Source organism: Juglans regia, chromosome 13 (assembly GCF_001411555.2).
Source record: "Juglans regia cultivar Chandler chromosome 13, Walnut 2.0, whole genome shotgun sequence".
NCBI classification, from domain to species: domain Eukaryota; kingdom Viridiplantae; phylum Streptophyta; class Magnoliopsida; order Fagales; family Juglandaceae; genus Juglans; species Juglans regia.
In genome coordinates, this window is record NC_049913.1 from 12,049,394 (window position 1) to 12,193,216 (window position 143,823).

Below are 143,823 nucleotides of genomic sequence, written 5' to 3' on the forward strand. Positions count from 1 at the left end.
ATCGTTCACAATCTTAAAATGAAGGGAACTCAATCGCTGAACTGCATTTTCCCTTGGGAAACACAGGACATTCGATGAAGTCTGATCCAGAAGTATCCACGCACAGGTAGATCTGGTAAAGCTGGCTGTTACCCGAAGCATCCGTATTGCACTCTATCCATGGAGTATACCCAATTACTTCTTTTAAGGCTTCCTTGATGTTTTGTAGGCTGTAAGATTTCCCATCTGCCTCTATTCCTGTGTGTATATATATTTATATATATATATATATATATATATATTATATTTGTCTCTAATCAGAACTTAAAAATACTACTTGATATCTGACTATATACGTGGTGTAATTAAAAAACCAAAATCAAATTAATTGAAATAAAAATGAGAAAAAAAAGTATATATTCATAGTATTTATTATGCATCAGTCACTATTTACTTTCACATCCTACACTTATAACTTTTTTATAGGGTGTGAGGGTGTTTTTCACATGATACGGAGATGTTTTTCATAGGAGATACGGAGATGTTTTTCATAGGGTGTGAGTTGATGAAGAGTAACTGATGAGAATAATTTTTCTATATTTATTGATTGAGTATCAATGTTACCTGCTCTGTTAAGAGATTGGAGGAGGCTTGATCTCTGTTTGAGGTTGAGAGCTGATGCGAAGTATCCATGTTGGTCGAGGACAGACTCTGAGCATGTGCCATGTTTCACCCACTCGTGTGTCCAGAACCCTACGCTATTGCTGCTTGGGCATGCCAGTGATGGCCAATTTTTTTGCATATTGCTTGCGAGGTCTGATAACTAGAGGACATAACTTTTTTTTAAAAAAAAAAAAGAAGCTAAAATACTGATCAACACCCACAATCAACCATATAACTATTATTATTTTCCTTGATTCCTAGTACAGTCCCTTTGTAGTACTTCTCAAAGTATTTGTCATGATTCAGTTCTGTTGCTACTTTTAAAAAGTTGGTGAATTTATGATTTTTCAACCAAATGTAGGAAATGAACTAAAAATATCATTGTTTGGATTTGTTTGTCCGGTTTTTATTGCTAACTGAGGTTGCCCAGATCAATTGCTTTGGAAACCTATGCTTAAACTGTATTTTGAAGCTGTTATTGGTTCTATGTAATTGTTCTGTCTTGTGAATTGTGATGTTGTTAGACTAGAGCAGTGGTTACTTCTCTGCCGTTGATTCAAGCCTTGCAACTCAGTACCCTATCTTTCCTGATGATCTTCTGCCATGTGTATGTGAAAGCCCTAATTTTGTGAATATTAAAGTGTATGCTCAACTGTGCTGGCCTCTGGCTATTAATGGCCAGGTAAGGTTACCAAATGTGGCCAATCAACTAATAAATACCATGCTTTTGGTTTGGTTTGTCTGTTTTTTGAACAAGTATATTCTAATCAGAAAAACACACTTCCCCTCCATGAGAAGTGGGAATTGGCAAACAATGCAGGCGAGACTGTAGTCATGTCTATAATAATTTGGTTGATTTTGTTTTCTTTCCTTGTCATGTATATCGCATGGAAGGCCTTGGTTTCTTGTACTCCAATGGAAACTATTCATGGAAATGGTAAGAACAAAAAATCCGACAAATTTGATGCCAAAAAGAGCATCATAACAAGCCCCACCTCCAAATATCTCTTGCATCTCTTCATAATAGACGTCTAATAGGATCAAATTCATAGCCATTTATATATATATTTGTTGTATGTAACTGGGATAGGAAGCAGTTACCTCAGCTTGATTGAAAGGGCTATCGGCATCGCAGTTTGAAGGGTAGGAGCCATCCTTGTAATTAGGCCAAAGCCCGTGAATGCTGAAGTCTGCTGCAGGCTTCCCGCTCGTTGGGTAGCAACAACTCTGCTTTGTGTCACAGTACGATGCTGGCCACTGTATACCAACGACGCAAAAATGGGGAGAAAAAAAAAAAAAAAAACAGAAAGCAGTGAGATTCTGTCAAATTAGTACCCGAGGTTACGCAGAAGGTATTAGAGAAGAGAAGAATTAAAAGTCGGCCACCTGCTGGACAAAGTAGAAGAAATCGAAGTCCTGGGAAACACATAGAAGCGACAGACATTGTAGTATTAAAAGCTTGAACAAGATTGAACAGTACTTGTGCTCCATCTCTCTCTCTCTCTCTCTCTCTCTCTCACACTCTCACAGTCTATCTTTTGCTGTAATGTGGGTTGGTATATTAATGATGAATACAACATCGGTGAGAGATATATTTATAGGGAAAAAAAAGGGGGAGAATCTGGGTACAGGATATGCTTGGGGACGGAAATTCATTCGTCGGATCGTTTGGATTGTGTAACGCTTGACGCTCGACGTGATGAAATATGTCGGCGAGCCCTCTTTTCACATGCAATGCATATTCATTAATGCAGGCTTCTTTTTTCGTCTCTCTATTTTGCTCAGTACCAAAGTGGGCCATCATACTCGTAGTAGCCTACGCCACCATTTGTGATTAAGGGCTTGTATAGCTTAATTCTCATCTTATTTCACAAGCGATTAATCATAATAAAATAGCTTAGGAATTCTTGAAAGATAAGTACTATTACAATCATAAAAAAAATTAATAAAAATAAATTTATAAGTTGATATAATTTTATATGATATATTAAATTTATTTATAATAAAAATAATTTTATAATCTAATATATCACGTCAATTCATATCAATTTATAAATTTAAATCTCTCAATTTTCACAAAGGTGAATTATATTTTCTATTTGTATTCGTGCATGCAACTGCATTATTCATTGTAAGATCTATTAATATAATTATAAATATATATAGAAATATTTTTTTATACTAATTAATACGATAGGTCTTCAAATTAAATGTGTGTTAGGTGGGCTAATAAGCATATTTATAATTAGATTTTTTTTTCTCTATTTGGATGATAAAAATAAATGAAAAGCATATGGATAATTATTACATCCTTTCATTTCTGTGTCAGTACCTACCATTGGTCCCAAGTATGAAAACAATGGTGGTCCATGTGTCCAACCTAACAAGACAAGGCTGAAGAAACGTAGAGCAGTTAAAGTCAAAGGGAGCTGGAAATGGGTTTCCATTCTCCTACATGCTTTTCATATTTGAATAATAATAAATATAATCTTAAATAAATATTTTTATATAAAAAATGTAAGTACTAAACACTCATTTAAAGAAAAAAAATTATTATTTAAAAATTAATTTTTTTATATTAATTTTATATTTATTCATTTAAAAAAATAAGTATGCGACGTTGCGTAATCTGTACATAATTAAAAATATAATTTTGAATATATATGATATATCCATCAAACTTAACCAAAATCCACAAACCATCCTATATATCAAAACTTGCCACACAGTCCCCAACAAAAATAATGAAGATCTTGTCACATTAGATTGTCTGAACTTCGAATTTACACTTGCAAAGGCAGATGCCAAATCAACTAGGACTACTGCGCCCTTAATCCAATTGCTAGTATGTGAATTGCGATGATGATGATCAATATTGGTCCCACTTAATTTGTTGCCTCCAAAATATTGAAGGATGATGCAATTGGTGAACAAAATAACAGGCCGGGTGTGGACCATTTGAATATATATATAAGTTCCGATCACAAGGATTTGGACCATATTTCTATAGGAGATTTATTATGTATTAGTTACTATTTATTCTCACACTTCATACTTATAATTTTTTTATAAGGTGATGATATTTTTCATAGGATATAAGGATACTTTTTATAAAGTGTGGGGTGTAGATGTATCTTTGTGCATTCCAGCACCAAACTCCTCTTCGTATTTATCGCTCTTGCTTCGTCTTCCACATGAGAGTTTCCGATCATGTGCCTCATCAATAGCTTATGCCAACTCCCAAAATCTCTCTCGGAGTGTTCAAATCCCTCATTCAGCATCGCTCCAAAGCCCTCTGGCACCTCGATTCCTCCACTACTACTGCTAACCATAACACCCATCTTACACTTTTCGAAACATTGCTTCTAAAATGTTAAATCTGCCCAATATTTCTCATTCTTTTAAATTCTTTTTAGGTTTTTTGTGGTTTTGAAGTTATATTTTCTTGTATTAAGATTAATTTTTTTTTAATGTTTTTATGAGGTTTTTAAATAGATTCATATGACTTGACGAAAATCGCAATCAACATAAGCCTGCTTGACAAAAATTTGCTAGCCGGATTTTGTGTTAATGTTTTAGGCATCTCGTACTTCGAATTTGGATTTTTGTGGGTTTGCTGGACCTCTGTTTCGTGCATTGGGATATGTATAAATAGTTTTGCATTTAGGGTTTTTGCGTTTAATTTCTATGGGTTTTGTTTACTTTTTGTTTGTCGTTCATTTTCTTGATGTTTATGCATTCAAATATGCAAGCTTTTGATGGGTTTGTACATAATTTGGTTCTCGTGGATATTGGGCTTCTAGAATAGAGAAGTTGTTTTCTGAACTTTTGTTTCTGTTTATTTTTTTCTTTTTTATTGCTATTTTTAGTTTGGTACTGGGGAAGTCTTATTGGATTTTACCCCCTGATTTTGGTCTTGTTGAGGGACAAATGTTTATGGAGTTTTAATATCTTCCCTTTTTTTGTCATGTGAATATCTTATGCTAAATGTGACGTTTTCTATTTTTCATTTTTCTACTTCATTTTGTGCAAAGATGGTTGTACCTCCAAACACTACAAAAAAAATGAAAACCACATGGGAATTAAGATATTCTACATACAAAACCAAGCATAGGTATCCTAGATCTCTATTCTTTTACTTTTTCTAATTAGTATATTTTAATGGTCAGTAAGAGAATCATTCTTAGCTATTTTTTGTCTCTTTGTTGATACAAATAATTTATCTATCTTCTTATGGTTGACAGACTTAATAATTGTGCCTTTCATAGATAATCTTGTATCCGATATATAGGGATTTGGAGGCCACATTCTATGCCAATCTATTTCAGCGTATGCCTTCAGGTACAACCACTAATTATACCCTTATTTACTTTCTTATGGTTAACTAAAAATTTTAATTAAATCACCTAATATAATTACTGAGAATTGAAATTTCTGGCCCATTACACATAAGATGGAATGGATTTTGATTACTTATAAAAAAAATGGTAAAAGAAACAGAAACAGAACAGATGAAATGATTGTCCCTTGCGATCATATCAGAATTATCATTTGAAATTCAGCTTCATTTTGTTCAAATGCTGTGATCATGGTCTTTTCATGTTTCACCCTGTATGCTTAAATATTTTATTGTAGATCATTGCATGATCTTGTATTGTATACTGCATTTTTCATTACTTATGTGTTTTTTTTCTAGTACTCCTATTGGTGTTGAGACTCCTGATGTTATTGACCTTCGAAAGCAGTAGAGAAAGGAACCTGAGAGGTGACCTACATTCTGTTGAAAGTTATGCTTCTAGTGTTTTAGCATCAGGCAAGAAAGTGAAGGAGAGGTGAGGGTTTTGTAAAGATAGGAGTGAGTTATATTTTCACTTTGATCTTTTATATTTTTTCTTTTCCCCACTTCTCACATGCCATTATTGTGAGAATCAGATTTTCTACGGCTTAATTTTAATTCCGTCTACTCTTTTCATGTTGAAACATATATTCTGAAAAATTTTAAGGATTATATTTTGTAACTATTCTAGTTTTAATTTGTAGTAAATAAATGGCATGGAGAAACCAAGATAAAACAACTATTTATCTTGTGATTCTCATCTACTTAATTATCATCTGCTTAAGGAAAAAAAAGCTTGTAATTATTTATCATCTAGTTAATTATGATTAACTGCCAAATTTTTTATATTAGAAATTATATTTTTTTTTTTCTAAAAGCATTACATTATTATTCAAAAATTTTTTCTTAATAAAAACAATATTAATTCTTAAAAATAATCGTATAATTAAATTAAGCATATGTGCTTTGCACGTGCTTTAGTACATACTTATATATCCAACATGCATGCATGCATGGTGACGCTACCCCTGAATATTGCAGCCCTTCAACTTCAAACTGCAAATTAAAAACGCCTCGTTCTAGCAGGGAGAGGTCATTCATGTGGGCCTCTGGCTCATATTAAAAACTCCTGCACAATTGTTATATATAAGGAAGTCAATCACAGTACCCATTATAATATTGAGCTTCTTATTATATATCACTAGTTGTCTGCATATATAAAGAGATCAAGTATTTCAAAACTGCTCAGTTTCTTGAAGCCAGGCTAGCTAGGAAACTCCCATCTCTAATCTGGAAGAGTATGATCTGGTCTGTGAAGTATGTTTTGAATGATGGGTGGTTAAGGTGGAGAGTGGGGGATCAATGGGCATAATATAAAGATCTGAGGTCAGAAGTGGCTACCAACGCCTACAACATATAGTGTATGTACAATCACCCATCAGAATACTTAATGCTGAATCAAGAGTATGTGAATTAATTGATGAGGAGAAAAAATAATGGAAGGACGATATTGTTAAGGAAGTTTTCCACATGGAAGAAACTGTGCAAATATGTACCATCCGGCCTATTAGTCGATTGGGGGCAATAGATAAACAATTTTGGGGTTTCACTATGAATGGTAAATTCAAAGTAAGAAGTGCCTATTATTTCGACCTGCAGAGGAAGAAGGAGAGTGAGGGTGGAACATCTTATGAAGGTGATGAGGCCTAACAATGGAAACAGATATGGTCTCTAGAAGTACCAGGTGCTTGTAAGCACTTTATATGGAAAGCTGCTAATAACATTCTGCCTACAAGAGTTAACTTGTGTAAGAGAAGAACCATTGATGAACCTATATGCCCAATTTGCCTAAGAGAAGAGGAAACTGTGATCCATGCGATCCATAGACCTCCATAAAGCATTACACTCAGCAAGAAAATGTGAAATTACAAACTTTTTTTTAGAACACATCGAAGCAAGGATGCATGTCACCATTACAATTTCTAACAATAATCTCAATCCCCATCCTCCGGTGCTTTGTATCCAGGGCAGCATCGAAATTAACTTTGCATTGTTGCCTTCTCTTAGTCAATCCTCCCTAGTTCTGCCTTTCAAACTTCATCATGCTTGCCTCATGGAAGTCTACTACTAGCCCTGCCACGGCAAGCTGTACAATCTTACCTGGGCTAGCCATTTTTTTTTTCAAAAATAAATTCATTTCTTCTATCCCAGATTCTCTTCATGATAGCCACTGTCATTTCCAATTTATCCTTGGGAAGGCCTCTATCCTTGGGAAGGCCTCTATAAATGCCCATCCACAGTTGTTCAAAATCGATCCCATTGGTCTTCCATTTCTTAACTGGACTTGCATTTTCTGCCCATACATCAGAAGCAGCAGGGCAGATCCAAAAGGCCAGCTATGTAAGGAACTGGCGTTGCGGGAAGTAACTTTTGAAGGAGATGCAAAAGAAGTTATTGAGGCAGTGCAGTCTAATGAGGTAGATGAGTCATGGAGGGGACAGATTGTTGAGGACCAGAAGAAACTGCTACTTTCAATCTCACTGGACGGTGGCATTCATACACACAAAGGGGAATGAAGTGGCCTACAAACTAGCAAAAATGACTGTGCAAGCTGAAGGCCGGGAACTATGTTGGATTGAAGGGGGACCGCGGGAAATTAATCAATTGGTTGTAAATGACAAAGTTTGTAATGATTTGACCATATAATGAAATGATACGATATATTAATATTCGAGGAAAAAATATACAAAGTCTATATCATTTGCGTTAACAATACAGTATATTGAAAATAACGCTAGCTAGATCTACCTTTGATTTGCCAAGTTATATATAAAACGCACATTAATTACAACTGCAAACAAGAATATATAAGTACGTTACTATCTAACATGAATTCTTAGTTTAATATATAATAAAATCGATTGCTTGAATTTTTCTTCATTTTGGGAGCCAAATTGCATCGACAGAGCGCCCTCGATCCCTCAATTAATTGCGACGTGCTAGAAAGCTGGGAACTTAATGGCAGAGGCACAATCCTCGGTAGTTCTGGGTAGCACCGGACATTCCGTGAAGGTCAGTTCATAACGACCGACACAAAGATAAATCTGGTAAAGTTGGCCATTCCCCGATGCATCAGTATTGCATTTTATCCATGGATCGTACCCAATAGCTTTGTGTATAGCACTATGTATGCTACTTAAGTTGTAAAATCCCCCATTTGGTTGAATTCCTGTTTAGATATACACAAAATAATAAGACCTAGCTCCCATATATATATATATATATATATATATAAATGTCAGGATAAAACTTGAATCTGGTTCACTGAAGACTGGGTAAAGAGCATGGGAAATTACCAGACTCTTCGAGGATTTGGAGGATGTTTACTCGATCTTTGAGATCAAGAGCTGCTTTAAAGTACGCATGTTCACCTGGGAGATACCTAGACTCTGAGCAGGTTCCATATTTATCCCATTCATGTGACCATAGGCCTGTAGTACTGTCGCTGCATGGGCGCGCTAGTGATGGCCAATTTGCTTGCATTTTAGAGGTCAGGTCCGAGATCTGTACGTAACCATCATAAACAATATATAATGTTGAACTTTAATCTAGGCATGCATGCATGAACATTATGTATGTTAACTTACTAGAATATATATATTGATCACCCCTGCATATGTTGCACGATCATTTAATTAATCTCATAGGCCAAACTAGTTTTTGATCTGGTATATATAAATATATATATATATATATGTATGTATGTATGTATGTACCTTAGATAGATCAAAAGGGTTGTTAGAAACATTGCAGAAGGTCTCGGATGAGCCATCTTTGTAATATGGCCGAAACCCAGTGATGCTGAAATTTGTTGCGGGTTTTCCTGTTGTTGGGTAACAACTTTTCCTTGTGACATATGGTTGAGATCCCGGCCACTACAATATTATTAGAGAAGATCAGTGGATGAAAGATTTGTCAGCATCTACATGCATTTTGAATTAGAAGTGATTAAACGAAAATGCGTTGCACTGATCATGAGGATAAAGTTTTTTGAGAAACTCGTTCGATCAAAGTACTCACCTGCTGTACAAAGTAGTGGAAATTATATCCAAGTGATGCAGACGCAAGTGCTAAGCATTGAAGCACTAGAAGCTCAACGAAGTAAGAATGGTAAGAGTTCATGATCTCTATTTTTCTCTCAGCCTAGTGTGGTATTGCTTCTGTGCATGTGATCATGTAGTTATAAGGGTGTGAGAGTTAATAATCCTTCCAGTCTTCAGTCGAAATACATACATACATACATATATACACATATATGTATATATATATATAATCCTGTTCCATTCTAGATAGATATATATGGTTGAGGCCATCCACCATGCAAGCTGGTGTTCTTAATGGATACATTTATTGGGTACACAAGTCTCACGATCCTGATCACGCATATATCTGCAATGATCACGTGAAAAATCTCATGCAACTGCCTGATCACGCATATAATGTTAAAAAGGCTATATTTTCATTGAGAAATGATTTGTACAAGCTCCAAATAAAAAAATCTCATGCAAGCCCTTGTAGAAAAGTGAACCTCACCTTAAAAAAGTATAAAAAAAAAACTATTCTTTATTAGTGAGACTCATTTTTTTTTACAAAAGTCTTGTATGAGACTTGTCTATTTGGCGCTTGTATATAGCATTACTCATTTTCATTTATATCACAAACAGACCTTTGGTACATAGTATATATCAACAAATAGAGCCCCACTAATCAAGTTAATCATATCTCGGCTATAACTAATTTACAGCTATACAAAAAACTAGAATAGTAAAGAATCACCTAGACTAGAATAGGAAAGAATCACCTAGACTAATTACACATATCTCGGTCCTCCATTTCAACACTCCCCCTTTAAGTTGGTGCATAGATGTCGAATAGGCCCAACTTGTCCACAAATTGAGAGAATATTCGATTTGAAACTGCCTGAGTGAGAATATCGGCTAACTGATCTTCGGATCGAATTTTGGTAGCTCCACAATCTTCTCATCCAACTTCTCTTTAATGAAGAATCAGTCCACCTCTACATGTTTTGTGTGATCATGTTGAACCGGATTATGAGCAATGTCGCATGCTGCTTTACTGTCACAATATAGTTGGATCGGTTGTGTTGGTGAATAGCCAAATCTGTTAGGAGGAGTCGGAGCCATAGTGCTTCACAAATTCCGAGTGCCATTCCTCTAAATTCAGCTTCGGCACTTGAACGTGCAACCACATTCTGTTTTTTGCTTCTCCACATAACAAGGTTTCCTCCAACAAATGTGAAATATCTTGAAGTAGATCGTCTATCATCTATTGCTCTAGCCCAATTAGCATCAGTATATGCATCTATACTTTGATAGTCTACATTCTTTGTGAATAAAATTCCCTTTCCAAGAGCGGCCTTTCAATACCTCAAGATTCTTGTCACTGCATTCATATGTTGTTCTCCAGGATTGTGCATGAATTGGCTAACAATACTTAATGCATAGGCGAGATCAGGCCTAGTGTGTGCCAAGTACATCAACCTTCCTACTAGTATCTGATATCTTCCTTTATCAACAGGTACTTGATTAGGCTCAAAACTTAACTTCAAGCCTTCTTCTAAAGGTGTATCGACTGGTTGGCATACTGACATGCCAGTTTCTTGTAGAAAGTCTAAAGTGTATTTTCTCTGTGAGAGGATAATACCTTTATCAGATCGGGATACTTCGATGCCAAGCAAATTCAAGAGGTCAAGGTCTTTCATTTCGAACTCATTGGACAAGTAATTCTGCAAGTTCTTCCTTTCCTCAAGATCATTTCCTGTGACCACCATGTCATCCACATAGACAATGAGTACACTGATCTTATTTTGCCGCTTCTTCAGGAATAAAGTGTGGTCTGAGTTACTCTGATGGTAGCCAAAGGTTCTCATAGACTTTGTGAACCTTATGAACCGTGCTCTAGGAGATTGTTTTAGCCCATATAGAGATTTCTTCAATCTGCACACTTTTTGACTGTGTATTTCAGGTATCATGCATTCTGGTGGAAGGTCCATGTATACTTCTTTAGATAGCTCACCATGTAGGAAGGCATTTTTTACATTAAATTGTTGTAGTGGCTAGTCCAGGTTCGCAGCTAGAGACAACAAGACACGAACTATGTTGAACTTAGCTACGGGTGCAAAGGTTTCTGTATAATCAATTCCATATGTCTGGGTGTATCCCTTTATCACGAGTCTTGCCTTAAAACGTTCAATTGTGCCATCTGCTTTGTGTTTCACATTAAAAATCCACTGACACCCAACAGTTTTCTTCCTTGGTGGGCAATCAACAAGATCCTAAGTTTCATTTTTCAGCAAAGATTCTACCTCTTCATTCATAGCTACTTTCCACCTTGGATCAGTTAAGGCTTCCTGCACACTCTTAGGAATAAATACAGTAGATAATTGATTGACAAATGACTGATTTGATTCCGACAACCGATGGTTAGACACATAAGAACTCATAGGGTATTTAACTTTACTTGAGAGTTTGGGTTCATATGTGGATTTAGGAATACCTCTGGTTTGACATTGTGGCAATTGTTTTCTCATAGGTTCGGTTACCATGGTAGGCGATGGGTGTGGTGATGCTTCAGTTGCTTGGGGTGTGAAAGCTTCAAATGGTGGTGCTTCAGTTGAGTGTGTGTCATCACTTTGATCCAATTCATCACTTACTTCATGACTTTCTGTGGATGGTATATCAGTGTCCTCACTAGAATCAAAGGTGGTGGCTATATCTTGGTGACCATAGACCTCATCTTCATCATAGTCTAGAGTCTGAACTTCCTTCGGGTGCTCCCCCTGAAGATCAAGCTCAGAGGAAAAATACATGGATGTTTCATGGAACACCACATCCAAGGTAACAAACATGCGGCGTGTAGGAGGATGATAGCAGTGGTAGCCCTTTTGATGTAGAGCATATCCTAGGAATACACATCGTAGTGCTCTAGGTTGCAACTTGGTGCGTTGATGTGTGTGCAGATGGACAAAAGCAACACATCCGAAGACATGGGGAGGTAAATTTGGGAGAGATGGAGAAACAACAGCTTCAGAAAGTGCCTGTGGTGGTATGCGGAAGTCAATGGTATTGGATGGTACTCGATTAATTAAATATGCTGTAGATATCAGAGCTTCTCCCCAGTAAGATAACGGCATATGAGCCTATATTAATGAAGCACGAACAACTTCCAATAACTGATGATTTTTTCACTCCGCTACCCCATTTTGTTGGGGTGTGTTTGGACATGTGGTTTGATGGATAATACCTTGTGACTTCAAGAACTGTTGAAAGTCAGAACTCATATATTCCCCGCCATTATCACTGCAAAGAACTCGAGGTTGAGGATTGTACTGTGTGCTTATCATTTTATGAAAATTTTGAAACAAAAAGTTCACTTCACTTTTGCTCTCATTAAACATACCCATGTTGATCTTGTAAAATCATCAATAAAAGTAATGAACCATCGCAATCCACTCAACGTGGGAACATGTGATGGACCCCAAGCATCCGAGTGTATAACCATAAAAGGAATTGTACTTTGATGCAAACTTAATGGGAATGAAGCACGATGACTCTTTGCAAGTTCACATACATTACACTGAAAAACAGAGGTACTACATCTTGCAAATAAACGAGAAAATATTTTTTTTTAATAACCAAATGAGGTATATCCCAAGCGTCGATGCCAGAGCATGATTTCCGAGCTGTCCTTCTCCCCTTGAGAACTATCCATGGACAATACTGGATGTAATTTATTCGAACTATTCTGCACCAAGTCGAGGTAATACAGCTTCCCACGTTTAATACCACACCCAATCGTCTGCTTGGTTTGGATGTCCTTAAACACACAAAAATTAGGCCAAAAAATAACAACACAAGATAGGGCAGTGGTTATTTGTGAGACTGATAACAAGTTATAGTTCAAAGAAGGAACAACTAAGACAGAATCTAGTTGTAGAGTTTCAGTATGGGATACGGGTCCTTGACTCCTTCCCCAATAACTATGGTGGAAGCACCATTGGCAGTGGAAACAAATTTTTGTGAGGAATTATGAATTAATGGGACTTGTCTAGAATCAAAAGTCATATGATCAGTAGCCCCAAATCAATTATCCATGTACTATTAGAAACAGGTATAGAGATATTACCAGTCGAAGTTGTAGTTGCGGCATGTGCGGAAGCTGTACCAGCATCATTCTCCTCTTGGGTTTCAACAACAGCAGTGGTGGGGTTGGATTTTCGTGAGTTCTTCTTGTGGGAATCACAATTGTGATCCCACCAGTCCGGATACCCGACAAGCTCAAAGCACCTACTTTTGGTATGGCCAGTTTGATCACAATGAGTGCATTTGTAAGAATTTTTGTCTACACCATTTTTTTTGGGATGAGTTTGAGGAGGCCGGTTGTGTGCCACCATAGCTAAGGCTTCAAGATCTTCAAAGTCACCATTCATCATTGTGCGGCGGACAGCTGCACGACGGATCAAAGCATAACACTCCTCGAGTTTAGGAATAGGATCCCTTTGCAAAATTTCACCACGAATTTGTTCGAAGTCGCCATCTAATCCAGCAAGGAAAATGTGCACCCGTTGACGTTGCACTGATTTTCTATAAGTTTCAACATCTTTCGCATTCTCCATGATCACTTTATCACGGTGATCCAATTCACCAAAAATTTCAGTCAATTCTCCATAATTCACAGAGATTGCTCTGCCCTTTTGTTTGGCGGAGAAAGCTTTTTGATTCAAGGCATATACTTGCAACTCATCCGATCCATCATAGAAAGCCTTAGATAAAGCTGCCCAAATATCACGAGCCGTAGGCAAGTGAAGGTAACGTTTCATAATGTCTGGGGTCATAGACATCAATAGCCATCTCTTGACTTTTTTATTATCCCCGTACCACTTTTCATACCCAGTAGTCTCCTTTGTAAGAATGGGTGAGGTGCCATGGATATTGGAGAGTTTCTCCTTTTCAGCAATATGCATCTCAATAATCTGGGACCATATATCATAATTCGTTTCATTGAGGATGATTCCTGCATTGAAAGAGGAACCTTCAGATTGAATGATGATAGGTGCAGGATTGCTCATGGTGTGGTTGGTTCGATGGTGGGGTTAGGTGTTTGAGAGGTGGGTCAAGGATGAAGAAGAAAATCAGAGTATTCCAGGATTTGTCGTGTGAATTAATAATCTTCATTATCATCATCAATTCGATCGAATATATACATTTCCAAACTGATCACTCTTTGAATCCCATTTTGTTAGAGTTCTCCCCTCGGCAAGATCGAGGAGTTAAATTAATAGACGGTAATTAGATGCATGACGATATACCCTCCATAATAGAAATAACATATATATTTCTCCTATAGTACTTAAAAAAGAAAGAAAAAAAAAAAGAAAAAAGAAAATTGATGATGATCTACCACCACCATGACATGATATGCATGCATACATACATACATATATATATATATATATATATATGCCAATGTACATTTTTGTTTGTTAACAGTTTGGGGATTAATGGAATTAGCTGAATGGCCTGGCCTTTTTGTTCTCCCAGGAAAACAAATTTAATTCATTTTTGAACACATTTTAAAAGAATAAAAAAAGTAAAATTAAAATTGAAAAAAAAATCCAGTTCTAAAAGTTTTAAAAGAAAGAACAATATTTTATCTAAATTAATATATCAAAACAAATAAGAAACAAAAAAAGAAAAGAAAAAAGGGCCATCAAAAGCATTCTATTTCTTATAAAAAAATAATAATAAAAGAAGTCTAAAAAAGAAACCAAATTCCAAATTCTTTCTTTCTTTTTTCTTTTGTTAACATTTATTAATATAGGATAAGTACAATGATATTTGTATTATTATATATATTAAAGTAATTAATGTCGTTCAATTTAACTCTCCAATTTCTAATAATATAGACAACTTATACCAAATTAAAGGTTACGTTAATTAGTTTTTGATGGGCAGAATATTGATCACCAGCCATAGGCGCTTGAGTGTCTGAAAATGGGATAATATATAGTTTCAAACTGTACATGATTATAATAAGTACCGTCGAGGTTGTGTTGATGTGTAACAAATTACACACTGCTCTCGTTTGGTGCAAATTCTCAAACAAGCAGCTTAGTTACCGAATTAATTTCTGAAACAAGAGGCTTTGGGAGCTTAATTAGAGTAATAAAAAAAGAAAAAAGAAAAAAAAAGATGCAAAAACAAACACCCCAACATATATATCCTTTGTGACACTTATATTGGCCATGCAGCCCACAGATTATATTATTAATGGCACAAGCAAATATAATAGACTGGTGATCAGGCATGCAGGGCTACATTAATTAATCCAATAAACTATATATATCATCAGCATGAAATGATAATTGAGAAAGTGACAACGGCCAGTACTCTCTAGAAGGAAGGGAACTCAACGTTGGAGGCACATCCCCCACTTGGGAGCACCGGACATTTGATGAAATTCGACCCAGAAGTGTCTACACAAACATATATCTGGTATAGCTGGCTGTTATCCGATGTTCCAACGTTGCATTCTACGCCTGGAGCATACCCAGTTGCTCCTCTTATTGCTTCGCTTATGCTGCTTAAGCTGTAAGATCTCCCATCTGGTTGGACTCCTGTCACATTTTCCCCCCCGGCCTTAGTTAATATAATTAGAACAAAACACAAAAAGATCGACGCAGGATATATAACATGGTTGGAAAACCAATGAGTGGGGCTTGATGCTAACTTGCTTTTGATTTTAATATTTAAGCTATATATTGATCAAACAGAATAGAAAAAGATCAAGAATATAATCCCAAATTATCTCTTTATATATACAGTATTCTAACAAAGAGATTGCGTACCTTCACTTTCAAGTATTTGGAGGAGGTCTACGTTCTTTTTGAGGTTTAGAGCTGCTTCAAAGTATCCATGCTGACCAAGGACAGACTCGGAGCAAGTCCCATGTTTCTCCCATTCGTGTGACCAAAATCCTGTACCATCGCTGCTTGGGCAGGCCAGTGAGGGCCAACTTGTTTGCATCCTGCTGATTAGATCTGAAATCTAATATAGAATGGGAGATTTTTACCTTTTTTAATAATTCTCCAACAAACATGGTTACAGTACCAAAGTCGGCAGCCATGGTAATTATCTAACATGTAATGAGTAGGACAAGTATTGTAATTAATTTTAGGTACATACCTTGGATCGATCGAAAGGACTGTCCGGATCACAGTTGGAGGGGTACGAACCATCATTATAATTAGGCCAAAGCCCGTGGATGCTGAAATCTGTCTTGGGTTTTCCGGTTGTTGGATAGCAACAACTTTGCTTTGTATCGCAGTATGATCCTGGCCACTGCATTAGAGGATCAGGTGAATCAAGAAGTTTTGATCTTAGGACAAACTGAGATAATTTATAACATAAACGATGAAACAGAATATATACTAAATTAAGTTGCGTATATTTTTAAGGCTGCTAAATCTCTCTTTCGAAACCGACCACTCACTCACCTGTTGTACAAAGTAGAAGAAATCGAAAGCCTGAGAAACACAACCAATTGCTAGATATTGTGCTAGCAACAGCTTGATGATGAGGATTGCAGAATTGGAATTGATCATCTCCCTCGATCTCTCTTTCTCACTGATAGTTTTGGGCTTCGATTAGTTTTCTGGAGTTGATCAGGGATAATCATGTATGTAATGGTGTCAAAGGCTGTATTTATAGGCAAAAAATGTTGTATAGTATGGACACTGCAGAGAATATATGGCGCAGCATATCCTTACTAGCTGCTTCTTTTATATACTGTTAAACTAATTAATTGATCTTCGTGCGTGTGAACAAGTGTGGAGAACTGGTACTTCACGTTCTTTAATAATTTATATTTTCGTGCGCTTATATATATGCTCTTTGTTATCTTAATCTCCAAAACTAAGCAACTCTGAATTGGAAAATTAAAATAAAAAACAAGCTGCTAAGAAAATGTTTAGAAGGTCAACATGATAGGTGTAAACTGCTGCCATTATATATTCGATTAATTCAGGTCATGTTACATAGAGGGGCTATTAGCATTAAGAGTGGATAAAATGGTGAGCTTGGAGAGGACAGTGGTGTCTTTCAATCGTAGGTCGGTTTTAAGTAGGGGTGATAATATGTAACATGACATGTGAGCTCAATACGAACACGACACGAAATTAGCTACTTTGGATTTGATGTTAACAGATTCGGGTCAAAACGGGTTAATCCGTTAAGATACGATTTATAAACAGATCAATAATGGATCAACCCATTTAACCCGAAATCAATCCGTTTAGATTTTACTTTAAAATTATAATTTTATTATTGTCGAGTTATAATATTGGTATTTTTCAGTATGCTTATGTTTTTATTGTTAAAATTATAATTATGGACCTATACTTATTGTTAACGTTGTGTTTTGCACACATTTGGGCCAAGCTCCGACAACTCAGGTATTTAGAAATAGGCCTGTAGAAGATTGAGAGTAGTGCAACTAGGAGATGCCGGTCTTGGGGCTGGGGAACCTTCGATGCCAAAGTTAACAAATATTCTTAAAAATTTTTAAATAAGTAAACGAGTCTAGGGATCCTAGATGTTTTTTCGTACTTGGAGCTGGCTATTTATATCGTGGGTTGGGGGTGCAAATCGTCTTTGTCTCCACAAAGTCCGTGCCTTCCTTTTTGTTTCTGTTCTCGGACTTTCTTTAATACGGCGTGGCTCTACGATGGCTCCATAAGTGTGGCGTGTAGCTTAGCAACGGTAACATTAATGCAGCGTGATTTCCTGATTTCCTGTCTGGTCTATATGAGCCGTAGACTATCTGATGTCGATGGATCGAGGGCCCTCTGCATTTCCCGTTGCGCTCTATGCAAGTCTTTGGGTTCTGAAAGCGGACACAGACTATCAGGCTGATCTGTCTTGAAGACTATTCGGTGCCCCTCCGTGGTAGATGTTCTACCCCATATGCGGACTTGGGGGCCCTTGGCTGAGGCCTAATGGGCTTTGAGAAGTGGGGAAAATTCCCTTACAGATACCTCGCCAATTCCTCTCGGACGGGTCCGAGGGGAATTCTTTCTTCATTCCTTAACCATTTGCTTTGCTAGATCTCCCGGCCCTCTTCGCTATGTGCCGAGCAATCGCTCGCATGCACCCACGTGGCAATGTGGTGTCATTTACGTTTTCGCATTGAATGGCGCCCCTTTGATTTCTGTGTCATGACTCCGTGTTACGCAATCATTAATTTCGCACATCATATTAACATATATATTCTGCAACAATTGCGATAATCGAGGGATTCTGGTACTTTGAAGGGACACGTGATGCTGTGTAGATTTATGGCGCCTTAGGAGTTCAAACATCAACCCCGTCTATATAAGGACCCTCATTTACGTTGGGAAATCCATTATACTCATTCTGTCTTTTACTCTATATTATGCGCTTCTTGCTCCGCTGTTTGAATTCTTCATTCCTCTATTTCTCTCTGTTTTTCTCCATAAATTTATTTGCTTTTTCCTTTTATCTTTCATGGCTCCGAAGAAATCTCCACGCCCTACTGGATGGGTTGGGTCCTTTAGTGGTGCCCAGGCCACTGCTGGCCAGGGTGGTTCCGCTCTGAATGACTTCGCAGGGTTTTCATAGCAGTCGGTGGTGACCCCCGTTGAACTGGAGAAGTTGAGGGTGACTTACAGGGTCCCCTCGAATGTGGAGTTTGTGGTGTCCCCTCCCGTCGAAGGAGCGGGTGGATTTCAAGGGCTACGACACCAAAGTAGCGGTGTACTACACCATGTTCTATTGTAGCCTCACGAGAGGTTTTGGGCTTCTTTGCATGGAGAATTCTTATTTCGTGCTGTGTCGTCTGGCACCATGCTTTGGAGGAGGCCGGGTTAGATTTCTCGGATATTACAGCCCGTGAGTTCTTTATTACTCACAATGTTGTGTGGAAGGGCCGACAACTCTATAGTTTCTAGTCAATTCAAGAACTGGTTTGAGTGGAGGCGCAGCATACTGTCGTGAAGGGATACCACTGCAAATTCTTCTTCTTGTTGGGTAAAGGATGGGAGTTCCCAGTCGAGCAGACCCTCAAGCGATGGTTCCATGTGCATGATATATGGGGTACTGTAGACGGGGACACAAACCACCACCCCAAACCAACCCAGGAGGAGGAGCTGAGGCTTGGGATCGTTCGAGCCTAGGGAAGGCGCATCCGGACGACATTTCTTTAGAGGCTCTGTTGACTGACGATAGCCTTTGCTGGTACCTGACCCTCCGACCAACTTGCGTTCTGATGCTGGTATCCCCATAAACCCGATCACGTCGCCTCCTCGTAGCCGTTCCCCTAGCCCGCCTGTAGAAGGAAGGGGGAAGAAATCCCGGAGGATCTCACCCGCCCATTCCGATTTGAATAACGTCCCCATCCCTCTAGGGGAACCATCTGTCATGGAGCTTTTTATCCCCGGCAGCCCCTAGGGCTCTTGAAAGATGGCGACGATAATGAGTTTTCCTTGCACTGCGTTGCGGGTCCAAGGCGTCACTGTCGAGGCTGCCCCCATGATCGAGGTCACCCCCTTTGGTGGTGTCGAGGCGGCAAAGACTGACGTTCCGGCTAAGGAAGCCATGGCGCCTGGTGCGCCCGACGAGGGGAAGGGTGAGGAAGTCATTGAAGAAGTTCCGACAGATCTTCAGAAGACCGCTTTGCTCGGTCACGCTGACCAACTTTGCGAGATGGAAGGTAGACTCCAAAGGCTACTCGTAAGGGTAATACTTTACTTGCAAATTCCTCAAAATTTTCTTTATTCATTTTTTTCGGTTTTGACTTTAGTTTCTGTGATAGGGATTGGAGCATCTGACAACCTTCATCATGGACAGCCAAGCGGAGTTGAGAAACGAGAACCAGAATCTTTGTTCTCTGGCTTAGATGGCCTTGGACTGTGCGGTCATGGAGCGAAAGCAGAAAGAGGAAGCCGAGGAAGCCCTTACCGACTTGATAAAATCCCATGGGGAAGTCGGCGAGCTTCGCATCGAGGCCTCGCTTACTTCCAAGGCGAGGGATGTGATGCAGCAGTCCCTTGACAAGTTCCAGTCAGAGCTTGAGCGATTGCAGGTCGATATCCGAGACATGTATCAGTAGTGGGACACAGATAGCTTGTCGACCAAGTGGCTCGGAACTCAAGTTAAAATACTAACGAGTCAGTGAGGACGAGGAGGAAAATCCTAGAGGCCGCCCAAGAAGTAACCAGGCTGGTTCTTGAAGCTCGTGAAGCTACCATCCGAGGTTTGTGGGAGGAGTTGTCTTATGTCCGTGGTGTTCATGACAATGGGTGGGACTTCGGCTATAAAGAAGGCTTAGAAAGGATGAAGACTCACATTCTTCAAAACCCCAGTGTGACCTCAGGGTTATGAATGTGGGGGATTTTCCCCTACATGAGGAGTCTTTGCGCGTGACATCCTTGGGAAGAGTCTGGTCCCAAGTGGCCTTGGTGATGGCCTTGTGGGGAACGATCCCACCTGGTGAGGGCGGAGTTTTTGGGCAGATCTTCTTGCCAATCCTTCGCCATTGGGGTCCAGGACCTCTTATGATCATTCTAGCCCTTTTGCTTACAGGGCTCGACTTCGAAGACATTCCCACCCGACGTCTTCACTTCCTCCAACAGTTTATTTTTCCTCTCCACAGCTGGTGGGTGGTTTCGGGCGTCTCCTGGGCGATGGTCATCACTGTACAACTCGATTAGTTGCCTCATTACATCTCTGTTGATGTTTCAAGGTAACCTCGGGCGTTATCGACACGTCTCAATGGTGGAGATCTTTGCTTGCTGCTAGCATGGAAATATGATTTGATAGAGCTCGAGTGCGGTGATCACTGGCCTTCATCCAATAAGCGGTTCTCATCGTAGAAATCAACTCCGAGATGTTTCGATTCTTGGCAATATCTTCGTCGTTGTCAGAGATTTTCAGCTGATCCTGTTTCAGAAGGATTTGAGAACAATGCGGACTTTTGGTTCCCTTGGATTATATCTGGCCGCTTTACTGTCTAGGTCTACAGTCGGACACCGGAACTTGTTTCTTATAACTCTGTGGCTTTATGTTTTAACTTGTTCCTTGTAGCTCTGCGGCTTTATGATGTAACTTGTTCCTTGTAGCTCTGCGACTTTATGATGTAACTTTCAATGATTAATAATATTACCTTCTATTGATTATATCCGGCTATGCCTTTTCGCATTCTTTTCCATCGTTCTTCTTTTCCTCTTGATTTTCTCTTCTCTGTTTGTTTTGTGGGCCGGCCCAGGGGGAGTTCGCCCGCGCGGGTTTGCTGCACAGCGCCTCTTGCGGTCCACCCCGATAAGGCTCAGCCAACATTTGACAACCCTGCCTGCCGACAGTCTTCCAGCTTAAGCTCCTTTTGTTGGTCCTCACCATGTATCCATTATTCCGGGCCTTAATGACTTTGCCTAAGGGGCGGGTGTTTTCACATTTCCCTTTAGCACAGCTTCGTTTTTCTAGTAACTGTAATGCAGATTCCACTCTTCACCGCGGGGAGTCAAAACGGCCTTAGGCCCGACTTTCCTTATCAGCCTACGGGGAGGTAAAATAGTCTGGGTAATTTGGAACCTTATCTGTCTTCCTCTGTTAGTGAAGATTCGCTCTTTGAGTAACCCTGAGGCTGATCTCGCTCTCCACCGCGGGGAGTCAAGAAGGCTTTAGGCTCGACTTGCCTCTTTTGCCCATGGGGAGGTAAAACAATCTGGGCAATTTGAAACTTTGCCCATCTTCCTCCCTTAGCGTAACAGCTTCCGTCTTATTTGGGATACGAGAACATTATCATTACTTTGCTTTTTTGTCACAGAAGTTAATGTCGCAAACATGGGTTCTCCGATCTATGCCACATGATGCTTGTTGATGATACCCGTCTTGATGCTATGTTGCCGTCGTTCGTGTTGATGATGTCCATGTCTTTTACTTCATTATTTGGGCAGTCCATGGACTTGGCTCGCTCTCCATGAGGGAGAGGTCGGAATGTCTTATGTCAAACCGCATATTTCTTCTCCTAGAAGGTAATTCGAACAACGACATGGCTTGTCCACTCCTTCGCCACAATGAAGGTTGGGGTAAGTATTCGGATAACCTCTAAACTAAATCTAAAAAATGATAACTTTTATATGATAAGTTAAATCTACTTTATAATAAAAATATTTTTATAATTTAACATATAAAATCAAACCATATAAATTTATAAATTTATAAATATAAAATATGTATAAAACATTTCTCTTTCTGTAAACCCAAATGTAACGGTAATTTTGGAAATAAAATGATAATTTTATGGGTATATCGTAAAATAGCAAGCTCACGTCGGTACGAGTGGGTAAAGTATACTTGAAAGGGGGGGCAAAAACACTACAAGCATAAAAAGCTCTTCCCGGATCGATTAGACGGGGGAGAGCTAGACCGAGGGGAGAGCGACACGGAGAAATTGAGAGGGCGAAACCCTTGAATGATTGCCCTCTCCGTCTCCGATCCGAACCTCCACCGCCAAGACCTCCGCAACGTTGTTATCAGCATCATCACCAACATCAAAAACTGATTTTGTCGATACTTTTTTTGGGTATAATCACATGATATCGCATTCTCTTTCTCCATCACAAATCTCAGTCTTTGATGCGACGGTTGAATGCCCGTGCAAGGGTCCATTCCAAACGTAAGGCCGACGTAGTTATGGATCCGATTAAGCTCCAAATACGACCCGGAACTCGGTCCAATCTCTTCTCTCGCAATTCCAGTTCCAAGCACAGCAAATCCAGTTTATTCATTTTCGCTTTGATTTCCATATCTTTCGCTTTGTTACTTTGTTATTTATTGGTTTTCGGAAGAAGCTCGCGGAATTCCGTGAAGAGAAAGTACGGGATTGTCATCGACGGAGGGAGCACCGGGACTCGGATCCACGTGATCGAGTACCGGGTCGAGAATGGAAATGCGGTGTATGATTTCGGGAAGGACGGGTTGGCTTCGATGCGGGTGAACCCGGGGCTCTCGGCGTTCGCGGAGGATTCGGATGGGGCAGGTGGGTCGCTGAAGGAGCTCCTGGAGTTTGGGAAGGGAAGGGTCCCGAAGGAGCTTTGGGGGCAGACTGAGATTCGGCTCATGGCGACCGCGGGGCTCCGGTTGCTCGAATCGAAACTGCGGGATCGGATTATGGAGTCGTGCAGGCGAGTGCTCCGGTCCTCGGTGTTTAAGTTTCGGGACGAGTGGGCTTCCATTATTACCGGTGTGCCATTCTTCTTTTGTTTGTCTCCTCTACTGCGTCACTATCTCGATTTTGTTTTGCTTGTGGTTTTAGTATTTAAGAAATGGAGAACTGTTTTAAATGTGGTTCTGTCAGGCGCTGATGAAGGGATTTATGCTTGGGTTGTTGCAAACTATGCACTTGGGACTCTTGGAGGTGATCCTCTGCAGACAACTGGGATTATTGAACTTGGTGGCGCTTCTGCTCAGGTTTAGTTCTTTTCTCTCTGCTTCTAATTGTTTTTCATGATTTGGAATGCCGATCACAAAATCCTGTCCCATACTAACTTGCCACTCCAACTAGTTGGATGTGTTGGGTTTCGGATCCTTCCCAGCAGCTATGTTTCGTTTTTGGAAAACGTGATTAGCCAATATCTTTGAGTAATCTAGCTCTAGAGGGCAAGAGTATTTAACTTTTATCCATTTGCTCAATATATGTGTTTTGTTCTCGATCGTCTATTTGATGTCCTATCAAGAGCTGATGTCCTATCAAGAGCTGTGCGCATTGAAAAGTTCATTGATTTGTTTCCAACTAGTACGTCATACTAGAAACCATTTAGAATGCTAGAACTCGAAACTTGCAGCAACTCCATTTCATGCCTTGACTAGTTATTTAGTTATATCTGAAATAAATTTCACTTACTTTGATTGGCATTTTTGAAGTTGAGAACATTGAATCTGAGATTGCTACTTAGAATATCTTGTTTGATCTGATTACAGGTTACCTTTGTTTCAAGTGAATCAATGCCGCCCGAGTTCTCACATTCTGTTAGATTGGGGAATATCACATATAATCTCTACAGCCACAGTTTTCTTCATTTTGGCCAGGTAGGTGTTCATTTCAATCTGTATTGTTTAATTCGAATGCGTTTTGCCAACTTTTTCTTCGAAAAGCTTACTCTTTCCTTGGGAAGTTCACTTGGAAAAGAAAAATGTTCCATACAAGTCGATTTGGGTCCATAACCATGGGTTGTTGTAACAATGACCAATGAGGCCCTATGGATTAATATTACATAAAAGAATTTAGTTGCAATTAACCTTTTTTTTTTTTATAAGTAATCAAAGATTTTATGAAAAATTAGCATAACCCAAGTACACATGATGTATACAAAATAAGCACCTGATTAGAAATAGAAAAAAATATACCTAATTAAAAATGAAAAAAGAATACAAGGAAATCATGAAAAATCAGCCCATTAAATCTATGAGAAACGCTTCCCAGTTGTCGGGCTGAAAATCCCACAAAAGCAGCTATGATACCCCATATGATATATGATATGGATAAGGGTAGGTGGTGTATGGGATTCCACATTGCTTGGGAATGAGAAGTTCTTACTCTTTATAAGGTTCTAATGGGGCTCCAATTGTATCATTGACTAGTCCTTTTGGAGTATAGGCCATGTGGTTTGGGCCTTCCATTGGGGCATTACAAATGGTATCAGAGCCTATTCCAACCAGAAATGTGGGACTTGAGTCGTGACACCTACAATGGATAGGCCCGACGAGGACGTCTGGAATTTAAGGGGGATAGATTGTGATACCCCATATGATATATGATATGGATAAGGGTAGCTGGTGTATGGGATCCCACATTGCTTGGGAATGAGAAGTTTTTGTTCTTTATAAGATTCTAATGGGGCTCCAATTATATCATTGACTAGTCCTTTTGGAGTATAGGCCATGTGGTTTGGGCCTTCCATTGGGGCTTTACAACAGCCCTCCATTCAGCTAACTCCACGTAAGAAAATATACTGTAAAAGAAATACACTCCACCACATAGAATCACGGTTGTATGTATGCTAGCCCTTTTGCCTTCTCATTTGCATCGCCCGCCCCTCTCTGACCCTCTTCCTCGCTACATCCCTTTGCACCACCCTCAATCCAACGCCGATGCGAGCATTTCAGTCTGACACCGACGTCGAAAGATTGTGGTGCTGAAAGATTTTCTATCTCAATTTTCTAGTTTTCTATGGTCTCTTCTAGCTCTTGAAGAATAGAAACGAGCTCTGTGGTGGCGTCGGCGTTGACGTTGAAGTAAATACAGAGGAAAACAGAAATTTAATGCTCCAGCTGCAACACTTGCAGGAATTAGAAATGACGAAGAAGATGCAAAGGATGAATTTTATTCATTGGTCACTGTTACAGAGGCTCCTCCAGAGGGTTTCAGGGGTTTGGGAACCAAGTTCATCGAGGAAGAAGATTGAAGTAGCTTACTTCCCAAGATAATGGTTTGGTTGCTCCAATTTTGGCGTACACGGTTCTTATTTCGGAGATCTTGCCTTTGTATTTTCTTGGGAATTTCTCGGTTAGAGAGAGAAAGCTCAAAGGCTCAAAGCTTTATGAATTTTATGTTATGTAGCCTGTCCAAGTTATCTTTCATTTAGACCATAAAAATAGCATTTTTTGGTGAAACAAGCTAAGCTGTATCGTTGAGACCTCTGTGTGTAAATGCACAGCAAAGCTCCAACGATTATATAAAAAAAAAAAAAAAAAAAGTCTGAAGTGACCAGACATAAATACATAACACAAACACACTGTCCTGAAGATAAGTTAAAGAAGAAAGACCTCAGGTAGACTGAATATAGTAACGTTCTTCCAACTCAAGAACTGGAGGGTTTGAATATGGAATTGCAACTTAAGAGTCATTGAACAAGGTAAGAAATTGACGGAAAAAGTTTATGAGATTGCAAAACTTGAGTCTAAGTTGTTGTCTAGAGAAGAAGAGATTGGTCATTGGAGTACTTGGACGGGGTCGGAGTGAATTAGAGGCTAAGGTCTCTAACTTTCAAAATGAAAAAAACCAGCTCGAGGAACAAATGGAAGTTGTGCGAAATGATTTGATGGCACTTAGCAGCAGCCTGGATTCCCTTTTCTGGTGTAGTGCTGCTTCAGGATAATTGTGGTGGAAGACTTACGTGTTACTATGTGATTGTCAGGCTGTTATTTGGTTAATAGCAGCCCAACCGGTTCCAAGGATTTCCCTAAATCTATAGCCGCTGCGATCTGCAAAATTTCTATTAGTTCTTTCCCTCCAAATGTTCCCCAAGCAGGCAGATAGGGACCATCTACACTCTTGCAATTTGTGAACCGTCATGTAGCCTTCTCTAACTTGCAAAGAGGTCTCCTATCCTTCTAGCATAACCCAAGCCAGCCCAACTCTAATTAATTGTGATTAATCTTATTGTAAGAGGGGCATATGGTGTGGGAGTGTGGAATTCATTCGGAATGGATTTTGGGGGGGGGGGGGAAGGAAGATTTCTCCAGAAATTTAAGATTTTAGGTGGGTAGGGGTACCTAGATCAGATTTTGGCATGATTTATGGTGTGGAGATGATCCTCTTAAGAATGTCTTCCCTTCTCTTTTAAGAATTGCTTTGGATAAAGGTGCCTCTGTGGCTGATTATATAGATAATTCTACTGGTTTTCTTCAGTGGTCAGTGACTTTTACTAGAGCTGTCCAGGATTGGGAGGTGGGGGACATCACTGATTTTGTCAGCATGTTATATGCTCTCAATATAAAGTCAGGATGGGAGGAGGTTGCTTTGGATTCATCCTGGAAATAAGAACTTTTCGGTTAGATCTTTGTACAAGGTTATGTCAACTAATTCTCCTACTGATTTTCCTTGGAAAAGTATTTGGAGAAGCAAAGTGCCTCTCAAGGTGGCTTTCTTAGGTTGGTTGGATTCTCATGGGAAAATTCTAACTATTAATAAGCTAAGAAAGTGCAGTATTGTTATAATGGATTGGTGCTTTATGTGCAAAAGGTGTGGAGAATTGGCAGATCACCTTCTTCTCCATTATGATGTGGTTAAGGCTATATGGGATGAGGTTTTTGTTAGGCTTGGCATTGCTTGGGTGATACCCAAGAGGGTGGTGAATCGTTTGGCTTGTTGTAGAGGAATTCAGGGCAATCGACAAATTGCGGCTGTTTGGAAGATGGTGCCTTTATGCCTTATGTGGTGTATTCGGAATGAGAGGAATGAGCTTTTGTTTTGACAATAGAGATCGTTCCTTGGGAGGGATTAGAGATTTTTTCTTTCATAAGTTGCTAGTTTGGGCCTCGGCTTTTGTATTGGATGGGACTAATTTTAATGGCTTGCATGCTTTTTTTTCAGCTCTTAGCTTGTAATTAGGTGTTTTTCTCTTGTATACTTCCTGTTTACTTGGGCTATGGCTAATTATGTGGATTAATAAATTTTTCTTACTTATTAAAAAAAAACCTTATTGTGAATGTTTAGAAGTTTGGCATTTTGATTTTATCTAAGGTGCTACAATATAATTTAGAGCATTTTTAATGTGTTCTTTTTTCACAGAATGTTGCCTTTGACTCATTGAGGGAAGCACTTGTTTTAGGAGACTTGAACTTAGGTAAATATGCATGTTTTTTTATGCATTATGGTTTTGGTACAGTAGTTTCTGAGGAAGTTTTTGATTGTTCTTATTATACCTTGAACTTGGGTTGTCTGAGTGATACGAAATGTGCTTTTTTGTTGTGATTCTTGCAAGATCCAAATTTCGTATCCTGTCAGATACCTATATATGAGATTATTCAATAGGCTCTTAATTTTCTAGAGGGGGCCAGGTTTCAAATATCGATGATGAGGTTTGAATAATTGTTCTTCCATATGTTTGGCTATTAGTTCCAGAATGTCACAATGGCCTGTGAGTGAAGTTCCTGTGATTATTTTTGTAAATCAGGCATAGTTCCTTCTGCTAGTTAGTGGGCTCTTATTATGTAATTTCAATCCTGGCAATTAGAAGGTATTTAAAAATAAATAATGAATTGAATGGGGGCACTTTTAAGATGTCATAGGAGGTGAAACAGCTCGTTGTGGCTGAAGTAAAATTTGTATTTAGAAATGGGATTGTATGAAAAAATGTTATCTACTGATACAGACAATGTGCTGGATATATTCTTGTGATTATATTTTTCTTGGTGATTTCATCAAAAGACTTATGCTTCTGATATAGATTAACCTAAGTAAATTTTTTATTTTTTATTTTTGATAAGTAAAAATATTGTATATATCAAAAGGAGAAATCAAATACACTGAATGTATACAAGAAAACACTTTGCCCAAAATGACCCAACAAGCCCCTAATGACCTAAAAAGCCCATAAAAAAACCAACCCAATGTACATTAGACCCAACCCCAATCCCTTGTTTCCCGTAAAACTAAAACTCTACCCGAACACCAACCCCAAGACCTTGATTCCCATCTTCAAGTAAATGAAGTCTTTATGGAAAATGCTTAATCAAAAGTGAAATGATGGATACTATTTCTTTGCTGGGATTTTTAATGGTGTTGAATTAGTTCGGGATTGTTTTCTATAGTTACTGTGAAACATATTGGACCTTTAGAATGGTCATGAAACATCCAAAGATGGTTTGAGATCAACGGATCAGAGTATGGTATACAAAAGGGTGTCATTATGGCAGCTGTGCTTTGGTTATGTCAATTCTTAAACTGCCTCTGCTTATGACATGGTCACCTTATCATTTTTTTAATAGGAAGTTGGCATGATTAAATAGCACTGAGGTGGAAAACCACTCTTTTCATAACCTAATGCGCCCCCCCCCCCCCCAAAAAAAAAAAAAAAAAAAGAAGTTTCTTTGGTAGACCATATGTAATCATTACCATTATACCAGTAGTGCTGTTTCTGTCTTTTCTTGTTGTTTGCTACATCTATGTTATCTGGGTAAGGGGCATAATTACATAATGCCGCATAGTTTGTAGTAAGAAATGGTTTTTCTATTATTCTGACGTCAGTTTCATTGATGTAGTTACTGAGTCTCTTGAAAAGGGAATCTTGATTGATCCTTGTACCCCTAAAGGGTACTCACATAATGTGGAGTCGTGGAAGCTTTCTCCAGGTTCATTGGACACGAAGAATAGATATTTAGCTACTCTTCAATCTAAAGGGAACTTTTCAGAATGCAGAAATGCTGCATTAATGTTGTTACAAAAAGGAAAAGGTTACCAATCAGGACATTATTGTTAAATTCTGTTTCATGGAATTATCTTCGTTTTTTTAGAGTAATGAGGGTAAATATATTTCTTTATTGTGAACACAGAGAAATGCTCCTATCAGAGTTGCCACATAGGATCAACTTTCATACCTAAACTTCAGGGAAAGTTTTTGGCAACAGAAAATTTCTTCTATACTTCAAAGGTATTTTGCCATTTTTTTCGTGACTTCTATATGCATCCATCTGGATGAATGAATAATAATACTCTTATGATTCTTTTCATTTCTCTTCTGCACTTATATCATTTTAGATGCTCTGTTTACATGCTTTTCTGAATTGTTTTTGTCTTTCTTTTTGTTTGTTTCCCTTTGGTTAGTTCTTTGACTTGGCTCCAAGATCATTTCTTTCTGAGCTGATGATGGCTGGACAACAATTCTGTGGAGAAGATTGGTTGGAGTTGAAGAAGAAATACCGTTCACTTAAGGAGGAAGATTTACTGCGGTATTGCTTCTCTTCAGCATATATTGTGGCCCTACTTCATGACAGTCTTGGGGTTTCTTTCGATGATGAAAGGTATATCCTTGCACTATCACTTTGGCATATTGTGTTCCTTTAATAAGCCACTATTTATATCGAATTTGATCATGTCAATCCACAAGATAGCACGGTGTGTGCCATTTACGTGTGATTAGGCTTCAGTCCATTTTCTTAGGAGATCTGATTGCCAACATCTCCTGTAGGCCCCCTTTATAGCCACAACAATGAGATCACGGTTCTTGCATTCTCGCATCACTTATTTTTTTGTAGAAAGCTCAACCAGCTGAGCAATGCGTCGCATCGGCTCTGTTGCCATGTGATGCACCCAGAACTTCCATGCTCCATGTTGAACAGGATTAGTCGGTTCCCTACATGGGTCTTGCTGGGGCTAGGGCAGTTGGTACAATCTTTGTGGCAAGGGTCAGCATGTTACAAGCCTCTTTTCCCCCCTACCTTTTTTTTATATAAAGCTTCCCACTTTTTTTCAATCACAACTGCATTTGTGTGCACAATGATGTGTTAATGTGAAGTCTACGTGTGCTCAAATTTATTTTTAAACACTTAATTCCATTGGTCAATTGTAATAGATTTTAATAGTCTGAATATCCATGAGTTTCTAGAAACAACTACCAATCATGCCTAGTTTTCGCTCTTGCATATGTCCAGTGTGCATGGGTTATGCCTATCTTTCTCATCAATAAAATTTTTGTTTACCCATAAAGAAAAAAGTCTACATGTGCGCATTTGTGTGCATATATAAAGCTGTATGTTTGCTGTAGGTCGGTCTTATTGATTGGAATTACTGTTGAACAGGATTGGGGTTTCAAATCAGGTGGGAAATATTCCGCTTGACTGGGCTTTAGGAGCCTTCATTCTGCAGAGCACAGCTAAATTTGATTTGGAGCATGCTCACTGGATCGCTAACATTATAAGCAATGACTCACCCACACTGCTCTCGATAATTGCTATCTTTCTAGTTTTGATGTTCGTGGCATGGTCTGTATCAAAGTGTAGAAAGCCCCAATTCAAGACAATTTATGATCTGGAGAAAGGACGGTATATAGTCACCCGTGTCAACAGATATTGATCACTTATACATAGGGAAGCTCAACCTAATCGCTTGTTTCACCGATCAGGAAGAAGAAGCTGCGTAATCACAAAACATGTAAGTTATTTTATGCTTCCTCGGTTTATGCTGAAAGTTACCCTCTCAAGGCTTCCATGTGGATGGAACGTGTATATGTGGTAATTGGTAAAAATATCACATTCCCATTTTGTAATTATCGGGAATGAAAACATCAAAAAAGAAAAAATCTCTCATATGTCAGCCATCATTTAGTCTATTAGGTTAGGTTAAAATGTGGGGTTGGTTGGTTGTGGGGAGCTATAATCTTTGTGGAGGAGTATAGATGCTGTTCCTTTAATGCCCTATGAAATTACGTTCTACGCAGAAATATTTTACTCAATGTTATATTCGATTGTACGGTTAATTATCTTTCATTTTTCTTGTGTGGGTCTCGAGTGGCAATTGCAACCGTTTACAATCAGTCTCTGTTTGATCGTTTGTTTCTTTTATTTTTATTTTTATTTTTATTTTTTGTCTGTTAATTTTTCACATCAATGCAGAACGGCTGACTTGATTAAGCATTTTTTGTAAATTATGAATCGTTTAATTCTTGTGAGGAAATTGTAACTGGTGCAGCCTCCCCCATTGGGCATCTTCTAAACTGATGACTTTATCCAATTCATGTGTATGACAAGATCCTTGCTCACGACATTTCATCCTTCCTGTTACTTGCTTATCACATGAATGAATTTGCCACAAACCCTTATTTAGGGTGATATTCAAGCTAGGTCACATGATTTGGATGAAGCTAGTAGTTTAGGGCTGTAAATGACCCAAGTTTGAGTGAGTAGTAAGTTGGTCGGGTTATGTTTATTTAATTTTTATTTGAATAGGTGTCGAACTTGATGTTCTTATCGAATATATTTTATATTTTTGAACACTTGGTTTATTTACTAAATAAGCATGAATGGATTATGTATATTATCGTATAATTTATTTTCAAATTTTTAACAAATCAATTTTGAGGTTTTGTAAATATTTTTATATATAAGTTGAATTGAGTTTTCTACTACAAATTGTATTAAGGTGCTGTTTGGATAGGGAATTGAGATCAGATCATATGAGATATTTTAGATTAGTTGAATAAAATATTTTTAGAATATTATTATTGTTTTGGAATTTGAAAAAATTGAATTGTTTATTATATTTTGTGTGAAAATTTGAGAAAATTGTAATAATGAGATGTGATCATTTCTCAAAACGGTCCTAATAATCAAGTCTAATTTTGCCTTCACGCACAGTTCATTAAATAATTGATTAAATAAAATTTGGTTCAATTTGTCCAAGTTAGTAATAGTATGATTTTCTTTTATCAATTTATTGATATTGCTATGTGATATAATAATTCAAATGCGAGAATTCTATACTCTAGAAGATTCTATAAAATTCTTGATGATTCTATAATATGAATATAATCATATTTTCGGAACAAAAAAAAAAAAAAGGATGAAGCTGGGTCAACATACAACCGTGAAGTGCGTAATCGTCGTGTAATCGCTTTGAAAAAGAGTGGGATTCACTATTAAAAAATTAATTTTTTTCATGTGAATCTCATATTTTATTCATTTTTTTTAAAGCGATTACACGGTGATTACACAATTCACGGTTGTAAGTATCTTTTCTCCTAAGTAAAAAACTAAGCGCACAAAACAATCAGAAGGACTGACCAATTCACAATGACTGCTTCCATGAAAGTGAGAGCAATTTGTATATAAAGTCCACTTTGGCGTCTCGCTGATAGTTGTGAGCGTCATTTACTCCCAACTTTAAAAAATGACTTTGGTTTAGGGAATGCGGACCAGACTTCAGTCTTATTTATAAGCCTTAAAGGCTTTCCATTTTGGCATTTAATTCATTGTCGTCAAAACCACTGTAGCCTTAAATGCAATAAATTTGAGTCAATTTAATTGTTGCGTCATATATATAGGACTCAATTCTCTACAGCCGGAGCCTCTGCCGTTGCCACGAGCGGCATCGCAGCCGTCAGAGTATTGTTTTTTTTTTTATTGTTTCAGTAGTTTTTCTTTATAATTTATTTCATGTCTTGTTTATCTTTTCTTTTTTTTTTTAAAAAAAAGAATCCAAAAATTTTATCCCTTCGGACCTTGGTCCGAACGGTGTGATGTCCCCTCTCTGCTTTGGCAGTGTATGGGGTTGGTGTACTCTACTCTGCTTAGTTGGAGTATGAGTTTTGTCACCTGATTACATTTTCTTTGTTGGGAATAAAAATGTGTACGATGGATCCCTTAGACTTAAGTCTTTAGCGATATGTCGTTTGAACTAGACCATGTCAGCCACGGTAGTGTGCTGGAGAGCTATTAATGTTTGTATTTGACTTTTTTAAAGTCATATTTATATGTCCTTTTTTATGAATAATATGTGATCCTTTTATCAAAAAAAAAATTCTCTACAGCCGGGGCTTGTCTCGATACAAACAAAACAAATATATATATATATATTGATACACACAACATATTTTCACAACATATTTCACAATAATATTATAAGATGAGGGTATTTTTATAAAATAATATTACTTTTATAAAGAGTTTTACAAAATTATCTCTCATTTAACACATTGTTATTAAATGTATTGTGAAAAATATTGTGTATAAATCATTTTTCAAAAAAAAAAATACTCCAATAAATATGAAATTGATAGTCCCAAAAAAAAGAGATAAAGACATCATCATTATCATTATCTTCTTCTTCTTTGCTTATACAAATGGTCAAAATGAGTAACAATACATGAATCATTATTTAAATGAGTCGAATTAAGATTTAAAAGTTTAGCACATTTAGCTTAACAAGTCGGGTTTAGATTGATCTATATAATCGAATGTCATGACTTAACACGACACGAACACGATTAAAAAACACGAATTGCCACCCTTATTCCCAAACAACAACAAAAATAAAAAATATAAATAAATAAAAAATCAACTTACCCGAATATCATAAAGAAATTTGTGGTCATGTACACCCTATATATGGTTACTTAAAAGGTTTGTTTCATGTGCTAATTTTTAAAAGAAATATACTAATATTATAGGAAAAAATGAACATTTCTCTTAATTTCTCGTTATCAAAATGTAATGAGAGAAGGTGTTAGTACTTGTTTGGAATTACGGTGGATAATTTAGTTTTTAGCTTAAGGCTTATATATAGTTACAGAATGTAAGTAATAAGCGCGCTACTGTTAAAAATTTATTTACTATTTAGAAACTGTATGTTTAAAGCATTTTTAAGCATGTTACATTTGTTCGGAAACAAATTTAAAAAGTATTTTTTGAGGTAGAAATAATATAAAGTGTCATTTGACTTTTTTAAGATTAGGACTATATCTTTGATAGAAATCAAATTTTATAATAAAAAAATAACGAGAATATATAATCTAATAGAATTTTCAATACTAGTAGGTTATTGATGGGTGGAAACTTAGAGTTAAAAAAATAAGTACATACATTTATATAACAAAGATAAGTTTTTGAGTGATACTATATACAATTCTTCTCTCTCTCGAGTGCGATAGAGGTGAAGGTTTTTCTCTTTGCTCTTCTGAGTAAAAGAGGGTGTCCCACGTCAGGTGGGGTTTCTCTCTGCACAGGTGTGATGGAAGATCTTAATTCTGCATGGAACCATCTTCATGATTTGAATGAGGATGAAAGTAAAGCCATTGCTATTGAGAATGTTGAGTTGGAAGAACTGCATAGTTGTGAACGAAGGAGTTTGGTGGGGTGAGTGTCCGCAAATAGGAAAGTAGGCTTAGAGGTGATCAAGTCCACAATGCTGAGGGTGTGGAAGGTTGAGAATACTGTTTCTTTTAAGGGGATTAGGGAGAACACATTTGCTATCACTTTTGCAAATGACAGGGATAGGGATTGGGTCTATGCTGAGAGACCATGGTTATTCAGTAACAATATTTTTGTGTTGAAGCCAGTGGACGTGAAAGTGCAACCACATCTGTTGGATTTTCATTTGGAGATTTTCTGGGTTCAACTCCATACTCTTCCTATGCCTTGTATGAATCGTCGAATTCGTGAGCAAATTGGTGCCTCGATTGGTCAGGTGATGAAGGTTGATGTGTCGGATGATGGTGTAGGTTGGGGTAGATATTTGAGGTTATTGGTGGAGATGGATGTTAGGAAACCCGTGACTAGGGGAGGACTATAAATTTTAATGGTGCTGATATGTGGATTCCGATCCAATACGAGAAATTACCTACGATTTGTTTTAGGTGTGGAAGGATGGTGCATGGCAGTGAGGAGTGTGATTTAGTGTCCTCTAATTCAAGCAAGAGCAGTGATGTCCAGTTTAGTACGTGACTGAGGGCTACCAACGCTGCTAGTAGGAAGGGACAGGGTGAGCGGTGGGATAGAGAGGATTCTAGAAAGGGGTCCTCGACGTTCCATCATGATGGTGGTTGGCGCAAAGGGGGGCGGAAAAGGGTGGAAGCATGGAAGAGGGGTGGGGATCTCAAGGGTTTGCAGAAAATGTGGAGGCCGTTGTTGAAAAGAGTGGGGTAGTTGGGGCTGGGATATTTCTGGCGACTAAGGGGGGAACAGTTAGTATTGGTGGAATTGTGGTGGATAATTTAGCTTTTAGCTTAAGACTTCTAGTTATAGAATTTAAGTAATAAGTACTACTATTAAAAAATTATTTACTATTTAAAAACCATATGTTTTAAATATTTTCAAATATGTTACATTTGTTTGGAAATAAATTTAAAAAGTATTTTTTTAGATAGAAATGATATAAAAGTGTTGGGTATATGTGGAGATTGGTTTTGGAGCTGAAAAAGTATTTGTTGAAAGTTGGCTTGAGCCACATTGCTTGACATCGCTTGACAGATCGCTCGAGCAAAGGCAAGTCAGAGAGAGTTCGCTCGAGTCTCCTCGACACTCCGCTCGAGCGAGACACAAACCCTAGTGTTCGCTTGACTCTCGCTCGACACTCTGCTCGAGCAAATGTTCATTTGGTTGTTCGCTCGAGGCGCGCTCGAGCGAAGTACGTAGTTTTGCCACTCACTATATATATGTCATATTAGACTTGTGTTGAACGATCTCAAACATATTTTAAGAGAGAACAACTGTCTTGTAAGTGCATATTGTGTGAGAGAGTAAAAAGTCATAAAAAGTGTGAGTTGAGATTGATTGATTTTTAATCTGATCTGGTTAATAAGATTTCTGCAATTTTGTGGACGTATGCAATTTTTCGAACCACGTATATTATACGTCGCATGTTTGATTGTGTTGTTTTTACTTTATTTGTCATCGTTAGTATGTGTGTTTTGCATAACATTTCACAACAAAAATGTCATTTGATTTTTTAATAAAATTTTATAGAATTTTCAATACTAGTAAGTTATTGATGGACGAAAACTTAGAGTTAAAAAAATAAGTACATACCTTTATATAACAAAAATAAGTTTTTGAGTAATGCTAGATATAATTCTAGGATATATAAGTCTCGCACATTCTTTTTGAAAAAAAGTGAAGTCCACCATTAAAAAAAATATTTTTTTAATGTATCTCAAATTTATCAACTTTTCAAATGGGTGCACATGACTTACACATTATAAAACTACAAAAATCATTTCTCTAAATATTTTTATATCGATCAACTATGATGTAGCTACAAGAACGAACTACTCTTTAATTGTGGTAATACGTAGAAATCAAACAAGCCGTACGCTGCACGGCTAGACAAGGAAATATTACGCCACAAAAGCCACCAAAGGGGAAGAAGCTCTTGCTACATTTCTAGTATTCTTGTAATCTTGTAGCAATATCTAGATTGTAACTTCAATGTCCACAACTTCGATAAAATGGAAATTATCCTCTCATTTGATTGGAATGGAAGCACACATTTTTATTTGCTTATTCCCTACACCCTCACCTTCCACCATGGAAAGGACTCCCGGTCAATAACAAGCTATTATGTATCTACTCATAGGGCTGTGTATCCGGATCGGATCCAGATCCAGATATTCGGGAACATCTGGATCCGGATTCGGCTTTTTAAAACCAGGCGGATATCCGCCCGGATAAACCCGGTCAAAATCCGGGCGGATATCGGATTTGAACCTGGATACCTGAATTCTAACCGGATCCGGATTTCTTTTTTGAATATTTTTTTAACACTTTTTAAATGGATTTTAAAAAAAAACATTTTTATCACTTTCTTAAAAATAAAAATCTTTCGGCACTTTTTTTTTCCTTAAAAAAAAGAAATTTTTTAAACACTTTTAAAGCCTTTAAAAGAAAATCTTTTGAACACTTTTTAAAAGGCTTTTTTTAATAGGTCATTATGTTTATTATTTTTTATAAGCATTTTTTTATATAATGAATATCTTTATAGGCATTTTAAACTTTTTATTGTCCATTCAAATTTTTATTAAAAAAAATAATTAATAATAGATATCAATACTCACAATACACTGCATATTACATTATTGTTTACATCATAATGCAAAACATCAACTTAACAAAGAACAAATTAGAAATGCCTCCCATAATTCAGAGCCATCATCCTGCAGATTTGGAGGTAGCTCCATTGTTTGAAGGATCTCTCCATAAGAACACAATTTTGTATGGATTTAGATTGCAACTGAAACTTCTAGGTGGAAGTGTTTGTAGAAGAAGCTTGCTGGGTTGTCTGAAAGAACACATTTAAATTTATCTGTGACTAGGGGAATGAGTACAAGATTATGCCCTCTTTCGATCAAAAGCATATATATATCCAATACCATAAAACCAATGGAGTTTTCAATAGTTCCTGAACACGAAAGGTAGTATTTATTAAGGTTAGTGACTCAAAGTCAATATGAAAACAAAATACAACATTCTATTTAAATATCAAAACATTATGCTGGAACTTTATTTTGCTCTCACTTGTCCAAAGAGCAATTAAGAGCTGTAAATTGTGCAACAATCTGGCAAAAATGCATCCAAAGCAAACACTTGGTAATCACTTGACATGGTTTAAGATATTATAAGAAGTTTGGTCCAATGTCAGCTTATGAATACCCAAACAGAATACCTAACAAGCAATGAGTATATAATATTACCTTGCTATACGCTTTCCATCTTCAATATTAGCATGTTTCATTGTTCGATCTAGATCCTCAAGGCACCATAGACAAGTCACTACAATATTAGCATGTTTCATTGTTTGAACATAACTAAGTGCAAGAAATTTATAGAAAAAAAATATCCATAGACATTTATCGAGAACCCAGATCTGGGCACACAAAACCCATATATGGGCAAACTATATCTAGAACCCAAAATATTATCAAGAACCCAAATCTGAGCACACTAAACCCAGATCTGGGCAAACTACATCTAAAACTCATGTTTTTTAGAAAGCATATTGGGTGGTTCATCACATGGGTGTATGGAAAACATCAATAAGATATGGGAAACAGAGGAAATACCCACTAAATCTAACAGCACAAACGAAACCTTGACAAGAAATTAGAGGCCCGAGATAAAGAAATCAAATAAGATGGAAAAAAGAAAGGGGAGAAGACAGATCTCATGTACATCACCTAGAGCACAAGTGGAGAATCTTAACATGGAGCAGCAGCAAAGGTGCTCGACCTCTGGAATGCCCATATATTTGGTTACTTGAGAAGCACAAAGTGTTTGAACCTCTCTGTTTTTAATGATTAATAGTCGAGTAAGGTGTTCTAATTCTTTTCGACTTCATCACTAATGATTCTTGCAATTCTTCTTCTTGGATGTTTTTTAATTGCAGGTATGGTAGTTTTTTCAAGTCCCACATAAAACGTTCAAATGTGGAATGGCAACCAAGATTTACAAACCAAATGGATATGGACTCAAACAAAAACGAAAACCCAGATCTAATCTATCCATATCAAACTTTAAAGAGCGAGATTTGCTCACATGGATATGGACTCAAACAAAACTTTAAACCCAGATCTAATCTAAACCAAATCTATACTACGAAATTTCAAAAACCCCATAAAACATTCAAATCTGGAATGGCAACCAAGATTCACAAATCAAATGGATATGGACTCAAACAAAAATGAAAACCCAGATATAATCTATCCATATCTACATTTAAAAAGTGAGAGATACTCACATGGATATGGACTCAAACAAAAATGTAAATCCAGATCTAGGAGAAGCTACACTGTGAGAGAGTGAGTGAAGGGTTTCGTTGAGGGATGCTAAGGTTTTCGGGGAGAGAGTGAGAGAAAGAAAGAGAAGATAGAGACAGGCAAAGTTAGGTTTTCGGGCTTAGGGGAAGTTGGATTTCCGTAGTGTTTTTCAAGAAGGAACAAAGCTAACATAGATGGATAAAAATGGAGAGTTCAAGTTGAGACAGAGAAGAATATACCATAGGCAAACGACGTTGAGAGAGAGATGGGCGAACGGCGAACGACAGTCCTCGCGGTGACGGCTAGGGTTTCTGATTTTCAGAAGTTGGAACTCGAGAGATAGAGAGATAGAGTTGTCTGTCGAGTGTCGAGTGAAATATCAAAAGTTGAAATGAGAGAGAGGAGCAGAAGACCAAATTTAAAACAATGTTTTCAAAAGAGAAACCGGTTACGGATATCCGATTTAAAAACAGGATCCATAACTGGATTCGGTCAGGTACAATAATTTTTTATCCGCCCGAATGACCCAGATTTCCAGGTTTCGAACCGGACCAGACAAAATCCGGCCCGGTTCTACACCCCTATCTACTCATTTCATTTGCTCTCTTTTTTTTTCTTTTTTTAAGTTTTTCTACTAGAAATGTATATGAAAAAGAAGGTGGTGACCAAGTTCTAGCTAACCTCTCCGGGGGTGGTTCGATCTGGTCACCATAGCACGATCTATCTTTCTTTCATTTTTAATACCAAATTCATGACTCTTTAATAGAAAGATGATTATTGTTGTAAAAATTTACTTGCACTATTTTTCAAATATATATATATATATATATATATATATATATATATATATATACTAGTAAGGGCAACATGTGCTGCATGTTTGCCCAGTTGACCAATTTTGTTATGTTTCAGATTTTTAACTATAAACGGATAGGATTCTGTCTATACTTTTAGAATTTTTTTCCTGTTTATAAAACATATTATGCACACGATCTACATAATGTTTATAACTATAATACAATGACTCATAAGAACCAAGTCACAACTATGTAGAGATATTTTTAAAATATATATTACAAGAGTGATAAGTTTCAAACAGGATATTTGAAATATTCAACCTACTGTCTCGGAAATGACATTAACAGAGAGTACATTCAACTTGTTTTGGCGCAATTGACCGTATATCAAATTCTCTTTCAGGTTTTTTGTTTAAATTTTCAAAATTTCTTTTATAGAAAAATTTATATAAGAGTTAATAACGATAATATTTCTAAAATTTACGTATAAGTTTATTTTGCTAACAATATTGTTTCACCGATTGTCATTTCTTATAGTAAATTACTAATGTTGTATGAATTTAACAGACAAATCTAAGAATTAAATAACAATATATTAAACATACAAATATACATGCATACATACGAGAATATAAACATAGACGATATAGTAATTACTTATATTTAAAGCAACAAAAAGAAACATTTATTTCAAAAAAACCTATCTAAACGGCATACTAAGTTAACTAATCGCATATGAATAAACAGAGTAAATGTTACAAAATAAATATAAAAAACATACTTAAAGTAAAAGTGATAAAAAAAAATACTGGAATGTAAAGGAGAAATAAATGAACAGTGGGAATAGAGCAAATGAATAGGTAGTGAAATGCCGTCGACCAAGATAATAACAGAACCAGCTGATCCAAGACAAAGAAAATATAAAGAAACAAAATATAATAAAATTAGAATGTTATTTATTGAATGACGATATAATAAAATATTAAGAATGACAACAAACATAATGAATAAGACAAATATTTATAAAATTGAAAATTGAATATAATATAATATTGTAGCAGATAAAATTACATACCAAAAAGTAGAAGACTAATAAAAGAATTATTCAAATTGAGGAGATCAACAACAGGTAGAATGAGGAAGAGGGAAATAAGGACACATGCGATAGATATGTTAAAAAAACATATTAGAGAAATAAAACACAATAATTATACAGTCATATTTGTTAATTAAAACTATATTAACATATTAAGAATAACAACAGATATAATAAATAAATTCAATATTTAGAGAATTTAAAATTAAACAAAATACAAGACTGGAGAAAATGAAATTTATTATTAACAATGTTATTAATAACAATATTAATAGTATTATCAATGTCAGATTTGGTATTAATATAAAATTTAATATTAAAAAATCAATATTAAATTTTTGAAATATCAAACCTGTTATTAATATAAGATTTGTTATTAAAGGAAAATTTTGATTCAAGATGAAAAACAAATTTATTTTTCGGAAATTATATATCCAAACAAATCATTGAACAAAATTGATTAATAAAATAAAAATACAATATCACTACAATAAAAAAGGCTTTTTCCTACAAAAATTTTTTCCAAGACAAACCATAGTGCATGGAAAATACTTGGTTGATGTCACAAAGTAAGTTCTTGGAAAACAAATTCACTTGTTGCAGCAATATGCCGACGGATCACTTGAAATGGTTGTAAAAAAGGATCTTTTGCCACAAACATATGTTGCCTAAAAAAAAACCCCCCACATATTACATGGCTTAACATGTGCAGACTTGTTTCGACGAAAAACACGGTAGAAAATTGCCCACGAGTAATTCTCTCCCTTCCCTCCGATTTTTGTGAAGAAATTTCTTTTCTCCTCATACCAAATCTACCAAATTTCCCCTCTGCCTCTCTTATTTTCTCACATTCCATTAAATCCTCCCGTGATTGACCATTTTCATGTTGCGTCATAAAATATTAGAAAATATTATTTTGTTTTTTTTTAAATAAACAGATTTTTTATAAAAATGTAATAGTCTATAGACATTAAAAAAAAAAAAAGGAACAATGTAGTGCACCTATTCCTTCCTAACCTCAACCCATACGGTGTCTTTTTATTAGAAGAAATGTTAGGTTTTTTTCCCCTTCCCTATAAATACACCTCAACGGACCCCACAGCTCCTACAGACCCTTCTTCGTTCTCCATCTCCTTATTCTTCTCTCTTCTCCTCTTTATTTTCTCTACTCTCTCATTTTTTTGTCTCCAATCTCGCTGCTCGTCTCTCTTCTTGTTGCCCGTCACTGACTCTTCTCTCAACTAGGGCTATAATTCAGCTGGTCCAAACTAAGAAAATTGACCGAACCGACCAGTTCAGTCCGGACCGAAAAATGACTTGATCGGTTTCGGTCCTAAGAAAATAGAGTTTTCAGTCTTCGGTTCGGTCTCGGGTTGAGGGGTTTTCAGACCTGACCGAACCGAACCGAACAGAGAGAATAAATAAAATAAAATTTTAATTTTTTTATATATATTTTTTATGTAATAATTGTATAATAAATTATGTAATTTTCATCTAACCTACATCATGTACAATATAAAAGTTTAAATATGTAATTACAAATTTACAAATTAATATTCTATTAATTGTATATTACCAATTAACCTATCATCAATTCACTATTAACTAATTACTAACATCTACAAGACTACATCTATCTAAGTTATTAGATAACATTTTTTAATATATCTAAGTTGTAAGTAAATATAAAGCAATTAAAAATAACTAATGTAAATTGTAATTAACTAATGTAGTATGTATGACATGAATATCAACTAACTCACCTAGCACTAATTCACCATTAATTAATTACTAACATCTACATGACTACATCTATGACCTAAGTTGCAAGTAAATATAAAGCATGTATGGATGTATCATGTATGGATAATTAAATTATCTATACTTATTGCTTCATACCCAAAATGTAAAAAGTTGTATAGAACTCATTATGCATTTTAACTTAGAACTATCATAAATTATAATACATTGACATGCTCTAAGTTAGCAATAAAGTAACAATTAACATCATCAATATAATTATAGCTAAACTAAATTTATAACTAAATCAATGTAAGTCCATAACTACAAGTCTATATATAGTATCAATATCACTATGACTAATGAGTATTACTTATGAGTAATGACTATATCACTATGACTCTATGAGTCTATGACCATATATTACTATTTGTATAGTATAATCCATAATTTAGTATCAATGTATTATTATATAATATGTAACATATATTATTAGTATCACCATATCATTATAATATATATATATATATATATACTATATGTAGTAGTATTAGTAACACTATTAGAGTATAATATATAATATTATCATTAACTGTTTTTTCAATGAGTTAAAAGAATAATCACCATTAAAAAGTTTACTTAATTTTAATAATTTAAATAATTTTTTAATTAATTTATGTGCCAAAAAGATAAAAAAAAAAAATCACAAGTGACTTGAACACCAAATTTGCCAAACATCAAACGGTGCCATTTAGTATGAAATTGGACTTAAACAATGCCGTTTAAGTCCCAACTGGATGAATATGCCGTCTCACTCAACTTTTTTTTTTCAACTAAAGCTTACTTAAACAACACCGTTTGGGCTCAAATTGAACCCAAACGACGCCGTTCTGTCACACCCCACATCCCCAGTTACCCCCCCCGTTTTCACTTCAAACTCTCAAGTCCCAAAACCCTAGCAGCCGCAACACACCCCCCCTCCAACAGCCCAGCCCCTCCGTTGGGTCCCCTGAAAATCCCAACTGGTAGCCCCTCTGTCGCATGAGGTACTCTCTCTCTCTCTCTCTCTCTCTCTCTCTATATATATATATATATATATATATATATTTTTAGAGGCATGTACACGGTACACCAGCTTCAAAATAGATAAATTTAGCCAAAAATAGATACATCATACAGCTATTAGGCAACTCTAAGATATTAATTAATAGTGAAAATAAATTTATATATAGAAATAATTTCTTTTTTCTTTAGGACCTTCTCCGTGGAGACCTTAGTAGATAGTCTTTGGCCTTTTATTGCCACTTCCTTTGAGCCGATCCTTCCTCTTTGTCTTCATTGGTTGGCTGTGGTGATTTAAGACCCTGCTTACAGATGAGAAAATATTATAAACAAAATAAATATATCATGTTCTTGAATTTAGTGATTGGTATTTTTCCATTTTATTAATTAAATTGCATGCTAAAAAGTCATTGACTCATAACGATTCTTTGCCTTAATTCATAAATGGCAAAGTAGAAGCTATTGCATGCAGGAATATGAAGGCTTTGATTATGTAGAAACATTTTAGAACTAACTTTTGTCTTTCTCAGATGATCATTCACAACTTTTTCATACATTTTCCTCATTAAAATTCATACACTTTTCATGGATTAAAAAGCACATCAGATGATCTTTGGATTAAATTCATACACTTTTCATATATTTTTACCAAGTCAGTATGTTATTTTCATTTAATTCTCTTTTTTTCTCTTCTAGATGGACTCTATTCCAGAATTGATTCTACAAGATTCTACTATAGATGATTTAGAGTCAACATAGGCTACAAATGGGCAAGACATTCCTCCACTCCCACCCAATGTATGTGCTAATACTAAACCGAGTGCTAGTGGTAGACCCAGGTCAATGGTTTGATATCACTTTACAAAAATACCAAAAAGTGATCCAAGTAAACCTAGGGCTGCATATAATTACTGTGGTGCTTCGTATGCTTGTGATATGAAGACCAACTGTACAAAGTCCATGAAGTATCACATTGAAAAATAATGTAAAAAATATCCTTTGAATAAGACAAATAAATCTCAAACTACTCTCAATTGGAAGGCAGGTTTAGGAAGTGGTAGTGGGAGATTTGTGCTCATAGTATTTAGTGTTGAGGCTTGCAGACAAGCCTTAGTAGAAATGATTATTTTTGATAGGTTGCCATTTAGGTTCATTGAAGGGGAGGGTTTCAAGAAGTTTATGCTCGTTGTTTGCCTTAAGTGGGTAGGGATTCTATCCCGCGTTATGGTTGCGAATGATTGCTTTAGTGTGTATATAAGGGAAAAAAATAAGTTGAAAAGTGCTCTTCAATGGCAACGAGTTTCCCTCACCACGGATACATGGACATCCGTGCAAAACCTTAACTATATGTGTCTCACCACACACTTTATTGATGATAATCGAAAACTACACGAAATAATTCTTTCTTTTTGTTTGGTTGAGAATCACAAGGGTGATACACTTGGTAGGGCAGTTGAGATATGCTTGCATGATTGGGGGAGACCGAAAGTACTTGCAATCACACTTGATAATGTAAGTTCTAATAATGGAGCAGTTTCTTATTTGAAGAAAAAAAATCAGGTATAGGAAGGACATTATTTTGGAACATGAATTCTTGCATGTTCGATGTTGTGCCCACATTCTAAACTTAATTGTCCGTGAGAGGTTGAGGGAATTTGATGAGTCTATTGTGAAAGTGAGAGGTGTTGTAAAATATGTTAAGTCCTCACATAAAATGTGGAATACATTTAAGAAGTGTATTGGGTTGGAAGAAATTGCAAATAAAAGTGACATTTGTTTAGATGTACTGACTAGGTAGAACTCCAACTATCTTATGTTGGAGGGGACTTTAAAATTTCGAAAAGCTTTTAAATAGTTGGAAGAAGAAGATTCGGAGTTCCTTACTAGTGTTGGAGACGATGATGACCAAATAGGTGATGCGGTGAATAAGAGAACATCAAAGAAGTTAGGGCCTCCCAAAAATAACAATTGGGAGAAGGTAAAGTTGTTTGTAAGGTTCCTTCAACTATTTCATGATGCAACTTTATATTTTTCGGGGAATCAATATATAACTTGCAACTCCTTTTTTCTAGAGTTAGTTAAAATACTTGATGCAATTGAAGTGGAGTGTGAAGTAGGAAGCCCCTGGTGGAATTAATGGCCACAAATATGAAGAAAAAATTTGACAAATATTGGGGTATTGGGGCGACTTAGATAATATGAATATGTTGTTGTTTGTTAGAATTATTCTTGATCTTCAGTACAAGATGCGATATTTTGACTTTCCATTGGAAGGGATGTATGCCAATGATCTCACAAAAGTGGTTGATTTGAGGTGGAAGGTGAAAAATGATTTAACCCGCATGTATGAGGCATACGCTGGCAATGGGAAGGCAACAATTCTGATCTACAACAACAGCGCACAAGTCCAACACGTGAAAAAGTAAATTCTACAGATGGTAGTGGTAGTGGTAGTGGTAGAGTTGATAGGACAAAAGAAAGAATGGTCATATTTAAGCAACGATTACAATCGAAAAACTCTTTGGGCAACAAGAATGAGGTTGATAGATACATAGCTGAAAGTTGTGAGGAGACATTTCTAAGTTTTGACATTCTTATTTGGTGGATGGTTAATTCGGTTAGATATCGTGTACTTTCAAAAGTTGCACAATATGTACTAGCAATTTTGGTATCTACAGTGGCCTCTAAATCTACATTTAACACTTCGGATCGTGTCCTTGATCCTTTTTGAAGTAGTTTATCTCCAATGATGGTTGAAGGTCTCATTGGTATACAGAATTGGCTTCGTTCTTCTTCTACTCCAATCAACCTTAGGACTTTAATGGATGAGGTGGAGGGTTTTGAGAGGCAGTTGGGTATGTATCTTACTTCATTTTATAACTTTTATGATCTATAATACTATAAGTTATGTAAATTTATATAATTTGTTTTATTTCTTTATTATATAAAACTTGTTTGGGATGATGAAAATTCTATGGAGGCTTCAAATACAATGTCTACAACCAATGCAAGTTAATGAGATGAATCTGTTTTAGCTTGTTAGTTTTCAATTTTCACTTTTGTTAATAATTCATTTGTTTACACTTTACAGCGTATTGTGAAAATTGAAAAGTATGCCAAGCCAAAAGATGTAGGAGCCTAGGACTTATGAGCTGCTAGGAGAATAATTGTATAATTTATATTTATGTAAATTGTAATTTGTATTGAGAGGCAAGAATTATATTTTTTTTAGAGCTTTTAATTTTTCAGTTTTTTGGGACCTGTATAATTTTTAGTTTTCATTATCTATGCTTGGGAATGGTTTTTTTTTTCTTTCTTTATTTTAGAAGCCAAATTTGCTTGGAAATGTTATTTCAGTTTTCTTTCATTATCTAGTATAATATTTAATTTTAACCTTGTTTAAATTGTTTGGATGGATTAATAGTAAGAAAATCAAGTAGCTATTCATTTTTTGAAGTTTCCGATGGATATGGACAAATTTTATTTTTTATAGTAAAACCTTTTATTCAAATTTATTGTATATTGATAATTTTTTTATGATTATTTTTATTTTCCTTTCAAGTTCTTTTTTGGTATTTTTTGGCTTCAAATTGGAAAAAAAGTTAGTGGACTTTCACTATTGGGCCGAAAAAACATGGGAATAAGATTGGGCTATTGGCCCATTAGGTATAGGGTGGACCGAATAGGATCGACCGGACCTGACCGGACTAGACCAAATTGGACCAGACCGGACCGGTCCTTATGCCTATTCGGTCCAATCTAAGGTGAGAAAATCCTGGACCAACCGAACGGGACCGAATTCACCCCTACTCTCAACAGAGAAACAAAAATTGCCATCTCTGTGTTTATTTTTATTACTTGATTTTTTACAACTTGATTTTTTGAAATCTTACAAATCTGAAGCTTCATCTTTCAGATCTGAAATTTTGTTTTTTGTTCTTTATCATGATGTGTGTTGGTTTGCTCTTCCTGATCTATTTTCTCCCTATCTTTGTGGTCCTTTCTAAATAATTTTTTTCAATACATACAAATCTAAGATTCTATTTCTCAAATTTCGATTTCTTTTTTCTTTTTTCCTTTTATTTTTGTGCATTGGGCTGTTGTGATGATTATTTTTGTTGCAGGTTTTTTTTTTCAAATGCTTATAGATCTTTAGATCTGTAAAAATCACCACCTCTATGTTTCTTTTTGTTTTCTGATTTTTTAGAACTTTCCAAGGTTCATCTTTGAGATCTGAGGTCTTTCTTTTTTTTTTTAATATTTTGTTCTTTCGCTTGGTGTGTTGGTTTATTTTTCTTTATCTGTTTTATCACTTTCTCTATAGTCATTCTTAATTTCACATAAATAATTTATTGTCAACACACACAGATCTGAGATTCAAGAACAAATAACACCGGTGAGCAACAAATAATTTCCATTGTTCCTATTGTTTGGCTATGTTCTTTTCTCCAGATTCGAAAGTTTTTTTTATCTTCTGTTTCTTTTTTATACATACTTTTCTCTTGTTTTAGCATACTTTACTATATTTGATATTTGTTTGGATGTGATCTGAACATATGTGTAATTCGTGGGTTTTGAAAAGCTTATTTTTATTGCGATCTATATTGATCTTTTTATTGTTAGTATGAGTTTTCTTTTTAGTACACATGTATTACATCTTTTGATTTTTTTGATTTTATTTATTTTCCTCATGTCATTGTAATATTGTTTCATATTTGAGGATCTTACTTTTATTTTGTTTTTTTTTTTCCAGATATTGTATACCTTCACAGTTACCATCTTCTGATGTAAGACAGAAATAGACATACAAATGAAAGATTGAACAAAGCAGTGAACAACAAACAATTTCGATTGTTCTTGTTGTTTGGCTTTATTCTTGTTTCACTTTGTAATGTTTTTCATACATCTATAGTAGCCCATGTAATGTTTTTTTTGAACATCTAAATGCTCTGAGCAAATTATGTAGTAAGCAATAAAAAAAATCAGCTCAAAAGGAAAAAAAGAAATCATACTAGATAATTCAAACCGTGAGAGGCAGATAACAAAGTTTCCAGAAATTGAAAGATGTTTTGATCTTGATAAATAGATAAAACTATTAGTTCAAGAAGACAAAAAATAGTATATAAAGAAGGTGGGTAAATACATAAAACAGCAGGATAAGCATAGTAAAGAAAAGCCAAAAAAGCAAGTCGGCAAACAAAGTAACAAGAGCAGAAAATTGGAAACAAAAGAAAGGTCTTTTCAGAAATATTGAATTTTTGACTATAGATAGTCGGTTATGTGAAGAATGTAACAAAACTAAGGACAAATCCGTAAAGATGCCAATAAAACAAAGGGATAAAAACGTAAAAATAGGAATAAAAGAAAACAAATCAGGGATAAAGATGGTAAACAGACATAACAAAAGGGCAGAAATGTAAAAATGCAAACTGACCATAACAGACCTGAGGGACAAAGGGGGAAATTAATTGAGAGGCAATGGCAAAATTGACAGAAAAATGTCAGACGGGGGATATAATATAAAAAAATATACAAAAGAAAGGGCAAATTTGGCAGAAAATAGTTATACGACTCCTGCCTTCTTATTCGCGCTTATTATATATAAGATATATATTAGTTATTAAACTCTTTTGAAGTTTCTACTAATGATGATGGATAATAACTAATGAAATTATCCAATTTTGATTTCTCACTAAATAATAAAACACGTGATTATTAATAAAAAAAGTTCATTAATGTCTGTTAAAAGACTATTATCATTAATGTAAGGGAATTTTTCCCTCAAGAAAGGCCCACGACCTCAATCCAGAACATATGAGAATTTTACTCAAGCACGGAGCTAGTTGTCAGCCAAGGATGGGCGCCATCTGGTCGACAAGACAGCCCGACCTGACACAAGCAGCAACCTCTCTTGAAAACAGAATATGCACAAGATATACAGGAAATGTGGAGAATCCTCGATTCGCTAGCACAGAGCATCAACGACTCACATAAATCAGACTGAGGCGTAGGGAGGCACCTCACATTAATGAGGCCATAAAGTCAAGTTGCACTCCACCATCATGAAGCCGATATGGAGCCACACCGCATTTAAAGGTTCTCACAAAATGAACAGTACAAAGACTCCGAACCTCATAGTCACAGGCGTGATCTACTCTCTGAACGGATAGTATAAATAGTTGATCCCAAGTACGAGGAAACTTTCTCTGATCTCTAGATTTTTTTACTTATTTACTACACTCCAACAATACTTACTGACTTTGGCATCGGAGATTCCCCAGCCCCTTGGCCGCCCTCTCAAAGCCGCATACGTTCTTCTCTTTGCAGGACTCATTATGAAGACCTGAGTTGTTGGAACCTGACCCAAGGGTGTGCGAAACACTACATCAACAGTGGCGTCGTATGTGGGATCGTAATAAATCTTACGTGTCCCCCGCACATCTGAGGCAACCCGTTTCAAGTAACTTAGAGGATCACTGAACTGACTTGAGATAGGGAGGCAAGCCGAATGGAGAACCAGACATACAAGAACAAGAAAGTTGTGATAGCAAGGGACCAAGCAGACGAGGACAGAATGCAACGAGTGACGGAGGCAGCCGGTGTTCTACCTCCGATCCCCAATCTCGTGGAGGTCGCGAGGGAAGTTTGAGACGAGCAGGAGCCTCAAAAGGCCAAGCCAATCGGACAACTGGAACTTTTCTTCCTCCACCCGGGCTGGTCGGAAGCCACAGTGACGATCGACAGAGGAATGGCGCAGGAAGCTCGAGACGGCATGCGACAACTCCTCACTGAGCAGTTGGATGTGTTCGCATGGAATCATGGAGACATGCTCGGGATAGCCCCCGAGATCATACACCACAGTTTAAGTGTAGACCCAAAAATTTGAGGGGTGCGGTTGAAGCGTTGAAGCGTCAACGCAGAGAAGAACGCCGCCATAATTGAAGGGGGTTCATCCGAGAAGCTCACTACCCGGAGTGGTTGTCAAACGTAGTGCTAGTTAAGAAGCTGAGTGGTAAATAGAGAATGTGCGTAGATTTTACTAACCTCAACAAAGAGTGCTTGAAAGACAGTTTCCCACTCCCCCGGATTGGCCTCATCGTCGACTCTACGGCGGATCATCACATGCTCAGTTTCATGGATGCATACTCCGGGTACAACCAAATCCGTATGAAGCTTGAAGACGAGGAAAAAACCTCATTCATCACAGACTGAGGTCTGTACTGCTACAAGGCGATGCCGTTCGGACTAAAGAATGCGAGGGCAACCTATCAACGACTAGTTAACCGAATGTTCAAAGATCAAATAGGACAAAATATAAAAGTCTACGTGGACGACTTATTGGTCAAAAGCAGGACCTTAGAGCAGCACCTGAATGACTTGAGGGAGGCTTTCGCGATATTACGACAATATCAAATGAAGTTGAATCCAGCAAAGTGCGCATTTGGCGTCGAAGCGGGAAATTTCCTGGGCTTCATGGTGTCTGAACAAGGTATCAAGGCTAATCCAGAGAAGGTAGACGCCATCCTCAATATGCCTCAACCACAAAGCATAAACAAAGTACAAAGGTTAGCCGAGCAAATTGTCGCGTTCAAAAGGCTTGTCTCGAGATCAATCGACAAATGTCTACCGTTTTTCAAAGTCTTGCTGAAAGTAAAAGTATGGGACAACGAGTGCGACTAGGCATTCGGAGCCTTCAAAAAATACCTCATAAGCCCTCCGCTGCTTAGCCAACCCAAGTGCGAAGAAATGCTGACCTTATACCTGGTCATCTCCCCCCAAGCGACTTCCTCGGTACTAGGATGTGAGGAAGAAGGGATCCAAAGACCGGTTTACTACGTCATCCGAGCGTAACTAGGGGTCGAAACCAGGTACCCACATAAAGCAATTGGCCTTTGTCTTAATAGAAACCACACGGAAATTGCGCCCCTACTTTCAGGCTTACCCTGTACGAGTCCTCATGGAGACTTCTATGAAGAAGGTATTACAATGGTTGAACGCTTTGGGATGCCTCATGAACTGGGCAGTGGAATTGAGCGAATTCGATATCAGATACGCTCCTCGAACTACCGTGAAAGGGTAGGTGTTAGTGAACTTTTTCGTCGAGTTTACTGGGTTCCCAACAGTGGACGAGGGTACACACCCCATGAAACCTTGGCAACTATTTGTTGATGGCTCGTCTTGCCAGGCAAAAGGGGGAGTAGGGGTGCACATCATGACTTCCGAAGAGGAAGAGCGCAATTACGCTGTTAAACTGGCGTTTAAGACAACGAATAATGAAGCAGAGTACAAAGCGTTGCTCGTAGGGTTGCAGGTGGCCAGAGCCTTATGAGCCATCGAGATCAAAATATGGGCTGATTCTCAAGTGATAGTGAACCAAGTACTGGAAGAGTTCGCTGTCAAGAGCGAGAAGCTAAGGAGATACCTCGCATTGGTATAGAAATCCCTCTGATCGAAGCATCATAACTCCACATATCTCACACGCATTCCACTCAAATATTAGGATCCCTCTGTTAGCGCTACCACTGTAAGTGTATCCTTTGGAATGACGTGCAAATTAATGAGTGCAGAATACACGAACGTGGCGAAGAAGCTAGAGGGGCGCCATTAAATGTGTAAACGTGGCTAAAAGTTATGCTCCCTTACGAATGGAATATAGACGGTCACTCATCATGCAGCTAGGAGAATCGGGAACTTAGCCGGACCTAAGACAAAGGAGATAAAAGGAATTCCTCACAGGCCTATACGGGAAGAATTGGCGGGGTAACTATAAGGAAAATTTTCCCCTCAAGAAAGGCCCACTGAACCTTGGCCCAGAAGTCCAGAACAAATGAGGATCTTACTCAAGCACGAAGCTAGCTGTCAGCCAAGGAGGGGCGCCATCTGGTCGACAAGATAGCCCGACCTAACACAATCGACGACTTCCCTCGAAAACAGAATATGTACAGGATATACGAGAAACGTGGAGAACCCTCAATTCGTCAGCATCAGAGTATCAACGACTCACATAAATCGAACTGAGGCGTAGGGAGCCACCTCACATTAATGACACCGTAAAGTCAAGTTGCACTCCACTGTCATGAAGCTCACATGGAGCCACACCGCATTTAAAAGGTTTTGAAAAAATGAACAGTTCGAAGATTCCGGACCTCATAGTGACAGGTGTGATCTGCTCTCCGAATGGATAATATAAATAACTAATCCTAGGTACGAGGAAACTCTCTATGATCCTTAGATTTTCTTACTTATTTACAACACTCCAAGAATATTTACTGACTTTGGCATCGGAGACTCCTCGAGCCCTAGACCGCCCTCTCAAAGCCGTATACGTTCTTCTCTTTGCAGGGCTCGTTGTGAAGACCTGAGTTGTTGGAATATGTCTCAAGAGTGTGCGAAACACGATAATAACAATTAATATTAATGTAAATATAATTTTTCCCTCTTACCATAAACCTATAATTATCCTTAAAACTTTTTAAATGTTAAAAAAAAAATATTCTCATGTATACATAAGAGTAATATTAGCTAGGTACAAGTTTTGCGTATTTTCTATATAAAAAAGTGTAGAATATTATTAAAATATAATTTTTTTACATGACTCTCAGAAGATAGTCACATATAAAAATCCTAACAAAACCGAACGCACGCCTACTCTCTTATTTAGAACCAGCAAGCGCTTTGCTTGATCGGAGATAGAAGGCTACTTCCCTGCCGTTAGAGAAGGTATCGGAGACAGAGAATCGAAAAAAGCCTCTTTTTATCCCACTTCTGAAATATAGTGTAAATCCTATAAAAAAAACAAAAAAAAAAAAGAAAAGAACAAAAGATATATAGTGTAAATCTCCCCCTCTCTATTAAGGGCTCAGATCGGGAAGGAAGAGTTTGGGGAAGTGCTGTTCTGGGTAACGTAGGAGATGAGAAGTGAAGGTTCGATGTTTCGAGGAGTTCATGTTAGGGATAATGTAGAAGTCGAGGCGACGTGTGGTTTAGCTGCCAGGTCCTGACGATGCCATTTCAAGGGAATAAATAAAGTGATGCGTTTTGAGTCCAGTGGAGAACACGCTGCGTTTTGGGACCCATTGGATTACACACGTTTTTGTGGTTGCTTTTATGCTTTTGTCCAGTAATGACTGGGAGTGGGAATTGACAAGTCAATACTACTACAAGAGTGTAAAGGGGGTAAGAGAGGGATTCACTATTGAATATCTTATCTAGAATTTGCTTTTCTGGAGGTTGGATCCTCGAACAATCCCGTTTATCTACGAGAATTTTATGAGATTTACCTTTTCTTCAGAATCTTATACTGATATTTGCAATATACATTGAATTATCATCATCATCTATTTCCTTCCAGTGGAAATCATTTCTCTCGGCATAATGCGCCGTTGACAATAGTCAATAACGGGCCCGGATCCAACTTTTGTGGGGGGAGGTGGGAATGGTCGTTTACGCGCCAATCTGCACATGAAATGACAGAATTAGCCTCGAGGCCGTTGGATGCAAGTTAGGATTACGAAACCCAGTTGACGATCGGGGAACCCGAGACCAAAGACCACACCAACCTATACCATAAATAATTAAATAAGGATCATGCTAGCGGGCCAGCGTTTCCCGTTGGACGTACGTTGTTCTTTTCTTTTATTTTTATTTATCTTTAAATTAAAAAAATATATATATAATTTTATTAATAATTACTTACTTAATCATAAAATAAAAAAATTAAAATACATGAACGTTGAAATTAAACGATAAATTTAAAAAGTTCTATTAGTATTTTTTAATAAATAAAATATCATACTAGTGGACTTATCGTTAGACATACTCTAGTTATAAATTTTTTATTTATTTTTATTTTAATTTTTTAAAGTATTTTTTTAATTTTTTAATTATTAAAAATAAAAAGAAAATAGATAATTTGACTAATAGTCATTACTTTAGTTATTGAATAAAGAATAAATTTACATACAATTGTGAAGTACGTAACCGTTAAGAATGGGGTCTATTATTAAAAAATTAATTTTTTTTTATTTGAGTCTCATGTTTTATTTTTTTATTTTTAAAGCGATTATCCGACAGTTGCACAATTCATTGTTGTAAATATCTTTTCTCTTAAATAAATAATAATAACTTTATTTATCATCCTTATACATCACACATAATTTTATTTTTATTTTTCTTATAATAAATATACGACATATGGATGATAAGTAGAATAATAAAAATAAAATAAAATAAAAATAATAAAAAGTTATATATATATATATATATATATATATATATACAAATAAAAATTCAGTAGCAGTAAGATTAACGGGTAAGTTTGAGGGGTCGACTGTCATTTTCCATAAATAAATAAATAGCCCTACTTTTGGCAAAATTCCAAGCCAAACTCGTCGACTGGTAGGAAAACCCGGAGCAATTTCTCTTTTTCAAGTTAGATTTCTGCCATCAGGATTTTTCTCTCATTTTCCACCTTTCTAATTTTCTCGGAAACCTCCGGATCCCCGCTGCCTTCAACAGCGCGATCAAGGGGTTTCCCTGCTGCCTGGCCTCTTCATTTTTTTTGGGTTCATTTTTTGAGTTTTTTTTAAATTTGATTTAATTTTAGGTTTCAGATTTTGAAGGCAGGGTCGTGTTTGATTTGTTAAGTTTCTCGGCGATATTGTGGTGATTCCGCTGGAAAAAATGAGTGATCACTTGGTGTTGTACGTGGACCGTCTGATTCGACCGTCGGCAGTAGAGCCGGTGACCGAGCCCCCGGCCGAGGGTCCTTCTGGGCCGCAAGGAGGCTGCCCAGGCGCTGAAGCTGCCGGACCGTCGTGTTCGTTGGATGAGAATGAGAGGGTTGTGCACTGTGAGAGCTCGAATGAGGAGGAACCGCTGATTCAGATGGCGGAGTGCCGTATATGCCAAGAGGAGGATAGCGTCGAAAACTTGGAGACCCCTTGTGCTTGTAGTGGCAGCCTCAAGGTATGATCTTTAAATCCGTTTTCGCCAACGTTATCAAACCGGGCCTATTTGAACCTATTTGCGTGTGTCGCTGTTTAGATATGTGCTGCCGAATTGTGTGATAGGAAGTATCCTTTGTTGATAATTGTAGTATTAATACTTATCTGGAAAAAAAAAAAAAATGTAGGGTTGAAGAATTTCTTGACCTTTTGCTATGTATAATGTCTTAGAATAGGTGCATGTTTGTTGAAGACGAATTCCTATGTGTGTTAATAACCATACAGGTTTTCAGTTGAAGTGGTATACCTTTGTGAAAACTTGTATGGTTGGTTTGAATTAAAAATGGTGTTTATATAAAAGGAGAAAGAAAAGGGTCGCATCGTGGGAATGAATTTTCTTTAAAGGAGATGGAGACCAATAATATGATTTTTTTTTAAATCAAAGGCACGCTAATTATCTGTATTTAAAGCTTTTGAATTTATCATAGCCATTGGGTCGTTGTAGAGTGGCTCCATGGAGCTTGATAGGTTTTGTGGTTATGTTCTCTCACCATGAGATTACTTACGACAAGTAATGACAGTTCAACTTTGTTTGGAATTAGCCATGTTTTGCTATGCTGCACAGTACAACATCTCTGGAAGTTAGTAAAGGTAAAGCCAATATCAATAGTTAAAAGAGTCTTTTCCTAGGTGTAATGCTATCATCACTTGTAACAGAAAAGTCAGTCTTCATGCAGTTAATGATTATCTTGCATTTGATAACACTGGATTAAGTACCATTCTTGTTTATCACAGGTCTAGAATTCTGGTAGCTTGTGTCATTAGGCAATGATTAACTCAAAACTATGGCTAATAAATAGATTTCCTTTTTTTGAGAATTATTTCGGTGGACCACTGTTGTTAGGGATGACGAGTCACATAATTTAGTATCAAAATGGAAATTTTTTCTTAAGGTGCTTTATTAAGCAATGGAAACTACTAGAAACTGCTCTAGGAAGTGACATCTCTTGTTCTTTTTTCTAATCTTTCTTTTCCTACCATACAGTGAAGTGAAATTAATATGATTTATCCTTATTATTATACTATTGACTTCATATGTTTGTCAGTATGCACATAGAAAGTGTGTTCAACATTGGTGCAATGAGAAAGGAGATATAACATGTGAGATCTGTCATCAGGTATGCTTTTTAAATCTAGTATTTTATGTTTTGTGCCATTTCGTAAGCAGCATACATCTTTTGTTGAAGTTACTTTTCTAAGACATTGATGGCTATATGATCCTCAAAGTTTTTAAAGAATTCATAAGTACTAGTATACTTGCTCCATGTGACTTGTAAAAAAAAAAAACTAGTATACTTGCTCCATGTGAATTATTGTAAACGAGAAAGCCACAGTTCTCATATAATAATTTACTTTGGCTATGTGATGGGTGATATTTGGAGCATGAGTTGAACCACCGGGTTCCTGTTTTTCGAAGAAAAATATATTTGAACTGAAATAGAAACCATGTGTGAAACCCATTGTAAATGGGATTCATAGAAATTTTACAGAATGTGCTCAGATCTTGTAATTGTTATGTTCGTTGCTTATATACATTTTCCCTTCAGGTAATTAGGCTTCCTATCAATCACCCAAAAAAATTTGGTTTCATATTTGTTTCCCTTGAACATGTTTTTTTCTATCAAACTGTATGTGGCATGCTTTAGAATTAATTTTGTTGCAGTGTTTATCATTAGAATGGTGTAGTTTGTATTTAAATGCTCTCCATTGTTGATGGCACCCTGTTTATGTGCAGCCTTACCAACCTGGTTATACTGCTCCACCTCCTCCTCCTCACCCTGAAGAAACTGCTATAAATATTGGGCAAGTTAAATCTTCCTTTTTATTTGTTTCCAGTTGTTTAAATATGTACTTCAGCGATTTTATTATTATGCATTGCATAGATGTCAATTTGAATCTGTCTTCTGAAATCTTTTGTGGTGCTTCCTTCTTGCAGTGGAGGTTGGACAATCTCTGGAACTCCTTTGGATCTTAGCGACCCTCGCATATTGGCAATTGCAGAAGCAGAACGTCATTTTTTGGAATCTGAATATGATGAGTATGCAGCTTCAAATGCTAGTGGAGCTGCATTTTGCCGTTCAGTTGCACTAATTGTAAGCCCGTGAACTATAAATTTTTGACTGAAAAGCATATGCAGAAGTCCATTAGTCATTGGAAAAAACACATGCACACACATCTACATAATAACTGCACTTTTGTGCAGTGATGCCAATATCTCATTGGTCATAGACATGCTATCGGTCAAAGCGTGTATTAAAATTTAAGCTCTTATTGATCTTTAATATTTGACAGAAGATAGGTTTGTGAAAATGAAAAAACCATGATTGCATTCTGTGATTTTGAAGCCCTTGAAGGTGTTTCCACTGTCGATGGGTTAAAAAATTTATTCCCATTACTGTTGGGATTCTGTTTTTGTTAGTAAGTAAATACCAATAAAAGAGTGCTAGGGTTGTAATCCAATTACATAAAATGACAAAGGAGGACACCTGGCATTACTGTTAGTTCTTTATAAATGAAATCTAAAAGTTGAAGAAAATAAGAGAGAATATTTTCCATTCCTTGGAATTCCATGCATTTAAGATCTTGATTTGCTGTATTTGGCAGTTAATGGCCCTTCTGCTCTTGCGGCATGCATTGAGCATCACAGATCCTGATGCAGAAGATGACACGTCTACTTTTTTCTCCGTAAGTGCAGTTTGAAAATGAAGTTCTTTTGATTTAATGTCCTGTGTCCCACCGCACTATTTATTTTTAAGATAATTCTGTGGGTAAGGTCCGTAAGGAAAGCTGATATTTAGTTGATGTTCTGCAGCTCTTCTTGCTTCGAGCTGCTGGGTTTCTATTGCCCTGCTACATAATGGCTTGGGCCATTAGTATTTTGCAGCGTCGACGTCAAAGACAGGTCAGTCTTGACTTTAGTTCCACTCTTAATTGTAATATCTTTTAATTGTTTCATCCATTTTTTATTATCAGTAAATAAGGATAAGGATATAATGATGTCATCTATTATTTTAGCCAAATCAACCTTTATATATTTTTTTCCATCTAATTTTGCTATCTATAACCACCTCTAAATTTCTAATGAATATAAATAGCTTTTACATTTGATAATCAGAACACGTACCATTATACTTACTTTTTTAATTAAATTGGGATTTATCTTCTAAAGTTTACTATGGTGATTTTGCGAGACAGGAGGCTGCAGCGTTGGCAGCAAACCAAATTGCTTTCGTGCTACAACCCGGGCAACGTGGGGGTCTGCAATTTGCAATAGCATCAGGACCCACAGTGGCTTCACACCAGGAAACTGTTTAATTTGTATGTAGTTGCGCCAACACTTCCATGGTTTTATGCGTCCTACTGAGAGAGTGTGATTGGGCAGAAATTAGTGAAAAATAAATTCCGTATGTTTCACTTATCCAGAGATTTAAAAGTAAAGAACCAAAAAAATAAAGGTTATGCCTGTGGTTAATACTGTTGTGGCTTGTTGAAGAGCCACATTTTCTTCTTATTATGTTTTTTCCATCTTTATGTAATATGTATATATGAATTTCGCAGTCCTCAGCTTGAGCACCTTCAAACACCAGATTTGTTATCTGGAATGTCCTGTCTTGTTCACATAAACAAGGGTTGTAACCCATTTACTCAATGATTATTCTTCGTATTTTTTTTCTTTTTTAATAATCTGACCCTTTGTGTGATGTCGGAGCTTCAATAAATTTCTCCATGGATTTTTATTTTTTATTTTTCACCTATGAATTTGACAGTATTTGATGTTCCGGCAAATAATAGAAGCTTGCTTTCTTATTGGTCAGGAGATCTTTTACTTTTGATGTCAGTCACCTTGTGGGGACTAGATGCAGCCACTTGGCATATAGAGCTATCTTTATGGTTGCTTTACATACTCTGGAGAAAATGTGATTGGTTAATGGTTAGCACCAGACGAAGGTTTTCTGTATGGTTTTCTCGGCCGTGGCATATGTTGTTGGTCTTAGGTTCTTTGTCCCTCGTTTCCACTCTGACTAGGGGATTTAATCTTACGAATTTAGACGAAGCCAGGGACAAGGAGTATGATTAGGAAATTTGCCCTCCGTTTCTCTTCCCTACTTTTTCTTTCTCCCACTGTTCCGAACAACCATGTATGTGGCCATAGACAATGTGCATGCATCTTACCTTGTACGGAGTCTGTCATATATACGCCACGCTGAGGATAAATTAAGAATGTGTCACATATGCCGTAACATTTGAAGATAAATTAGGAGAAAACTCTGTTTTAAATACATAAATATAATAAAATATATTTTATGTATTTGATGGATGATCATTAGAATTTTTGAATATTCATGTATTCTTATTTCTCATGTTCATGTATCCCTTTGATTCATGTATTTTTATTCCCTAAGTTCATGTATTCATTTAATATTATGTATCATCTCATACCTATAAAAGAGTGTCTTGAGGAGCATTTGTTGTAAGCACATAGCAAGAAAGTTGAGAGAAATAATATTTAGTTTCTGAAGAACTAATTTTAGATATTGTTTTTTTTTAAATCTCTTGCTACTTTTATTTAATTTTACAACACATTAATAGCACGAAACTCTAGTCAATTGTCGTGTTCTTTGACGTTGAAAGCTATCTGTGAGATTTCTCTAATCACTGAAGCATGGATTTTATTGATTAATTGATCAATTTGAAGAAAATTGGTAGAGATTTATGTCTTACAGACATTTGTACCACACATACAATTCTTAAAGATAAGAAATATTTTTAATGTTTAACATTGAATAGAGTTAATGTCAATACCATATCCGATTCTTTGAACCTAATTGAAGGCTCTAGAAGAGCAAATATAATGTTACCAGAAGGAACAAAATTTTGTATTGACGATACTTTGTATTCTTAAAAAATGAACGCTTCAGACAGGAGTCACCTATAACTTGGGTTTATCGGAGACCAATTAGGTTGTGACATGTAAGCTTAACGTGGGGATTCATACGGGTAAGCTTCTCTCTCTCCTTCGTTCTCGATTTCTCCGAGAATTCAAAAAGGCCTCTCTCTCTCTCTCTCTCTCTCTACTTCGACTGTCTCTCTCTCTACGATTTTATTTCAGAAACTTGAGTTCTCTCTCTCTCTACCTCGACTCTCTCTCTCTCTCTCTCTGAGATTTCAGAAATGCCTCTCTCTCTCCACTTCGACTCTCCCTCCCCTTCAATTTACAGTTCATCGAATCAGGATGATGAAGATAGATTTCAGGTTTTATTTTGACTTTGAGCATTTAAAAGATGTAGCATTTGTGTTAGACCATGTTCAGTTTTGGTCAAATTGGAATAAATGGTAGAAGAAAGATGGGTTGGTCAGATTGGAGTAATCACCTACAGAAGAAAGATGGGTTGTTTACCTTGCGTTTGCCTAATCTGGGGGCCATTTTCCCTCATCTTCTTGCTTCTAATAAAGAAAACAAAAATTTGTATTTGGACCCAGCTTCAGAAACTCATCTCAGATTTATTCATTGGATAACTTCTTTATGAATGTGCGAGGACAGGACAGATACACGAAACAAAAATCTGTATTTGAACCCAGCACAAGACAGATACAAGATCAGTTCTTCTTTGGACAGATTAGATTGGAGTAATCACCCATAAAAGATAACTTGTATAATCGCCTACAAAAGAGTTGTATTTTTATTCTATGTGATATGCAGAAGTTGCAGGGAATGGTGCGATGGTCTGGGTTGCGTCGAAAATGTTGCTCCTCTACCGGCGTGCAGCGTGCATTTGAATGCTCAAAGTTCATCCAAAGTTTTATCTGGATCCAAAGAGGGCAAAGAGAGATCGAGGGCAGAGAGGGGGAGGTCATGAGAGAAACGAGTTGGATCACATGAGAGAGCAGAGAGAGAGGGGGAGGGGGAGTAGATGTGCGCTCGCTATGTGTCGTTTTCCTATTGGTCTCTGATATTCTATCATTATAGGAGTCACCAGTCTGAAGATTTTCTCTTCTTCAAAATCTATAAGAAATTTACTAAGTTTTAAAAATATTCGTCGTAATGGTTATCATGTTGAAACCATCAATGAAGACAATAATTAATATCTTTATATTACTTCTATGATTTCGGGCTGGAAATTCATATTGGGAAAACTGCCAGCTTTCTCTTCGGACTTATATTATATAACTATGAGTACAATTGAATCAAATATTGTAATGCACTAGAGGTGCTCTAATCTAAAAATCTTTATTTTTTGGCATGATCACCTTGTACATTTGGGATCAATTATGATGTGACAAATAATTGAGAACTCACATGAACATCCTCTAAAAAATCATAAGATTATTTTACCAAGTGATTATCCATGTGTACTATGTTCTCAAGGAAAACTAATTATTAGATCATCCCTTCTAGGGTAATAATTGAATCTCCGTCATTTTTAGAAAGAATTCATTCGAACATATGTAGGCAATACACGTGGATCATTTAGATAACTTATGGGCTTAATTGATGCATCAACTAGGTGATCATATGTTTGTTTACTCTCTACTCGTAATGTTTTATTTGCTAGACTTCTTATACAAATAATTAGAATACAAACTCAATTTCCTGATTATCAAATCAAGTCTTCAAATTGGAAAATGCAGGAGAATTTACATCTCAAGCCTTTGATACATTCAGTTGCTACTTGCTCATGTACATACTCAGAATAGTTTGGCCGAATCGTTTTTAAATGACTACAATTAATTGCTAAACATTTGCTTGTGAGAACAAAACTACATGTTTATACTTGGGGACTTGCAATATTACATGTTGCATCATCAGTTCAGATTAGACCAACTGCTCATAATAAATACTTCCCATTGCAACTTGTTTTTAGTCAACCACAAAATTTTTTTTATCTTCGTATTTTTGGTTGTCCTGTCTATGTTCTGATTGTACCTTCCAAACGCATTAAAATAGGCCCTCAACGAAGACTTAGAATTTATATTGGTGTTGATTCTTCTTTTATTATTAGATACTTTGAACCTTTAACTAGTAATATTTTTAAGGTACGTTTCAAAAATTTTCATTTTGATAAAATAATTTTCCTACCATTAGGAGAAGAATATGTGCTTGGAGTACAAAGAAAAATAACATAAAGTGTTTCGACATTATCTCATATTGATCCTCATACAAATCAATGTGAACTGAAAATTTAAACTGAAAGTTCAGATGATTATTCATTTACAAGGTATTGCAAATCAATTACCGAATGCATTTACCGATAATAAGAAAATAATAAAATCTCATATTCCAGCTGCTAATAGTCCTGCGATGATTGAAGTCTTTGTAGGACAATCAAGAAATCAAGTAACAAATGAATTTAAGACATACCTAAAGCGTGGAAGATTTATTGGTGCAAAGGATAAAATTCTCCAAAAGAGAAAAACAAAAAAAAAAGAAATTGGTGTTCCTAAAGAAACCATACACACAAAACAGGCAACAAAATCAATTGATCCATCTAAACTTTCAGCACCAAATTCTCCTGAAAATGAATCTCTTGAAGAGATATCTCCTGAAAAGGAACAGGTATCTGAAAATAACAAGATCTCCATAAATTATGTAAATACAAGAGAATTGTGAGATAGAAATGAAATTATTATCGACAATATATTTTCATTTAAAGTTGTCATTGACATTACAAGAAGTAATGATGAAATTGAACCACAAACTGTCACATAATGTCAACATATAAATGATTGGCCAAAATGAAAAAATGCAATTAATGCAAAATTGAATTTGCTTGTAAAACGTGAAGTATTTGGACCTATAGTCCAAACACCTAAAGATGTTACACCTGTTGGATATAAGTAGGTATTTATACGTAAACATAATGAGAAAAATGAAATCGTGATATATAAAGCACGACTTGTTGCACAAGGTTTCTCACAGAAACCTGGTACTGATTATTAAGAAACATATTCTTCTGTAATGGATTTAATTACATTCAAATTTTTTATTAACTTGATAGTCATAGAAAGTTTAGATATGCGTTTAATGGATGTGGTTACTGCATATTTATATGGATCACTAGATAATAATATATGCATGAAAATCTCTAAAGGATATAAATTGCCTGAAAATGTAATTCAAAATTCGGTAGTATTTATTCTATCAAGTTACAAAAATTATTTTATGGTCAAAATCAATTTGAACGCATGTGGTACAATTGTCTTAGCGAATATCTATTGAAAAAAAGGATTTGAGAATAATCCAATTTGTCCATCTGCTTTCATTAAGAAGTCAGAGTCTGGATTCGCAATTATTGCAGTATATGCAGACTTAAATCTTGTTAAGACTCCAGAAGAGCTCACAAAAAATGCAACTTATTTGAAAAATGAATTTGAAATGAAAGATCTTGAAAAAATCAGATTTTGTCTTGGTCTACAAATTGAACATTTTTCAAATGAAATTTTAGTTCATCAGTCTACATATACAAAAAAAGTCTTGAAGTACTTTTATATGGATAAAGCTCACATTTTGAGCACTCCAATGGTTGTTCGATCACTTGATGTAGAGAAATATCATTTTCGACCTCGAGGGGAAGATTAAGAAATTTTCAGTCCTGAAATGTCATACCTTAGTGCAATTGGTGCTTTAATGTATCTTGCAAATTGTATAAAACCTAATATTGCATTTTTAGTCAACTTATTAACAAGATTTAATTCTACACCAACTCGAAGGCATTGAAATGGAGTAAAGCACGTTCTACATTACCTTCGTGGTACGACCGACATGGGATTATTTTATCCAAAAAAATCAAGCACACAATTAATTGGATATGTAAATGTAGGTTATCTATCTGATCTGCATAAAGGACGTTCTCAAATAGGATACCTATTTACATATGGATGTATAACTATTTTATGGAACTCTGTCAAACAAATAATAGTTGTTACTTCTTCCAATCACTCAGAAATTATTGCAAATCATTAAGCAAGTCGTGAATACATTTGGTTAAGATCAGTAATTCAACATATTCAAGAAAAATGTGGTTTACCCATAATCAAAGGTAGCTCAACAATATTAAATAAAGATAATGCAGCATGTATTATGTAAATAAAAGGAGGCTACATCAAAAGTGATAGGACCAATCATATTTCTTCAAAATTCTTTTATACACACGAGTTTCAAAAACGTGGTGACATTGATGTCAAGAAAATACAGTCAAGTAATAATTTGGCAGACTTATTCACTAAAACTTTACCAACTGCAACATTCAAAAAGTTGATATACAATATTGAAATGCAACGGCTCAATGATATTTTATTATGAACAATTGAAGTTTTACATACTATAAGGGGAGTCAATTATTATCCGAATTGTACTCTTTTTCCTTTACTAAGGTTTTTTTTATATGATTTTTGCTTTGCAAAGTTTTAATGAGGCAATCCTAAAGCATTCAAAGACACATTAAAATGTTGTACTCTTTTTCCTTTACCACGAGTTTTTCTCATTGGGTTTTCTTTGGCAAGGTTTTAACGAGGCATATTTTTTGTGTATGATCATTCAAGGGAGAGTGTTGTAAATACATGAATGTAAAAAAATACATTCCGTGTATTTGATGGATGACTATTAGAATTAATGAATATTCATGCATTCCTATTTCTCATATTCATGTATTCCGTTGATTCATGTATTGTCATTCCCTAAGTTCATGTATTCATTTAATATTGTGTATCCTCTCATGCCTATAAAAATGTGTTTTGAGGAGCAATTTTTGTAGACACACAATAAGAAAGTTGAGAGAAATAATATTTAGTTCTTGAAGAACTAATTTTAGATATTGTCGTTTTTCAGTTCTCTTGCTACTTTTTTTTAATTTTACAACAAACTCAACAGTTTTTAGCACATTATTGAACATGACCACCACCGTTCAACACTTGGAGGATAATCATGATTGCTGCTACCTTCATTTCAAATATTGAGACTAACAGAAGATGTGAGAAGGGATGATAAAATATGGATTAATATATATACTTGTTATGAAGTGGCAAAGCATATATTCTCACAAGTCTTGACGTGACTCTGATTCGAGGAGAACAATCTTAAAAGTAGCTCCAAGAACATCTCTTTAACATATAGTTTGATTACATTCTGTTTGTTGCTCCCACTTTTATCTTTGCTTTTCATATAATAAATGGTCACCAATAGATCTATCTGCTTTTTGTTTTCTTTTTTTTTTTCTCCCATTCCCGTCTCCCGGAATATGTAAATGCTGGTGCATAAACTTGGATTAAGGTCCTCTAAATTTCTTGGGATAATTTTACCTGCTGGAATCTTTAGATCCCAATCATTGCTTTCAAATTCCATGGTATAGATTTCACCACATCACCATTTATCACGATTTCAATAGCGGCCGGCGGCGGTACAGCATGACCCACGATGCTTACCTACATAAACGTTCAAATTCAATCACATGTTCTTCGTAATCAAAAAGCAAACTTTGGAAAAAGCAATGGAACAGGGAATTGTTCAAAGAGGGTAATGATCTGTAACAAATCCCAAACTCCATTTGCTTTATCTTCTTTTACTTGCTTTGTTATACTCCTTTTCCTCTCTTTTCTTTGGTGGCTCAGTCAGTAGACCATATGGATGGTAGTCATAGCACTTGGGACAGTTAAGGGTGGGGGAGCTACACCTCATGAGATCATCAGGTTTACAACAAGATTAACAAAAAGCTACAACTTTAAGACTAACCTCGAGAATCTACAAAGCCACTAATTGTTATCTTAATATTTTGGTGCAGATAAAATTATAAGAGGGCGTGGGATCCACCTAATTATTGAAGATTCTAATGGTAATAGACTTCAAAAGCAAAAAATGAAAATAAAATAAAATAAAATAAAGGGTATCTAATGAGTACTTCAGTCATCAAGATTAACATAGTACATAAAGCCGTACCCCAAACTAAGTAAAAAGGCCCCACCTAGCATTTATTTATTTCCTTATATGGCAAAGGTTTGAAACTGAAGATTAGTGTTGGATTATATCCATTTCACTAGGAGCCACCCCAAGACCAGTGCATTCAGCACACATCCTTATAATTTGAACTTTGATAAACCTTCCATGTAATGTGTAGGTCAAGAAATCAAAATCAATCTTGCAAGAATAATAAGTTTTTTATGTCTAATGTCAAAGAGTTCTGTTATATACAGTCATTTTTACGTATTCTTTGTGTACACCACTGATGTGATTGGCCAAAACAGTTATTTTATATTAAAAAAAAATGATGCAACCAATCACATTAGTGGAGTGCGGAAGGAGTACGCAAAAGTGACTGTAAATTTTTGAATGTTGTCAAAAGTACCAATGAAATAGTATGTACAAAGATCAGTTTGGTTTCATGGAGATTGATGGGAATTCGTGTGGTTTTCGAATTCTCTTTTAAATGTACATATGGACTACAGTTCACACAAGTTCATTGCATCATGCATGGTGCATAAAACACTCAAAAGAAAATTCAAACCTCGTGGAGGAAAACGTAGACCAGAAAGCAACAACTCGTCCTAAATCTTTTTACTTTAATTGGAGGATAAAAAAGCAAAGAATCAGAACATTAAGAAAACACCCAAGCTGTGGTTGTATTGCTTGGACCATGACCAGTCATCCTTCATTTTAAGGCAGCAAGTAGCGTGATTTTGATAAAGTGAAAACACTTGCGCTTTAGAATGTTCCTAGTTGCATGTGATATTGCATATGATTTTAATATGATTTAAGAAAATAAAGAAAAAGACGGTCTACATGAATAAAAGAGAAAAAAAAATAACAATCAGAGAGAGAGAGAGAGAGAGAGAGAAGGAGAGAGAGAGAGGCTTGAAGTGGGTCTTATCTGAAATATTGAATGGAGGATTTAGAGCTCGGCAAGCGAAAGAAGAGGAAAGAAAAGCATAAAGAACGACACTTAGCACAAGAAACCAAGAAGTGTAATTTTTGTTGCATGGGGAATAGAGCTTGGAATTCTAAAGTGGAGAGGAGATCTTAGAATGGCATAAAGCAAGGCTTTGTTTCTTTTGGGCCCTGTTCTGTTCCCCCTACTTTCCCTTCCATCTCTATTCTTTATATGATTTGGTTGCCACTGCAGCAACGTTTTAGTTTTAGGTGGCCCATGGCTTCTGTTTACCTGGTTAAAAAACAAAAACCTGCTTTTCTTAAAAACAAAGGAACTGTTATTTACCAGAATAACCCTACATACAAATCTTCTTTTTTATAAGAATCAACTCAACCCACTCTCCTTTCTTATGGGCCAAAAAATAAGTAAATAGATAAATAAATAAAAAATCATATCCCCCATCCCAGTATGCGCTAGATTTACAAGTACAATTTGATGGCATCCATAGGAACAAAACCTATACTGAGCAAAAACGATTAGCTTAGCAAGAAAATATCAGTACCGGTTGCATGTACATACAAGCATGGTCGGGTGATGTGGCAAGATGGCTGAGTCCAACAGACAGGTTTGGCCTTTCCTTGGTAGATAAAAGCATGGCAAATGATAGAGATGTAGGGGGAAAATGAAAAAAGATACTTAGCTTCTCCAGGGTATTGTTCCAACCCTTTTATTTGTCCTTATCAGATTCTTGTATCACAGCCTTAATTTGCTTAGATTGCATTGTGAATCTAAAACTCCTTTTTAAGTGTTTTGGGTCCCTCTCTGCTTTATGCTTTCAAGCTCCCTCCAAACCCATTAAGAGATATATAACAGCCTTGTCTACAGGAATGTAACATAAGAATAGAAGGTTTACAAGCTCAGACCTGCTTACTCTGCTATTATCCTAAAGAAAAGGAAGATACTTCTATTGTTCTTGTTTGTTCAAGACAAGAAACCATGGTTTATGGTGCTCATAGAGTGTTCATACTTCTAATCTGCATTGGTTTCTTAGCAGTTCAACCAGACAAAGTTTCTGGCTTGAGAAGTATAGGCCTTGCCCTCAAACAAGGCCAAGAAGATTGTGAGTTAATGGCACAGAATCATCGTGTTCTTAAGGTTGTTGCCATGGAGCAAATAAACACAGGGAAGACAACGGCACATGTAAACAAGAAGTTCGATCCAAATGAATCAAGCAAACGGAGAGTGCGAAGAGGATCAGATCCTATCCACAACAGGTCTTAATATGCTCTTGCTACTCTGAGTAGAAAGAGGAAGAGCACATGACATTGAAAGAAAGAATTAGCTTCTCGCAAAGAAGAGGAAACTAGAAGGTAGCAGATTCTTTCAATTTTGTGAAGGAACTTTCATGAAGTCTGTTGGTTGGCTGGTTGGTTGGTTGGGTTTTCTTCCTTTCTTCTTTCTTCAACACCACACCTCTCTCGGTTTTGTTTTAAGAGTTCTTCGTTATAGAGAGGTGTGTACAGTTGAGCTAATAGAGGAATTTCCTAAATGGCATTCAGTGAGCATGCATCACCTCTGTAATCCAAGCTGAAATAATAATCAACGACGGAAAAAAAGCAGAGATGATGGTGCAAGATCCCAAACGAGTAACATATGTCGTTCTTTTCTTAATTTTTATTTGACAGGAAGATTATATTTGTTTTCATTAGTGCTACAATTTCTTGCAGATTATAGCGAAATTATTTTGTAACCGTCCAGCTCTCAAATGTCTTTTAAATGCAACAAGCCTATTATTATACCTCGATTGTTTCAAACTAAAAAGATAAATATTTTTCATCTGCCCCAATAAACCCTTTAAACTAGTGAAAACCCTTTAAACTGAAGCAAATGCATACTGCATACTGATGTATTGGGAAGTCGGAAAATCTAATTCATTATTCCTGGCTAATTCATTAGTCATTTTCTTAATGGATACTGCCAAGTGCCAACAAGTGACATTAGCGACAAAAACAGAGCCGCTCTTATATTTTCTACAGTGAAAGCTTGCATCCCTCTTATCATGATTTAGGTTATATAGAAATCATTATTCTTTAGGTATCTGCTATTCTTTGTAGTATTTCTCATGACAACCATATGGACTGTGTTATCAGACCTTAGATAAAATACCTGACTAGAATGGATAATGACATAAATTGGTGTAGAATCTCACATATATATGCCACAATCTCGTCTTTCTGTGAAATCTAAACTCCCACACACTTCAGAAATATTCCATAGAAAATCAAATTCATTCAAAGATAATAATGAACTTTGAGCAGCCTAACATATCATCGAGTGTTAGCTTATCTTCATTGCCAGTGACTATAGCATAAGGGTAAATGGTGGTGTGTGAGGCAAGCAAATTAGAGGAGGATTCTCACCAGTTGCATTTCACGTAAGTAAGCTGAAGACATCAGCGGAAGAGTTGTTTCAACAAAATTTTTGGAGGAAAAGGAATTGTTCTTTACATCTTTGACAAATTACAAGGTTCTCAATAAATGTCTTGTCAACATGAAAGACCATACGTATAAATTCTTCTTGCGTATAAAAAAAAAAAAAAAACATGAAAGACCATAAGCAGGAAACACATGCTTGTAGGGAAATGAAATGAGCGAAATAAAGATAATACCTTTGGCAATTATATAACAAGAATGTTCCAAGTGCATTCAGGAGAAAGTGAGACATTGGGATTGGGTCAGGGGAGGGGACAGAGCTGCACTAACAGAAAAAGTAGTAGGCATGATCAGCAGAAAAATTGATCTAATGTAATTTTTTACGTTTCAAACTTTCCATACAAATGAAGAATACTGGAGCATATATCTTTACTGATTTTTTATCTGCTAATATGTATGGGATTTTAGCTATCGCCCCCAGAGCAGACTTGACCTTGGGCAATCTTGCTAGTACTCCCAATAATACTCATCTACAAAAGATAATTTTAAGGTGGCAAATAAAATGAAGTGAGTAAGTCTACCAATTGTGGCCCATTCAATGAAATTGAAGCACTAAATATGAGCCCCGCTAGCTTGTGATTGGCAGCAAGGACATAGATGTTCGTGTTTGGAAAGATCACATGTAAAATCTCAAGAGAAAGAAAACTAATATTATGTATTGGTAGTGGTGGGAGGTAACCTCCAAAATTATTTCAAAAAATATTCAGCCAAAATATCAATCTAAATATGGTTCGGTTTTGTAGGAGCTAAAAGATCTACTACTTCAATTCCTATCTCAAAAATAGATAATTTTATCTAACTATATAAAGACAGGCGCAGATCTATGAATTGGAGATGTTGAGTGATTTCAAAAGGAACCACACATGAATGGAAGGTACTATGCTGTTTAACGACTCATTAATATATGTGACGCCATTGAAGTATCGGTATAACAAGAGACAAGTAACATGAGAAGAAACGGCCTATTTGGAGAAGTCTCATCACCATTTCTTCTGATCACACTGATTTCCTTCATTTTGGGGAATACATTAGCAAATCATCTCGTTACCTTTATTATGAACTCCATGGTTGCAATTTCCATGCAATTTGTTTTTGTCATCATGCAGAAACCAATCTTAAAAAGCTCATAACGCACAGAACATAGGACGTTAGGTCCCAACGCCATACTAACACGACATAAAATCTATGTCATTAGTACTTCCAAAAATTTATCTTCTCACCCATGATGTTGAGCTGACATTTTTTTCTTTTCTTGAGAGAGAGAAGAAAATTCAGCAACTTTTGAAAAAACTGAGAAACCCCATTACCAAAAAAATGAACTCCCTCAAGTTTCAACCCACATTGAAGGAAAGTCGCTAATTCGTGTGCACCTGATTGATCTTCAATCTGTGCACGTATTCATCATTATCACCGCTAAATTCCTCCAACACGAAGCTGATCGATCAGGCGCACACGTACAATATTAGGGAGAACAATTTGCCCAAACAAAACAGCAGTGACCTTCGACCGGGAAACAAATAACGCAAACGAAGTTTAAAACGACGGCGGTTAAGGGGTCAACTATTACCAGTAGCTGTAGCAACCCAAGTATTAAGAACTAAGAAGTCCATATCAGTCTTCGGAGGTTTATTTATTTCGGCTACTTAAATGGGCCGGTGAGCCCATTTTAATCTTAGGTTCAGATGCGATATTCTAGGTTGGCCCACGTGGTTTACTTCGTATTGGACCTAATTTCGGACGTACAGAAATTATTTGTACACAGCCCGCGTTGATATCAGGTCTCATATTACATATGAATAATTCTATTCCTAGGCCGGTTCTGATATCACACACCACACGACTCTAACGTGGTAAATCCGGTCTAACAGAAGTCCGGTCTAGTAGCTAACTCGAAATCGATTTCCACCCAAGTAGCAAGTACCCAATTTTAGTTACGTCAAATACCATCCCTTTCAGATCTAAACCAAGGATCTCCCCTACTCTTTAATGCACGTTAAACACCAAACGAGTCTGCTTCTCAAAGAGAGGAAAAAAACCCAATAAATGATAAATAGGAACACCAAATTGAGATGTAACCCATAAAATGTGTGTTGTGAAAAATGTAGTGGTTATGATGACTTCCCAGAGATAATGGTGCTGTTTAAAGTAGCATCAAATGAAAAAAGGCATAGAAATGTTGTGATTTTTAGTTTTCCACAACGCGCGGGGAGAGAGAGAGAGAGAGAGAAGGTGGGTTGAGATACGGTAAAAATGAGACCGCCATTGACATTTTTGGTGTGGTGGTTTTGAAATCAATAATTCCATTCCCAATTGGTCGGTCGTTCTCGACAACGACCCTAGACAGTGGCGGACGTAGTTCAACTTTGAAAGCCCTCATCTGAATGCGGGTGAAGAGAGTCAAAGGAAGAATGTTGGGGGAGGTAAAAAAATTCGAAATCCTCCTAGACTGATTTGGGGTAAAACCAAAGCACGTGCATTTTACAAAAATAAATAAATAAAAACCACGTCACTCAGTGTACAGTGTATGTGGAGAAAATGGCAGATGAGTAGAATTACTCATTACATATATATTGTTTTTTTTTCTTTCCATGTTTTCTCTTCCTTTTTTTTTTTTAGAGAATACCTTCAAAATGGATGTTGTGTAAGGTCATTCTCATTGACTTTCTTATAAATTTTTCTATAATTTGGTTAAAAAACACACTTTCTAAAATTTTCTCTTAAATTTTACTCATTTTTTAAAAATCTCCAGCATCTCACTCCCTATTCTTTCTCTATTCTATTAAAATAATTTTTTTATTATTTTTTCTATTTGTACATCTTTAACTACTTATTTTTTTGTCTTTCTTGGAATGATCGGAAGAAAACATTTTAACTTATTTTTTTCACATTTTCGTAATTATTTCATTATTTATTGTACCCATATTTTTTATTTTTCATCTGTAACGGTTTTTTTTAAATTACTCATCTCTCTAAATGATAATATTTTTAAAATCAGTGTTTTTGTAATAATAATATTTAAAAAAAAATCATATTTTCACAAATGGTCAATTTTTTTTAAAAAAAAAAAGATTTTGATCATCTCAATGGTGACATTTTTTTTTTCAAATTTCAACTATAACAAATATAAATATGAGAGAAAGTGTAGATAATTAGAATAAGAATTTATTTTATTTGTTAAAATAAAATAATATATATATAGAGAGAGAGCGATTTAGGGATGAGCATTAGAGGCTAGAGCTCTTTAAATATAGGGAGTTACTCTTTACATCTTAAAACTTTTCTTAAGAATAGGGAACCAAATGAAGGAGATACTTTTGTCAAAAAGTTAAATTTATTTCCTAAAATTTAGAGATTTGGAAGGTTTATAGAAGCGGATAGGAATACTCTAAAGAGAGAGTTTACACCCTCCAATGGCTAGACAACATGTCACCGTTCTAAAAATATTACAATAAAATCGATCTCAGGTGATTTTTCTCTCCTTAAGCCAATGAAGCCGGATTTTTAAAGTTGTATTTGAATGTTGAGATAAGTTTAACTTAGTTATAGATAGTAATATTTTGTAGATTTCATTTAGATGAATTTAATTTTTTTAAGTTAAGATAAATTTAATTTTTTAAGTGAAATGTATGAAATAGATTGAAATTGGTTTAATTTTTTTATAAAAAATTAAAAAAATAGTAAGTCATATTAATAATTAATTTAAAATTAGTTGAAATAAGTTAAGTTGGAATTAACAACTAAACACACCTAAGAAACCATCCATCGAAACCTTGAGCAAATAATTATGCGAATGGGTCCACTCCACAAACCTTAGAAACCCACCAGTTCGCACAAAACCAAAACCCATTTCACCCATGGCCACATTATCCATTTCCGGGCATGACCTCGCTGCCTTAAGTTTCTTCATTTTGTTCTTCGAATCATTGGCTACAAACCCAGATTCTTCTCTCTCGTTCACACGGTTTGAGAGTGATTCTAAAATCGAGTCCTTACATTGATCAATGTAAGTTGTATATTTGTCGAAGATAAATACTGCAGCTGGTCGGCATTCTTGAGGGGAGATCAGAGACTAGCTAGGGGCCGGTGAGGCTTGAGGAGAGAGGGAGAGAGAGAGAGAGAGAGAGGGGGGGGGATTGTATGGGATAATCACTGAGGCCAGTTCTATTGTAATCTTCTTAAAATGATGACGTGTCACCCGGTCATTGGAAGTTGTAAATCCTATTTACACCACATATATATGGTTTTTTTTTTAAATAAATCTACACAACTTTTTATTATTCAGACAACTTCCTCCACACACCATTTTTTTTTAAATTTTTATTATTTTTTTATCAAGTATTTAAAATATGAATAGAATAATTAAATTAATTTAAAAAGAATATATTGAATAATATTGAATATATTATTTTTTTCTTTTAATACCAGTACTGTATGAGTGGGGCTGGGGCTACGGGGGAGTCTTTCACACCATATGCTCGTTATAGGTGAAGCTTTAGATAATGAGTTAATGGTACTTTGAAGTGCTTTAGAAAATAAAACCAATGTCAAGATGGCAAGTGTCGGTAGAACATGAATCTAGTTTAATTATGACAATATCACGCATGTGACAATAATTATGAATTTGATTTAATATATAGTATCAGGATTATGTTATAAAAACACAATTCCAAACTCTAATTTTCTGCATATATATATTCGTACGTTGTGGTCACCGCACCATACCTGATGCAGGTCACGTGTTGTTTCAAGTCATAAATTATACTTTTTTCCTTACGGGTCTGCAATTATATATATGATGATGTTTTCTAATCATTTTAGAAAATTCTTAATTTCTTGCTTAATTTGGTAATTACTTTATTAAATTTAAATTTTGGTCAAACTTGTACGTATAAGAAGACTGCTTTCTAGTCTTATTGGTTATTTGATTTCATGCAATAATTGTGTTTTGCATGTTTTTCACTCTATTCGCGCGATCGCTGATTTTAAGTACCAAATAATATCTCTTCCTAATTTTCCTAATTTCTTGTCCCAATTATTAGGTTTTTGTTCATATAACACGCCGTCTGAATAATTATATTTCTATCTATATAATATATATATATATATATAGTTATATTGGTGGGGAATTTGGGAGGCGGAAATGCATCCAAAGATATTATCAGAGGCAGCCCATGCAATTTAAGTTGTGCTAGCTAGTTAGACAGAATATTTATCATTTCATTTAATTAAGAGAAATAATATTTATAATTATAGAGTGCGCAAGTGTCTCGTATTATTTTTAAAAAAAATTAATAAATATGAGATTTTCAAAAAATAAATTAATTTTTTAATGATGGATCCCACTCTTTTAAGAAAAACTATAAGTGAGGTGCTTGTATAAGTTATAAATGTATTTAGCAATATTATTACTCATGAACTAATATCCGTTAATCATGAGAAATTATATTTACAAATCAAATTGAAAGAAACTCCTTCGTACTATTGACATGATAATATAATTTAATTTATAAAGAAATATATTAATTTTGATGCAGCGATTATATATGTCTTCCACGCCGACTAATAAATAGAAAGACTCAGTTTATATCCATGCATTTGATCAAATCCCAAGGCATGCGTATTGCCTGTAGCCAGCTAAACAATCCCAATTAAAGGGATATATAATGGGATTAAGATGATGAGTGTATCCTCAAATGTCTGAATTTAAAGCCATTAAATGGAAAAGAAATAGATACTTCAATTGGGTTTTACACTATTTATTACTCATTTAATACTGTCCGAAATATTTATATGGACAGCAATATTATATATATGTTATGGTTCACTTAACGTATCTTTCTAATTTATTCCACTTGAGACTTTCAACTTCGGGCAAGATCAACCTTTTTTTTTTTTTTTGCCTCATGGCTGATAATAGGGTTCGTTAATGTTGCAAGCTGGAGACCTACACGTAACAGTACATGACGGTGGCGACATTGATGATCTGCTGCCATAGTACCGAGAAATTTTCCTGGACTAGTACTATACTACATACATTAGCTCATGATGAGGTTTACCGTGAGCAAGACGTGATATAGTACGCGGGGGAAGCCGTTTTTTTGAATGAGTACGTAGCAGTGAGGTAACTGTGTAATAAGAAGCTGATCAGCAGTTTAATTATCTTCATAAACCATATAATTACTACTACCAACCTAATTTGTTTTGTTAAAGACCCGCGCCATCCATGCATGCTAGCTAGCTATTTTTCTCTTAATAATGTTGCACATGATATATTAGAGCTTCCATATGGATGATCAGTAGTACTTAAAGCGTTTTCATATATAGTACTAGAATCGATCAGCCATGCGCGCAGTTAAGTGCTGCTGCGCCATGCATGGAGCTCATGAAACTTTCTTACCTGCAATTGTACATGTTATTCAGAGGCACAACCATCAGCATACGTACGGTTTAACCTTTCATAGAGTAGACAGATTTAATCCTTTCAGTTGGCCTTAGACCAAAAATAAATAAGGTAGATTAATATATGACGAAGTGTTCTCCAACGCCCTCTATAAATGGTTTCACCCGGTAGATGGAGTTAGCTAACAACAATAAATTTTATGATCTGTACAATATATAGCATGCTTGAATGAATTTACTCTGATATTACATTTACTTGTTAAACGCATTTAAGTAGCAAAATATAATAAGATTCTTCTTGAAGAACCTAACAGATCATATGATCATGTTCTCCTGCAAACCCATTAAAATTGAGATCGAGCAGCTAGCTAGCCCAAAAAAGAGTTTTGAATAAAGAAAACAGGAATTGGATTCTTTAATTGGTTTTGTAGCACATCGTTAGGAGTAAATATAAGAGAAGTACTGATCATGATCAGGAGCTAGCTAGATGATCGGTTTCTTATCGTTTGATCTTCTTTTGGCTGGCTCTAAAGATTTTTTTTTTTTTTTTAATGTTCTTTTTTGGCATCCTTTGAGCCTATCTTATCATCTTATAATATAATATGGCATACAGGAATATGGATGCTCTTAATTGGGTGGTGGATGCTGATCAACGCCCACAACTTCTTTGCACTTTGTAGATCATCCACTGCCACCACCAGTTTCATTCATCAGCCAATCAAACATGCATGCCAGTTAAAATGTAGGGCATTTATCTGGTTTTTGGGACCCACATCATTTTGAAGGGCAGTGGTCTGGGGGGTGGAATCTGGTTTTGTTATAATTAGAACACTTAGTGACACCCCCCCTTCTCTCTCTCTCTCTCTCTCTCTCTCTCTCTCTGTGAGGACTGCCATACTAATACTAGCATATTGCTGCTGAAAATTAAAGACCATTGTATTTGGGCTACTTTGAGCCCCCTAACCACCCTTAGCTGTAGGACTTGTCTTCCCCTAACATAACAAAGCCTCAATTATTGCAGAAAAACCACGTTCGTTGTTCTTTGACCATGACTGGAATTAGGATGCAGATCTACTTAAAAGGATATTAAAGAAGTAGCCCTTTTCTTCTTTCTTTTTTTATCTCCCTTTTCTTTGCCAAGGTGATTGATGCATCAATCCATGATCATCATGGATAAACTTACAGAAAAAAACATCTCTTTTTTTTTTTTTTCCTTTTTCTTTTCGGCACAGTACCAATTATGCATCTGATCTGTTCTTTTGCTTTCTCGTTCACCTTATGCATATATAGATTGACACGTACAGTATTGTTTGAGTAGTCATTTCAGTCAATGCTATTAATTATCCAAGTAAAACTGAAAACCTTCCAACTTTAAACCGTTGGGGGGAAAGGACACATCCAATAAATATTTTCCATTATTACCAAGGGACCATCTCATATGAATTTAATTAACCATACATACAAATGATATTAATTTTTAACGAGTTAGTTTCTTTACTTCAATTTTATAGGTTAATTAGTATCAATTTTGTCGGCCCAAACTGACCATTTCCCCCATGGAAATGACACTTTTTTTATGAGCTACCACAATATCTACCCACCCACCAAGAGATTATATATATAAAAAGATTATATAAAATGAATTCACAAATTGATATGAATTTATAAGATTGGTTAAATTTATTTTACAATAAAAATAATTTTAAAATCTAACGTATTACATTAAATTATATTAATTTTTAAAATATTTTTATATAATATTTTTATATTTAAAGTATTTCTCTTATTATTATTTAAATGGTTAGAATTATATGCTTGGATATAAAGAATTTATATATATGTTCCTGACATTTGGAAACGAGATTTCTAGAAAAGGAGAAAAAAAAAATTCCATCTTCATGCAAAGGATAATCAAGTTGGTGGAGTGTGATATTCCTGATCATCGATTTTGGGTTGATCCAAATCTAGATAGCTAAATCCTTTGTTATCTTTGTGTCTGATTTTAGACCATGCGCGTGCTCCCTGATGATGACATTGTTGTCAGAGCATTGTTCTAAGCCATTAAGCAGTTCTTTGACTCCAAATTGCAGAGGTCATATCCATAGGCCCTGTAGTTGTAGCGTAAACTCATTCACACAAATACTTTTCATTAACATGTTACCCATTTCCCATCATATCCTTTTTAAGGCGCAGCAAAGGCTTTCAAAATTCCATTTTCTTCTTTTCTGGGTATTTTATATATATATATATATATATATATTTGTACAAGAATTTTATTTTTATTTTTCTGTCCTCTCGGATTCTACTAGAACATCATTGTGGATTAGCCTTTATTAGAACCACATAGGACAAAAGCATCACATCCGTCTTGCTGATCTCACGTGGATGGTCTATCAATATATTTATTTCTACCCAGTTGGTAATTAAAACATGAAACCACCGGAAATTGAATAAGATTATATAGTAAACGAAAAAAATTATAAACATGGTATGTCGGCAGATTAGAGCTTTTTTTTTTTTTTCTTTTCTAATACGTGGAAGAGTGGTGAAAATGAATATCATAACTAAAGTAGGCCTCAAATCAAGCATACTTTATTTTTTTAGAGTTATCCGCTAATGAACAATTTCACTTTCCTTTTCCTGATCTCCAGTGACAGTATTTACTTTTATTATTTAAGCAGCGTGCTAAGCTTTTGCAGATTCAGGTTAACTTGATCAAGGTCTGTGTCAAATTGCCATCATCATCTCATGCTGTAGTTTTAAGATCTGTTCCTAATGATGCCACGTCCATGTCACATGCTGAAATTACGTGAGGTGGAGGAGGAGTGGGTTGTTTCGGAACAAAAATGAGGAAAGTATCAGAAAGATTTGACCAATGCCAGAAAGAGAAGAAGGAAATTCAAAACACTCGACTACTGTTTTTCATAACGTTATTTTATAAAACTAAACTTCGTACAATTGTCAAAATTGAATCATGAATGTTGTTAATACAGACCCTTAGGTACTCCAAGTCGTGCAATGACAAATCACTCAAAATATATGAAGATCATGAGCATCGTACAATAATAAGGGCAGACATGAGTGGACATAAGAGGGTGGAGAGGATTTTTAGGTATAGAAGACAAACCAATATGTTAACACTGTAGTGAGAAATCGTATTGCAGAATGCAGGGCTTGTTTGTACTGTGCAACAAGTTGCATGAGCTACGTGTCTGTCTGTCTAGGACCCATGTACAAGACACTGCCCTGAATTCAAATCAGTGACTTAAAAGCATATATTCTTTGCCAAGATAATTCAGACGAATCTGTTCATGTACGAAGCTCACTCTTTTAATCTCAAGATTAGAACCACCATTACAGAGCTGAAAACAAGTTTGAACCACCATTAATTAGTATGTTTTGCAGGCCCAGTCTTTTTCAGTGGTGGTGATTTTGGGAATTTGGGGGAGTTTTATTATTTTTATAATTGCATCCATCCCCAGAGCCGTATCACCCTTTATCCCCACAACCGAATTGTCATATTTAAGCTTAGATATTTGTCCTCATGACCTCACTTCTCATAATAATCATCATCAGCACCATCATGTGATGTTCTGCTATTATCATCGTCATCATTTGTCTCTCAAGCCATTAGAGTTCTTGTTTCTCCCTCCCCCCTCTCCCTTCACATCCAATTTTTTTTTTTTGTCCTAGACTCCTAAAGAAATCCTCTCAAACTTAAGGAAACCCTAACCTCCCAAACTCAAAGTCCCAACTTTTTGTGCCTGTCTGAGCCATGGACTTGAACCCCACCACCACCAACACGTCTCTCACCCAAACCCCAGATACAGATACTGAAACCCCACCACAGACCCAGCCTTTCAAGTCCTTATCCTTCGCCAATGGCTCCCTCAAGCCCCACAACCGCCAACCCATAATCTCGCCACAAGCACAACCACCACCTCCAGCAGCAGCAGCAGCACCGGTCATGGTGGTGTCCTACAAAGAATGCCTCAAGAACCACGCTGCCAGCATGGGTGGCCTCGCCCTTGACGGCTGCGGGGAGTTCTTGCCCTCCCCCACCGCTACGTACTCCGACCCAACCTCGCTCAAGTGTGCAGCTTGTGGCTGCCACCGCAACTTCCACCGCCGCAGCAGTGAAGATCCCACCCCCAAAATCCTTAGCATCCACAACATCTCCTCCCCAAGTCCAAGCCCAAGCCCGGTATGTTCCCCGCCACCAGTCTCACGTTTACCACCATCCCAGTACTACTACTCGTCTATGCCGCAAATGTTGATGTCTCTCAGCACCGCCTCTCCTCAACCGTCCGATGAGTACCACCCAAAATCCCACCCTACGGTGATGAGGGCAGATAACCCACTTGGGAGAAAGAGATTCCGAACTAAATTCACTCAGGAACAAAAGGAGAAGATGTTTCTGTTTTGTGAGAGACTAGGTTGGAAGATGCCGAAGAGCAATGAGATGTTGGTGGAGGAGTTCTGCAATGAGGTTGGGATCGATAGGAGGGTCCTCAAGGTTTGGATGCACAACAATAAGAACCCTTTGAGGAAGAAAGATCTGGGTTGTGGTCATAATAGCAGTGTCAATGATGAAAATGGGAATGGTGATAGAGTTAACTTCGAGACCAATGCCTATAGCTGCAAAAAGGAGATTGATGACAATGGAGGTGGCAGTCTTAATCTTCATGTTTCTACCACTGGGTCCTCTTCTTCATCTTGATCTGAAGATATGGAGAAGACAAAGCATGCTTCTTTTTTTTTTTTTTTCATTTTCCTTTTTTTTTTTTTTCTAAATGTCTGCCTTGCTGATCAATTGTTACTGATTACTCACCTTTTATGATGGAGAGGAATAGAAGAGAGGTTAACAACGAATGCTAAGTAATTCTTATTAGTTATGAGTTTGTCTGTTAATTGACGTGTAGTTCGATTAATTAATTGCTATCCCAAATATTGATTTAATTAATTGTCGCCGACTTTCTTGCTTAGTTTTATTCATGACTTTCTTTAATTTGATCCGTCTGCTTTCGTCAAGTTGATCGCCAATTCTGGGTTAATGATCACATCGTTGTGGAATTTGGTGGCTCAACTTACTATTATCTGTTTGATAAAAGCAAAAGTCTCCCAATAGGTCAGATCCCATGCTTATTTGGTCCAAAACCGAAGCTTATCAATTTCCGGGTGCAAGTTGTTATGATTTGCCACCTGCAAACCCTGTCCTTGCTCATTTATAGAGGCATTCCTACTTTTGCAGAAACGTGCACCCTGGTCTGGTTGGAGAGATAATGGCACTGATGGGGTTTGCCGGTTTGATGTACCCTGGAGTACTGGGGCAAATTGAACCTCCAATACCTTGTCCTTGCTAGAAAATTTTCTAATAGTTACAGTATCCTGATAAATGTAACAAATTTATATATATAATAATAAGCACTCCTTATAAAAGATGATATATAGGGGGGCATTCGATCGGCCTAAAGCTTTGTTTGGCAGTTAGCGTTCTTTAGTTCTTGCACCAAGTAATTAATGGGACTCGTTTTCTGTTGCTAATGTGATGGGACTGAGATTTAATTTTTGTATGTTATCTTTGGGTTTATCTGAGCTTTAAAGGCAAGAAGGATTTGAGCTGATCTTGATTAATGAAAGGTGACGGAAGGAGACAGGCAGCTGGTACCCTGACGATCTGCCACCTTTCCTTATTTGGTTTGTAGATTAAAGCGGCAAGTTTTGTTTCTCCTTTGCTGCTAATGACAAAGCTTTGATAGGATTAGACGGGATAATTGATTCGTTTATATCTCATCCACCGTGTAATGATCAATACCACTGATGCCTTAAATGTGAATATATATATATATATATTACTGTTCTCATTTTTAATTTGTGGCAGCCTTTTGGAAGTTAATATTTATATAAATTTAAATTGATCGTGTTGCTTAATTATTTTTCTTATTCAGAGTAGTTATTTTATTTCGAAATTGTTAGGTTTATTTGTTTATGCAATTATTTTTATGTGGTTGTTAAACGCCATACTGGATCTCGCTCATAGACTGTACGTACGTGGGCGTGACCAAGTGGTTGTTTTGCTTTCCTTGCACTCTTTCTGAGGTGCCGTTAGTTTAGACAGTGAGTTGAGAGCACTGGTATTGATTTTTCTATATGTAAAATTATATTTTTAAAAAATTAATTTGATATAGTAAGAAAAATTTACATTAGATTATGAAATTATGTATTTTTTAGTAAAATAATTATTTTTTCCTGAAACTATTTTTTTCTTTCTTATTTGTTTTTGTTGGTGTCAAGAGAGAGAAAAGCGAAAGAAATGTTTTAAGAGAGGATTTTGTTTCCGTTTGGGTAGAGAGAGAGAGGGAAGAGAGAAAAAAAAAAAAAGATTTAAAAAATGAACAGTATACATTTAAATTTATAAAAATATTATTCATAACTATATAAATTTTTAGATATGCATAATCCAATGCAATCTAATTTAAAATTATATTATTTAAATATATAGATGCATATGTATATACATAATTTAATGCTAGTGAGATGAAATAAATTGAGATAAAAATTAAATAAAATATTATTTTTTAATATTATTATTATTTTAGAATTTAAAAAAGTTGAACAATTTATTATATTTTATGTACAAATTTTAAAAAATAAAATATAATAATAAAATAAAATAAAATACTTTCATTATCCAAATGGGTCATTAAGCTCTAAGTCTGTTTTAGTTTGGGGTACCGCGTGTTAGATTATAGGTATATATATATGACAATTTAAGGGAAATAGCTTGGGAGAATTAACATCAAAATACAACTCCTATAAATGAATTAGAGCCTATTTAAAGATATGATTAACCCCTTAAATGTTTTTGCCACAAAATAATTTTAGAAAAATAAATTCACAAACTGACTAGATTTGATGTGGTACATTAGATTGTAAAATAAATACAACATATCACATGAAGTTATGTCAGTTTGTGAACTTATTTTTATAAAATTTATTTATGATTATAGCATTTCTCTATAATTTATGGTGAATAACTACGAGTATTTATAAAAGTGTGAAGCGAAATGGTTTATGATGCAATGAAGGAAGACAACTTAATTGCGAATTGGAGCTGACAGCAATGTTTCTCTAATTCTGATAAAGAAATATGGAAATCGTCAAGATTAATATATAGATGATCAAGTTCACGAATTAAGAACTCGATCACTTGTCAAATTATATATAGTTCGGAATCAATGTACATATGACAGAGATTTATTGTTTTCCGTAAATTGATGTTGTTTATTCTCTCTTTTTTTATTGCATTGTTTATTCTCTCAAACAGTCGAGATAGACTGTACGTGTTTATTTAAAAATTAAAATATTTATGGGTTGGTGAAATTAAGGAGTTGAAATTTTTGTTGTAACTTGACGTTGAATGATATATAATATATATTGACATAATGATTTAAATAAAAAAAAGTAAAAAAATCAATAGTTTATTTGTTTGTAAAAAGAAAATATAAGGTTAAAGAATGACAAAACATCAAGATTAAAAAAAATATAAACTTCAGCAAAGTATCTAACTGTGAGACTATTAAGGACTTTTTGATAAAACATGATCATTCATTAAATTCTATAAGAGAGTTACACGTCAAATGGTCAAAGGTCTTAAGGACATTTTGATAAAATATTATCATTCATTAAATTCTATAAGAGAGCTACAAGTCAAATGATCAAGAATTTTAAGAACTTTTTGGTAAAATAGAATTTAATGGAAAGATAACAAAAGTTAATGGAAAAATAATAAAAGTTACTATTCACAGTTAGATAACCATTTATTATAATAGAGTAGATATATATATATATATATATATTTCCAGAAGCATTTGGAAGAAATTGAAGAGTTTTTGCAAAATATATATATATTTTTTTTAAATTAGTTGAAGATCCATGCGTGTGTGGTACATTATAATTTAGATAATTTATTCTATGATTTGTTGATAAATGAAGAGAAAAATAAGTGATGAATCATTTATAGGTACCTTCGTATCTGACTTCTTGAGCTTACAACCACTCATTTTCCAAAAAGATATATTTTAATCCTCCAACATGACATTACATAATAAATTTGAGGGAATAAATTTTTAACTTTACCTTAAAATAAAGTCCTCTTCCTTTTTTATTAAGCTCTCATCATTGTAATATTCTCTAAAATCAGTTGTGTCACGTTCTTTTTAAGTTCATTATAATCAAGCAAGCAGTAATGATAGTAATGAGCCAAGCCCAATACGCTAAAGAGGAATAAGTACTTTTTTTTTTTTTTAAAAGTAATAGAGGCCCAAATACAGTTCAGTTCGGCCCTGAAATGTAGGTCAGATCCTTCTTTCATCCATAAATCATTGATTATTGTCTAATCTAACTTGACAAAATAACCACGAGGTTTAAGATTCCGCAGTCCTCTTACGAGCTCTAGGATTTTATAGGAGTTTGATCTTAGCATGAACCATGCATTATCGTTTATTTTTCAGGAAAATGTTATATTCTCAGTTCTTTCCTACCATGCTGAAATGGTATTATTATCCATAAACTCTTAAATTTGTTATTTTAGAAAATAAAAATGATCTTATGGTTGAAAACTAATCACCACGATAGTCTAAGTAACGAAGTGGTAAAAATCTTAAATATTCAAGTTTGAAAAGCCAATGGGATCATCAGCAGCATGTTCTGATGCAACATCACTACAGAACTCGCAAGAAACATTAGGTGGCGTCAAGTGCAAGCAATGGTCGATTCTATTTTCCAACCAAGCCAGTCTCCTCTCAAGACTCAAAACCCCAATGTGCATAATCCGAATGTCAACTTGCGCAACCCTTGCACAAGCACGAAGCAGTATGTAATAATCCGCATGAGCGACGTAAGTAAAGGCTCCCTCGTCCTTCTTCCTCACATAGTGAAGGTAATCAAATCTTTTCACATTGACCCTTGGTGGAATGTAACAGAACCTATTCTCCTCCATGTCTAATTTCAGACGTTTGATGGCTTCACTTTTCAGTGTTTCAGCTAAAGCTTGATCATTGTGTTTCGAGTTTTGATCACCCTCTTCACTCTGAGGAGAATTATCATGACCATCCAAGCCCTGCTGCGAGCCATCCACGCGGTAAGTTCCGTCATCTGAGGATGTGGCGCCAACATATGCTTCATCTCTCATGTTCTTGTTATCTTTAGACATATGGCTAACCCATTCTTCATCCCTTGAACTCTTTTGGTTAAAAGCAATATTTTGTCCCTCTTTGAAATCTTCTGACGGTTCAGAATCCTGGGAAACATGCAATTCGTTACAAGTTAGAAATAGTAATCGGTGTTATTTACCAGATCAAACTGTTCTTCCAAAGGATAAGTTTATTCCCATCTAAAACCCCAGAAAAACAACCCCACAGAACTTATATAAGATGAAAGTTTAACGTGACAACAAATCTTGAAGGGAGACATCCAGTGGAGCTCTTACTATATCATCTTTAGACCTCATGCGAGGGTTAACATGAAGGGACAAGAGTACAGTCACAACTATACGAGGAATCTATCAGAAGTGCTTAACAAATATACTTATTAGTATCCACAACCCAGAGAAACCACCGCAGAGATTATGCACACAATGACAGAAAAAACTGCTTAACAGATGATCGATTACAAGACATCAAAACTCTCCTCAACCTTCAAATGGCCAAACAGAGATAAGACTATCATGTTCGAATCACAAGTATAGGATGAATCTATCCTTTACACCGGCAAACTGAAAAGGAGTAAGTCCCAGTATGCCTTCTTGAGATCTTCAATGAAATATTGATGGCAAAAAATAGATAATAATATAGGCTTCTGTGATAGCATAGTCCTGCCAAAAAAAGAACTATGTTTTTTATATTTGGCAGGAGATTGTAACAGTCATCCATGAGTGCATCACCATCAATCTTTTGATATGAATCTATGAAGTAGCAAACAAGGAGGATGGTGTTAGAGAAAATCATTTCAATTATAAAATCCACTCTTACCTACGAGCCTAAGTTTTGGGGGCAAATGGTGATTTAGAGTAATGTCGGAGCAGTGGTTCTAAGTTTGAATCCTAAATAGGTCCACATTTTGTGTCTCTAGCACTAGAGAAGTGTTGAAGAATATAATTGAAATAATAAATTCACCTTTTCTGATAACCTTAAACTTTTGGAATAATTGGTGATTTAACATTTTGGTTGTGTATGATTTTTTTTTTATAAGTAGTTGTATACGATACTAAGAGTTAGAACGCATACAAGCAAGTTTCTAGCTTTTAAATCTAAATTTCGACCTCCACGAGTAAAATTAATTTTCTATTTTGTACGAGAAAGCAATGTCGACCTGTACATCAGAGATCTATCAAATTAAGAAAAAAAAAAAAAGGCAAACATCTACTTTGCTAGCAGGCTTGTTTTCTGTTCTTGTATACTTAAAAGATTAGATCATATAGTCATTTGCTTTGATGTGATAATACCTTTTAAAAAAGAAAGAATCCGTATGAGCTTTGACGTGATTCTGTCCAACATTTTCAAATTCTCTTCATAATTTCTGAGGTCTACAAATTATTTTAGAGTACAAATTGTACTGACAACCATTGTTATTTACATGGAAAGTTTTGGATTGCTAAATAACAGGGAAAATGTAACTGGTGAAGTCTATTACCAATTCATCTTCCCAAGGACAAGAACTTTTTTTTTTTACAAGTAAAAAAAGAGGCCAAGAAACTAAGGAGGCCAATACAAAGTATCATTCAGCTAATAAGGAGCCAAAGGTAATTCAAAGATTTATCAATTACGGGTACACCTTTGGGGGTGGAAAAAAAAAAATACCCATGTCAAGCAGTAAATTACCTTCTCATTCTGATAAAAATCCCAAAATTCTTCAATTAGCTTCTCTTCCTCGTGATTCTCAAATGAAGGTTCTAATCCAGCAAAAATCACATCTTTACAGTACTGGAGATATGTTGGTAAGTCCTTGGAATACTCTGTCAACAGAAGATAAAAACTTAATAACTTTGTAGCTATAGATAAATAATAATAATAAATAAAAAAAGAGCTGTTAGAACAAGGGAATTCAACAATACTAGAACAACCATCGGAATTAACAAAAGACAGTTGTTCATAAAAAAAAAAAAAAAAAAAAAAAACTGAATAAAAAGAATTACCATAGGTGTCAGAGATCTCATTATATCTTGCTTCAAGCTTGCGCAGAAGCTCTGCAGCATCCAACTCAGACATCTGAACTTTTGGCAAGTTTCTATTAAAAGTTGGAGTCGAATCATCCACATTTTGAAAAGGAGAACCAGATACCTTACTAGCATCATCCCCCATATCGGAATCACCTGTTGTGTCCAATTTTTCTATCGGGTTGGATGTGGGGGAGGAACCATCATTACTAGACAAACTCTTTTCCCATTCTCCAAAACCATGTATGTTATATAGAATTCGTATTGCCACAATCAGTATTGACATCACACAAACACGAGTGGGAAGCCTCAACTCATTTGTTGATAACCATAAATCTGGAGACATTGACCAGTCATGTATGCGGCATGCATGAGGGAGGATCTTTTCTATTGGAAGACATAACTTCTGGAGATAGCGGGAAGCTATTGCATAAAAGTTGACTGGAGGTAAATTCAAGCCTATGGACTGAGCAATTGATGCTGCCATCGATTCCAACTTCTGAAATGGAAGAGCTTGAGAAGGTCTAAACATAATATTTGAATTTACTGGGCAGGCGCTTGATGGCCGTCCAATGCTTTTTTCAATTTGAATAAAGGCAGCAAAAAAAGGAAGCCTCCCTTCAAGTGACCACTTCACCATGTCTGTCGGCAGGATTGCTTCCCTGGAAATATGACAAGCCAGAAGCGAAACAGCTAAAGAACAATATAATGGTATCTTCTTCTTCAAGGATCTATACCAGATCATTACTGCTCGCTGACCATACATATTATGAGGTTCTGTGCTGTATTTGGCACGCGGCTTGTAAACTTCTGGTTCTTCTGAAACCAGGGAAGAAATGTATTCACATACAAGAAAAAAGCCATGGTAGAACAGCATCCACCTTGTTACAAATCTTTAGCAACTAATCAACATGATAAAATCTTGCAACTTGCAAGCATACCTAGTTTCATCCAAGATATGAACACTTTAAAAAAAACTTAAGGCAATAGCAAAGAATCATATGCAAGAACTACAAAAACCTAAAAGCACGTCCGGGATTTTCTCATACAACATCGAAAAATATCGGCATGATCGCAACGAATAAAGGCTAAAGCACATTTTTAATTCTCCCTTCAACAAATTTCATTGCAAGACATATGTGGAGAATCAATTCCCACATAATATGTACATAACGCCCCCATTCACTTTCAACTTGTATAAGAGCATGTTTGTATTTACCTACAACGATGCTGTTATACCTGGTGGCTGCGTTTCGGAGTCCTGAATGGCGTGGTCGGCCCAGTCGTCGTCAAAGACCCCAGTGCTAGCCACGAACCTCATCCAGAGGGTCCCAGCAAGCCCACAAATCAAGGGGCTCACCTTGAATTCCCTTACCAACGCCTCGCACTGGAACTGAATCATTAGCTGCACACCCATCACGTACCTGATCCTTATCTCGTTGTAATAATCCTCAAAGCCCGGACCGACACCCTTCCCCGAAGAATTCCCAAAATCCACGGGTCCCGAGGGCCCCACCCCGTCGTCGTAGTCCTCTTTCTTAACTGGGTGCTGTGGGTTAGGGGTGGCTTCGCCAGCTTGGTTTAGGGTATTCCAGAATGAAAGGGAGTTTGTGGTATCGTAAAGGGACTGGGACTGGGAGATCGGCTCAGCCTTGATGGCGGAACGATTGCGGCGCCGACTGTAGCTGGCTAAGTAGATTGCGCCACCAGCATCGCCGCCCTTGTCGATGAAGTCCTCGTCGGCGACGCCGGTGTCGATGATGTCGTCGGCTCGGGCACCGCAGCGAACGCAGTAGAAGAAGCCGTCGGAGCCGTCGTCTAGGCCCACGTTGCCGCAGGCGTGGCAAGCCCAGTTCTGAGGGTCCGACATTTCGGTTGCAGATGCTTTTCGAAGCCCAGTGGATTTCGTTTTCTGTAACTAGCTGAAGGCCTTAGGGTTAGGAGAAGTGGATATGGCGACAGCGGTATGAGTTCGGGAAGGGAAAGACAGAAGTGATGAAGTGTAACCTACAAACTAGAAAGTGAAAGTGGCCGTGGGCCTGGTGGGCTTGGCTTGTCATGAGCCAGTGAGTATCGGTTCAGAATAAAATCGGTCTAAGTCATTTAGATATTGAATTGGGTTGAGGTGAGATTTGTTTGTTATGAATAGTAATGAGTTGAGATGGTAGAGTAAATTTTATAAAATCTACTTAAAATGAGTTTAAATATATTTAGATATTAAGATGACTTTATATATATATTTATGAGAAGTTGAAAAAGTTTGTGGGTTCCACGTGTAAAGAAATGTTGAATTGAAAAAAGTTATGAGTCCCAAGTGTAAAGAGGTTTTGAGTTTAGATGAGTTTAGTAATTTGAAATATGAGTGTTTAGATGTTAGACTTAACTTAAAATTAGATTGAACTGAGTTAAACTCAAATGAGTTTAACAACCAAACATGGCCTTAGTGTTGGGTTGGACCTCAGTATATTTAGCCCAATTTCAAGTAGTCATTTTGTTTAAGTCCAGTCCATAGTCAGTCTTTACAAATTGTACTCACTGTAGCAAAGTACCTACGAGGGAAAACAATTACCATCAAACAAAATATAAGAAGTGGAACGTGTAATGAAAAAACAATCAATGAGAATTCTACAGTATTTTCCTATCTATCTTTTTCCCTTGTCTCTTTTTGGAGAACCACTCCCCTCGAAGTGAGTAGAACAATTGCAGAAAGACAGTAATCCATAGAGGTGTGTTACAATTTTGGTTTTAGAGAGACACCGATCTCTATATGCCAAAGAAAAACAAAAATACTACAATGGCAGAAGGAACAAGACTTCATCAATTACAAGATTGGCTCACTGTCCCAAAGAAATCTACAGACTCTCAGTATCAAACTCTGGAAGTTGACATGATAACGTTGAAGAGGCAAAATGACTCCATTGTGCAACAACTGGCTTTGTTGACTGTGGAGCTGCAGAGGAATCACCACAATAACTTCCAAGGGGAATCATCAGCAAGAAGATCTAGGGATCAATAGTCAATAGGAGAGATCCAAGCTCGTATGGTGCGCCTCGACTTTCCCACCTTCCATGGAGAGGATCCTACAAGCTGGATTTACAAGATGAACCAATTCTTTGCATTTCATAATACTCAATCCCAACATCGAATTCGATTGGCATCTTTCCAGATGGAGGGAAGAGCCTTGGTGTGGTTTCAAAATCTGGAGGAGTCAGGCCAGTTACATGACTGGGACTCATTTACTAAGGACCTGTTGATTAGATTTGGTCCCAATGCATATGATGATCCTATGGAATCTCTAACCAGACTTAGACAAACAGGGCTCGTAGAGGAGTACAAAGGTAAGTTTGAAGCACTAGCAAACAGGTTAAGGGGCTTATCAGATAATTATAAACTTAGTTGTTTCCTAAGTGGGTTGAAAGATGAAGTGAGGGTACTTGTGAGGATGTTTAACCCTACCAGCATAACCAATGCTTATAGTCTGGCCAAACTACAAGAAGAAAACATTTCCATAACCAGAAAAAGCCCCAGATCTAGCATCTCATACTCACCTGACTCAGGAATCCTGAGAACACCAAACACCAGCCATATAGATCAAAATAAAACCAACCTAAAAAAACTATTCCCCATCCAGAAAATAAACCAACAACAAATGAAAGAAAGGAGGGAGAAAGTGCTTTGTTATTATTGTGATAACAAATAGAGCCCTGGACACAAATGCCAAAATCCTAAGCTGTACCTTTTGGAGGAAGTGTTGGTTGGGAGGGATGACAAGGACATTATGGTTGATGAAGAAGAGGAGGAAGTTGGTCAGGAGGTGTTAGAGTTACCTACTCAAACTGAAAATCTAGAAATATCTTTGCATGCTTTAACTGGTTCACAAAACCCAAAAACAATGAGACTAAAAGGGAGACTAGGAAATCAGTGGGTAACAATTTTGGTTGACACTGGATCCACTCACAATTTTTTAGACCCTGTTGTAGTAAAAAGAGGAAAGGTGCATGTGGATTGTAGAGAAACAGTGAAGGTACGGGTAGCTAATGGGGAACTATTGCCCAGTGAAGGGGGATGTAAGGGCGTGAGACTAAAAATACAAGGTGTGTTAATTAAAGTGGATGTCCATGTACTTGTGCTAGCAGGTTGTGACATGGTCCTAGGCATTCAATAGTTGAGGGAATTGGGCACTATTTCATGAAATTCTAAAAATCTGTGTATGCAGTTCAGCCTTGGAAATAAGGATGTAAAGTTACAGGGGCTATCCCCTTCCCAACTGATTGACGAGGGGTCTTTGAACATCTTAAATAAGTTGGAAACTAGGGGTATACTACTGCAGGTGATGGAAGCTAAAACTGAGGGTAAACAGATTCACCAAAATGAAGTTTCTAAAGAAATTCAAACATTGCTTTCTCAGTTTGAAGATATTTTCCAGAAACCTAAGGGCCTCCCTCCACCTTGATCTCATGATCATGTAATCAATTTAATACTAGGGGCAAAACCAGTGTCTATTTGACCCTATAGATATCCTTACTACCAAAAGGATTAAATTAAAATGATAGTGGAAGAATTGTTGAAATCAGGGGTTGTCCAATCCAGTCAAAGTCCATACTCCTCACCAATCCTATTGGTGAGAAAGACAGATAGATCTTGGAGATTATGTATTGACTACAAGGGCTTAAATGGGGTCACAGTCAAGGACAAACTTCCTATACCTATTGTAGAGGAGCTTATGGATGAATTGCATGGTGTGAGAATTTTTTTCAAGCTGGATCTTCGATCTGGATACCACCATCTCAGAGTTAAGCTCTCAAATGTGCCTAAGACAACTTTTAGGACACATGGAGGAAATTACGAATTTCTTGTAATGCCTTTCGGCTTGACCAATGCCCCATCTACATTTCAAAGCCTCATGAATGATATTCTATTTATATTTGCGCAAATTTATATTAGTATTTTTTATAACATTTTGGTGTACAACAAAACAGAGGGTGAGCATGTGCAACACTTACAATTGACCTTGGAAATCCTATGAAATAACCAGCTCTATGCTAAACAGCCCAAATGTCACTTCGGATGTACAAAGATCTCATACTTGGGTCACTTAATCTCAGGACAAGAGGTCAGGGTAGATCCTGAGAAGTTGAGGGAAATGAAAGGCTGGCCTTTACCTAAAACTATCAAGACATTGCGCGGGTTCCCTGGCTTAACTGGATACTACTGCAGATTTATCAAAGGCTATGAGGGTATTGCAGGACCCCTAACTAGAATGCTAAAGAAGAACTAGTTTTAGTGAAGTGAAGAAGCCAAGATGGCTTTCCACAAACTCAAGGAGGTTGTTACCAGCCCCCTGTATTAGCTCTCTCAGACTTCACTCAGTCATTCACCATAGAGTGTGACGCTTATGGTACTGTTATTAGGGCTATTCTAATGCAGATGGGGAGACAAATTGCTTTTCACAGTCAGACTCTAAAGGGTAAAGTCTTATTACTCTCAACTTATGAAAATGAGTTGTTTGCACTGGTTTCAGCAGTGCAAAAATGGAGGCCATACTTGTTGGGTAGGGCCTTTGTGATCAAGACTGATCAATAGTCTAAAATATCTGTTGGATCAAAAAATAGCTACCCCCATGCAGCAAAGATAGAAAACTAAACTATTGGGTTATGATTTTCTGGCCGAATATAAAAAGGGTTCTGAGAATAGGGAAGTTGATGCCCTCTCAAGAAAGGAGGTAGAGATGGAGGTCTCATTGATGCTACTGACCTTTCCCTCTATTGGATGGGTGGAAGAACTACGGTCTCTCTATACTCAAGACCACATGCATGAATTGTTGCAACAGTTTCAAGAACAGAAACTAGGTCAAGCTTATAATATGAAAGATGGGCTGCTGTTATACAAGCACAGACTTTACATCCCACACAGTAAGGAGTTCAGGCAAAAGCTACTTGAATTAACCCACAACAGCCCTTGGGGGGGGTCACTTAGGATATGATAAGACAATCCATAGAACCAGAAGGGACTTCTACTCGAAGGGACTAAAGAATGATGTAAAAAATCCTTCAAGGAGTGTGAGGTGTGTCAACGAGTGAAAGTGGAGAATCCTCACCCCAGTGGCCTTCTCTAACCCCTACCTATACCCTCTAAGCCATGGATCCATATTTCTATGGATTTTATTGATGGCCTTCCACCCTCTAAGAGTTTCAACTGTTTATGGGTGATGGTTGACAAATACACCAAATACAACCATTTTACCCCCCTTAAACACCAATACACAGCCAAAAGTGTCGCTGAGCTCTTTCTAAAAAACATCCTCAAACTCCATAGCCTTCCACAATCTATAGTCTCAGATCGAGACAACACATTCACTAGTCATTTTTTACAGGAATTGTTTTATTTACAAGGAGTGCAACTGTCTATGATCTTAGCCTACCACCCCCAATCTGACGGTCAAACCGAGGTGGTAAACAAAAACCTGGAGGGTTATTTGAGGTGCTTTTCCAGTGAGCATCCTAATGACTGGTCAAAGTGGGTGGCTTTAGTGGAATGGTGGTATAACACCACCCATCACGCCTCTACAAGGATGACCCCATTCGAGGCTCTCTATGGCTACCCACCCCTCAAACTCCTAAACTATATCCCAGGCACAACTAAGTGGGAGTAGGTGGACCAAACACTAAAAACCAGAGCCCTCATCTCATATCTGTTATGCAACAATTTACATAGAGCCCAAAATCACATGAAAAAATACGCAGATACCAGAAGAAATGAGTGGGAGTTTGATAAGGGTGAGTGGATATACATGCGCCTAGAGCCGTATAGGCAAAACTCCGTGAGTTAGCAGTGGCATTTGAAGTTGGCCCCAAGATACTATAGACCCTTTCAAATCGTTGTCATGGTGAGAACGGTTGCCTATACGTTGGATCTGCCCCCTTTTGCACACATCCACCCCACAGTGCACGTTTCTCAGTTGAAGCAAAAATTGGGGTCTCAATTCACAGCCATCCCGAACCTTCCTCCCTTAGACGAGCAAGATGTTTTGCTCCCAGAACAAAAAGAAATACTCGGGAGAAGGATGATCAAGGCTGGAAACTGTGCAAAAATATAATTTTTGGTTTGTTGGCACTATCACAATTTTGAAGAGGCCACTTAGGAGGGCTATGCATACCTCAAAGACAACTTCCCACACCTTGTGGGCAAGGTGTTTTAATGGAGGAGGGAATGTAACAAGATGAAGGGCCTTAGGGTTAGGAGAAAAGGATATGGGCAACGACGGTATGAGTTCGGGAAGAGAAAGACAGAAGTGATGAAATGTAACCTAGAAACTAGAAGTGAAAGTGGTTGTGGGCTTGGTGGGCTTGGCTTGTCATGGACAAGTGAGTACCGATTCAGAAACAAGCTGCAGAATAAAATCAGTCTCTCAAGTCATTTAGTGTTGGGTCGAGCCTCAGTATATTTAGCCCCATTTCAAGTGGTCATTTTATTTAAGTCCAGTCCATAGTCAGTATTTACAAATTGTACTCACTGTAGCATGGTACCTAGGAGGTAAAACAATTACTATCAAACAGAATATAAGAAGTGGAACGTGTAATAAAAAAGCAATCAATGAGAATTCTATCGTATTTTCCTCTCTACCTTTTTCCCTTGTCTCTTTCTAGAGGACCACTCCCCTCGAAGTAGAACAATTGCAGAAATACAGTAATCCATAGAGGTGTGTCACATTTTCGTAGGTGTCTATGAAGAGATTGAAGCTTTTAAACTTTGGCAGCGAGGTCGGTCGGTTCGGCTTATTGGACTTCGTAAGACTGTAAAGGCGTAAACTAGTAAGTTTGAGAGTCCGCTCCATATGTCTTGGTCGACTCCTTCTATAAATCAAAATTAAGATTTTATTTATAAAAATTGTTGTTATTATTATTATTGTTATTACCATCAAGTCGTGTAAAACCTTGGAGAACATCTGCGAAGATATATTTTTCACATCAATTTATGAATATAATTTTTTAATTTGATTTAAAATCAACTTGTAAGAGTATAAACTAAGCTACTTTCGATTTTGAAATGAAACAATTTCAATTTCATTCCATAAAGATTTGCTCGTTTAAGCTTAACAAACACATTAATTCGACTGAATATATGTTTATAATATTCGTAATGGTTACTGGAAAGGAACTTGGGGACCATGTAATAGTTCCCTACTTTGATTTTTAGCATGAGCAAATTATATATTTATGATTGCCTTACAAAAGAGAGAAGTAAATAAAATGAAAAATTCAGGTTCTTTAGGGCTGAGCACCGACTTGTCGGAGTGGAGTCGGATTTGAACTTTTTTATTGGACTTTTTTTCTTAGCCCATTTGAAATTTCAATTTGACAATCTTGGACTCTCACTAATTGGATTTAGGCTTCTAGATTTCAATTTTTTTTAAATAATTTTTCAATTTCAATTTTATTAAAACATAACCAAAACTGAAAAAATAATTAATTGTACAAATTAATGTTATTATACATTATTATTATATGTTATTATATGTTAATATTTATACAATAGTATTACATGTTATTATATATTAGTGTTTACACATTAGTTTTTATTATTCATTAGTGTTACATGGTAGTTGTTAACGTCGTGTTTCACACACCTTTGAGCCAAGTTTCAACAACTCAGGTCTTTAGAAATGGGCCTACAAAAGATGGAGAGCAGTGTAACTTAGAGAGGGTGGCCTTGGGTTTGGATAACCTTCGATGCTAAAATTAGTAAATATTCTTGGAAGTTTGTAAATAAGTAAAGGAGTTTAGGGATCAGAGATATAAATTCTCGTACCTGGGATATGAAATTTATACTATCAGTCTTGGGGGACAGATCGTGCATGCCCCCATGAACTCTGCGTCCTTTGTATTGCTCTCTGTGTCAGAGCTTTTAAATGATACGTGGCTCTGCGATGGCGTCATTAATGTGGCGTATTGTTCGGATAATGAAACCATTAATGTGGCATAGTTATGCGACCTCCTTCTCCCAGACTGCCTTCTAGATGGCCTGTTGATACTATTTCTGTCAATAGATCAAGGGTTCCCCGCATATTACGCCTGTCATGGGGGCAGAAAATCGAGGGTTGGACACTACTTGAGGGACCTCCAGATTGACGAGTCTCATCTCTTGTAGCACCATCCCTCCTGCAGGTTGCATCCAGAAGACTTTTTCAGTGGGCCGGGTTGAAGACTATTTGCCTTGGGCTGGGACTTTGGTCTCACTTCTCTTTTAATCACAGCCTTCTTAGGCTTAGAGAAGGGAAAATCCCCTTACTGTTACCCTTCTAATTCTCACCGGACGAGTATGGTATGAATTTCATCACTATCCGAACCTACCTTGTCACTAAGGTCGGGATCCCTTTATGGATGTGTGCACTGCTCCGAAGTCCGGGGAGGCTTCAATCATTTGGTAATCCTGGCGATGTTTCCCTATCATTCTTGATTGGCTCACCTTTTGATGACGTTTTTTCAAGTTCATTAATGTGAGGTGTTAGGCGGCTCTTCGCGTTCGCGTTGCTTCATAGACTACACTCCCAAAATTCAAAGCGTCATGTACTTTCCCCTTCTACAATTGGGCGTGAGAGACTAACCGTCACCTTCCCTCTATATAAAGTTGGAGTGAGGTGTGGTTTCCATCTACTAGGTTGTAACCGTCCTACTATTTCAGTTTTTTTCAACCATTCTTTCCTCTGTCCAATCTTCTTTACTATCTCATACATTGGTGGTAATGGCCTCTAAAACATCTTCCCAACCCAATGTTTCCGGTGGGGGTTCTACTGATATTGGGTCGTTGTTCGGGGGTGGTGGATGGCGTTCAAGTGCCATAACGTCGATGCTGGCTTCCTTGGCCTTTACTTACCAGGTAGCAGAGTCAGTATTTTTCGAAGTTCCTTGCTCTAACGAGGGTGCCGTCGATGCAGAGGGTCATTCCATAATGGTGGCCCTATTTCCTTCTATGTTTACGTGCGGCCCGAGGCTACCTTTCCCTCACCCTGTTTGCAACCTTTTGAACTGCTTGGGTCTGGCCCCTTTCGAACTACACCCAAATGCCTGGAGATTGTTGATATGCTCTAGCATTATTTGGCAGCGTTCTCTGCTGGAATCATACCCAAACGATGTGGATCTTACTGGCTGTGAGTTCCTTCTTACCCATAAGGTGCTACGGCAAAAGGGAAATGTCTGCAGTTTAAAGGCGACACACGGCCTAGACACCTTGGAGTCGAGGTACCGCAAGGTAAAAGGCTGGTCTCCCAAGTTCTTCTTTGTGTCTGGCCAGGGATGGGAGTTTCCAGTCGGTGCAGAATAACCCCAAAAGCATATTCTCCAAAGTTCTTCTTTTCGAGGAGAGCTTAAGAAGTTTTCTACCTCCCCTTGGTCACCTTCCTTCTGATGATAGGGCGACCGCAGCCCGACCTCAAGTTATTCTTGCTTGGAAGTGATCCTCGGACCATTCCCCGTCAGGTAAGGGGAAAAGACCTCGCCAAGAGGGTGCTCGGGTTCACAGCAGGCCCTCTCCTGGAGCTTCGAATCCCTTTTGGATGTTATATTTTGCAAGGGTTTGAAGAGTCCGGTTGCTGACCCGCTTGGAAGACTAAGCCCGCACTCCATTAGGGAGAGCTCGAGATGCCTCAAGTTAGTCCGCCCCTTTTGGTTCCCTAAGGAGGTAACTTTTTCTGACAGTTGCAGGGCCAATCTGCTCTTTCACTATGATTGGAGTCGGGATAAATATTCGGACTGCCCCAAGGGCTAAACCCGCTCTCCTCCGCGGGAGGGATAAGGCAACCTTTAGGCCTACCTTTCCCTATAGTATCCCGCAAGGAGTTAAGTCATTCAGGCATTCTTTTACTGAACATGCTCCCACTCGTTGACATCACAGGGAAATGTAACATTTTGGACTAGGCTGGCGTTAAACCCATTATTCATTCGCAACGGAGGTCGGGATAAGTATTTGGGTCATCGCATGGGCTAAACCCTCTCTCCTCCTGAGGGACAAGGCAACCTTTAGGCCTACCTTTCCCCATGGTACCCCGCGGAGAGGTAAATCATTCAGAAAGTTTGTTACTGAACCTGCTCCTACCTGTTGACGCTTACGAGGAAGGTAAAGTTTATGACTTCGAGTAGCTGAGGACTAACACGCACTCCATCTCAAGAGGAAAAATGAAACTTTAAGGCCTATCTTTCCCTATGGTATCTAGCAAGTAGGTAAATTCAGACAGCGATATAGCTGGCCGCTCTTCGCCGCGATAGGAGTCAGGGTAAACTATTCGGGTTGCCGGGAGGGGGGGCATGGCCCACTTTCCATTGTCGGAGGGGTGGAACATCCATCGACCTAGTTCGCCCCTTTGGTCTCGCGGGAGGTTCTTTGTTCGGGTAGTTTCAGATTGGAGTCACTCCCGCTCGTTGATATCGCATGGAAGGTAAGTGTTGGGTCAGGCTGGTGCTAATCCTACTCTTCGTTGCAGCAGAGGCTAGGGTAATTTATTCGGGGAGTCATGAGGCCGATCCCGCTCTCCTTTGAGGGAGGAATAAGGCAACCCTTAGGCCTATCTTTTCTCATGGTATCCCGTAGGGAGGTATGTTATTCGGGCAATTTGTGACTAGACCCACACTCGCTTGTTGAAGCCAACAAGGAAGGTAAGCTTTCATCTCCAGGCCGGCCAAAAGCTGACCTGCACTTTGCTGCAGGAGAGATAAGACAACTTTAAGGCCTATATTTCCCTATGGTGCCCTCTGGGAGGTAATAATTAATTTGTCGATGACCTTGTCATCGTAGATTTCGATAGTTGCAAATTGTCACATTGGTGCTTTGCTGGTAACATAAAAGTTTGAAGTAAACGTTTTGTATTGTCCTAAAAAAATCAAATTCTCATTAAATATAAAGAAATCACACGTTGGATAAGAGACAAGACCACGGGGAACGAAGTTTTCAGCCGGGGAGACTATCATCCATTCTTCCTTCTGGGGTCGTGCACTGCCCCTTACTCCCCCTCGAGCCTGGCAGGCTGAGTCATAGACAGAGGCCTGCAAGGCCTGCCATGTCTCCTTTAGTGGTGCCCGACCTACTCTTTCCCGGTAGTTTTGTCCAAGGCGGGCCCACCATTCTTCTGCTTTAGCTCTTGGACGTAGCATTATCTTGCTAAGATTTGTTCGCCTCAGGCTTCCCCCACTCCTTGGGGAGTTGGGAACTTCATTTTGAGGTGGTAGGTCGATGTGATGGCCTGCAAGCTGTTGAGAGTGGGAATCTTGATAATGGCGTTGTATGACGACGGAGTCTTTAAAAGTAAGCCGACCATGACAGGGGCTGTGCAGGGGTTGCTACCAACAAGAAGGGACAACGTGATGGTTCCCACAGACTGAGCCATACTTTCGGAGAAGCCTGTCAAGGGCATGGGAGCCGGCCGCAGCCGAGCAGCATCTATGCCCATTCTGGTGAAGGCTCCTCATAATAGGATATTCGTAGAACTCCCATTATTGATGAGGATTCTGCGGGTGGTGAAGTTGGTGACAAGCATAGTGACCACTAACGCGTCGTATTGGGGGTACAAAACCCCTCATCGTCGGCCTACGTGAAAAAGATGGCAGGATTAGGGTCACCCCTCTGATGTTTGGTAGGATGATACTCAGTCGAGCACACCTCGTGATATTGGGCCCGTCTGGAGTGTGCTTTCCTACTTGAGGAGGTAACGCCCCTGCCCGCGAATCCTCTTGCTATGGTTCGAATTTCTCGAAGTGGGGGCTGTTGCCGCGATGGAGAACAAGGATGATCTTGTTGCGGTTCCTGTACCGGTGGCTGCCGCGGTGGACTGTTTGCCCGCTTGTGTTGATTGCCTCGATCTCGACTCATCTTTTTCGACCTTCCCCTTCTTTCCTGCTCCACTCTTCAAGCCGGGCAGCTGCATCACCTCTCCTGCTCCGCATACTCCCTCCTCCCTTGCTGGGAGAAATAGTCCTCGGTATTGTGCGAGGTGGACCGATGGTATGTGCAGTAGTGGCGTGCTACTCCCCGGTCGTCTTCCCTTTGTGCGACGTGGGTATTGGCCTAGCGAATGGTGAATGTGGGCTAGTCGTACTGTGGTCCTGGTCCCATTGCTGTGACTTCCTCTTGTCTCTTTTCTTGGGAGCTCTTCTCTAGTTTCTCGTGGGGCTTAGCCTTGGTTGCGAACTTCGTCCTTTTCTCCGCCCGCTCCAATTCCTTCCTTCGTGGCTCTGTCAACACTCGAAGGGTGTCTTCTCCGTCGATGAAGTTGTCCAGCTGGTCCATGAATTCTCACAACATCACGGGGGTTCTCCTGGCCAACTCGGCCATAAACTAGGATCGAGACCAAACTCCTCTTAGAAGTGCCACCAAAGTTATCTTCTCATCTTGGTCATCGGTGGTCATACGTTCATTGTTGAACTGAAATAGGTAGAACTTTAGGCTCTCGTTATCGATTTGTTTGATGGTTAGGAGGTACACCACCGAACACCGCCTCCTTCGACTGGACATGAACTGGGTCAGGAACAGTCTGGCCAGCTCGCCAAAACTGTCCACCGATCAATTGCCAGTGACTCGAACCAAACACTTGCAGGCCTCTTCAGGGTCAGTGGAAATGCTTTACATGCTACTTCCCCTGGAAAGCCATGCAGCGTCATGTGAGCACTAAAAGTTTACAGATGCTCAAGAGGGTCCCTTCCTCTGTCATATATCTCCATATCATGGACCCTAAATTTTGGTGGTAAGGTCATCACCATCACCTCTTCTGTATAGGGTATACCAGTGCTTGTGAGCAACTGGTCTACCGTTGACGATGTGCCCACCTTTCTCGCTATCTCCTCGTATTTTCCTTTAAGGTTGCGGAGCTCGTCCTGCATGTTCTTCTACTCCTCTCCTTTATTCGGTCCAACTTACGTTTTTCGGGACCCCACATATTCACTGTTGTTGGACCCTGCTCCTGCCGAGGTTTTCTGAGCTCCTCGTTTTCTTTGCCAGTTAACTTTATTACCCATTCCTCCATAGTTTTCAATCTTACCTTCATGGCATCTCCCATGTTTTTCCTGAGTTGCTCGAAACGGGTTGTTGCAAGCATGAGAAAGACACGCAAAATCTATAAGGATCCCACAAATGGTACCATTGTTAACATGATGTTTCGCACACCTTTAAGCCAAACTCCGACAACTCAAGTCTTTGGAAATGGGCCGGCAAAATATGGAGAGCAGTGCAACTTAGAGAGGGCGGTCTTGGGGCCAGGTAACCTCTGATACTAAAGTTAGTAAATATTTTTGGAAGTTTTTAAATAAGTAAAAGAGTCTAGAAATCAGAGAGGGATATTCTCATATCTGAGATATGATATTTATACTATTAGTCTAAGGGTACAGATCATGCCTACCCCCTATGAACTCCGCGTCCTTTGTACTATTCCCTGTGTCAGAGCTTTTTAATGCATCGTAGCTCTGGGACGTCGTTATTAATGTGGCATGTTGCCCGAGTAGTGAAGCCATTAATGCGTCGTGGTTCTCCGACCTCCTTCTCCCAGACTGCCTTCTAGATGGTCTGTTGATGCCCTTTCTATCAGTAAATCAAGGATTCCCCACATATTACGCCTACCATGGGAGCGAGCACTCGAGGGATGGATACTACGCGAGGGACCTTCAGATCGACGAGTCTCATTCCTTGCAGCACCATCCCTCTTGCAGGTTGCATCTAGAGGATTTTTTCCGTGGGCTGGGTTTAAGACTATTTGCCCTGGCCTTAGTCTTTGGTCTCACTTCTCTTTCATTCACAAACTTCTTGGGCTTAGTGAGGGGAAAATGCCCTTATAGTAGTAATAGTTAATAATATAGTGTTTACATATACTAAACTATTATTAGTCAATTTATTCTATTTATATTCTATTATAAGCATATTATTTTATAACTATAACTTATATTATTGAATTTAATTAACAATATAAGTTGGAAAATTCTATTCCTAGTCCAGTTTTAAAATCATACACCACACGATTCTACGTGGCAAACCCGGACTAATAAAAGTTCGGTTTAGTAGCTCCCTCGAAATCAATAGCCCTGACACTGGAAAAAATCCAGAAATCCCTCAAATCCCTGTACTAGCTTTCCCTCCTCTGAATCCCTCTCACCTGTACAGTCGTTCGGCTCTCTACCCATCTGAGAAATCCCCTCTCCCACATGAACAGAATGCCCCCTGCATCGATCCCCTCTCCCTCGTGAACAACATCTATTATAAACAAAAATTTCTTAGAATCTCAAAAATTTAAGGGAATAAACAAAATCTTAGAAATTAGTGGGTGCAAATTGCAGCGCATTGGCCGGAACACAGAGAGATGTAGAGAGAACGGAAGTGGGAGTAGTGAAGAGATACCTGGAGAAAGGAGAAGAGAACGCAACCACGATCGATGGACTGCCTCTCAGATTCTTTGAATGATACACCATGGAGCTATTTCATTGTAAAACAACTTTAGTTTTAACTAACAAGTATGGAATACCCACCCATTTCCTGGCTCCTACTTGTACTTTTCTACTTTTCTGCTTCAAACCTCTCTCTCTGACTGTGTTTTATTTCAAAGACAATTAAACAAATTAATTTTGAATTTGATGTCGAGCTATTTCATTGTAAAACAACTTAAACTTTAACCAACATGTATGGAATTTCAACGATCTCGTTTCTAGGTTTATGAGCTAAACGCGGTAGGTCAGTCGTGAGCAATCAAAGAAGCTCTGCTAGCTTCTCGTCGTTGGCGGTCATTCTCGTCAGTGACCATTGTCGTCGGTCGTTTGTCAGCAGACTAACTATTGTTGGGGTCTGTAAAGTTAAAACGCGTGTGTTTTATAAAATAAATAAATAAATAAAAGCCATGTCATCGGGGTGTGTGGTGTTTGTGAAGTAATGGTAGATGAGTAGAACTGCTCATATAAGTTATAGTTATATAAAATATATATGATCAATATATAAAAAATATATATTTTTATAAAATATGTACAATATCGGAGTCAGAGTCGGTACATTGCCACCTCCGACTCCGACTTCGACTTTTTTGGTTAAAAAAGCTCCGATTCTGACTCCGACTAGCGAAGTTAGTGTGGAGTTGGAGGTAGAGTTAGATTTTCAGATTTTTGCTCAACCCTACTTAAAGAGTGCATTATTATGCATATCAATATAAATAATAATAAAAAAGTAAATAAGTTTCTAGTTAAATTATAGATGCACTTAACTTTTGTAAAACTCAAATTTATTTTTCTTCTAATTTTGAACTATCCCCTCAAGCTATATATTTGAATGGGCTATAGCCTTTTATTTTAATTGTCCCTATGAATGCTCTATAGTGTACTTCTAAACTAAAACCTTAAATGTGATGTTTGAATAGTGAGTTAAGATGAGATTAGTTAAAATGAAAGTTAAAATTTGAATAAAATATTATTTTTTAGTGTTATTATTATTTTGAGATTTAAAAAAGTTGAATTGTTTATTATATTTTATGTGAATAAAAAAATTATAAAGATAAGATGAAATGAAATGAAATAAAACACTTTTACTATTTAATCAGAGTTTTAAAATACTATATTAAAAAGGGAGAGTCTCTCCCTTTATAAAATTCCGTACTTCAAATTTGGGTAACATGCAACTATCTCTGCATCATGTTCTAACTCAACCACTTTCAATCCAAGTCACTTTTTATTAGTCTTTTTTTAACCTCAAAACTCATCTTCAAAACTTATTCACTTCTACATAAAAATCTTAAACTTATAGCTGGAAATTTAAAGTCTCTACGTTTGTTACCTCCTCAACTCCAGCTTTATTAATTTCGAAAATCCAAGTAGATATTCATTAATACAACATATTTACTTATCATCTATACGCTATATATCATACTTAATTTTTTTCTTATTCTTGCTAAAATAAATGAATTATTTTACTCATAATTCATACACCATATATTTGATAAGGGAAAAAATATAAAAAATAAATAAACAAAAAAATCGTGTGTGGTGTGTGGTACTGTTGGGATGATGAGTAAAATTCTTGTTATTAATGCATCTCTGAAAAAAAAATCTTTAATTAAGGTATTCTACCAAGTTCTTAGAATAGCTAAACAAAATCTGAAACTATAATCACATGCATTCCTATGAGAACTTCAGTTCCAACCTTGATAGGCCATTAAAATGCATGTGAAGTTAGACATTTTCAATCAAATCTTATTCTACAATTCAACATTGGAAAAATTCTCAAACCAAAATTTTAGCTTTAAAAAATATAGACCCTAACTAAAAGACATAAAACTTACCTGGGTTATCATCCCCTTCACATCTTTTCTTGATCATTTCAAGAAATGCAAGCATCGCTAGGGTTTTCTTCAAGTTGCGAGCAGTGGGTTTGGGCTTTGGTTTAGTCAGACTGTCAAACTTGTACCTATTGGTTGAGGGAATTACATGCAGCATCATAGGACGTTCGTTTATTATGTCATATCCCAAAGCACGAGCACACTCCAACCTATACTTTATGTAAGCTTCAGAGTCTCATGCTCCATTTTCCTTCTCAAATTGTTGAGGTGCCAATATCTGAATTGAGAACGTTAATTATCACAAAAAATACAACATTTCAAAAATAAAATGAACAATGAGGACCAAAATAAAAGTTTCTACCAACGCAATAAAATCAAGTTTATAAGAAAGAGGGAAACAAAAATTTGCAATCTGTAATTGAAATTCTTCACTACATGCATGAAAGTTCCGTAAATTGAAATTCTATGAAAGATATATATATATATTTTTTTTCACTTCCTATTGAAATCTTGTGTGTTCACTTCTTCCTACCAACCACTAGTCTTGGGCATCAGTTTCTTCAGAAGTGAGTGTACGTCCATGCATGAGCCATCTTCGCCCGTTGATTAGATCATTCAAATTAAAGGAATTATGACAAAAAGCTATCCTAAAAAGCAAAATAACCGTTCAAAACTAAAATAACTAAGCATACACGATTAACTAAATAATCATCAGCAATCAGTCAGCCTCTTACTTTACCCAATTCAAAACTCAATAAAACCCTAGAGTCTGTAGAATTTATAAAACCTTCGCTCTGATACCATATTGTCACGCCCCAATTTTTCTTAAATATTGGAGGTTGAATTAAAGACCTCCATAATAAATTGAATTCAAACCATTAAAGCAACTCAAACTGTTCTTTCATTAATATATATATATATATATATATATATATTCCAAATAAAACTCTATCTATTCTATAGAAGATGCTTCTTCCATAGTCCTCCTTCTAATCCTCCCATGTGTCCTCTAAACCTCCTTATGAGTACATGCTCCTCTTTAATATATATAAAATAAGAAATTTTATAGGTAATATTTATAAAATAAAAAATTTTACAGGTGGAAGATAAGTTAACGGCTTGATAAATATGATTAATTATGTTGGGTGTAATATGTGAACTCATTTATTAAATAAAGAATGAACTGAAAATGAAAATGATAAATTAAATCATAATATTAAGCGTAAATTGGAAATCTTGTACCACTTAAGGAAATTCTTCCAAATTAAAATTCTTTGACATAGGGAACTACCATTTTTAAGTGTAGTTAGCATTCCCATAAACTACTCACCATTTGTGATCTACACATTATCAATGTCTTTCAATATAGTTATCCTTCTCATTTACTTCTTTGTTTAAGGTTTACAATTTCTTAGTATCCTTCAGTGTAGTTATCCTCCTCATACATTTCTCATTGAGTGGGTCTATACTTTCTCGAAGTTCTTCAATGTAGTTATCCTCCCAAACATAATTTAATAACAGTATTGTACTCCATTAAAACTCATATATCATATCACCTAACCATACCACAATTCATATGTAATTTAAAAAATAATCATCTATGAATATGCCATGATAATTTACGTAAAAGTCCATACCATGAAATCAGTACACCTCAAGTCACACATTTCATGAGATATTAATTTATTTTGAGATGTTCTAACATTTATCATGCAATGCAAAAATAAATTTCCTGAGCAATAACATGCCTTCATACATGCTTTATAAAAATAAAGTGCCCATAAACCATTAACAAAAATACCAGATAAATTAAACATAGTACTTATCTTGATACATGAATTACCACTTTACAATGACAGTAATATCATTCAAAATCAGAACGTGAGAAACGAGAAAGAGTTTGAAACCAAGAACTTGAAATGAGAAGAGACAAGCTTGTATGAGTGGAGGGCTTCAATATGAGCCTATTTATAAGGAAAATGGCACCATTTCGATGGGTTAATGGGCATCCCCGCGGTAGTAAATCTCATATGTTATTGTCAGCAGTTTATTTCTAGTTTAGATAGTGAGATGAGATGAGATTAGATGATATGTAAATAGTAATGAAATAGTTTGTAAATAGTAGTGAAATGGTTTAAGTTAATATGTTTTATGAGATTTTGAGAAATTAGAGAGAAAATGTTGAATAAAAATATTATAAAATTAAAATATTATTATAATATAATTTTTTAACACTATTTTTGTTTTGAGACTTGAAAAAGTTGAATTCTTTTTTATATTTTTTTAAGTTTGGAAAAGTTGTAATGATTAGATAATGATTAGATGATAAAATTAAACATTTGAAATTGAAAAATATTTGTGATATTTGGATATTGAAATGAGATGGAATAAGATGAAATGAAATGTAATGAGTTGGGAAGATTTTGTTATCCAAACCAAACCTGCCTCGTTTGGTTTGGGAGATCATCTCATATGATCATTTAATCTAATCGTTATAATTTTTTTAAATTTTCATACAAATATTAATAAATAATTCAACTTTTTCAAATCCCAAAACAATAATTGTTGATGTCATGTTTCGCACACCCTTGGACCAAGTTCCAATAACTCAGGTCTTCACAATGGGCCTTGCAAAGAGAAGAACGTATGCGGCTTTGAGAGAGCGGCCTAGGGGCTGAGGAGCCTCTGATGCCAAAATCAGTAAGTGTTCTTGGAGTGTAGTAAATAAGTAAGAAAATCTAGGGATTAAATAGCATTTCCTCATACTTGAGATCAACTATTTATACTATCAGTTCAGAAAACAGATCATGCCTATCACTATGAGATCTAGAGTCTTCGTATTGTTCATTTTCTCAGAACCTTTAAATGTGGTGTGGCTCCATGTCGGCTTCATGATGGTGGGGTGCGACTTGACTTTAAGGCGTCATTAATGTGAGGTGGCATCTGCGCCTCAGTCCAGTTTATGTGAGTTGTTGATGCTCTGATGATGGCGAATCGAGGGTTATCCGTATTTCCCATATATCCTGTGCATATTCTGTTTTTGAGGGTCGCCGATTGTGTCAGATCGAGCTGTCTTTTCGACCAGACAGTGCCCCTCCTTGGTTGACAGCTAGCTCCATGCTTGAGTAAGATGCTCATTTGTTCTGGGCTTCTGGGCTAAGGTCTAGTGGGCCTTTCTTGAGGGGAAAATCCCCCTTACAATAATGATAATAAAAAAATAATATTCTAATAATATTTTATTCAACTTTCAACTATATCTCAACTAAGTACTATTCAAACATCCCAGTTACATTTGGCCTTGTTTGGATAATAAGTTGATCTCAATTTATCTCATTTAATCATTATAATTTTATCAAGTTTTTAAACAATATATAATAAATAATTCAACATTTTTAAATTCTAAAACAAAAATAATATTCTAACAATATTTTATTCAATTTTCAATTCTAATCTCAACAAATCCGAGCGTTGAGTTTTTCTATTTGTAAATCCGTTTGTAAATCCGCTCATCGATGCACTTAATACATGATTACTAACATGGAAATACAGGTATTTTGACTTTTCATTAATTGTAATAAACTCTAGAATAAGTAATATATGAGAAACAAAACTATATGTTATACTGAATCACGCTAATTAATTTATCGTCTTTTTCCTCTGTCTCACTCAGTAGTCACACCTCATGGGAGGAAAATGACGGGGGAGGGGGAGGGGGAGGGGCCAAGATGGTTGCATGCATTTAGCCCCTCTGATGAAAGTGGCTGGCTCAACCAGACAAAATAAAAAGCATCTAATTGATGTTGATTCTATAATAATAATAAAAAAAAAAATACGTGTAAAATAGACAACATGTCCTTGTAATGGTATCTTTCACTTCATTATTTTCTTCCCACTCCAGCTTGCTTTTTAAAACAACCCTTGTGGCCATGCGCAATTTTATCTTTTCTTAATTGTTATGATTATTGGCTATATTAGTTGATCTTCTAATACCCTGAAAATGACTTCAACTGCCGGCCATAACAGAAGCCTTTATTTATTTATTTATTTATTAATGCTTTATATATTTTTAAATTTCTATGAATTTTACTTTGAAATGCCTAAATAATTGAAATGCTTTATATATATATATATATATATATAAAGATATCACCCTTTGATGAGACCTTACTCTTTGATGATGATATCTTTAAGGATTTTAACTTTTATTTGGAAAACCTTTCTCTTTCTCAAAACTCCATGAATTAATCTCGATGACTGGTTCATTCTAGCTAGAGTTTAGAATATGTTTGATCCATTGATTTTGAAAAGTCAATAATTTTTTTCTAAAGTTTTAAGATTTTCTATTAATTTTGTAATGTCATCCAAAGAGAAACTATTGTAAACTTAGTATAAAATCAAATATAAATGATTTTCAAGATCTAAAATAATGTTTAATTCCATTTTGATAAGTGATTGAGTTAAAAATTCACAAATATTAACAAAAAACTATTTTGTTTCTTTTGTTTTCTTTATAATTTATTAATACTACTTAACCCTACGTGAATTCTTGTTTTATTTTCAATAAATTAATTTAGTCTTGTATTTTAATATATATATATATATATATCTTTTATTTGTAATTTGATCTTTTAATAAAAAAAATATATATATATATTTACAAGCTAGGACACGCCATCCACGCAACCTTATAGAGTTTTCAAGGGTCAAGCAAGCGATCCTCCCCCTCTGGTAGGGTTCGGAAAAGGTCGCTTCCTTCTAAAGGTTAATTTGTGCTCTACCTTTGTCCCCATAACATGCTTTGATTTGTAAAATAAATTAAAATATTAAAATATCTTAAAAAATAAATCTTTGATTTGTAAAATGACATGCTTTGACATAGAATCATGAGATGGTTGAATTGAAGGCCATGATGAGAATAGATTTATAATTAAAAGGAATAAAATAAAACCTGATTCTATGTCATGTTATATAGAATTAAAATAAAACCTGACGCTTCCACTCTATTTGTTTGCATGCCGTCATGTTATAAGATTAGGTAAGTTTTTTTAAAAAATTATAAATTTATAATTATTTTACAACTTCATTTCAAATAAAGGATAATTATATAAAATTAAAATTTTACAATACATTAAATTAAACATCAATGCTGTGATCACTCGTTCATTGACAATTGACATATCCGTGTGATATTTTGCATGTGACCTGTCCAGATATTTTGAAATGTCTATCGTCCAATTATCTAATTATATGAAATTTAAATTTGCACACCCCATCGCAGTAAATTTGTAAATTAACATTTTAAAGAATAAATACTCCATATCCATTATAACACATTAGGACCAGTCCATAAGGGACAAAGAAGAGATAAGGAGGGAACAAAATCAAGAAGGAGAAAAACAAAGCGTCAAAGGAAAAAAGGCAGGCCAAGAAAGTAAGAATGAAAATGGGGATGAGTGACTTGAAGTGAAACAAAGCTGGTTCTTCACATACCACTGACAGAGGCTCAATAAAAGGAATTAGATCAATTGAAAGAGGAGGACTAGGTGACCTCACGAGAGAGTTTCTTCTTCAACCTCCATACGAGAAACTACATATTTAACTTTTCTGATTTAAAGGGGTTCAGACCTATTTGTACTATGAGATATGAAAGACTATGAGTGACTATAAAATATTCTCATTATAGTGGATTTGCATCCTAAACAATCCATAGACGTAGGCTCTGTTTCGAACCACATAAATCTGTGTGTATCCTTTTATTTACATTTACTGCATTTATTTTAAATTCACTACTATGGGTGTACGGACGTACATCGTACCGCCATTTCGGACCGCCATTGTGAGCCACTAAAGTTGTAAGACTATCGGTCTGGACCAGAAAAATCGACTAGACTGGAATGATAATCTTATTGGTCAGTCTTAGGGTGTGGTTTTTTTGGACCGGATCGGACCGAGTTGAATAATGCTACTCATTATCTCAATTTTTATCATTTTCCCATCATCCCATGATATTGCATTAGATGATTGAAGACTATTTATTATATTTTATTTGTGAGCCTATCATCTAATATCACATCATGATATGATGAAATAATGATGAGAAAATAGATAATGAATAGATTTTTTTCATAAGTTAATTATGTAATTTTCATCCAATGGATCACCATTGACCATATATACAATGGAATTAGTTAATATTCATTAACCATATATAAAATGTTAAAAATATCTCTTAATTTTAATTTTACTAATTTAATTAATTTTTTGGTCAAAAAAAGAAAAAAGAGGAAAAAACCATTCAAGGACTGACCAAATTGGATCGATTACATCCGGCCCAAAAAAAAAAAAAAAAGGACCAAGATTTTCGATCCCTGATCCCTCCCGAGCCGAACCGAATCGATTACATCCCTATGGGCCACAAACGACACCGGTCAGGGCCCGAGTCGAGACCTCCAAGCCAGAGACGACTATTTCTCCCATTCGACCTATGGGGTGTTTTACGTCTTTAACATACATGACTTGAAATATTGTATCAAATTGTAAAATTATTTTTATTATATAAAACAAATCTAATGGCTCACATTAAAACATATCAATTTGTAAATTTTATTTTATATAAATCCATGTGTACATCTAACACTTCTCAACATTGAAAACAACATATTCAAATAATCCAAAAAAATAAAAATAAAAACTCAGTAATAGGAGTCCTTTCCTTTTTCAGAGGGTAAGGTGGTTGTCCTTTCTGAAAGGGTAAGGCAATGGTTTATTTTTCTCTGTAAAAGTTAGCATTTTCAACACAAAATAAAGCTTCTCGAATATGGCAGAAAAGCTAGAAAGGTTATGGGAGGGTTTTAATTTAACTGAGGAAGAAAAGGAAATTGTGAATTTGACAAAGGAAGAAACCCGTAGATCAGACAAAAGAGGTCAAAAGTGTTTGCTCATGCTCATACTCATGGAAAAAGCTATAATGCAAGAAACCTAGAGGAGACTCAGATAGCGCCGATAATGCAAGAAAGGGAAAAAAAAATCGTGAAAGAGAAGCAAACTATGAACCTGCTCTTATACCATGTCAAAATACTCAGAAAACCCAAGAGAAACCGAGAACTTTTCTAGAAAGCTTAACCCTGTGAGTTTTGGCCACTTTCATTATCTCGTAAATCCCATCTATACACAGAAGTATATGCTATACACAGAGTCTAACTGGTTCCTAATATTCAGCATCTATACATGGTAAGATAATATGTACATCTAATATTAATAAAGTTCTAAATTGTATAAATTCCTAAAATTGTATACGGAAACACACAAAACCTCTTGTTAGAGGTAAGATGGTAAGAGTGGATGGAATTTTAAGGTGGATTGAGTTTAAATATGAGATGCTACCCTTGTTTTGTTTCCACTGTGGGGCCATAAAACATGCTGACAGGAACTGTGGTATTACAAAAAAGGAAGAAGCACAACTGGAAATGAAATAGCTCAATATGGACAATGGTTGAGGGCATCCCCTATAATCACAAATGGTTTCGGGGACAAAAGGTATAGAGTTAGTGTGAAAGTCCAAGCTGATAGAACTCAAAGAACTGGGATGATTGATCATAACAAGACAGATGATATCATACTTGTTGAGGAAAATTTGATAAATTGAAATTTATCAAATAATCAAGCAACAACAATTAGGACCTCTAATAAAGGGAAATGCATTCTACAGATTGAACATCAAAGCAACTTGGATGAGAATGAGACAAACCAGTCTGTAGAAGTTGAACAAACAAAAAAGCCTAGTAAGTCAAGGGAGTAATGACAAGGGCACAAAGCAACTTATTGACAAATTGTTCTGGCCATTCTAGTAATATGGAAAATTCAACTAGTAAATCTGTAAATTCAAGTTTAAGAGAGGAAAAAGGAAATGAAACAAGGAAAAAACAACCAAGGTGGAAAAAAGAGCAAGAATGGTAGAAAATAGAAATGTTGAATGGAAACTGAAATTACTGGAAGAAGTGATACAAGTAGCAGAAAAAGAGAGAGCACAGAACCAGAAACTAGTGATAGGCAGACTCAAAGCAAAAAGTCAAGAGACATGCTCAATCCTGAAAGGAGATTAAATCATGAAACAATGATGGTGGTTGCTGAGCAGCCGCCACCAACAATGAAATGCATGAACTGGAACTGTCAAGGGCTTGGAAACCCTCGAACAGTTCAAGAGCTTCACTATTTAAAGAAGCAAAAGGGCCCAAACATCTTGTTTCCTATTGAGACAAAAAGCAAAAGGGGCAGGATGGAAAGAATCATAAACAAGTTGGGATGTGATAGAAGTTTTATCATAGACAGTAGAGGATTCAGTGGAGGAATAACATTTATGTGGAACTCTGATACATCCATAGAGTTAGAATCCTATACTAACTATCACATATCTGTGAATGTTTTGATCTTGAGAATGGAAAGAAATGGCATCTCACTGGATCTTATTGGAACCCATGTACAACACTAAGGGAAGGGAGTTAGCAGTTACTTAGAAAGCTTAAAACAGATGAAAACAAACCATGGATTTGCATGGATGATTTTAATGAAATACATCAGCAAAATGAGAGGGGGGGGGGGGGCAGTTAGGCCTAACGGTCAGATAGAATCCTTTAGCAAAGCTTTACAGGAAACTGATTTGAGTGATTTGGGAGATAAAGGTTCAAAGTATACCTGGTCAAATAATAAAGAAGGATCATATTTTACAACAGAAAGACTTGATAGATGTGTGGAAAATTCACAATTCCTTAACTTGTATCAAGATATTCATATATATGTTAATGCAACATGCACTTCAGACCACAATCCTATCTTCATCGAATTGAATACTCAAGGTCAATATGGCAAAAGGAATACAAGAGTATTCAGATATGAGTTCAGTTGGAGACAAGGGAAAGTCAGGACCTTATAGCTACTACATGGAATGTGTTGGAGATTAATACAATACCCATACTCACTACCTTCACAAGTTTTGCGGCACAAATACTTTCCTCGTATAGATTTTCTCAATGCAAAAATGGGCTCTAACCCCCTTATATTTGGAGAAGTTTTCGGCATGCTAGACCTTTACTTAAAGAATGGCTTATATGGAGGGTGGTAGATGGGAAATCTATAAAGATTTGGATAGACAAATGACTGTCAACACCTACAACTTTCACTCCTCAAAGTAGTCAAAATTGTCTCAGCACAGAAACTAAATTGGAGGAACTGATTAACTAGGAAACAAAGTAGTGGAAGATCAATATCATTAAAGAAATATTCTCACAGAAGGAGGCAGAAAAAAATAGTCAAATTGCTTTAAGTAGAAGCAACAGACATGATAAATTAGTGTGGAGAGGTACAACTAATGGACTATTCACAATAAGAAGTGCTTACTTCATGCAAGGTGAAATTCAAGAAAAAAGCAAAGGTCAATGCTCTCACAGCTCATAGCAAAATGAAGACTGGACAAGGATCTAGAAGTTAGAAATCCCTCCAGCTACAAAAAATTTCATTTGGAGAGCATGCCTTGATATATTACCAACTAAAGTCAACCTGTGCAAGAGGGAGGTGATAATAGATCAAAGTTGTCCATTATGTTTAGTGGAGCCAGAGACAACTGAACACGTTTTATGGAATTGCATCTTAGCCTCTAACATTCTAGGCCAATGCTCAAGAAGAATTCATAAAAGTAGAGTCTCATGGATCAGTTTTGAGGCTCTGATACAAGATATGTTCAACAAGCTGGATAGAGAAGAATTGGAAGAACTCATTTTGATTTTCTCGAATTTGTGGAGGAGAAGGAATGAATATGTTTTTAAAAACATATTAATTGACCCAAAATTAGTGATATCCAAGGTAAACTAGATGAAACAAGAACTGGCATGTATATATCTTAGGTCCATTGTCCTGACTGAATACAACAATAGAAGGAATGTTAGATGGGATTGTCCACCACCAAATTTTTGTAAAATAAATTGGGATGTGTCAATTGATAAAAAGCAGCTCAGACTGGAAATTGGAATTGCAGTTAGAGATGAGGAAGGTAAATTTCTAGCCACAATGAGAAAGAATGAAACTTATACTCTTGATCTAGCAATAGCATAGGCTAAAGGGGCTCATATAGCAACAGATTTTGGATTGCATTTGGGGATGAGAAGGGTAGTGCTTGAAGGAGATTCTAAGAGGGTTGTTTTGGCCATTCAGAAACAAGAGCAAGATGAAAGTTATTTTGGGATGATCATTGAAGAAATCAGAGACAATTTAGCATGTTTTGATGTTTGTATTACTAAACACATTTATAGAGAAGGTAATGTAGTTGCACATAAACTAGGTAAACATGCTTTACTTGTAACAGACCGTATAGTGGATTTGGAGGAAACTCCCCACTATCTTCAATGTGTTTTCTAAATCAGTGAATGAATGAAAAGGATCTATGTTTTAACTCTCTCCCTTCTCTCTAAAACTTCCTTCACAGATTCGGCTAGAGGGGTGGGAGCTTCGGCTCCCTTCCCTTCCCTCCCTCCCTCCTCCTCCTTCCTCCCTCCCTTTCTTCTATATAGTGTTTTGTTTTTGTGTATTTTCAGGCGAAATAAGAGAGACTCGTAGATCTGGGTTTTCCTGCCCCCCACAGGCCAGCATGTGCCCCGCCATAGTGTTGCCCAGTTGTCAATCTTCAAGACCATGGAATGCGGCACCAAACGGAGCGGTGAGTAGCCCGCACGCGCGGGTCTAAGTTCCGGCATCATTTGGCGCGTGGCTTTCACGCACCACCGGGGAGCCCTCTGTCAACATCACGCCGGCATTTCTAGAGTTTGTGAGTCCGGGATCTCCAAGGTCGACTGTCGGGTCTCTTCCCAGAGTGGCGTGTGTACTGCAAGCGCTACAACAGCCTTTGTGCACTGTTTTTTCCTTTTTTGTGCAGTGTTTTTCTTTGTAATTTTCTTTTGTGTAATGTAGTTTCTAGGTTAATAAAAATCCAGAAAAAGTAGTGCCTTCGGACTTTGGTCTGAATGGAGTAGTAGTACCCCCTCCGTGTTGACCGGGTTTGGTATATCCTACCATGTTTATCGGGATATGGGGCTTTGTAACCTCTGTCGTGGACAGATATGATATTTTCTCTAAGATCTAGGTCTTTAGAGATTTATCGTCTAGACTAAACTATGTCAGTCACGAAAGTGTACTGGGAAGATATTAACGATTGTAATTGATTTATTTTTCAAGTTAACTTTATAAGTCTTCTCTCAATGAAGGGTAACATCCATTTTATCAAAAAAAAAAAAAAAGAACTCAGTACCTTGACGAGCACAGAGAAAACACCACGGCGAACTGAAAAGTAGATAACATGCATGAACCACACGATTCGTATGTAAAACTCTCCACCTCATCATATTCGTATGCATGACTTATTGTGACACGAACCGACCAGAGTCTCCAGCTCATCATATTTGACTCTCCGTTTTCCAAACGTGGCATCCCTCTTGAGTAAATATTCCCAAAACCGCAATAGAAACTCCCAATCTGTTGCCACAGCATATTAGACCGACCCCAAAAAGAAACTCCCATCCCATATTATTTATTTATTTATTTGTACATTTTTATTGTTCCTACAAACAACATATATTCTTCGCAAGTTGCTTTCTTTCTCTGCAGAGTTTTCTCAATCCCTCCTTTAATCTGGCCCGTTTGGCCTCGAATGATACCACTGATTTTTCTTTCACCAACAAAGTACGCTGTCTGCAAGTGGGGCGTCCACTATCTCCAGTAAACCTTGATTGAGAAATTCTGTGCCCGTGTCACTCTCCGACTTTGCTTAGAATTTGAGGGAAAAACTTCGAGGTTGATTGAAATGATGGGTACCAAAAACTTGCTTAAGCCAAAAGCCATTTCGATTTGGTTACTAATCTTCTTGTAAATGAGTATGTGTTCCGGAACAAGGTTTGGGTTATGGGTTCTGTATGGGTTTTTGTCTGGAACTTCGTCTTCTCTGTTCTTGGATTAATTATCATATTCGTATTCAGGTACGCTTTCATTTTTGTGTTTTGAATAGTTACTTTTTCAAGCTTTTGATAATTTAAAACTGGGAGTTCTTTTCTGCTACTTTCAGATCTCAAGCAAATATTTCGGAAAACGCCAATCGTAGCGGTGACATTCATTCTCGACAAGACGATCAAACTGGTTCAAGTGATTTGCATACTGATGGTTTCAGAGAAGAAGAGGCTGCTTTTAGCGAACCGGACAGTAAAACTGGCAATAAAAGCAATGCAGAAAGAGAAAGTTCTGAGTATGCCACGGCTGCCGACGCTAGCAGGTATGAGTTTGTGTCCGGGAAAGGTGTTCGTGGATTCTTGGAAGGACCAGAAACCACGAGCTTCAGTGTCCGAGAATTGTTTGCTCGCTCGGATGATTATACTGTTTGCAACGACCAAAGTCTTGGTCCTAGGATTTTTACCGACAAAGATTTTCGGGAGCTCAATTTAGAAGAAGAGGCCATTGATCAAGAGAAAGCAGAGGACTCTGTCGAAAACTTTGGCTTTGGTGAGGTTTTGGAGAAAGCAGAACAAGAAACATCCAATGAAAAAAAATTGATTTCGGGGGAGGGAGACCAGATAGATGGCGCAGAAAGGAGTATTCTATGTAACGATGATATTGTGGATGAAGTTGAATCGGTTTCCGAAGATTGCTCTCTACGATTTGGATCAGAAACAGAGTCGATTAGTTCAAGCGGTGAATTGTCGATGAACAATCACACGATTGATTCAATTACCTATGAGGTTTTGGCCAGCAAAAATGTCGGTGAAGGATGGGAATGTGAAGCCCTTTTGGCCAATGATGGAGGAAAAGTAAAAGACAAATTTCAAGAAGTTTCAAGCTTTGAAACAAGTCTCTGGGGGCCCCAAGAAATTGTTGCTGTTGATCAGCCACATGATTCCGATGAAGAATACATAGAACTAGAACCCCATTTGCAGAATCTAAGCAGCGTGGAAGACGCAGCTTTGTTTGCGGGAGAGTCGGGAAAGTTTGAGAACAAACATGAACAGGAAAAGTTAGGCCAAGAAGAGTCAGAACCCAAGTATATTTTGGAAGAATCTATAGGAACCGAACCTTCGGAATCAAACTCTGATTACCAAAACGACTTGGAATTCCTATGGGAGCATGGAGATGTACTAGAACAGCTGAAAATGGAATTGAGAAATCTGAGAACTGGGGGACTTCCTACTATATTAGAAGAGGAGGAAGAAGAAGAAGAAGAACCAGAGTCTCCAGCAATGGTGGAAGATCTAAAGCCACTGAAGATTGAAGAAAAGCTCCAGTTCAAAGATAGAATGGAAGAGATCCAAAAGGTGTACAAGAGCTACTCAGAAAAAATGCGAAAACTGGATATCTTGAATAGCCAGACCATGCATGCAATTGGTGAGTTTCGGACTAGCCTATTTCTTTGGTATGTGATTTCGTTCCCAGGCATGTTAAAGCTGTAGTGCCTATTTCTCTCTCAAGGGCTCGTCGTCCGAGCCTTTCAATTTGCAGTGTGAAGGAACATCTTTGTTTGAAGTTCATTTTCTGAAGGCTAGTGCTACTCCGCAATGCATGCCAAAAGAAAATACTAAAACCCACGCTATTAATGTTTCACTATCAATTAATAAAAAACTAAAAAAATTAATGAATTATGAAACTGATAAATCATAAATTAGGGTAACGATGCCGATGGCATAGTGATAGATTTTCTGACATTACCGGGAAGGGAATTCTTTGTTGGTGTTTTATCATCTTCATGTTTATGCTGATCATGTGCCACTTGTCAGATTCAAATGCATGCCACAATTACCAGTAACAGGTACATGTCCGAAGTCTTTGATCCATCCAATTAACCTCCCTTTCATGTCCCTTCCTCCTCCCTCCTTTCGATCGGACTTTAAGCGATCTACCAATGGTAATACTTGCTTTATTGATGGTGATACTGGCAGAATCTTAATAATGGCTCTATACCCCACTCCCATATGAACTTTGTGGTTCGTAAAGCATCCACGAAACTGAACAAACCTAGCTTTCCGAATGATTTTGACTGAAACAAGTTTCAAATAAATTATTTGATGATAAAACGAACAACTTTACTGATCTGCTTTGTGATTAAAAAAAAAAAAAATTTGTGTAGGGTTTCTCCAGCTGAAAGAGCCAGTTAAATCGATTTCAATGCAAAAATCTTCAGCTTCAGCTGCTAAATCTCTTCCACATAACATATGGCCACGAAAAGCTCGAAGAGTCAGTACGGCTGACCCTATGCACAAACTCAACGAAGAATTGCAATGCAACTTGGAATTGGTTTATGTTGGGCAGGTTTGCCTTTCATGGGAAATACTCCATTGGCAGTTTGGGAAAGCTCAAGAACTCATGCAGGAATACGACTCTCAGGGTTTTCATCTCTATAATCAAGTTGCAGGTGAATTTCAATTGTTTCAAGTACTTCTGCAGAGGTTTTTAGAGAACGAACCATTTCAAGGCCCCAGAGTGCGAAACTATGTCAACAATCGATGTGTTCTTCGAAACCTTCTCCAAGTGCCACCCATTAGAGGTAAATAATTAAAGTTGGACAAAAAAGCATACTGTGTAATGTCATTTAAGCACCTTGCACTTCTTATAATTTAGTATATGTGCATGCATGCCAGATGATTGCATGAAGGATAAAAAGGTAGGAACATCGGATCAGGCGAAGGAAGATCATGCAATTTCAAGTGGCATGATAGCAAGAATCATTGAGGAATCAATGCGAGTGTTTTGGGAATTTCTTCGTGCTGATAAAGATGAAGGGAAGACGATCCTAAATGTTCCTCATCAGAAAAATCATGTGAATCTCCAAAATGATGCAGACCTGACGCTCTTGATGGACATTCGAGCTGATCTTCAGAAGGTTTGCTTTCTAAATTTCTAGATACTAACATTATTAGGACTGGTGTTTATAACTCAAGAATTCAATTTAAACCTTCTAATTCAATAATGCCTTGCAGAAGGAGAAAAAGCTCAAGGACATACTGAGAAGTGCAAATTGCATTGTAAAGAAGTTCCAAAAGCATCAGAGCGAGGATTTGGGTTATTCAATATTCTTTGCACAGGTTGAACTTAAACTGGTTTCAAGAGTGCTAAACATGTCAAGATTAACGAGGGACCAATTAGTGTGGTGTCATGAAAAACTAGACCAGATTAGCATTGTTAGCAGAAGGATTCAGGTGGAGCCCTCGTTTTTTCTGTTTCCATGTTGACACGGCAGCCAGTGCCACGATGCTTCTTTTGATCAACTGTATAGATGCTGGCCGTCACTCTAGATTTATACAACACAGAGAAAGAAAGTATAACATTTGGTTAGACATGCTTGTTAAGGAGATTATAAATTGATGTATAGATTCACTAGGGAAGCTTTACAAATAACTCAGAAAATTTGGTCTTATTTTCCTATTGCAAGTTACTTTTATTGTAAATTAAATAATAACGTATCACATACAATCATGTCAGTTTATGAATTTAATTTTATGAAATCATTTTGTGGCTATAGCACAACGTTTTGACAAACTGGAATATAATGTTTTTTTAACATACCAATAACGTCCCACCATTGAAATAACAATTGTTTTAAGGAAAACCCCTCTCATAACAGCATAACACTCGAAACTCCTTATCAATTTTTTCTTGAGAAATTTTTTTCACTAGTTTTAAAGAAACCCTTCTCACAACGCAATACGCATGAGTTCTTAAGATAGTAATTAATTTACAAAGTTTTTTACGTGAGATTTTATTTTTAGCATAGCATTCACGATTATGTTTGTAAAATATAGCGCTGTCTTCTTTTATCTAATTCTATCTTTAATTTTCCATTTCTCTTTCATTTTTTGGCAGAGTTTGTTCACCCAGTCTCTCTTTTAACATTTGGAGGATACCAATCATTTACTGTACTTTTAGGTTTTGTTTAGATGTTAAGGTGATCTTAAATAATTTAAGTTAATCTGTAAATAATAGTATTTTATAAATTTTATTGAGATGTATTTAAATGTATAAAATAAGTTGAAATATGTATTTAAATGTATGAAATAAATTGAGATGAATTTAACTTTTTATGAAAAATTAAAAAAGTATGGATTGAGTTAACATAGCCTTACATTTCTCTTTTTGATCTATTGTTATATTGTTCAAAGAAAATAAAAAATGGGCTATATAGAAAAGAGTAAATTTATTTATCATCATTTTTATCATCACGCAATAAACAGTCCTAAATTCCCATATATACGAAGGCAAAACGACGACGGTTTTCTTTAATTTCTCAAATTTATCTAAGATGTACTCACGGCCGTTGGATCTAGGGCATTAAACAGTCGAAACCTCCAATATATTTTTCCCTTTCTTGTTCACGCAGTTCTAACCCTCCTCTGCTTTCGCCCAAAACCCTAGTAGAGAGAGATAGTCTCAGAGCTTCTCAAAAAATGGTTCAGCGCCTCACTTATCGCACGCGTCACAGCTACGCCACCAAATCCAACCAACATCGTATCGTCAAGACTCCCGGTAAACCCTTAATACTCTCTTTAATCTTCACTCAATTTATTGAGTTTTTTGGTTTTATATATATATCGTATGCAATAGTGAGCTACGAAAACAACCAATTTATTTGTATTGTATATGCGAGATTTGATTTGGTTGTTTGATTATTTTATCATGTATGATTTTGTGTCTGATTGTTTGGGTGTACAAGGAGGGAAACTCGTGTACCAGAATACTAAGAAGAGAGCGAGTGGGCCTAAGTGTCCCGTCACCGGCAAGAGGATCCAAGGGGTATTTCCATTTTTCTCATTTCTCCAATATTTTTTTATATATATGTAAATATAGAGATCTGAACATATATTTTATATCCTATCGTTTGTTTGAAGTTGATTCGGATTTAATTTGATTTTATATGTTTTAAATGCGAAGCCTTTAACAGAAGCCTTTCTTGGGTAAAATCTGCAAAAAGCTGCTATTTGTGTGAAAGGATTTAACGAAAATCCGATTCGCTTTACTGATAAACATGGAAATGATAGGAATACAACAGGTCTTTAATTGGCGTTGGTATGGGAGGGCGAATACTATACATCGAGTTTTAGCATGATTAAGTGGGAATTTGTTATAACGGAGCTGTATTAGAGTAAGGAGATTGAAAAGTCTTTCCTTAGTTTGTTTCACCAAGACGGATATGGCCACTAGACAGATCCAACAGTAAATACAGGTAACTATTATTAGTGTAGGGCAGGGTTTTTTGCATGGAAAGTGTTGACACTGGTGTAAGTTGCTTTGGCTTTTTGAACTCTGTGCCATAGATCCAGTTTATAATTAAATACGGATAAAAATATAACTGAACTGAGGTCAAGGGTACCAAATAAATTGAAAACTAGTAGGATCTTGCTAAAGATCATTCATTACTCTTTAACCGGTAGTTTTCATATTTTTCAAGAAGGCAGAATAATTCTCCATTTTTTTATAAGCAATAAGAAGTTTTATTAAGGCTAGTAAATAGGCATAGCCCAAGTACACAGAGAGTATACAAGCAGAAAAATCTAAATACAAGCTAGGAACTTTTTTTTTTTGGATAAGTAATACAAGCTAGGAACTAAGAGCTAGGAAAAGCTAAAAGAAGGCAGCATAATTCTCCTTGTACACTTGTGCCGTCTTTTCCTTAATAGCTGTGTAAAAAGTTAAACTTTACAAAGAAAGGTGTGTCAAATTTTGAAATAGGAGCATTTAATATTTCGCAAGCATTTTCCTGAAGAAAGTGGTTTGCAGAATAAGTTTTTTTAAAAGGATTCGGGAAATTCAATTTTTTTACACATTCAAGGTTAAATGTTACATACTATAGTTTTATATACGTCCTGTGTACTTATAAAAAAAAATATACACCTTGTGTACTTCGATTGTGTGTTTTGTGCTTTTTAATGATAATTCTCTTATTACCTATAAATTTTTTTAAATACTGTAGTTTTGTCTGTGCTGTGGATGAGTCGACGTGAAAAATTTTATTTTTTCTTTTAATAAGGAAAACTACTTCAGGAGTGAGAATGTCTATTGAATAGTGGCGGTGTGGTTGGTTTCTTTTCGTTGCAATGCCAAGACATTAAACAGCTGATATCTGAACCCTTCATCTTTTAATGATGTGATGATTCAAACAAGGAAAGGCTTATGATGGATACCTAGGCACCAATATGATGTCAACCTCATATAAACATCTGGAAAGGATAAGGTCAAATTGCCAACGTATTACGTCCATAGATCCTCATATTGAACAGTAGGGAAAGTGCTATTCTAATGTTTCTTTTGTATACAGAAAGGATGGCACGCATACTTTCCACTCCTTGCCAATCCTTGTTCTTTGAAAACCATAGTACCAAAACAACATTCTAATTGCATGGATTGGATTGGACTGTTTCAACTTTGCCTGTTCCAGATGTATCTTTAGGCTTGAGACTGCGAGCTTCAGGGTACCTTCCTCCTTGTCAATCGCAGAGAGACAGTGGGCTTTTTTCCTTTTAGTCATTTGTTTTCACATGGCACCCAATATTGAAGGTGCACAATATAATGTACCTTTTGTTAGAACTTGAAAACTCAATAGATGAACAAGCGTGGTTGCAGTTTTTGTTTGATGACCATTTATCATTGGCTAATGGCCCAAGATGGTGTAGCTCTTACTATTTCTACTACTCAACAATTTCTAGCTATTTTTCCTTTTGACTTCTTAGTGGAGCTCCTGTACACCTGTGTACTGGGCTAGTACTCTTTTTCATCATTAATAAATTCTTTTGTCTTACTAGTAAAAAAGTATATATATATGTTTGATGACAATTTAGCCAATATGATTGTTTAGTTTATGTTATATTTCTCTTCTTTTTCTCAAATGGATTGATTCCAGTTCTTTGGAATGTATTGATACTAGCCATTGGGTTTTGTTTGCTCAAAATATTAGGATTTGTTTTTGTTATAGCACAATTATGGATATAGTTTGTGATATTCCATTTCTTCACCACGTGAGTTACAAGTATAGTTTTTGCTGTGATACAATGTTGGCTGTGTTTACAGATTCCTCATTTGAGGCCTGCTGAATATAAGAGGTCTAGGTTATCTCGAAACCGAAGGACTGTTAACCGGGCTTATGGTGGAGTGCTGTCTGGAGGTGCTGTCAGAGAGAGGTTTGTTTTTGTTAGAGCCTAATATCAACAGTTTTTCTGTTTTTTTATTCTTTTTCTGTTTTTTTATTCTTTTTGGTTCATGTGGTTGGGATGTTTTGAATGAGCATTCTGAATTTGTTCCAATTGGTTTGTAGGATCATTCGAGCCTTTTTGGTGGAAGAGCAAAAGATCGTGAAAAAGGTTTTGAAGATTCAGAAGACAAAGGAAAAGCAAGCCTCAAGGAGTTAAGGTTTGAAGCCTAGCGACTTTGAAGCAGCTTTAGTGTAATTTTGACTATGGCAGAGTGGCGAATTATGGAAAAGTAATGAGGTTTTCTGATTTGGATCTTCATTTTGCATTTTTCTTTGGCTGGTTTAATGCATATTATCATTTTGTCGACAAATCCATTGTGCTATAGATTTTGATTTTTGCTGTGGTGCTATATTAGTTTTCTTATTCTGTCATTTTCTTAAAGATCGATACAGATGCTTCGTTAAGAAATGATTTGTGATTTACTATTGTTTTAATTATCTGAATGCTGTTTATGGCGGTTTATCTACCATCGTATTTATCTTCTGTGGTTCGATTCCGGTGGCATCTGTTATATGATAGGCGTAAACCTGGCACTTTATTCGTGGCAACCAGTTTGTTCGTAATAGCCTAATAGGTGGAAATGTCTCCATTATTAAAGCGCTGAAGGTGCTTGGGATAAAAGGTATGCTCATTTAAAATCTGCAATTCATAAATAGATGTAAATTCTCCGCTGGCTTGGTGGCGAAGGGTAAATTTCAGGGAAGTTTGGGTGGCACAAGGTTGCATGATTGAAAGATCATCAAAATTGGTCAAAAATATGAAATGTGGCAGTGCAAAACACGCACAAACCAACAATGGCAAACAAATAAACCAGCACGTGATAAGCAAACACTATACAATTTATGTGGTTCAGTAACTTGTTTACGTTTATTAAGTTGTAGAAATTTTATTAATCAGAAGAGATTATAATCATTCAATCTTAACTCATGTTTTAGGATTTTTGCTTACACAATATGTATTCACTTGACTATTGTTCTTTCTGAAAAAATATGTTGAAAAACGTACATCATAAGTAATACTATTTGGCAAAACTTGGGTCATTCGCTCAAGTGATGTATTAAGTGCAGCTCGAGTGAACACTAAGATTTGTGTCTTGTTCAAGCCCATCGTCGCACGAGACTCTAACTAAATCACGAGTTGATTTTCGCTCAAGTCCACTATCAAGCGCATCTCAAGCGAACTCACGGGTTGAGATTCACTCGAGCGACAGTCGAGCGAACTCTCTATTTCTCAATTTTCTGCTCACAAACTAAGCTCTACATATAACCCAACAATCTCTCACTTGGAGACTGGTTCTCCAAATGCCCTCTAATATTTCTAGCCCAAGACCTACCACAAAAGATACACTTTAGTCGAGCCAACTTCAGTCTCTTACGTACATTGTCCATAGTCAGCACATCCACTGGGTGATTCATAACTCCCACTGCAGTAGGAGTATCCAGTCTCAGACCGATCTTGGCAACCTCAACCAACTTCCCCAGGGTTACATAAGGAACAACAAAGCTAACTTCTTTTGGCTTCCTCATAAGTTTTGCGCGATCAAGCTTACATTTCTACTCTCTTGTATTTTCCTGCACATCACTAGACCCTGATGTTAAGATCTCTTACCATGTGCTAAGACCAACGCACCCTTAGTGATCTTTCAAGTTACTCTAGAGAATGCTATTACATAACCACTATCATCAAGTTGTCCCACAGAGATCACATTTTTCTTCAGATTTGGAATGTGTCTAACTTGTTGTAAAGTCCACATACCCCTGCTTGGAAGTGTGATGCACACATCACAGACTCCCACTACATCCAGTGCCTTTCCACGTGCCACGTAAATCTTTTCAAGATCACCAGCAACATAATTTTGCATGATCTCTCGATATGAAGTGTTGTTGAACGAAACCGTTGAATCCAACATACATACATGTCCATAATGCAAAGAATGGTATAGGGATGTTATAATGCACTTCCTTAACTTGTTTGCATCATTTAACTCATGGATACAAACATACATACTTGTCCATAATCATACCCATCAATGGTTGTCTTTGCATAACCATAATAAAAAAATAGATTTTATTTATACACTACAAATGGTTCCTAAATTGTCCAACAAGGAATGTAGCTATTTATGTGAGGGGGTAAAAACAATAAAGCCCAATACAGGGCCATCCACCAGGCCACATTAGAAGAAAAGATGAAAATATATGAGTGGAAGACAAGGGGGATGTGCAGCAGGTGAAGGGTGTCAGGGGTAGGGGTCATGGGGTCAGGGAATGTAGTGGGCTACCAGGGGGTCAGGGGAGCATAGGGCTGTCAGGGAGAGTCAGACATACAAAGGCTTGGCCTTACCACTGTAGGGGCGCACGCGGGAAAGGGAAATCAAATAATTAGGAGGGTCCAGACGACTGCCGAGGATAACTTCTTCTTCTTCTTCTTCTTCAATTTTCTTCCTCTTCGACTTCTCCTTCAAACTCAGAACAGGGAGCTCCAACCAATTTTTCTCCAGTAAATGTATCTGAAGCCACTATTGTACAGATAGGAATGAGAGATCATGAGAGACTGTAAATAAGGATATTATAGTGGATTTCTCTTCCCCAAACTCCCGTGGATATAGGCATTATATCTAATCACGTAAACCCATGTGTTTATCTCTTTTAATTCTCAGCATTTATGTTTTCCATTCACTGTCATGGATGTATGCACTGACACCGTATAACCACATCATATCACTGCCGAGGGCTCCTAATAACACCGATTGAGGCCCAAGTCGTCCCAGTAGGCCGGGAATGACTCTTTCTCCCATTTCAGCCTGTTGTGCGATTTTTACAATATCAACAGTGGCGCCGTCTGTGGGATCTAATTTCCTTTCTTCGTTGGAGGTGGGACAATGATGATTTCTCGGCACACTGAATAAATCATCGGACAAATGGATAATAACCTACCAAATGAGTATTCTCAATTTTTTTAACTTTTACATTTATAAAAATGCTGCTGCAAAAAAAGGGCGAGTAAATTTTTTCTCGCCCAGGCGAGGAATCGAGCTCCTCACCATTATACTAGTTCACTCTAACACACAATGCAAGAGTAAGCACGCGGTAAGGACTGATTGCGCAAAATTCACACTGCCCGAACACTAGTGGGCAAACATTGTGCACTTAAGTGCACAGTAGCACACAAGTACTGCACCCCACATGTACAGTACTCAAGCCTGCACGTTCACCATGCATGCATGCACGTCCACTGTGCATGCATGCACGACTGTCGTGCACTCACAGTGCACTAGGCACGGCTTTGCATACGCCCAAAGCTCGCAGCGCCACGTTGCGAGCCCAATTGAACCACCGACGATCACCACTCCGGCCGCCAATGGTCTCTGCCCCCACAGCCACGGCCCCCGCCAAAGAGGCCATGGACGGTGCGCCTCGTGCGCATGGAGACCATGGCACAGCCCAGCCATGCCGCGACAAGAGAGGGTGTCAACACCCACTACCTGGGTTGCCGGCGTTTTCTGCCTCCACCAAGCCGATGTTGTCTGCCGCCCCTAAGGACCAAGCTTGGCCCCACACAACACAGAAGCTCACGATGATTTCCCGTGAGTTGCCTGACCCTCCGGTAGCCACCACTTGGGCCACCAAATGTTTCTGTCTCAGACCAAGCTGTTCTTGTGGCTCATCACAACCAGCTCCATGCCCACCTGCTCGGGAGCACCACACGGCAGCCCCTCGGCTCGATAGCTACTCTGCTCAACACTTCCACCAGCTCGAGACCAATTCTCGTGCTGCTCAGGAATCACAGCCAGAACTCGTTACGCTCGGGAGCCACTAGCCCATCTACTCAGGACCAACCATCATGCGACTCGGGAGTCACCATGGCAGCCACCGGCTCGGCAACCCACTTACACAGGAGCAACTTAGCTCGGCAATCACCTGCCCAGAGGTCACCAGCTCGGAAGCCAGCTCCCCAGCTCAGGAACCTACTAGTCGAAAGTCACCAACTCGGCACCCCACCAACTCGGCATCTCCACTACCCACCAGCTCGGATAAACAACCTGTCAGCTCGGGAACCTTCGCACCTCTTTCGCTTGGATAGTCAATTTCTCAGCTCGGGAACCTCCGCTCTGCACCTCTCCTACTCAGAAGCCACCTCACCAGCTTTGCAACCACCTGCTCGGGAGTCACCAACTCGATGACAACCTACTCGGCATCCCACCAACTCGGGACATCACCTCACTTAGCACGAGAGTTACCTACTCAGCTTACCGGCTTGGCATCTCCACAGCCCACTCTCCTCGGGATAGATCCTCAACATCACTCAAACTCTCCACTCCACTCGGGATTCACCTCCACAACTCGGGAAAGCACAGCTCGGGGAAGTCTCCTCTGCACAGAAAAATCTCCCCTGCACGGGAAAACCTTCAGTCATTCGAGAAAGTGATGTTTGCTCTGACCAGGAGAGTTTGCAGCACACAAGAACACTGTTCAAGTCATCTGCACTTGAACACAACTTAGGCCAGCACGGGACGCATTACTTGGGAAATTCATCTACTTGGCACAAGACTCATTGCTCAGAATTCGCCTGCTCAGCCCCCTAGCTCGTAGCCCAACAACCAGCAACAGAAAACTGTTGGTCAAGCGAAAATTGACCTTAGAAACTAAAAACTTTCCAGTATTGTCTCTCAAAATTTGTGTGAATTCATTTTTACTAATAAAACTACTCCCTATAACGCGAAATGCCGGCCACGTAGCTCTACGTTCTGACAGAGCAATTCAGCACTAATGAGTGCCTCCATTCAACAAAGTAGAGTCCCTAGACTAGCCATGAAGTCAGGTCCCTATACTAGCTGCAGGGTAACGCCAAGTCTCTAGACTTGCCGACCCCCCGTTCAACAAAGTCAAGTCCCTAGACTTGCCAAGAAGTCGGGTCCCTAGACTTGTTGCTGGGTAAGGCCAAGTTTTTAGACTCAGTGCCAACCCCCTGTCTAACAAAGCCGAGTCCCTACACTCGCAAGAAATCGAGTCCCTCGACCCACTGCGGGGTAAGGCCAAGTTTTAGACTTGGTGCTGACCCTCTATCCAACAAAGTCGAGTCCCTACACTCACAAGAAGTCGGGTCCCTCAACTCGCTACTGGATAAGGCCGAGTCCCTAGACTTGCCGACCCCCGTCTAACAAAGCCGAGTCCCTAGACTCGCCATAAAGTCGGGTCCCTAAACTCGCTACGGAGTAACGCCAAATCTCTAGACTTGCTGACCCCCTATCCAACAAAGTCGAGTCCCTAGACTCATCATAAAGTCGGGTTCCTAGACTTGCTGCGGGGTAAGGCCAAGTCTCTAGACTCTTCGACGCTCCGTCCAACAAAGTCAAGTCTCTAGACTCACCACGAAGTCGAGTCCTTAGACTCACCACGAAGTCGAGTCCCTAGACTTGCACAAGCTGCCTGCCCGCATTCTACGTAATCGAGCTCATATTTCAATCTTGAGTCCAGAAATATTTACTGTTTGCGCCAGAGGAATAAATGAACAGGGACCGACCTCCAAAATTTACTTCCTACGTATTCGGAGAAACCAAGTCGGTAAGTTAGAGATGTCTATGTAGATTAATTATACAAATATATGAGTTTGATCATGCTGCTTATTAATTAAGAATCTAAAGCATGTATTAATTATTTGGTCCTATATGTGCAGCATTCATTTCACGATAATGATCTATTTAGATAAATTTTTTAGCCATAAAAAGATTCACAAAAATAAATTTATAAGTATAAATTAACGTAGTTTGATGTAATACGTTAGATTACAAAACTACTTTATTATAAAATAGATATAAAATATCATATGAAATTATGTCAGTTTGTAGCTAGGTTTATTTTTATAGGATCACTTAATGATAGTAACACTTTTCATCTATTTTACATGTGTAATTCACATGCGGTTAGATATGTGTGTGTGTGTAATCTTAAAACAGTTTCTCCTCATGTACTCTTTTGACCTCATGTCTTAAACAGCTTCCATGGGATGTAATTAAAATTAGAGCTGAAGCTAGCAGACCGGCCTGGTTTCCTAATTTATTTATTTTCGTGTTACCTGGTTAATTTGCCGGCCTAAATGAAAGTCATGATATTGAGTCCAAAACCCAAATTTGGTGTGTTTGCATGCTTGTCTTGTGTATATATATGCGCTTTTGTCCGTCGTGATCAACATGGCTATGATCAAGCTTTCACTTCCTTAATTGTGCGTACGTTCACATTCTATTTCAATCGTTAAACATTCCAAAATGCCTACAAAAATATTAATATACAAAATGAACAGTACCAACTGGGTTAACGTCTAAAAGCTAGAAAACAATGACTTTGAGTAGTACTAGTGTTAATCGATCTAGCTAGTTCTTGATTCAAGCATAGCTCTTGGTTGTAGAGAAACTTGTTGACATTTCACTAGGACATGGTGAAGAATCCCACGCCAAATCCAGCTTCCAAGCATCGTTATTCAAAGGCAAACTGAATGGAAATCCGATGGAATGGACGCTATCCAACTGGTCATCGGTAAGAGGGTTTTTCATCAGCGCGTGGGCCTGCTCACCTCCGCCATCAACGTTCCTTTGCATGTCTTGGAGTAAATTGATAGAGATCAAGCCATTGCAAGGTTCTTTTGGGCCAGAACCATAGTCTACAGTACTCTGAAAGGACTTGGTTCCAAAATCTCCGAGCATTGACGACGGCATGTTTAGCAGCATGGAAGAGATGTCAACAGTGGTGCATTTTGCGGGTACTGAAGTTTCTAGAGGTGAGAAGAAGAAGCTAGAGTGGTGTTCTTCGGTTGAGATATTGGGTAGTTGAGGAGGTACTTTATCTACGGCCATTTGATTTAAGGATCTGTAGGATGCAAAGTCTAAGGGAGAAAATGCAGTGATATCATTGTTAAAAGAGAACTGAATGGCGGGAGTACAGCTGGTTTTTGATGCTAATGACATGTTCTCCGAGCCAAACTGAGTGTAATGTGGACATTTGGGTAGCATATCATGATGAGTGATATTACTTTCTGGTAGTACTCCTGGAGAGACCCAAGAGTGTGAGAAAGCTCTCTGGGTTGTGGAATTGGTTTTCTTGAATATCCTGCATATTGCCCACGAGTCCTGCAAGTAAAAATACATATATAGATATATAACTCAAATATTATATAGGCAAAGATGATTCAAAACGAATATACAGTAGAGTACGTAGTTCAGAGACATGAGTACTTACATTGGCAGGAATGCTTTTGTCCACGAATCTCTTTGGTGGTGCTGAGTCGGTGAGTGAAGGTAACCGAAACTCATGCATCATCCAGTCAGTTTTGACCCCTTTTGCAGCTCTACCTTTGTAGAAAACGAGGGATTTCTTCAAGCCAATGCACTTGGAACTTTCAGATGAGTAAATAGGCCGGTCAGTTCCAGTGGCTTTCCAAAACCCAGCTCCAGTTACCCGGTTAGGACGCGCACTGTTTCTGTATTTCCTGTCCCTAGGGCAGTAGAAATACCACTCTTTTTCCCCAGTAGGGGCCAACTCTGCACCCCAAAGAAAAGCAGCAAAAATGATTAGCCCCACCGGAACACATAGAACCAGGCTCAAAGATGGATTAGAAAAACTCAAAAAATAGAATATTAATGAGCTTCTTCATCTTTGCATGCTAGCTCGGGTATGAAAACTACGTAAACAAAGTCATGAATAGCAGACTAGCAGTAGTATCACAAGCTTTGAAGAGTTTAGTTGATCGATCTTACTTGGAAGATCCCATGGATCAAATTTATAGATATCCAGCTGCTTGATGAGCTCGATAGAGAGAGGCCGCTGCTGAATCTTTCTCTTCAGATAAAATCCAACAAGCTCCTCGTCAGTTGGATGGAATCGAAACCCTGGAAGCAAGATTTCGTCCAGTTTATCAGCATCACCTCTCTCGTCCATACCTTTCTCTCTAATTTCTAAACCCTATTTTTTCTTAGTAACCAGGAAAGAGATCAAACGGTACTATTTATGGAATAAGAGATTTTTTTTTACAACTTTCTTGTTCGAAATGGACTTTTTAATCGTCTCTGCAGATCTTAAAAACAAAACATGTTCTTGGCAATTTAAGTTTCTGGGAAACTAAGTCAAACTCCAAACTTAACAGAAAAGCTAGCTGGCTACTTTCTTTCTGTGCTGTAAACCTAAAATATATGAACTCCAAAGGCACGCAGCAACTTGACGAAGTTCACTTAGTTTGAAGCCATTATATGCTTCCTGAGAAGGGGTCTGCCTCCGAAGGATCAGCCGCCTTTTCTGGTGACTTTAAAGGAGTGTGTGTTTTGCGAGGATAGCGTTGGCTCACAGATCAGAAGCTAATGACAAAGGATCTTAGCTAGAAAGACCAACTACCAAGAAGCCCCAAGTCAAAAAAATGGATTTTATGAAGGACTCTAATTTCTCACTTAATGCACGCCATTTAGGGTTTGTTTAATCCAAGTCGAAGAATCTCAAGAAACCACCAAATCTGCAGTTATGGGGATTGTGAATCCATGTTTAATATCCCAAATATCATATTAGTTTCATGAAAGTTCTGCTACAAATCAAGACAAAGCAAACCTCCAGCAAAGTAATTTTATATTCTCTATCTTTGAACTTGTATTTGGAAACGTAGACCCGAACCAACTTCCAACAGATAAATCAAATTTTTATTCATCCATAAAATTCCCATGCCACCGCTTAGCGATTATTTTATTGTCTCAAGTTTCTCAGAATCCGAAAATCCCGTTTCTATTCCATTCCCCACAGCTTCTATTCCACTGACTTTGTCAGACTGAATTCGATATATATATAGATAGATACCTCCAAACAAACGTGTGATGAAGTCTAAATTAAGGGTACATAAAAGGGAGCACTCATGATCAGTACTCGATCTTATTATAACAGTGAAACTTATTGTTTGACCTTTGGAAGGACAATCCCAGGCCACCTATATATCGTGTGGCGCCCGCCTGCATCAATATCTGTTTTTAGAAAAGGAAATTCATTTATTTTGCTAATTTCTTTTGTATGATATAAATTTATTTTCAAGTCAGCCGCTGCATGGGTTAAGGTAAACAGACCCATTAACTCAAAAACGCAAGACTGTCAGAACCATAAAAAACTTAATCCAAAAGAACGGCAATTAGCACCCAAGTCCCACTAAAACTAACCCTGTTTCGGAAAGGAAACATTTGAGAATATCGTTTGAATCTCTGAAATTCAGACTGAACTAATTAATATTTAAAGCTCTGTTTCAGTACGGCCTTGATCAAATATTTGCTGTGGATATATGGAGATCATATCTAATATGCACACAACATTGATCCATGATGAAATACGTTGATCAACGTACACTAGCTAGTACGCGCGCGCGTTTATAGGGAATTTTAAAAAGCAAATAGGCAATTAATTATGATCTGTTCAAGAAAGAGTTGATCAGCTAACTTCGATTCGGTTAAATATTTAACTAAGATATGAACACGAAGCTGACATAATGGTCGTACGTACTGTATTTTTGTGGTCTAGTGTCGTCGATCGGTCTAGTAGTCGACATTGCATCATGTCCATGTGCCAAATGATGATCATTTCTGGCGGAAGAAGCTAGCCATGCGGCCCTTGCAGGTAGAAACCAATTAATTTAGTACGAACCCTAGATCATTTTATATAATTTTTCAATGGTAGTACCCTTGAAATTTTAGGTTTTTTAAAATTTGAACATTTCTGCATCTTTTTTCAAGAGTAATAAAAGATGCATGGCCCCTTTAAAAATGATTAGGTATATTAATTAAGGTCATGAACGACTATATATATATATATATATATATATATATAATGGCTTAATTAATTAAAGACTGGTTATTTTGCCGAAATTAATTAAGCTAGGAGACGTTGAAAGGGAGACATTGAGTTATTATCATTAATATTTGAAGTACTACAAGGCACAAGTACTCGCTTGTTGGGTGGGCTTCGGAAAACCAGGTATGGAATTCCTCACTTTCTTGCTTTTAGTGAACCAAGTTATTACAATTTGAACAACTTCCTCTAAAACTCGCATTATACTTAATTAATTAGGTCCACTTTTTCATACTAAATTTTGCTAAATATGTCGAGTGGTTGGATAGCAAGCTGCGAAGTACTGTGTATATATATATATATATATATATAAATATATATGTAGTTAATGAGGCAAGTTCACTGAGTCAAATGCCAAACTTGGGACTCAAAAATCAGTGAAACTCCCAAAATCTAGCCCTCGGTTGGAACCCTTTCTGTCTCATGTTCCTTGACCTAGGGTTTGCTTCCTTAAGCGTGTAACCAAAGTTTTAAAATTGAGTCAAACTCTTCAAGCTCAAGCTTCTATACCCTCTTTCCACGTGATGAACATTAACCTCTAAATTATAAACATCTAGGTGGCAACTCACCCCCCACCCCCCCCAAAAAAAAATAACCCTCATAATCATCACCCCAAAAACTGAACTGAAATTCGAAAGAACCAAATCCAATCTGCAACATGAAAATGGAGTTCTTAATCCAACAAACTGAAGCTCTCTCTTGGCAGGATCTAAATTTGGAACTAGCAATAGATCATGCAAAGGTAACAACAGAGCTAGTACTAGTGGGAAGAATTGTAGGAAACTTGCCCTCTTAACAAAATTGCATTGCATGCAAGCTTCAAAGCTGCTTGGAACTTTATCAAAAAATTTCATATTGAAGATTTAGAGGTAAATCTCTTCCTTTTCACATTCCAAAATCCTCAAGACAAGTAGAGGATTCTCAATCAAGCTCCATGGAATTTTAAAGGCCATTTACTTATTTTAAAACTGTGGCCTCCTGGATCCACCTGGCATGATATTAGCTTAAACTCCTCAGTTTTTCACGTACAAATACATGGCCCTACTTTGGACCATATGACAATGGAGAATGCTACTAAAATAGGGAATGCACTTTCACCCCACACTCTTTAATCATCCCCACTACCTCCTCCATAGTTGATTGGAAGCTACTCCTTCTCCATTGCTCTTTAATAATTTCTTCACAATTTTTATCCCCCACCCACATTTCCTCAAATCAAAAGTCGTCTAGTTCTAGAAATCTGAAACTTCACTTCCAATTGAACCTAAATGGGAAGATGGTCTGAATATGCCACAACACCGTGACTTACTCTAGCAGTTGGAAATAAGTTACACAAAACCAAATTTGCTAGAAACCTATTTTAGCGTCACAAAGAGCAAAAGCCACCTCAAAAACATTCAAATAATTATCAATAACAAAAGCAAGAAGATAAACAGTACAAGTCCTCTTTAAGTGCACACAGCTAACTAAAGCATGGTATAAATCTTTTCGTTCAACATTATACAAGCTACAAATCCCATCATTTGGAACATGCTTTTTTAGGAGATTCTCTTTTGTAGGCAAACCATCCTTGCAAGCACGCCAAGCAAAAATCTTAATTTTAATGGGCACAAGCATTTTCCATAGTTGTTTCCACACTGCTCTTTGGGCACTTGCAGACGAAGACTCAGCTTCTTATGAACCCTGCTGCTCTAATATAAACTTGTAACTCCTAACACTAAACAAATCATTTCTCTCATAGCCCCATACTCTCCTGTCAGCCCTATTACCAGCACACACAGCAGACTTCAAAATATTCTCAACAATACTTGGATTAAAGAGAGCTCTAAGTTTACTCACATCCCAAGTTCTAGAGTTTGCACACAAAAGGGAACTCACACAATCATTCCTGTTGTCTTCACTAATCACATTCCCTTCCTTAACTAGAGCATTATGACCCGAGATCCATTTATCAAGCCAAACGTTAACAAAATTCCCATCACCTATCCTCCGTCTACATCCCTCCACCACCCATTTCTTGGCTTCCCAAATACCACGCCACGTATATGAAGGAGATCTACCCAAACTAGCTTGTAGAGAATTTGAAGCTAAGAAGTATTTGGCTTTGAGCAACCTGTGCAGTAAAGTATTTTCGTCTTGAAATAATCTCCACCCTTGTTTAGCTAACATTTCCTTAAAAACCCTCAAATTTTTGAACCCCATCCCTCCCCACGACTTCCTTACACACAATTTGTTCCAGCTCAACCAATGTATTCTCCTCTCATTTTTCTTTTGCCCCCACCAAAACCAAGCCATCATACCCTCCAATGCCACACACAAACCTTAAGGAAGAAGGAAACAACTCATAGTGTAAGAGGGTATAGAAAGAGCCACTGCCTTTAACAATACTTCCTTACCCCCGCTGTGAGAGTAACTTCTCCTTCCAAGTTTGTAATTTCTGCCAAACTCATTGGATTGAAAAGCTTGAGCTTTTGACCTCCCAATGATTGGTGGAAGACCTAAATACTTCTCATACTGTTGTACTTCAGAATTTCCCCATAAATGTTTTATCTCCTCTTGAACTCTCCTTGGCACGTTAGTACTAAACTTAGAGCTCTCTTTAATCCAAGTATTGTGGAGGATATTTTGAAGTCTATTGTGTGTGCTGTAATGGGGCTGATAGGAGAGTATGGGGCTATGAGAGAAATGATTTGTTTAGTGTTAGGAGTTGCTACAAGTTTATATTGGAGCAGCAGAGTTCACAAGAAGCTGAGTCCTCATGTGCAAGTGCCTAGAGAGTAGTGTGGAAACAACTATGGAAAATGCATTTGCCCAATAAGATTAAGATTTTTGCTTGGTGTGCTTGCAAGGATGGTTTGCCTACAAAAGAGAATCTCCTAAAAAAGCATGTTCCAAATGATGGGATCTGTAGCTTGTGTAATGTTGAACGAGAAGGTTTATATCATGCTTTGGTTAGTTGTGTTCACTTAAAGCGAACCTGGACTGTTTATCTTCCTACTTTTGTTATTGATAATTATTTGAATGTTTTTTAGGTGGCTTTTGCTCTCTGTGACGCTAAAAAGTATGACATTGTGGCTACTTTCTTTGCTTTGGCGTGGGGGTTTTGGTATAGGATGAATAAGTACTTTCATGAGTAGCTGCTCCTTCCTCCTCATCAGGTTACTGCACATGCAATCTCACTAATGAAAAGTTTTAGGGGAGCTTAGAAAAAATCAAGGCAGCAAATGAGAGATGTGTTTAAATGGAAGCCTTCGAATCCAGACATGCTCAAGTTGATCGTGGATGGTGCCATTTTTTTTTAGATGGGGAAAGCTAGGACGGATGCAATTCTGCAAAATAGCTTGAGTAGTGTTCTCATGGTTGCAAGCTTTTCAGAGGGGGATGTTGCTGAACCAAATCACATGGAAGTGATTGCTCTCTTTCGTGGCCTTCAGTTGTGTGCAAGTATGAGAATAGATAAGATTCAAGTGGAGAGTAATTGTCTCTTGGCAATTGAAGCAGTTCAACAGGACAGTATGGCTAATTCACTGCTTGGTGGTTTTTATTTAGAGATTAAAAAGTTGTCATCTTGTTTTAGGGAATGTGTTTTTCAACATGTTTATAGAGAAGCAAACATGGCTGCTCATTGTTTTGCTCATTATGCACAAAAGGTTGATAGAATTACTATGTGAAGGATTGTATTCCGGAATTTTTATCACAAACCTTGTGGTTTGATTTATGTTTGTAATCCTTTTTTGGTTGATTAATGAAGTTCATGGTTTTTGTTATCAAAAAATAAAAAAATAGGAAATGTCGTGGGATGGTTAGTGGAGGTGGATGTGGACCCTCAGTTTGGAATAGCATGCAAAAAGTTTTTCAGGGTAAAGGTTGAAATAGACATAACAAAACCTTTGAAGCAATGTTTCTGGCTTCCTAAAGACGTGGCTATGTTTGGGTAGCGAAGATATCTCAATACTTTTCAAATATTCTCGTACAGATAAAAATACTTCACATGCCAAACACAATGAATCATCTTCATACCAAAGTCTCTCCAAAAATCACTATAATATTTATCACTATTAAATATAAATAAAAAATAAAATTACTATAATATTTATCACTATTACATATAAATAAAAAATAAATAAAATTATAATATTTATCACTATTATATATAAATAAAAAATAAAATCACTATAATATTTATCACTATTATATATAAATAAAAAATAAAATCACAATAATATTTATCACTATTAAATAAAAATAAAAAATAAAATCATTATAATATTTATCAATAAAATCATCATTAAAAAAATTAATTATTGATGAGACCCACATCATTTTCAATTATCTATTCAAAAGTCAACAAATTGTTGAACCAGCAAAACCAGACTTCATCATAAGCGAAACCCCATTAAACCAAAAAAAGCCTGTGAGAGTTTTTTCTCAACACGAACTGATCTCCAGAAGTGGTTTTACACAAAAAGCAAGAAACTTTGAGATTCAAATAGACCCAATCCTTACCCTTTTCGCTCCGTTGAAGAACCTATTTCATGGGGATTGGTCCCATCCTCAACTAATCAGTAGCGGGCTCTCTCCACAGCACTCGCCGGCGGTTAGTTCTCCCTTAGCCCATGGCCATTTCGATGCTCCTTCTCTGCCAGATTCAAATCAAGCTGCTGCCCGAAACAAGATGATACCCAAACCAACCCGATACCTCAAAGCCAGTTTGCTCCTTCAACCCGTAATCCCAATAGTAGAAGCACATTCCTGATCCATCAACTCGGATTCTCAATTCCAACCAGTTAACCCATCAGCAACCTAGTTTCACACTCCCAAAAATTCATGGTTTCTCTGTGTGCAACTCGGATTTTTCACTATGCAAGGCATTTACACCAACTACTGTTTGCAATAAATCCTTCTCACCAATGGAAGGCTGAGATACAAGGACGGAAATCAGAAAATTCGCCTTTAATGTAGTCCAGAATATCATACCCGTGGGTGAAGTCCTTTGCTAGTTTCATTATACAAGAGTTTAATCTCTACACGGTTAACACCATTACTTCATCAAAAAAGGTAAAAACATCATTTCCAAAAAAAAAGAAGTTTTCTTTGAAGTCATTGACAGAAGCGGCACAACTGGAGGGCAATATATCAACCAATGGCAGTCTCAAACAATCAACATCCAACCCAAAATCAACTAATCGGAAGTCAACCTTCAACATGCAGCAGTCAAAAGCAAATGCGTTCAGGGGACAACAATCCAGCCATACAAAAAAAGTAAGTCAACCTAAAGCCCACCAATGTGAGCCCATCTCTATTCCTACATCTTTAATTCAAAAGGGCCCATATATTTTTTTGCAGACAAAAATAAAGATTTAAAGCCATCCATTAATCCAACCGCGATTAAAGGAAAAGTGAAAAAGAATGGCCCCCACCAATTCAAGTTTCAGACCTGCAACCAGTGAAGAAAAGGAAAATCAGTTCAATGAGGGATAGTCATCTCGACAATTCTGACCACTCTCTAGAGGATGTTGATATGGCCAGTATGCTGATGCAACTGAAACATGAACCAATGGGAAAGATTAAGAAAAAGATAGAAGCTCCTAGATCCACTCCATATCTCAAATCAGCTTCTCAAAACTCCAAAAAAGCTGAAAAGGCAAGCTCCAATAGGTCTCCCCCATCCAAATGAAAACACTAATTTGGAATTGTAGGGGTTTGGTCCGCCCCAAAACAATCAGATCATTAAGGGCTAATATTAGGAAATATAACCTGAATATTATCTTTTTGTCGGAAACCATGGTGTCGTCTGGACGCACCATATCTATTGTAAATAGCTTAGATTTCCAGAATTTTGTGAATTTTCAGGCTTCTGGCATCAAAGGAGGTTTTTTACTTGTGTGGCGATCGGGTGTAGATATTGAACCAGTTAATATTAATATGAATTCAATATTTGTTTTAATCTACTCTGATCCTCATTACCATCCATGGCTTTTCACCTTTGTTTATGCACCAGCACAATGACAACTCAAAGCAAATTTTGGGTATCATTTAGACTCCACATCTAAATCATTCTCAGGACCTTGGTGCTGTGTAGGAGATTTTAATGACTTAATAAAGCAATCTAAAAAGCAAGGAGGACAACCAGTGGTGACAACTTCAAATGGAGGACTAAGGAATTTAATGGATAGTCATGGTCTAATCGACATTGGATATTCGTATCCTTCGTTCACTTGGAGTAATAATAGACATGGTGGTGCACTCATTAGAGAAAGATTGGATAGGGGTATCGTTAACCAAGAATGGCGAATGCTTTTTCCTTAAGCTTCATTACAAAACTTGATATCCTCGGACTCAGATCATAGTCCCCTTCTTCTAAGTACAACTGCTAATCAGAGCTGGCCACACTTCTTTAAATTTGAAGAATTTTGGATACATAAATCACTAAGTCAGATAATTATTCAAGAAGCACGGAATAAGAAATTCAGAGGAACTCCAGCCTATATTCTATGCAAGAAGATAAAAGCAACAAAAGCAGCCCTAAAACATTGGAATAAAGCTCACTTCGGCAAAATCCAATTTCATATCCACAATATTGAAAGAGATCTTCTTGAAGTGCAAAGTTCACTCCCAACTCCACAGAGTCAAATGAGAGAACAACAACTCCAACAGGATCTTCAGAAGTAGTTGAAAAATGAAGAAACATTGTGGAGGCAAAAATCCTGAATATCATGGTTGACAACAACAGACCTCAACACCAAATTCTACCACCTCTTGACAACCATCAGAAGGAAAAGGAATGCAATACACTCCATCAAACTAGGCTCAGGTAATTGGTCGATGGACCAATCTATAATTGAAACAACTTTCATTGATTATTTCCGGAATATTTATGCTTCTTCGAATCCTATAAATCCGGGTCACCAAGAAAACCTCTTTGAGAGGCAGATTTCAGACATAGAAAATGAGTTTTTAAGTGTTATTTCAAATGAAGCTAAAATATTCAAAACTCTTAAACAAATTCCATGCCAAAAAGCACATGGCCCGGATGGAATGACAGCACTCTTCTACAGGCATTATTAGGATATTATCAAAAGTAAAGTCATCAAAACAGTGCAAGATTTCTTTCAAAATGGAAAACTACTTAAACAAATTAAGCATACCAACATTACACCCATCCCAAAAATCTCAAACCCAAGTCCACCTCAGCATTACAGGCCTATCAGTTTGACCAATGTGAGCTACAAAGTCATTACCAAAATCCTAGCTATCCGTCTCAAATCAGCTCTTCTTAGCATCATTTCACCATTGCAAACGGCTTTTGTGGCCGGTAGAAACATCAAAGAAAATACACTGATAGCTCATTAGCTATTTCATCATCTAAAGAAAAAAAAAACAGGGATACAAGGTTCAATGGCAATCAAATTCGATATGGAAAAAGTTTTTGATTTTATTGAATGGAACTTCCTTTCTAAAATAATGGAAGTTCTCAGATATAGCGCCACCTAGATAAATCTCATTAAGGAATGCATAACAACAGCGTCTTTCTCTATCATTATTAATGGTAGCCTGTGAGGCTTTTTCCATTCTCAGAGATGACTCAGACAGAGTGATCCAATCTCACCATTCCTATTCACATTATACACTGGAGTCTTATCTAGATTGATATCAAAATCAGAAGAGCAATGAAATTTTGAGGGAATCCGAATAAGTCGAAATTTCCCTTCAGTCTCTCATTTATTTTTTGCAGATGACCTTATAGTATTATGGAAAGCAAGTGAGCAATATGCCAAAGCTCTATATGATAATATTGAGAATATATGACCTGGTTAGGACAACAAATAAACCTCAATAAATCTTTCATCTTCATCACTCGAAATGTGAGTTTGGCAACTAAATCCATGATCTCTCAAATTTTGCCTTATAAACCCTCATCGGCACAAATAAAATACTTAGGACTTCTAACCTCCTACTCAAGAGGAAAAAAAAAGCTTCAAAGAACTCATGGAGAAAATTAATTGTAAACTCAAAGCTTGGAAATCCAAAGTTCTATCTTAAGCAAGCCGTACTATGCTAATCAGATCAGTTGCAAGTTATTTTCCATCATATCAAATGCAATCATTCCTTTTGCCAGCTTCAGTCATGTGCAAGACCATGAATAGAAGCTTCAAAAACTTTTGGTGGGGTTTCCCAAAAGGGAAAAATCATAATCTAGCTATGAAATCTTAGAAGTCAATATGTCAACCGAAACATCATGGAGAATTAGGCCTCAAACTGATGGAGAAGATGAACCTAGCACTTTTAGCAAAAACGAGTTGGGAACTGAGTCAAGATAATAATAATGGATTATGGAACAAGATCCTTTCAAAAAAATACCTCAACCAAACAGATTCAAAAATGTGGATCAAAAAAATTCAGACTCTTGGATTTGGAAAGGACTCCTCAAGACTAAAGGTTTATTAGCAAAAGGCTCTTGCTTTCAAATATTTGATGGGCAATCAGTTAATGCATGGAAAGACTCATGGATACCAAATATGGAAGATCTTAAGCCAAACCCTATCCAGAACATGAATGAAGAGCATTCTCAGTTAAAAGTGTTTGATCTCATAACCAATAATCCACGCACATGGAATGTTGAGAAGATGGTTAGACTCTTTGATCAAGAAAGCATCAACCAAATATAAAAAATCTCTCTTGCTCAAAACAACCAAAGAAATGACAATCTGATCTGGCTCCCAAATCACAATGGCAAATTCTCTGTCAAGACTACATACCATTTGGCGGCAAATGAACCAGATCTGACATTGCCTCAGGGTTTTCTAGCTCCCAATTTCAAAAAAAATTGGAGATTGAAAATACATGATTGTCACAAGCTCTTAATCTGAAAAATTATATGGGATATTCTTCCAACCTGGGCCAAGATAAGTAGCATTATTCAGAATCTACAACAAGAACTTTGTCCAATGTGCAATCAAGCAAAAGAAACATTGCTCCACCTCTTTGTGGAATGTCCGATGGTTCGAATACTGTGCGATCCCTAATTTTCATGTGTTTTAATTCCCTAGTATTTATTTAATTATGTTATTTTATTTGTAATGTTTTCGGTTTGGGCTTTTTAAATTTGTAGTGTTTTTATTTCGTTGGGTTGTGTGTATGTGTTTTTAATTGGGCCGTGTGTGAGTTTATTGACCCAACCCGTGTTTTGATCCAACCCATGTGCAAAAAAGGCCTAACCCATGCGTTTATTAAGTTGAACCCAGCCCTTTGTGTGTCTAACGGCGCCATTTTGATGAAAGGCTAGGGTTCCATCACTTTCTCCATGGCACCGTCCCTCTCCTTCTTCCTCATTCTTCTTCTTTTCTTCTACTTTCCTGGTTTCTTCTTCTTTCTTCTACCTTCTTCCAGATTCTTTTCCTTCCACTTGCTATCGTGGATCATCACCATTGCTTCCACCTCATTCTTTCCACCTCCATCTTCCATGAGTTACTCGGTGCTATTCGGCAGTGGACTTCGGAAGGTTGCTATCAAGACGTCGCTCCACTCAGCCACCTCCTTCTTCCGTGAGTAGCTCTGTATCGACCGGTAGTGAACTCTGAGTTGCACTATCAGCTGCCGCACCACACGTCTGCACAAAATCCCTTCTCTCCTCCAAGGCTTACACTAT

General features: G+C 37.0%; 12 protein-coding genes across 17 annotated transcripts in view; 6 read left to right on the forward strand and 6 right to left on the reverse strand.

The window, feature by feature from the left end:
* LOC108988763 (ribonuclease 1-like) overlaps positions 1-2,285 on the reverse strand; it is a 24,404-nt gene extending 22,119 nt beyond the window's left edge. The window contains exons 1-4 of one of the 3 annotated variants that reach the window (XM_018962112.2): positions 2,029-2,284; positions 1,744-1,899; positions 604-757; positions 1-237 (exon numbers count right to left, since the gene is read on the reverse strand). The exon at positions 1-237 is cut by the window's left edge and continues 157 nt beyond it. In XM_018962112.2, the coding sequence (XP_018817657.1) occupies positions 14-237; positions 604-757; positions 1,744-1,899; positions 2,029-2,133 (639 nt within the window). In that variant the 5' untranslated portion in view covers positions 2,134-2,284 and the 3' untranslated portion in view covers positions 1-13. Of the gene's footprint in view, positions 238-603; positions 803-1,743; positions 1,900-2,028 lie in introns of all 3 variants that reach the window. The other 2 variants (XM_018962111.2, XM_019004008.2) reach the window with 2 other exon arrangements.
* A 5,396-nt stretch (positions 2,286-7,681) lies between these two features.
* Positions 7,682-9,278, reverse strand: LOC108988783 (extracellular ribonuclease LE-like). Its single transcript, XM_018962140.2, has 4 exons — positions 9,059-9,278; positions 8,755-8,913; positions 8,335-8,542; positions 7,682-8,207 (listed from the first exon to the last, which is right to left on the reverse strand). Exons 1-4 carry the CDS (start codon positions 9,158-9,160, stop codon positions 7,978-7,980), a joined length of 699 nt encoding a protein of 232 aa, XP_018817685.1. The 5' UTR covers positions 9,161-9,278; the 3' UTR covers positions 7,682-7,977.
* A 3,330-nt stretch (positions 9,279-12,608) lies between these two features.
* Positions 12,609-13,916, reverse strand: LOC108988785. Of its 2 annotated transcripts, none has more exons than XM_018962144.2 (2): positions 13,184-13,916; positions 12,609-12,856 (listed from the first exon to the last, which is right to left on the reverse strand). In XM_018962144.2, the coding sequence occupies exons 1-2, from the start codon at positions 13,896-13,898 to the stop codon at positions 12,837-12,839; spliced, it is 735 nt and encodes a 244-aa protein (XP_018817689.2). In that variant the 5' UTR covers positions 13,899-13,916; the 3' UTR covers positions 12,609-12,836. The 2 variants fall into 2 exon arrangements, with proteins under 2 accessions (XP_018817689.2, XP_018817688.2); XM_018962143.2 differs by having other exon boundaries at positions 12,609-12,874.
* Positions 13,917-15,272: 1,356 nt separating this feature from the next.
* Positions 15,273-16,733, reverse strand: LOC108988784 (extracellular ribonuclease LE-like). The gene is made up of 4 exons (XM_018962141.2): positions 16,554-16,733; positions 16,243-16,398; positions 15,906-16,104; positions 15,273-15,674 (listed from the first exon to the last, which is right to left on the reverse strand). The coding sequence occupies exons 1-4, from the start codon at positions 16,659-16,661 to the stop codon at positions 15,451-15,453; spliced, it is 687 nt and encodes a 228-aa protein (XP_018817686.1). The 5' UTR covers positions 16,662-16,733; the 3' UTR covers positions 15,273-15,450.
* Positions 16,734-22,392: 5,659 nt separating this feature from the next.
* LOC108988782 (probable apyrase 6) lies at positions 22,393-31,348 on the forward strand. Its single transcript, XM_018962139.2, has 8 exons — positions 22,393-23,317; positions 23,432-23,544; positions 24,055-24,162; positions 27,647-27,701; positions 29,119-29,310; positions 29,410-29,507; positions 29,681-29,877; positions 30,655-31,348. The coding sequence occupies exons 1-8, from the start codon at positions 22,711-22,713 to the stop codon at positions 30,926-30,928; spliced, it is 1,644 nt and encodes a 547-aa protein (XP_018817684.1). The 5' UTR covers positions 22,393-22,710; the 3' UTR covers positions 30,929-31,348.
* A 23,794-nt stretch (positions 31,349-55,142) lies between these two features.
* Positions 55,143-59,477, forward strand: LOC108988793. Of its 3 annotated transcripts, none has more exons than XM_018962155.2 (8): positions 55,143-55,223; positions 55,399-55,760; positions 56,845-56,916; positions 57,534-57,601; positions 57,735-57,891; positions 58,403-58,483; positions 58,611-58,700; positions 58,994-59,477. In XM_018962155.2, exons 2-8 carry the CDS (start codon positions 55,476-55,478, stop codon positions 59,111-59,113), a joined length of 873 nt encoding a protein of 290 aa, XP_018817700.1. In that variant the 5' UTR covers positions 55,143-55,223; positions 55,399-55,475; the 3' UTR covers positions 59,114-59,477. The 3 variants fall into 3 exon arrangements, with proteins under 3 accessions (XP_018817700.1, XP_018817701.1, XP_018817698.1); XM_018962156.2 differs by having other exon boundaries at positions 55,177-55,223; positions 55,406-55,760; XM_018962153.2 differs by having other exon boundaries at positions 55,208-55,760.
* A 9,175-nt stretch (positions 59,478-68,652) lies between these two features.
* Positions 68,653-68,937, forward strand: LOC108988767 (CLAVATA3/ESR (CLE)-related protein 45). Its single transcript, XM_018962116.1, has one exon. The coding sequence runs from the start codon at positions 68,653-68,655 to the stop codon at positions 68,935-68,937; it is 285 nt and encodes a 94-aa protein (XP_018817661.1).
* An 11,170-nt stretch (positions 68,938-80,107) lies between these two features.
* Positions 80,108-81,458, forward strand: LOC108999566 (zinc-finger homeodomain protein 11-like). Its single transcript, XM_018976469.2, has one exon. The coding sequence runs from the start codon at positions 80,323-80,325 to the stop codon at positions 81,265-81,267; it is 945 nt and encodes a 314-aa protein (XP_018832014.1). The 5' UTR covers positions 80,108-80,322; the 3' UTR covers positions 81,268-81,458.
* Positions 81,459-85,158: 3,700 nt separating this feature from the next.
* On the reverse strand, positions 85,159-89,831 carry LOC108988805 (TATA box-binding protein-associated factor RNA polymerase I subunit B). The gene is made up of 4 exons (XM_018962172.2): positions 89,002-89,831; positions 87,742-88,581; positions 87,428-87,561; positions 85,159-85,848 (listed from the first exon to the last, which is right to left on the reverse strand). The coding sequence occupies exons 1-4, from the start codon at positions 89,630-89,632 to the stop codon at positions 85,210-85,212; spliced, it is 2,244 nt and encodes a 747-aa protein (XP_018817717.1). The 5' UTR covers positions 89,633-89,831; the 3' UTR covers positions 85,159-85,209.
* Positions 89,832-116,658: 26,827 nt separating this feature from the next.
* Positions 116,659-120,559, forward strand: LOC108988792. The gene is made up of 5 exons (XM_018962152.2): positions 116,659-117,066; positions 117,153-118,459; positions 119,199-119,615; positions 119,710-119,951; positions 120,049-120,559. Exons 1-5 carry the CDS (start codon positions 116,993-116,995, stop codon positions 120,298-120,300), a joined length of 2,292 nt encoding a protein of 763 aa, XP_018817697.1. The 5' UTR covers positions 116,659-116,992; the 3' UTR covers positions 120,301-120,559.
* Positions 120,560-121,432: 873 nt separating this feature from the next.
* LOC108988800 (60S ribosomal protein L34-like) lies at positions 121,433-124,773 on the forward strand. Its single transcript, XM_018962166.2, has 4 exons — positions 121,433-121,591; positions 121,779-121,858; positions 124,130-124,239; positions 124,374-124,773. Exons 1-4 carry the CDS (start codon positions 121,513-121,515, stop codon positions 124,465-124,467), a joined length of 363 nt encoding a protein of 120 aa, XP_018817711.1. The 5' UTR covers positions 121,433-121,512; the 3' UTR covers positions 124,468-124,773.
* A 5,780-nt stretch (positions 124,774-130,553) lies between these two features.
* Positions 130,554-132,268, reverse strand: LOC108988771 (protein FEZ-like). The gene is made up of 3 exons (XM_018962122.2): positions 132,062-132,268; positions 131,544-131,845; positions 130,554-131,434 (listed from the first exon to the last, which is right to left on the reverse strand). Exons 1-3 carry the CDS (start codon positions 132,240-132,242, stop codon positions 130,694-130,696), a joined length of 1,224 nt encoding a protein of 407 aa, XP_018817667.1. The 5' UTR covers positions 132,243-132,268; the 3' UTR covers positions 130,554-130,693.
* Positions 132,269-143,823: the final 11,555 nt, after the last annotated feature.

Bases quoted from the DNA above. Each gene is read 5' to 3' on its own strand.
- LOC108988783 (XM_018962140.2), bottom strand. From the start codon at position 9,160: ATGAACTCTTACCATTCTTACTTCGTTGAGCTTCTAGTGCTTCAATGC. The intron at 8,543-8,754 runs GTACATACATAC...GGTTACGTACAG, and splicing joins ACCCTTTTGATCTATCTAAG to ATCTCGGACCTGACCTCTAA. The intron at 8,208-8,334 runs GTAATTTCCCAT...ATATCTAAACAG, and splicing joins CCAAATCCTCGAAGAGTCTG to GAATTCAACCAAATGGGGGA.
- LOC108988805 (XM_018962172.2), bottom strand. From the start codon at position 89,632: ATGTCGGACCCTCAGAACTGGGCTTGCCACGCCTGCGGCAACGTGGGC. The intron at 87,562-87,741 runs GTAATTCTTTTT...TTCTGTTGACAG, and splicing joins TGAGATCTCTGACACCTATG to AGTATTCCAAGGACTTACCA. The intron at 85,849-87,427 runs GTAATTTACTGC...CATGTTTCCCAG, and splicing joins ATTTTTATCAGAATGAGAAG to GATTCTGAACCGTCAGAAGA.
- LOC108988767 (XM_018962116.1), top strand. From the start codon at position 68,653: ATGGTTTATGGTGCTCATAGAGTGTTCATACTTCTAATCTGCATTGGT.
- LOC108988784 (XM_018962141.2), bottom strand. From the start codon at position 16,661: ATGATCAATTCCAATTCTGCAATCCTCATCATCAAGCTGTTGCTAGCA. The intron at 16,399-16,553 runs GTGAGTGAGTGG...CCTCTAATGCAG, and splicing joins TCTTCTACTTTGTACAACAG to TGGCCAGGATCATACTGCGA. The intron at 16,105-16,242 runs GTATGTACCTAA...ATTCTATATTAG, and splicing joins GTCCTTTCGATCGATCCAAG to ATTTCAGATCTAATCAGCAG.
- LOC108988771 (XM_018962122.2), bottom strand. From the start codon at position 132,242: ATGGACGAGAGAGGTGATGCTGATAAACTGGACGAAATCTTGCTTCCA. The intron at 131,846-132,061 runs GTAAGATCGATC...TTTGGGGTGCAG, and splicing joins TGATCCATGGGATCTTCCAA to AGTTGGCCCCTACTGGGGAA. The intron at 131,435-131,543 runs GTAAGTACTCAT...TTTTACTTGCAG, and splicing joins ACAAAAGCATTCCTGCCAAT to GACTCGTGGGCAATATGCAG.
- LOC108988793 (XM_018962155.2), top strand. From the start codon at position 55,476: ATGAGTGATCACTTGGTGTTGTACGTGGACCGTCTGATTCGACCGTCG. The intron at 55,761-56,844 runs GTATGATCTTTA...TATGTTTGTCAG, and splicing joins CTTGTAGTGGCAGCCTCAAG to TATGCACATAGAAAGTGTGT. The intron at 57,602-57,734 runs GCAAGTTAAATC...TCCTTCTTGCAG, and splicing joins GAAACTGCTATAAATATTGG to TGGAGGTTGGACAATCTCTG.
- LOC108988792 (XM_018962152.2), top strand. From the start codon at position 116,993: ATGGGTTCTGTATGGGTTTTTGTCTGGAACTTCGTCTTCTCTGTTCTT. The intron at 119,616-119,709 runs GTAAATAATTAA...CATGCATGCCAG, and splicing joins CCAAGTGCCACCCATTAGAG to ATGATTGCATGAAGGATAAA. The intron at 119,952-120,048 runs GTTTGCTTTCTA...AATGCCTTGCAG, and splicing joins TTCGAGCTGATCTTCAGAAG to AAGGAGAAAAAGCTCAAGGA.
- LOC108988782 (XM_018962139.2), top strand. From the start codon at position 22,711: ATGCGACGGTTGAATGCCCGTGCAAGGGTCCATTCCAAACGTAAGGCC. The intron at 29,311-29,409 runs GTTACCAATCAG...TTGTGAACACAG, and splicing joins GTTGTTACAAAAAGGAAAAG to AGAAATGCTCCTATCAGAGT. The intron at 29,878-30,654 runs GTATATCCTTGC...ACTGTTGAACAG, and splicing joins GTTTCTTTCGATGATGAAAG to GATTGGGGTTTCAAATCAGG.
- LOC108999566 (XM_018976469.2), top strand. From the start codon at position 80,323: ATGGACTTGAACCCCACCACCACCAACACGTCTCTCACCCAAACCCCA.
- LOC108988785 (XM_018962143.2), bottom strand. From the start codon at position 13,898: ATGTCTATGACCCCAGACATTATGAAACGTTACCTTCACTTGCCTACG. The intron at 12,875-13,183 runs GTAATATCTCTA...TGTGTGTTTAAG, and splicing joins CGCAACTACAACTTCGACTG to GACATCCAAACCAAGCAGAC.
- LOC108988800 (XM_018962166.2), top strand. From the start codon at position 121,513: ATGGTTCAGCGCCTCACTTATCGCACGCGTCACAGCTACGCCACCAAA. The intron at 121,592-121,778 runs GTAAACCCTTAA...TGGGTGTACAAG, and splicing joins TCGTATCGTCAAGACTCCCG to GAGGGAAACTCGTGTACCAG. The intron at 121,859-124,129 runs GTATTTCCATTT...CTGTGTTTACAG, and splicing joins CCGGCAAGAGGATCCAAGGG to ATTCCTCATTTGAGGCCTGC.